The following is a 137380-nucleotide window of genomic DNA, read 5'->3' as shown; positions in this document are numbered from 1 at the left end:
CTCTCTCCTTTCTTTTTTTCTTTTTTTCTTTTTTCTCTTTCTCCTCTTTCTTTCCTTTCTTTCTCTCTCTCTCTCCTCTTTCTTTCTCTCTCTCTCTCCTCTTTCTTTCTTTCTTTACTTTTTTCTTTCTCTCTCTCCTCTTTCTTTCTTTCTTTCTTTCTTTCTTTCTTTCTTTCTTTCTTTCTTTCTTTCCCCTCTTCCTAAAATCCAGCCGGTGGGAGCCAAAGAGGTGGCAACGGAGAGATTTGAAATCTAAAAAGGGAGGGGAGGAGTGGGAGTGGAAAAATGGATGTGGGGAATGGGAGGTGGGGGATTTTTCCCCCCCACCCCCACCCGCAGGGAGATGCTGTGACATGATAAAGGCCTCCAACACCCCGCCGAAGATGGGAGCCGAGAAAAGTCTACCCGAGACGTTTACGGGAAATACATAAATACAAGGGGACTTTCTAAGCTCTGATTTGTCACCCAAAATCACACCTCTGAAGAATTCCCCCCCCCTTCCCCGCTTTCTCTCCGATGAGGGTCTCTTTCGAGTCCCTTGGAACCACATAAACTGCATCATGGTTTGGGGAACTCCTGGAACCTCCTAATCCAGCCCTTGCAGTGGCCTGTTTTCGAAATTGGGGAGGGGGGGCACATTAGAAGAGGGGGTGGGTCCAGATGTCTCTATCGGCCTTGTTCAACAACACTAGAAGCCCGACAGGTTCTCCCCCTTTCTTAAAAGATTTAAGAAGCAACAAAACTTGATTTATAAGGAGGCCCATTAGCCATAAAGCAAATTTTGGGTGCGTGGGTGGGAAGCCAGGAGATAATTTGGGGGGGGGAAGAGGGATTTTTGGGGGATCCCTTAGCCAAAGAAACATCCCCAAGGCAAATTTTGCAACTTCTGCGTGGATTGGTTGAGCGGCAGGCTTGCGGGAGAGCATGTTCGCCAAGCTTCTAGTCCTCAAGAGACCTCCAGACCCCCTATAACCCAGGCACGTGTGTTTTTGCTAACTTGGGCCGGGCCTTTTGGGGTGTCTCTGCGAAGGCAGGAAGGGGTGAACTTTTTGTTCTAGCAGGAATTTGGCAGGAGGAGGATTGCCAAGAAGGGCCCGCCAAAGTTAATTAACGGGGGTGGTGGGGGGGGAGAAGAAAAATTTCTGGGAAATTGAATTGAGCCGCCAGCAAAGCTTGCCTCAGCACCAAACCTCGGGCGTGAATTTTCAGGTTCGGTTTTTTTACTTCGAAACCCCTAAAAAAAACCCCAAAAAAACTGGCGGGGGGGCTTCCCTCGCAGGGAAGTGGGTATAAAGGCACACCCAGAACCATGGGCCGCAATGAAGATTTTTGCAAAATTTAATTCCAAATTCCTGGTTAAGGGAAAGACCGTTTTTTTTCCCCCCCCCTTCTTCGGATCTCAACCTAAAGCGTTCGAATTTTTTTGTATTTTGGGCCGACGTTTGCAAACCACGCAGATGAACTTTACGATGGGGGCGAAGGCGGGAAACTCACAACTTGGGTGTTTTGCTGTGCAAGCACAACGCAACCCCCAGTGCCACTCAGAAAGCGTGATGTGTTCTCGCTCGGTTTTTTGTGTGTCCTCTTCGGCGTGTCATGCTGCCGGATCTCATGAAGGATGGTCGGTTTTTGTTTTTTTTACCTTGTCCACCCTAACGGTATTCTAATCTAAACAACCCTTCGGCTTAAGAGACCTAGAAATTGGTTTTCTAGTTCTGGAGGTTGTAAATGAAACACCAAAACATTCTTATAATTTTTCGGAACTGGAGGAGATCTGTTTTGCCTCTTAGATCAATGCGCTTTTCAAGGAAAGTAAGATGGAGAGATGGTGCATTAATTAAGTGCTTTTAATGATACCGCAATTTGTTGACAAGAGGCAGTTTGATGGAGTGGTTAAGACGTCAAGCTAGAAACCAGAAGACCTGAGTTCTAGTCCCACCTTGGCCACAAAACCATCTGGGAGACCTTGGGCCAGCCCATTTCTCTCAGCCCTAAGAAGGAAGCAATGGCAAACTTCTTCTGAAAAAAACCTGGCCAAGAAATCTCCAAAGACTTGTCCAAGCCATCTCCGAGCAGCAGACAGGATCAAACACAACAAAAGTAAAATTGTTGACCTAGCCTAGACCTCGTTGTTAAATTCACAGCCTTAAACCATGGCTTACGGACGGCGATGACAGTTTTCCTAAAAGCACACCCAACAGTGCCACAAAGCCAAACCAGGATTCAAAGTTACTAACCTCCAGGAAATGAAACTCAAGTCTTTGGGATCAAAGATTTCACCTTGCAAATGTGTCAATTTCACATTGCAAATGCGTCAATTTCACTTTGCAAATGCGTCAATTTCACCTTGCAAATGCGTCAATTTCAAATTAAAGATTTTTTTTTTAAAAAAAAGAAACATGTTTTTTTTCTCCCTTCACACACACGTGTATGCCCGTGTGAATCTTTCTCTGCACATGGAAGGACTGTTTTTTTTTTGAACACAACACCGGCACCTTCTAAACTGAATTAATATTTCTCCTGCCCTCCTGTCAATTCCAATATTCCTTTGAATCTAAAAGTGGCATTCAGGAAAGGAGATGGAATGGGTTCAAAGATTTTGCTCCTCCCCCAAAATCCCAAAAAGTTGGATGCCCAATGAAAACAAGGGGGAGTCTTGCTGAGAACGCTACCCACCTGGCATCAAAATGGGGCACAGGGCGCAGAGAGAGAGCGAGAGAGAGATGGTATCGCCGGGGCATTAGCATGTCAAACTGGAATAGGGTGTGCTTTTCCTTCACCGCCCATAAATCCCTCTGTTGCAAGGCCCCCAGGGGAAAGGGGGGCACAGTGGTGCCAGGCAAGTTGTGGGTGGGAAAATCGCATGCCCGGACAGGTTTGGGAGAACATGCAAGTTTTTCCTTAGGGTAAGAAGGACCCTAAATCTGGGAAAGGGAAAAAAAGAAAAAATATTTTTGGGGGGGTGGGGGAAGAGACAAAAGTCTGATGGAAATTGCACAGCCCATTCCGTCTACAATTTTGCGAGCTTAGTGAGGGAGAGAAATCTTGCAAAATTAATTCCCAAAGTAATTGAAAAGATGCTGGGTGGGACGATGCCAACCCCTGGGAACAGAAAGCCCTTTTTTTTTTTTGAGTCATGCAGCCACGCCGCATGTGGCTAGTCCTCAGCGTCTTAGGACGGCCGAGAATGCTTTTCCCACCCAAAGCTTTTTGGAGCTGGGCAGGTTTTTGATGGCATTTAAGAGCACAGCTCACAAGCCTTTTTAGCCTCCGAGTGATAACCAAGGTGTAGTTTTGCGATTGATTTTTTCGGCTTGACCATCTGTCTATGGGGGGAAGACCCTGTTTGCCTATCAATTTTGGGAGGCAAAATTTCAGTGGCTGCTGAGGTTTAATCTGGCCAAGATTAAGGGTGGGGAGAAATTGGGGCATTTGAACGCTGGAGGAAAACAACCACGGGCAAGCACCCACACATATTAGCCTGGCTAGTTTCCTCTCTGCCAACCGAGTGGAGCTCGCTTTTTCAACCTTGCTGCGTGGGTTTTAATGTTTCAGCCAGGAGATAGTTCACCCCTCCAAAATACACTTTTTAAATAACGGGGTGCTTATTTATCCAAGTGGAAGCAGGGTCCAGTAGGCAGTCTGGGTTAAACTCTTTCACTCATCCCCATTTCAGTGAGACCCTCCCCTCCCCCAAAGCCCATCCAGTCGGGATCCAGTGGGATATTTAAACATCAACATTTGGAAGGAAGGAAGAAGGAAGAAGGAGGGAAGGAGGGAAGGAAAAAAGGAAGAAGGAAGGAAGGAAGGAAAGAAAGAAAGGAAAGAAGGAAGGAAGGAAGGAAGGAAAGAAGGAAAGAAAAAGAAAAAAGAAAGAAAGAAGGAAGGAAGGAAGGAAAGAAAAGGAAAAAAGAAAGAAAGTAAGAAAACAGAAAGGAAGGAAGGAAGGAAGAAAGAAAGAAAGAAAAGGAAAAAAGTGACTTAGGATCATTTTTCATGCTGTCAACCATTTGCAAGCATCCCCATGGTCACATGAATTGAGACCCTTGACTCAAATTTATGATGGTTGCAGCGTCCCAGGCTCACACAATCCCTTTTTGCGACCTTCCAATCAACAAAGCCAACGGGGAAACCTGATTCACTTAACAACGGCGATGCTAACTTAATGACTTCAGTGATTCCCTCAGCAACGGTGGCAAGAAAGGTCTCAGCAGGAGGCCAAACTCACTGAATAGCCGCCTCGCTTAGCAGCAGAAATTTGGGCTCCGTTGTGGTCGTAAGCCCTACCCATAGAGGCCCTCCTCCTACGGCTTTTCACGGTTTGTAGTTCGGAGGATGAGCGAGGCCTCTCCTGCTGATTGCATAGACACCAATTGAGGGATTACAACGCCCAGCAGCCCCAGCCGGGCGGCTCTCTAATACTATCCTCCTCGGTTTACAAAACCCCCGGCAGAGATTTGCTAAACAGCCTCTCTCGAGGCCGTTTTGAAGCACCAGGAAAAACACGTTTGCATATTTAAATATTTGAGATACGGAGGGAGGGAAGCGGAGCTCAGATAAACCAGGTTTGATTTATTTGAAAACCCCAAATTTACACCTTCACGTCAGCTTAGAGGGATGAAGTTTCTAAGGCCGTGTTTGTCAACCGTGGACTTCAACGCCCCAGAATTCCCTAGCCAGAATTGTGGCTAGCTGGGGAATTCTGGGAGTCGAAGTCTTACCCCTGTTAAACGGGTGACAAACATCGTTCTAAGCTTTGATCTCTTCTGTTTACGATTGCTATCATCTCAAAAATGGCTTTCGAGGTCACCAGAAGCATTTGGTTTTGCTGATTGGATAACGCTGTCTCTTCGACATATTGCTTGCTAGCATTGCATTGTAGTTCTCTCCTGGTTTCATTCAGACAAACCTCTTAACCTGGTTAGTTAAAGCTACCCATTTCTAATAGACAAAAAAACAAAACTACCCGTGGATTATCCAAAAAGACCGACATTATTATACACAGGCCACCTTAGAAAACAAATTCTGGCTGGCATTTTACCTCCGATTAACCGCGGCAGACAAAATACACACAGGCTGTTTCCCCAAACAAACCAGGATGGATTAACCGGGGTTAATAAATTATATCACCGCACCTAGGTCTTGACCTGACCTTACATTCGACACACTGGGTCAAGCTAACCTTTAAGTAATCATTTTAGTTTGGTTGTTTTTCCATGCGGGGCTAAAAACAAATAACCGAAGATTATACGTTTCGGACTCAGCCCCTTTCGAAAGAAAATGCTAAAAAGGAAAAGAAACAACGAAGCGGAAACGATTACGATGAAGAAAAGGACGGCAACTATCATTTCTCTGAAATTTGAAAGGGTGTGTGTGTGGAAAAAACGTACCGACCTTCGGATGCTTTCTTCCCTAAAACACTGAGGACTAGAAGAACGGTGGATGTTTTAAACCCTTCGCAAATCTTGGGAAAACCAGGCTAGAAATTCAACCCTGCCTTGCTGGCCTGCGATTTGAATCTCGGTGGGCCGAGCCGCAATCATTAAAAATAATACATATATTCTTCCCCTTTCTTCTCCTAGAGAAGCACCAAGATCTTCCTAGATCAGATCTCTCAGACTTGATTCCCCAGAAGAAAAGATCCCCCCTCCCTTTCTGAATCCTTTCACCACCCACCCACCCAACTCAATACCCCTTCCCAACAAATTCCTTGGAGTACAAATTCTGCAGCCAACCTCAGGAATTGGGTATCGGAAAGAAGAGGGGTGGTTGAGGAGGAAAAAAAAGGGGAGGGGGAATGATTTTTTGGGGGGGGGGAACAAGAGGAAAACTACGCATTGGGGTCATAGAATGGGGCGGCACCCCAAATCAAGCCATGTTGGTTTTCTCTCGGCTTCGTCTGCCATCTCAGCGTCGTGCCAAGCGGCCACTCTTGGGCAAGGCGCCTCAGCATTGCAAGCAAGTTACCTGACCCTAATCTTAAATCTTGGGGAGAGGGGGGTTTCTCTCCAACACTACCCCCCCCTCAAATCTTGCCAAGGTTCCCCCCCTGCCACTCACCCCTTGCCACAGCTGTTCCTTCACCCGGCGTCGGTGCAGATGTGAGTATACCTATGTGCTGTGGCATAGCAAACTCGGGCTCTCTCTCACTACCACAAAAGCGGGCAACGCCCACACCCCTGGTTAGACAGCACCGTTCCCACGTTCCCGCCCCCTCTGCCCCCCTCTTTTTAACCCTTTCGCCCTCCCCAGGCAGAACAACAGCCCCCCAATTCCACCGGTGAAAACCCCTCGCCAGGCGCAAAGGAAGAAAGATGCGAGCAACTCAGGAAAAGCCACTTCCAAGTCTATCCTGTTAAATGCCTTTTTGGCAGTTTCGGGCCCAGACTCTTTGACTTCGAGCGAGGGTGGTCTACCTTGCAAGGTTGTGGGAAAGGCTACTTTAAGGTCCCTGCTAGCTTGTGTCTGGAGGACCGGCTTCCGCGCTTCCTGCAAGGATAATTTATGATTCAAGTAGTCTCGATTTGCGACGGCAGTCGGGGACAGAATTTCCATCGCTGAGCGAGGTGGGTATTAAAGGAGCCGGGCCTGATTTTACCGCTGTTGTTAAGCGAATCACTGCTGTTAGAGTGAATCCAGAGGCCGTTAAATGAATCCAGCTTCCCCCACCCTTGACTTTTGCTTGTCAGAATGGTCACTAAACGAATCCCGCTTCCTCCATTGACTTTGCTTGTCGGAACGTCGCAAGTGGCGATCACGTGACCCCACGATGCCCCAACTGTCGTAAATACACGCCGGTTGCCAATTTTGACACTATGACGGTCTTAAGTACGAGGACTGGTTTTGCAAGTCACTTTTTTCACGGGTCCCTGGAACGGTCACTAAAGGAGCAATTGTAAGTTGAGGGCTAACCAAATTAGGGGTGTACTACATAAACCATGCCACCTGCTTTAGAGCTACATCTTCCTGTTTGGAAGAGGAGGGGGTGAAGCACTTTAGGTATGCTCAGAAGCCGGGGCCTTTTAACTATTCTCCCGAAGGATGCACGGTGTGGGCTTAACCATATCATTGGAATAAATTAAGCCAATTTTAAATTTGATATTAAGTTTTGGTTGATTCCAGCTAAGGAGGGGGCAAAACAGACAGACAATTCCTGCACCCCCCCCCACACCTGCGATTCCCTCACCCCCCCAAATCTGATTGCATGCTGGGCACACCCCGAGAAAGGATTTTATCACTGGATCTTCAACAGCACCCCTGGGAACTAGCTGATCCATTGCACATCAAAACAATTTCTGTTCCGGCATCGGTAACGTCATAGGGAACTCTTCCAGCGGAGAGAGGCCTCTGAGCATGTGCCAAGTGCTGTCCCAACCCATCGCAAGGGGGACGGAGAAACCCAACGGTCGGAGCACGAAAGATCTCGAATTCGTATCTTAAGAAGTGCAGTCTAAGGGGCGGCCGGCATTACCCGAGTTTATACAAATGGTAGATAACGTGGGAAAAAAACCCCAACAACCCTAGAAAGTTTTTCGCGCCATCTCGCTAATGCTAGAAAGAGAAGCGCGAAGAAGCGGCTGAGAAAATAAGCCAAACAATGTAGAAATAATGAATCTGACGAGATTGATCAGAGAAAGAAAAAAAACCCATAAGGACGACATCATCATCATTGTTATTACTATTATTACTATTACTGTTATTATTATTGTTGTTGTATTATTATTATTATTATTGTTGTTGTTGTTGTTGTTGTTGTTGTTATTATTATTATTATTATTATTATTATTATTATTATTATTGGAAGGTTGGAAACAGGTGGATTTTTGGGAGGAAAGAGGACAAAAAAATGGTCAATTGGTGGTTTGAATTGGGAGCTCAAAATAAGACTAAGACGCTGGAGGAAAAAGGGAGGAAGGGAGAAATAGAAGGAAGGAGGGAAGGAAGGAAGGAAGGAAGGAGGGAAGGAGAGGGGAGGGAGGAAGGAAGGAAGGAGGAGGGAAGGAGAAGGGGAGAAACAGAGGAGGAGGGAGGAAGGAAGGAAAGAAGGAAAGGAGAAGGAAGGAAGGAAGGAAGGAAGGAAGGAAGGAAGGAAGGAAGGAAGGAAGGAAGGAAGGAAGGAGGGAGGAAGGAAGGAAGGAAGGAAGGAAGGAGGGAGGAAGGAAGAAGGAAGGAGAAATAGAGGGGGGGAGGGAAGGGGGGAATGAAGAAAGGAAAGAAGGAAGGAAAAGAAAGGAAAGGGGAAGGGGAAGGGAGAGAAAGAGAAGGAAGGATGGAAAGGAAGGAAAGAAGGAAGGAAGGAAGGAAAGGAAAGGAAAGGAAGGGGAAGCGAAAGGAGAGAAAGGGAAGAACAGAAGGAAGGAAATAAAGAAGGATGGAAAGAAGGAAGAAGAAAAAGAAAGAAGGGGAAGGGAAGGGAGGGAAAGGGAGGGAAGGAAGGAAGGAAGATATCCCCCCCCCTCTTTTTTTTTCCTTTCTCATTTCCCTTTCTTGCTTCCTGCTCCTGAAAAAAAATCATAGGAAAAAACCAGAGTGGTTGGTTGTTGTTTTTTTGGTTTTTTTAAAAAGGAATATTCTCTAGAGCTTTGCTTTCCCAGAATCCTCAGCCACCCCAGCCGGGCCTGCTGCATTCTGGGAACTGAAGTCCACCCCAAGCCGGCGCAGGTTTTGCCAGCAAGATCAAAGGGGAGCTGTGCCCCGGGAGACACCGCCGGGATCAAAAGCGTTGGCTAAGAAGGTGCCCGTTCCTGGAACTGGCAGAAAAACCGACCGGGAAGGTGCCTGGCGAAATTCCTTTTGCTTCACCGAGGCGAAGCCTGGCATTTATCGGTGACTGGCATTTATCGGCGGGGCAGGGCTGAGAACGGCTTGCCACTGCCTGCCCGTCGGAGCAGCCCGACTCGAGCGACCGGCTAAAAAAAATAATAAAAATGCCAGCTTAACTCAGTTTCTCCTCAGTGGCCCCAACCAGAATGGGTATCCGGGCAATTTTGGAGCAGGAAAAAAGAAAATGGATTACGAGTAATCCTTGAATTACGACCCGCAAAACGAGGCCGCGACTTTCGGTTGCCGAGCGAGACAGCCGTTAACGTTTCGCCCCGTTTTATGGCCGTCCTTGCCGCGGTCGTTAAGGGAATCGCTTCCGTTAGCAACACGGTCGTTAAGGGAATCTTGACTTTGCTCGGCAGAAGGTCGCCAGAGGGGACACTGGAGACCGTCGTAACTGTAAGTCGGCTGCCAAGCATTTGAATGTCGATCGTGGGGATGCTGCGGTGGTCGCAAGCCGTGGAAAAACGGACGTGGACGGTCACTAAATGGACTGTTGTAAGTCGAGGACGACGGGCCGACTCACATTTATGACGGTCGCAGCGTCCCGGGGGTGTGTGTGTGTCACACGATCCCCTTTTGAGACCTTTGGACGAGCCAAGCCAGTGGGGGAGCCGGATTCACTTAACAACCGTGTCACTAACTGAATCACCGCCGCGATTCACTGAACGGCGGCGGAAGGAGAGGTGGTAAAAAAAAAATGGGGCGGCGCTCATTTGAACCGCCGTGTCGCTTAGCAACGGAAGCGCTAGGCTCAATTCCGGTCATAAGTCGAGACTGTCCTTGGCCACCAGCTGCAAATCCTCCGATTTGCAATTTTTAACACTCGATTTGCTTTCAATGGAAAAATCGAAAGGAACATTTAAAAGGAAAATTAAAAAAAGGCGATGGGCCTCTATAAGCTGCTGCGGGAGAGAGAAGGGAAACGACAGAACGAGAAAGCGGAAAAAGAAAAGAGGGAACCGGAGCTAAAAACTTTGGTAGAAGAAGACAGCGGGTGGGAAAAAAAGGGGAAGCCAGGAGGGGGAGGGGCGGTTTCCGCAGAACTGTGATTGTGTCATTTTCCCACCCATTCTCTCCCCCACAGCAAGGGGAGAGGCTGTTGTCAACAACAACACAACCGCCTCAAAACAGACTCACAACATCTCCTAGACATTCCGCTAATCGCAAATCTGCAAACGACCGTTTATTTTTATTTCCCACCCACCCGTTTTTTCTATCCACTCTTTTCTTCATTCTGAGGTCAAATCTCGCACGGTTCCCAAAAATCTCCAGGCTGCGCCCCCCCTCCAAAAATAAAGCTATTTCCCCATCTTCCGCACCCCTGGGAGTTCCTCTCTGCCTACACCGCAGGGCTGTGGTTGCTCAGAAATGGTGCCTGAGATGGATTCAGGTCGGCCACTTATTACCAAGTTTAAAAATTTTTTGTTGCCAAGCACTTGGCCTTTGAGGATAAATAGACGGATGGGTGGGTGGGTGGGTGGGTATATAGATAGATGATAGGTAGGTAGGTAGATAGGTAGGTAGAAGGAAGGAAGGAAGGAAGGAAGGAAGGAAGGAAGGAAGGAGATAGGAAGGAGATAGGAAGGAAGGAAGTAAAAAGAAGAAAGAAGGAAAGAAGGAAGAAAGAAAAAAGAAAAAAGAGGGAAGGAAGATAGTAAGTAAGTAGGTAGGTAGGTAGGTAGGAAGGAAAGAAGAAAAAAGGAAGAAGGAAGGAAGGAAGGAAGAAAGAAGGAAGAAAGAAGAAGGAAGGAAGAAAGAAGGAAGGAAGAAAGAAAGAAAGAAGGAAGGAAGGAGGAAGGAAGGAAGAAGAAGGAAGGAAGGAAGAAGAAGGAAGAAAGAAGGAAGAAAGAAGGAAGGAAGGAAGGAAGAAAGAAAGAAAGAAAGAAGAAGAAGGAAGGAAGGAAGAAGAAGGAAGGAAGGAGGAAGGAAGGAAGGAAGAAAGAAGAAGGAAGAAAGAAAGAAAGAAGGAAGGAAGGAAGGAAGGAAGGAAGAAGATAGGAAGGAAGAAAGGAATAAAAAGAAAGAAAGAAAGAAAGAAGGAAGGAAGGAGGGAAGGAAGAAAGAAAGAAAAAAGAAAGAAAGAAAAAAGGAAAGAAAGAAAGAAAGAAAGAAAGAAAGAAAGAAAGAAAGAAAGAGGGCCCCAGAAGGACCACTCCTCTGCCCTTTCACCCCTTGTTCTTCCCCCACAACTCCCCTCCCCACTGAAGCTTCCCAGCAGGCGCTACTCCCTGGCAGCCAGGTGCCCTGGTCGAGTGATAAGGTGGGTGGGTGAGCCGGGCACAAGAGGAAAACAAGATTTGGCAGGCAGGGCACGGGAGGGGGGAGTTGGGATCAGGAACTCCGCAACGGGCTGCAATGGGCGGGGGGGGGAGTGGGAGGGGTGGGGGGGCGCAAGCGTGGGGCGTGGAGAAGGCCAGTGACTCAGCCTGGGTGGGGGCGCCTGCACTTGCTGGTGTTGCAAACCAAAGCTATTATTATCCTTTCCTTTTGCAAACTCTTCAGCCCAAGAGGGAGAGAGAGAAACAGGACTCTCGGTGCCAGCTCAGGGAAAAGCCAGAGTTAGCCAGAGCATGCGCAGAGTTCTTTCTGGAAAACCACAGAGGGATCCCTGAACGCCTGGTCTTATCTCGGGAGGGGCATCAGAGGTGGGGGGGTGGGGAGGCTGCAATTTTTAGAGCTCTGGGGCCAAAGACCTTCCCCCCCCCCAATTCATAGCCCCCCCCCGCTTCCCAAGAGTGCTCCCGCCACAACTTCTGGGGAAATCCACACTTCCTGTCTGAGAGAGTGACTAAGCAGAGATGGTCTCGCTCTCCTTACCGCCCACCACGTTCTCCCCCACCCCCCACGGCATCTCTATAGGGCCAGGGTTCCCTTCTGGTCTCCGTTGTAAAAATGTTTGAAGAAAAAAAACAACCCACCGGAACCTGCCATCTCAAGTGGTATAGGCAGATCGAGTCAGTGAGCCAAGCTGCACACGGTACCAGAAAGCAATTGCAGAGGCAAAACAGAGGTGGGTTTTCTGGCCCCAATTTGAGAGGGGATTTAAGGGACCCATCCGGCTAGTCGTTTCGAGGATAGAAAGAGGAAGCTAGCCGGGCATCATGTGGGACTACGGCTCCCATCATCCTCAGCCGAGCTGGTTTGGAAATCAGGGGAGCCGTGAGTCCAAGCCTTTCCGGGTTTGGAGAGAACTGATGTTGCAATTCGAGTGAATATCTGAATCGGTCTTAAAAATGAGCCACGAGTAAACACGGCCATGTTTCTGCTTCGTCCTACCTTGCAGGGGTGTTCCGAGGCCAAAAAAAAAAATGAAATGAAATGGGACCCCGCTACGTGCACCCACAGCCATACATTCTGACTCTGTAGCTTTGCATGCGACGCTCAACCCACAGAGCAATCTTAACAACAACCTTGTAAGGCGGGACGGAATTGCTTCAGAAGAAGTGAGGTTGCACGGTGTGTGTGTGTGTGTGTGTGTGTGAGAGAGAGAGAGAGAGAGACAGGCTCCTTAAATTATTCTTATGGGATGGGAGGGGATGATGGGTTTTTGGCAGACCCCAGAGTCAATAAGGCGACCTGTTCGTAATTTTGAAACGGGCCAGCAAAAGGTGAAAACTCTGTTTCGAGCGGTTTGCAAAATGCAGGAGGAATAAAACAGAATAAAAAGAAATTAGTGAAAAGAACGGCAGCTAAGAAATGGGTCGGGGGGGGGGGAAATTGCACAACCAGAAGCTTCCCACGATTTTAAGAGAGAGGAATGCCTTCCGTACACGGGGTTCTGCCTTTCTGGGCCAGCGTTTTAGAACCTGGGGCACACCTTTTACGAGGTTGGACTTCAACTCCCAGAATTCCCTGGCGAAAACAGATTCCTTTTGATGTTTATTCCCACGGCGACCCTGCTTAAAAGGTAAAGGTTCCCCTTCGCACGTATGGTGCTAGTCGTTCCCGACTCTAGGGGGCGGTGCTCATCTCCGTTTCACAGCCGAAGAGCCAGCGCTGTCCGAAGACGTCTCCGTGGTCATGTGGCCGGCATGACTCAACGCCAAAGGCGCACGGAACGCTGTTCCCTTCCCACCAAAGGTGGTCCCTATTTTCCTACTTGCATTTTTTTATGTGCTTTCGAACTGCTAGGTTGGCCGAAGCTGGGACAAGTCACGGGAGCTACACGGCGCTAGGTATTCGAACCCCAGAACTTCCAACCTTTCGATCAACAAGCTCAACGTCTTAGCCACGGAGCCACCGCGTCCCGCCTTCTTACTCTCTTGTAATCCCTTTCTCTCCGCAATCCCTTTCGCTGCAATCTCTCTGTTCTAGAGAGCGGCAGAGGAAAAAACAACACAAACACAAAAAACAGGCACGTCCAGCTGGAGAATTCTGGGAGTCGTAAGTCCAGACCTGTTCACAGTGCCCAAACATTGAAAAACACACCTATATACACCGTTGCTAAACAGGTGAGAAGAACGATTCGCAGACTCAACCAAGCTCGGCTCAGAAATCTTGCACGCTCCAGAAGTTTTGCACACACTCTTCCTCGGTTTTACCCAGAAAGCCAAGTTATCCCCTGGCCTACAGATTGCAAAAGGGTTGGTGAGAGGAAGAGAGAGAGAGAGAAAGAAATGGAGAGAAAATTATCTAGGGTGGGTCCTTGACTCCCCCCTCAGGGCAGCTGGGTGAGGTTGGCTGGTAGGCTGAGTGGGCGTTAAATTGGGAGCAACAACACAACAGGTTGCAATGCGTGTACGAGGGGAGTGTTTGTGTGCGAGCGTTAAAGACGCAAGGCGTGATGGCCTTCAAAACCAGGTGTTGGGTTCCAGCTCCCATCATCCCCGACTAGGACGTTCTTCTAGCACACACCCTTAGTCTCTTTTTCTAAGGGGTGGGTGGGTGGGCGGAGAGACGCAATAACCCAAATATATTTCTTTTTTTAAAAAAAGAAAGGAGGCGAAGAATGGCTTTCCAGCGGCAGAGCCGAGACTGTTTCTGAGCACGCGCAGAGTTCTGGTCTTGAATCAGATGGGGTGAAAGGGCAGGAGGGGTAACGGTGCGAATCAAAAGCGAAGACCCTCCCCATCAATTCACTTCTAAAAAGCCCGCAATTCTACCAACCGTTTCTTTTCAAACTATCTAAAAAAATCTCCTTTAAAAAAAAATCGCACAGCAAACCAATTTTTCTTTCTTTTCTTTTTTTTTCTTTCCCCTTTTCCAACCATTTTTCTTTTCTTTTCGAAAGATCTAAACAAAAAACAAAAAACTTTCTGCCAGTCCCCATTGCAATTTTTCACCTTCGGCAGGGGGTCTCTCCAAGAAAACCCCCCACCTGGGTGTATATATATTTTTTAAAAATCTTCATTGTAATCCCAAGCTTTAAATTATATATATATATTATATATATACATTAAATTTAAATTATATATTTAAATTATATATATTATATATATATATATATATATATATATATATTTGTTTTCTGAGGTTTTCACGGGTGTTTGTATATAGGTCTTTGGTTGTTCGGGTTTTCTCCCGTGTAAAATTGGAAGTGTCTTGGCGACGTTTCGACGAAGACTCATTTGTCATCTTCAGGCTGGTGTTTACAGCTTTTGCTCCCAGAAGCACGAAGCTGAAGCCTGAAGATGACGAATGAGACTTCGTCGAAACGTCGCCAAGACACTTCCAATTTTACACGGGAGAAAACCCGAACAACCAAAGACCTATATATATATATATATATATATATATATATATATATATATATTTGTTTTCTGAGGTTTTCACGGGTGTTTGTATATAGGTCTTTGGTTGTTCGGGTTTTCTCCCGTGTAAAATTGGAAGTGTCTTGGCGACGTTTCGACGAAGACTCATTTGTCATCTTCAGGCTGGTGTTTACAGCTTTTGCTCCCAGAAGCACGAAGCTGAAGCCTGAAGATGACGAATGAGACTTTGTCAAACGCCGCCAAGACACTTCCACTATATATATATATATATATATATATATATATATATATATATATTTGTTTTCTGAGGTTTTCTCCGTGTAAAATTGGAAGTGTCTTGGCGGCGTTTCGACGAAGTCTCATATGTCATCTTCAGGCTGGTGTTTACAGCTCCGTGCTTCTAGGAGCAAAAGCTGTAAACACCAGCCTGAAGATGACGAATGAGTCTTCGTCGAAACGTCGCCAAGACACTTCCAATTTTACACAGGAGAAAACCCGAATAACCAAAGACCTACATACAACCTATATATATATTCTGAGATTTTCACGGGTGTTTGTATGGGTCTTTGGTTATTCGGGTTTCTCCGTGTAAAATTGGAAGTGTCTTGCCGGCGTTTCGACGAAGTCTCATATGTCATCTTCAGGCTGGTGTTTACAGCTCCGTGCTTCTAGGAGCAAAAGCTGTAAACACCAGCCTGAAGATGACGAATGAGTCTTCGTCAAACGTCGCCAAGACACTTCCAATTTTACACGGAGAAAACCCGAATAACCAAAGACCTACATACAACCTATATATATATTCTGAGATTTTCACGGGTGTTTGTATGTAGGTCTTTGGTTATTCGGGTTTTCTCCCGCGTAAAATTGGAAGTGTCTTGCCGACGTTTCGACGAAGTCTCATGCGTCATCTTCAGGCTTCAGCTTCGTGCTTCTGGGAGCAAGAAGCATAAAGCTGAAGCCTGAAGATGACGAATGAGACTTTGTCGAAACGTCGCCAAGACACTTCCAATTTTACGCGGGAGAAAACCCGAATAACCAAAAACCTACACACACACACACATATATATGTGTTTTTGTAGGTTTTCACGAGTATAGGTATGTAGGTCTTGGCATATTTGGGTCTTTCCCCGTTTAAGGTTGAGAGTATCTTGGCCAAGACTAAGACCTCTACGCACGCACACACATATACGTATTCGGGATTTTGAGCCCAGCGTGCAACCTTAAAGGGGAGGGAAGTTAATCTCTAGTATAGATCTCCTGCATGAGCAGGGGGTTGGGCTAGATGACCTCCAAGGTCCCGTCCAACTCTATTTGTGAGCAGCAGTGAGAAAAAAAATATGACTTTTTTTTTTGTTTCAGGCTGGAAAGCAACCGAGAAGCAGCCTCTGTACTGAAAAAGCACTGAAGTTTTTTTTTTTTTTTACCCCCTCCTTAAACAATATCTATGTCTATATGAGGAACCAAGAAAAACTCTGCACCCTGTTGGCTCACTTGCTTGCTCCCGTTTCCATCCCTCGGGCCTCGGATTCGAATCCACCTCCTTAAAGGAGCAGGAAGGGAAAGTTACAAGTTTGTTTTGGAAATGCAATGCTGACGTTCGGAGCAGAATGAACACAGCTTCATAAGTTGGGTCTGGGGAAGCTCGTGAGTCGGGGGGGGGGCTTGGGAATCCTCGCTGCACCCCCACCCGCCCCAGTAAGGGTGCCCCTGTGCTTACCCCATCCGGTGCCCATGGGGCTGGCGGGAGAGAGGCTGCGTAAGAGAGTCTGCGGCCGGAGGGCCCCAAGCAGCCCAGCCTGACCTACTTCTCTCTTTCTGTCTCGTCACCTGTTTCTCTTCCCCCCCCCACTTCAAGAGAAGGGAACTGCGTCAGGGCAGTTGGGTTGGCAGGCAACACCCCTTTTCTGGGGAGGGAGGGGGGCACGCTGCCCCCAAAGCCTTCGGGGGAGAGATTCAGCCCCCCCCCTGCAAGGAAAAAGGAGGGGGGTTTCTACTAGGGAGGAAGGGAAGGAAGGAAGGGAGGGAGGGAAGAATTAGAGGGGAAGGGAAGAGGGAGGGAGGGAGGGAGGGAGGAGGGAGGGAGGAGGAAGGAAGGAAGGAAGGAAGGAAAGAAGAAAGAAAGGTGAAGGGGAGGGAGGAAAGGAAGGAAAGAAGGAAGGAAGGAGAGGAAGGGAAGAATTAGAGTGGAAGAGAAGAGAGGAAGGAGGGAGGGAGGGAGGGAAGGGAAGAATTAGAGGGGAAGGGAAGCGAGAGAAAGGAAGGAAGGAAGGAAAGTATTGAGGAAATAAGGAAAGAAAGAAAGAAAGAAAGAAAGAAAGAAAGAAAGAAAGAAAGAAAGAAAGAAAGAAAGAAGAGAAAGAAAGAAGTGAAGGGAGGGAGGCAAGAATTAGGGAGGGAGGAAGGAAGGAAAGAAAGAAGGAAAGAAGGAAGGAAAATGGGAGGGAAGGGAGGAGAGGAAGGAAGGAGGGAGGGAGGAGGGAGGGAGGGAGGAGGAGGAAGGAAGGAAGGAAAGAAAGAAAGAAGTGAAGGGGAGGGAGGGAAGGAAGGAAAGAAGGAAGGAAGGAAGGAGGGGAAGGGAAGAATTAGAGAGGAAGGGAGGAGAGGAAGGAAGGAGGGAGGGAGGGAAAGAGGGAAAGAAGGGGGAACGGAAGGAAGGAAGGAAAGAAAGAAGGAGGTGGAGGGGAGAATGAGGGAGGGAGGGAGGGAGGGCCTGATTGGCTCCTCTTATTTACCCTCAAGGGTAAAAGAGGTCTAATAGACTCCTCCACCCATGGCACGCAGGGCAGGGGGCAAACTGGCATAAGCTCTACCCAAGCTCTGCCAGAGGAAACTCCACCCCCCACAACCCATAAGAATTATGGGGCAAGGCCTCTGCCCTTCACCCACCCACCCAGCCTCCACCTTCAGAGCCCAGCATCTCCCCCCCCCCTCCTCCAAGCCCAGAGTTCACCTTCTTCCTTCTTGGCACTGCCAGTCATGGGTTGGCACCATGCCCGGTTGTGCGCCTCGCCTCCTCGGAGGTTTGGCCTCCTGGCCAAAGGAGGCTCCGGTTTCAAGGCAGGAGGCTGGGGATGGGCTCCGGGGGGGGGGGGTGTTGCCATGGAGCGCCCGCTCGCTCTCCTCGGCTCCCACCCGGGAGAGGGGCATCGCTGGCAAAGCGCTGGGTGGGGCCAAAGGATAATTTCGTGGCGGTTTCATCAGCCGCCAGCCAGCGCCCCCCCCCTTCCCCCAAGGATCTCTGCCTCCCAGCAGGCAGGTCTACCACGCAACAGGGGCCGTGCCAGGCCTGGCTTGGCATCAGGGTTGGCAAACTCAATGATGGGGCTTTTGAACGCCACCAGCTCCCCCTCTCTGCATTTTGGGGGGCACACCGCAACTCCTGGCTCCTTTCTTGTGTGTCTTGCTAAAAAAAAAAAAATCAAATTTACAAGCGAGACTTTTTCTGGGTCAATGGGCAGTGGGGCTCCCAGCCTGGACTCCGAACTGAACGGGTGCCATGCGGGAACGGCTCGGCCGAGGCAAAACTCCCGGGATGGTGAGGCCAGCCACTCCAACGGAGCCCTTCGGCCCGCTGCCGTTCCGTACCGGTGAAATTATTTCTGGGTTGGCTTGCAGCCCCCTTCAGTCCTGTACGGAACAAGGCTCCTTAGGTGGAGAAGAGGGGAGTCGGTGGAGTGGGGGGGCCGGAAGGATTGGATTGGATTGGGAAATTCTGCAGCACCGGTTGAATTTCTGCCTGCCGCCCAGAGGATACTCAGCTTTGGCTTGTTTAAGAAAGAATTATTAAATAAATATTAAATAAATGTAATAGATAGAGAGAAGGGAAGGAGGAGGGAGGAAATGGGAATGAGAAAAGGAAGGAAGGAAGGAAGGAAGGAAGGAAGGAAGGAAGGAAGGAAGGAAGGAAGGAAGGAAGGAAGGAGGGAAGGAAGGAAGGAAGGAGGAGGAGGAGGAAATGGGAATGAGAAAAGGAAGGAAGGACAAAAATATATAATATCATATATATGATGATGATAAGATAGATAGATAGATAGATAGATAGATAGATAGATAGATAGATAGATAGATAGATAGATAGATAGATAGATAGATATAGATAGATATAGATAATAGATAGATAGGTAGATAATAGAGGTAGATGAGATAGATAGATAGGAGAGAGATAGAAAAAGAGAGAAAGAGAGGGAGAGAGGGAGTGGGAGAGAGAGGGAGGGAGTGGGAGGGAGAGAGAGAAAGAAGGAGGGAGAGATAGAGAGAGAGAAAAGAGAGAGACAGAGAGAAGATAGATTTTATATATATATACATATACATATATATATATATATATAGAGAGAGAGAGAGAGAGAGAAAGAGAGGAGAGAGAAAGAGGGAGATAGAGAGAAAGAAAGAGAGACAGAGAGGGGGGGGATGCCCCAGGTCCAGGGTTCAAAGGGGTGCAGCACACACGCCTCCCGCTTACCTTGAGTGATAAGACGTGTGAGCTTCCTAGGTGTGCATGGCCTCTCCTGCCCCCCTCCCTCCCCCGACCCGAGGGTTTTGCACGCATGCACAAATGTGCAAATGGAACCAAGCAGCCTCAGGTCCCCTCTTGGCGCCTTGCAAGCCGCCCCCTTCATTCCCCGCCCCCCACCCCGCCCTCCTTCCGTGTTGCACGTTCAGGACACCTGGGGACAATCCGCAGGTGCCGTCTTAGCGACAGGCCTCTACCCTCACCTGTGTGCTGCCAGGCTGGGAACAGGGGCGGGCGGTGGGGGGGGAAGAGAAGTCAGGTGTGCTAACCTGAGGCTCTTGGCCTTCCCCCCCTCCCCTCCTTGTCATCTGTGCAGGGCGGGAGATCTTTGGGGTCTGCTTGGATGGGGCACCACCAGGGGATTTTTCAGGGTTAGAGCGGAGAGCAGGAAAGCAAACACACACAAACAAACATCTCTTCGCGGAACACGCCAGGGCAAAGTGTTTCTGTAGAATAACAGAATAACAGATTTGGAAGGGGCCTTGGAGGTCATCTATTCCAACCCCCCTGCTCGGGCAGGAAGAGTCTCTCTCTCTCTCTCTCTCTCTCTCTCTCCCATTTCAGAGCGAGGCCGGTTGACGAGAAACCGGGTTAGGCACAAAGCATTTTGGAAAAGGGGCAGACAGATGCGCAGAGAAGGGACCTTGGAGGTCTTCTAGTCCAACCCCCTGCTGAAGCAAGAGACCCTAATCCCATTTCAGAACAACTGGCTGTCCGGTCACTTCTTGAAAACTTCCAGTGGCAAGGAAGGAAGGAGGGAAGGAAGGAAAATGAGAAGGAAGGCTGGAGAAGGAAGTAGAGGGGAAGGGAAAAAGAGAAAGATGGGAACAAGGGAGAGAGGGAAGGAAGGAAGGAAGGAAGGAAGGAAGGAAGGAAGGAAGGAAGGAAGGAAGGAAGGAAGGAAGGAAAATGAAGAGGAAGTAGAGGGGAAGGGAAACAGAGAAAGATGGGAGGGAGACAGAGAGAGGGAGGGAAGGAAGGAAGGAAGGAAGGAAGGAAGGAAGGAAGGAAAATGAGAAGGAAGGCGGGAGAAGGAAGTAGAGGGGAAGGGAAAAAGAGAAAGCTGGGAACGAGGGAGAGAGGGAAGGAAGGAAGGAAGGAAAATGAGAAGGAAGTAGAGGGGAAGGGAAACAGAGAAAGGTGGGAGGAAGGGAGAGAGGGAAGGAAGGAAGGAAGGAAAAATAACAGAATAACAGAGTCAGACGGGACCTTGGAGGTCCTCTAGCCCACCCCACCCCTGCTCAAGCAGGAGACCCTATACCCTCCCAGACAACTGGTTGTCCAATCTCTTCTTCGCAGCCTCCAGGGTCGGAGAAACGAAAGCCATTCGCCAAACGAAAGCCATCCGGAGCATCCCGAAGACTTCCCAGAAATGGCACAGCCGGTTCGTCAAGGAAGATGACCTCACGGGAACAACACAACACACCCCAGCGAAGGAGGACAGGGTTGATCCGTGGGGCTGGCTGGGTGTGGCCCAGGGGAGGGCACAGAGTCCGATCGAAGACTTTGGCCCCCGCCCGGAAGAAAGTCACCCATCCTTCCCCCCCACAACCTCCGATCCACCCAGCGATGTGCCATTCCAAAGGGCGCAATCGGGGCTTTCTCGAGAGTTATAGTTTAATATATGTGTGTTGTGTGTGTGTGCCAGGCAAACTTGGAAGCAGGGCACCCCCTTGCAGAGTTGAAAAGCCACAAAATCATCACGGTTCGGATGATAACGCCGGCCAGACTTGGCGGGACGGTCTTTAAAAAAAAACACAGCTGAGTTTTTAATCTCTGCAACACGTACCACCAATTTTATAATTTTTATTATTACTGTTATTTTTGCAAGACGGGGTGGCCCTCTCCGTGCCAAGGAGCTTCGAGTTAGTGAAGGGTTAGGGTGTGGGTGAGAAAGGACAGGGTTGAACAAACCCAGGGAACAGGCTAAGGCGGCCAACGGAACACACAGTGGTCCTCGATTTACAATGCTCCATTTAGTGACCGTTCAACGGGACTAAAAAAATGTGACTTAGGATCGTTTTGGCACGTATGAATGTCGGAGCAGGCGATCCAAATTCTGCCAATTGACTCATATTTATGACGGTGTGTGTGTCCCCCCTCCCGGGGGGAGGTCACGTGATCTCCTCTGGCGACCTTCGGACGAGCCAAGATTCACTTAGCGGCCGTGCGACTAAGCTAACAAGGGCAGAGATTCCTTTCCTTAAGAAAGGTCCTAAAACGGGGACCCGTTGCACAGAAAATAGAACAACAAGAGTTGGAAGGGACCTTGGTAGGTCATCTAGTCCAACCCCCCCCCCTGGAGACGCTTCGCAAATGTCTCAAGTTAGCGACAGAAATTCTGGGCTCCATTGTGGTCGTACGGCGAGGATCACTTCTAGTTCTTGCTAAATCAGGGGTCTCCAACCTTGGTCCCCTTTAAGACCTTGTGGACTTCAACTCCCAGAGTTCCTCAGTCAACTCCCAGCCAACTCTGGGAGTTGAAGTCCACAAGGTCTTAAAGCGGCCAAGGTTGGAAACTGATGCATCAAAGTTGTCTGTCTAACCCAGCCAATGTTACCCCGAGACAAAAACAGCCCAGAAGGAACAGATAAAATGACATTTTTTCCAGACAAAAAGACCTTGACTTGGACATGTTTCTAATTCTGGGATGGGACGAGTTGGGGGGTGGCGGCGGGGGAGAAACGAAGGAAAGACGGTTTGCCCATCAATCCCGGTTAACTTCTCGCCGTGATTTATACTCCAAATAGAAGGAAGAAAGTTTGTTAAGTTTTTTTTTTTTTCATCTATGGGTGCCATCTCGGGGCCTCCCGCAAATTTGGGGTGGGTGGGGTGAGAATAGAAACAAGAGAAACAAGGTAGGACAGACACGCAAGATTTTAAGCCCCGGTGAAATTTGTGCGAAGTATTGTTCGTAACCAAGCTTCGCTGGGTTGGTTAACCTGGGTTTGGAAGCACGTGTGAACACAAGTCGAAAGAGGGGAAAGTTTCTGGGAACCCACTCAAGGATGGTGAGATGGGCTACTTAACCCCCCCACCCAGTTCTGGACACCACCCCAAAAATGTTTTCTACCCCTCCCCCCCATGCCTTTCCAGGATAGATCCCCCTTAAAAAGATATAACTGAATTTTTTAAAAAAAGAGTTTCACAAAGCACCTCCAGCTATTGGGCTTGAGATAAGGGGGCCAGGGGGGGTCTCTCGCCCCAAAAGGGAGAAAATCCTCAGCTTCCGTATAGTAGATCGAATACATTCAGGAAAACCAGCTTAACAGAATCACGGAGTTGGAAGGGACCTTAGAGATCTTCTAGTCCAACCCCCTGCTCAAGCAGGAGACCCTATTATACTAACATTCCAGACATTCTTTTAAAAAAAACGCAGTGATGGAGAAGGAAGGAAGGAAGGAAGGAAGGAGGGAAGGAAGGAAGGAATAATAATAGATTGGAAGAGACCTTGGAGGCCTTCTAGTCCAACCCCTAGGAAGGAAGGAAGGAAGGAAAGAAAGAAGGAAAGAAAGAAAGAAAGAAAGGGGGAAGGAAGGAAGGAAGGAAGGAAGGAAGGAAGAGGGGGGAAGGAAGAAAGGAATTTGAGAAAAGGCAGGAAGGGAGGAGGGAAGAAAGAAATTGGGAAGGAAGGAAAGGAAGGAAGGAAAGAAAGAGGGGGAAAGGAAGGAAGAAAATTGAGATAGAAGGCAGGAGGGAGGGAGGGGAGGAAGGAAGGAAGGAAGGAAGGAAGGAAGGAAGGAAGGAAGGATAAGAGAATAACAGAACTGGAAGGGACCTTGAAGGACCTCTAGTCCACCCCCTGCTCAAGCAGGAGACCCTATTCTTTAACTGACCACGGTTTGACCCATAGATTGAGCCTACGGGCTTGTCCTGCCGGAGGGGGGTGGGGAAGGGGGGGCGGTGGTCTGTGGGCTGAAACAGGCTGGAGTCCGGTGGGGCTGAATTTGTAGGGTGAAGGTGGACCCCGAAAAGATTTTGAGGGGGCATATTCTGGAGATGAAATAAATGGGGAATTTAGCTGCTCCCCGCCCCCCCCTGCCCCCCCCACAACTCCTTACTTGACATTTTTCCTGCCCTGGGTTTGCTTCCTGTTTTTTGGAAATGGGAGGGGGAGGGGGGAGGAGGAGGAGGAGGAGAAGGAGGGGAGCCTGGGGGGAAAGGATTAATGTTGACTGGGGTGGGGGGCTGTGAGAAAGAGGAAGCTAATGGGATCTGGGAAGAGAAGGGATATTTGGGAGGGGGGAGAGAAAAGGCAGAAGGGGTAGGAATGTATAGCCCCCCCCTCCCCCCCTAAAGAGCCCCCAAGGCCAAAAAAAAAAAAAAAAAACCCAGCTCAAACGACCAGGGAGATAAGAGTTCAAAGCCAGCCTTCCCCGCCCCCCCCCGCCTCCTTTCCCCAAATATCAAGAGACACGGGTCGGAAGGGGGCCAGCCGAAACTGCCTGCTTCCCCCCCCGCCCCCGCCCCCACGCTTCCAGATGCGCTTGTATCACCTCCCCCATCATCCCCAGCTGGAGCCTCTGGCTGCCAAGGGAGAGAAAGCTGGTGGGAAACGTCCTCCCTGAAGACTTTGAAGAAGAGACCGGACTGCCATCTGTCAGAAAGGGGGCTCGGGCGAAGGGGGAGGGGGGGTCGGACTAGATGACCTACCAGGTCCCCTCTCCGGCTCTGTTAATCTGTTCAAAGGAAGCGGGACGGCGCGGAGACGACGGACCCCCAACACCACAATGGGGGAGAGGGGAGCCCCGAAAGTGGGGGGGAGGAGGAGACACTCACCCCCGCCTTGGCGGATGCTCTTCGGTCGGCCGGCTGTGGGTTCAAGCGGATCGCGGGGGGGGGGGCGAGGGTCGCTCCTGCTGGGCAGCGGCGACCGGTCTCTTTCGCGGAGTGTCGGGCGCGATCTCTCCTCCTCCTCCAGCTCTCTTCTTTTCCCCCCTCCCGCTCACCTGCCCTCTTAGCCACGCCCCTTCCACTCACCTGTCCGCCCCCCTCCTTCCAGCCCGGCGACCTCCGCCTTCCCAGGTAGGTAGGTAGGTAGGTAGGGAAGCTCCAAATCCTCCCCTTTTCCCTTCTCTCTCTCTCTCTGTTCCCCTCCCCACGGCTCCGCCCCTCTACCTGCCCTCCAGCGCCGTCTCACCTGGCCGCGGACTCTGCTCGCCATCCGTGCCTCGCCCGGCCGGGCGATAGACTTTGCCAGCCGCCTCCGCCGGCCTCTTATTGGGTGGCGGGGAGTTTCCCCGGCTTCCCATTGGTGGGCTGCACCTGGGCTGGTGTTTTTGTTTTTTTCCCTTCCTTTTCTTTCTCTCTCCCCCCCCCACACCGGTCGCCCCCGCCCCCACTTCGAAATCTGGCTGTAAAGTAAAGTGGGGAGGGGTCGGCAAAGAAGCGAGTTTTTCGAATCTCCTTTGGTCCCTTTCGCGCAGGGCGCCCGCAATTGGAAAGCCCCCCGACACGCACACACCTCCGATGTCGGGATGGGGAGGGGCTTTTGGGGAACGGGGAGAGTTGGGGGGTGTGTGTGGGGAAGGGAGGGTCACTTCAAAGGGTGGGGGAGGGGAGGGGCTGAATCACAGGCGACTGCGGAAGAGGATGTGCGAGTGGAAAAGATGACGGAATCGGCCGGCGGTGGGGCCGAGATGGGACTTCCCGGTGGGGAGGGAGAAAGACGGGGCGTTTCTCTCTTCAGCCTCCCCCACTCCACCCACCCACCCCTCACCGGGCTCCATGAGCCTCCCCTCACTCCCCCACCCTGCCCCCTCCCCTCCCCCGTTTGGAAACCGATCTGTCCAGCCTGCCCCTTCGATTCTGCTAGAAGGGGTGGTGGTGGGGGAGCTATATGGACCGCTCAAGGGGTCCGAAAGCCGGTTTGACCCTTTGGGGTGGGGTGGGGTGTTCTCACAACAAGCCTTTACCCCTCCCCACTGCCCACCCCCTACGCGCGCGCACACACACAGAGGAAGTCCCAGGTTGCTTAACACAAATTCGTTTTCTGATGGAGGGGTGATTTTGAACACAGCCCCGGGGCCTCTTCAGGGACTGTATGAAACAGTATAACCCCACTCCTTTGCAGCACTGATGACCTAACCTAGTTGGGTCATGAAACATCTGCAAGGAAACCACCAACCTCAGAGAGGATCAGGGATCCCACAGTTCATAGTTGTCCTTCCTCCCTTCCTCCTCTTCCTCCTCGGAAACCCCGCCTCCCTCTATAGCACTGATGATGTAACCTAGCTGGGTCACGAAACGTCTACAAGAAAACCACCAAGCTCAGAGAGGGCCAAAAAAAACAGCCTCAAAAAACAACTATTTTTTTTTTAAATCGCCCCAATCGAGAGCGTTTTCCAGCTTTCTTAAAAACAGAAGTCAGAATGCTTAGCTGCAGAATCCGGGCGCCACCCTGGCTTTCAAGATCCCAAATAGCTGCGGGGCAGAATGCTTTCCTAGGTCGGTCTGGGCAGGGTGGCTGAGGCTTGGAAAGGCAGGCAGGGTGAAGAGATTTGACTCAGGATTGTGGGGCGGAAAAGAAAAGTTGGGTTCCAGGATTCCTAGGAGGAAGGGAGGGAAGTCCAGCCAAGAGCGGAAAAATTAACAGAATAACAGGGCCGGAAGGGACCTTGGAGGTCATCTAGTCCAACCCCTTGCTCAAGCAGGAAACCCTATCCCATTTCAGACAAATGGCTGTCCAGTCTCTTCTTAAAAGCCCCCAGTGATGGAGAAGGAAGGAAGGAAGGAAGGAAGGAAAGAAGGAGAAAGAAAGAAAGAAAGAAAAAGAAAGAAAGAAAGAAAGAAAGAAAGGAAGGAAGGAAGGCAGGCAGGCAGGAAGGAAGGAAGAAAGAAAGAAAGAAAGAAAGAAAGGAAGGAAGGAAGGAAGAGAAGAGAAAGAGAAAGAGAAAGAAAGAAAGAAGAAAGAAGGAAGAAAGAAAGGAAGGAAGGAAGGAAGGAAGAAGGAAGGCAGGAAGACAGGAAGGAAGAAGAAAGAAAGAGGAAGGAAGGAAGAAGGAAGAAGAAAGAAAGAAAAGAAGGAAGGAAGGAAGAAAAAGAGAAAGAAGGAAGAAAGAAAAAGAAAGGAAGGAAGGAAGGAAAGAAGGAAGAAAGAAGGGAAGGGAAGGAAGGAAGGAATAGCAGAATAAGACAGTTGGAGGAGACCTTGTAGGTCATCTAGTCCAACCCCCTACTCAAACAGGTGACCCTATACTATTCCAGACAAATGGCTGTCCAGTCTCTTCTTTAAAAACCCCAGTAATGGAGAAGGAAGGAAGGAAGGAAGGAAGGAAGGAAGGAAAAAGAAAGAAAAACAGCAGAAGAATAGAATAACAGAGCTGGAAGGGACCTTGGAGGTCTTCTAGTCCACTTCCACACGACGGTTGCAGCGTCCCGTTGGTCATACGCGATCCAAATTCAGAAGTTTGGCAACGGACTCTCATTTACGACGGTTGCAGCGTCTCGGGCTGGGCGGGTGGGTCACGTGATCCCCTTCTGCGACCTTCCTTCAAGCAAAGTCAAGGGGGGGTGGATTCACTTAATGACGGCGTTGCTCGTTGAATAGCTGCCGCGATTGACCCCTGGTCGTAAAATGGAGCAAACCCCACGGCACAAAGTTTCCCCTCAGCACCCCTAAATTTTGGGATCGATTGGGGGGGGGACGTAAGTCGAGGACTACCTATATATTTATATATTTATTTATTTATTTATTTATTCGATTTGTATACCACCCTTCTCCCGAAGGACTCAGGGTGGTTCACAGCCAATAAAGATGAATATAGATGAATTAATTTATTTATTTTTAAAAAGGGGGCAAAAAGAAAAGAATTGTAATTGAAGGGTGCCGATATCTGCCGATTTCTTTTGGTCGGTTTATTCTGCACCATCCTGCAAAGAGGGTCTTGCTTAGTTTGGAAAGAGGGAGGGCGGCTTGGAACCCAATCGAGAGGGAAGGGAGGGAGGGAGGGAGGGAAGGCCCAGGCTCCCTATTGCACATCGGGTGGGGCTCAGGTGAGACCAGGTGAACAGGGAGCCAGGAAGAACACGGTGTTGCTAACCCCACCTAGCTAGCCTGGTTGCAACCGAACAGGTTGTGCTTGTGTGGCCCCACCCAGTCACCTGTGCGAGGGGGCGTCTGCGAGGAAGCCGGGTGTCAGCTGGCCCCGGCGTCATGTCGAGGCAATTCAGGCCACCTGGCTGGCATCTGGGCACCCCGGATTCTCCCCTGCTCCCTCCCATACGCTCCCTTCCCTCGCTTTTGCAGGCAGCAGAAGATGATGGATGGATGGATGGATAGATAGATGATGATAGATAGATAGATAGATAAAAAGAAAGAGGATGGATGGATGGATGGCTAGATAGACAGACAGATAAAAAGAAAGAGGATAGATAGATAGATAGATAGATAGATAGATAGATAGATAGATAGATAGATAGATAGATAGATAAAAAGAAAGAGGATAGATGGATGGATGGATGGATGGATGGATGGATGGATAAATAGATATGACAGAAGATAGATAGATAGATAGATAGATTTCCCTTCTGCAAATTGAAAGGAAAGGAAAGGAAAGGAGGAAGAGGGAAGGAAAGGAGGAGGGAGGGAGGAAGGAAGGAAGAGAAAGAGAAAGAGAAAGAAAAGAAGAAAGAAAAGAAGGAAGAAGGAAGAAAGAAGAAGAAAGAAGGAAGGAAGGAAGGAAGGAGAAAGAAAAGAAAAGAAAAGAAAAGGAAGGCAGGAAGGAAGGAAGGAAGGAAGGAAGGAAGAAAGAAAGAAAGAAAAGAAGGAAGGAAGGAAGGAAAAGAGAAAGAGAAAGAAGGAAGAAAGAAAAAGAAAGGAAGGAAGGAAGGAAAGAAGGAAGAAAGAAGGGAAGGGAAGGAAGGAAGGAAGGAATAGCAGAATAAGACAGTTGGAGGAGACCTTTAGGTCATCTAGTCCAACCCCCTACTCAAGTAGGTGACCCTATACTATTCCAGACAAATGGCTGTCCAGTCTCTTCTTTAAAAACCCCAGTAATGGAGAAGGAAGGAAGGAAGGAAGGAAGGAAAAAGAAAAACAGCAGAAGAATAGAATAACAGAGCTGGAAGGGACCTTGGAGGTCTTCTAGTCCACTTCCACACGACGGTTGCAGCGTCCCCTTGGTCATACGCGATCCAAATTCAGAAGTTTGGCAACGGACTCTCATTTACGACGGTTGCAGCGTCTCGGGCTGGGCGGGTGGGTCACGTGATCCCCTTCTGCGACCTTCCTTCAAGCAAAGTCAAGGGGGGGGGCGGATTCACTTAATGATGGCGTTACTCGTTGATTGACCCCTGGTCGTAAAATGGAGCAAACCCCATGGCACAAAGGTTCCCCTCAGCACCCCTAAATTTTGGGATCGATTGGGGGGGATGTAAGTCGAGGACTACCTATATATTTATTTATTTATTCGATTTGCATACCGCCCTTCTCCCGAAGGACTCAGGGAGGTTCACAGCCAATAAAGATGAATATAGATGAATTAATTTTTTTTTTTTTAAAAGGGGGCAAAAAGAAAAGAATTGCAATTGAAGGGTGCCGATTTCTGCCGATTTCTTTTGGTCGGTTTATTCTGCACCATCCTGCAAAGAGGGTCTTGCTTAGTTTGGAAAGAGAGAGGGCGGCTTGGAACCCAATCGAGAGGGAGGGGAGGGAGGGAGGGAGGGAGGGAAGGCCCAGGCTCCCTATTGCACATCGGGTGGGGCTCAGGTGAGACCAGGTGAACAGGGAGCCAGGAAGAACACGGTGTTGCTAACCCCACCTAGCTAGCCTGGTTGCAACCGAACAGGTTGTGCTTGTGTGGCCCCACCCAGTCACCTGTGCGAGGGGGCGTCTGTGAGGAAGCCGGTTGTCAGCTTGCCCTGGCGTCATGTCGAGGCAATTCAGGCCACCTGGCTGGCATCTGGGCACCCCGGATTCTCCCCTGCTCCCTTCCACACGCTCCCTTCCCTCGCTTTTGTAGGCAGCAGAAGATGATGGAGAGATGGAGAGATAGATGATGATAGATAGATAGATAGATAGATAAAAAGAAAGAGGATGGATGGATGGATGGATGGATGGATGGCTAGATAGATAGATAGATAGATAGATAGATAGATAGATAGATAGATAGATAGATAGATAGATAGATAGATAGATAGATAGATAGATAAAAAGAAAGGATAGACGGATGGATGGATGGATGGGGATGGATGGATAGATAGATAGATGATAGATAGATAGATGGATGGATAGATAGATAGATAGATAGATAAAAGAAAAGAAGGAAGAAAGAAGGAAGGAAGGAAGGAGAAAGAAAAGAAAAGAAGAAAGAAGGAAGGAAGGAAGGAAGGACAAAATATATAGTTATATCATATGATGAGATGATAGATCAATAAGTTAATAAAGAGATATAGATTGATGATAGATATTATCGGATACACTGAGAGCATCTGCACCAAGACAAATTCCTTGTGTGTCCAATCACACTTGGCCAATAAAAAAAATTCTATTCTATTCTATTCTATTCTATTCTATTCTATTCTATTCTATTCTATTCTATTCTATTCTATTCTATTCTAAAGACAGATTAGGAGGGATATAGATAGATGACAGAGACAGAGGTTAATAGAGAGACAGATATAGACAGTTGAGAGAGAGAGAATAGAGAGAGGATAGATAGAGATACACAAGTAGGTAGGTAGATGATAGATAGATAGATAAGGAGAGAGACGGAGAGGGATGGATGGATGGATGGATAGAAACAGAGATAGATAGATAGATAGATAGATAGATAGATAGATAGATAGATAGATAGATAGATAGATATGGAGAGAGATAGATAGGGAGGAAGGGAGGGAGGGCTAGATCGATAGATAGATAGATAGATAGATAGATAGATAGATAGATAGATAGATAGATAGATAGATATGGAGAGAGAGATAGAGAGGGAGGGAGGGAGGGAGGGAGGGCTAGATCGATAGATAGATTAGATAGATAGATAGATAGATAGATAGATTTCCCTTTGGCAAATTGATCTTATGGTCCCATTTTCACATCCCAAGGGTTCACAAACCCATAACCTGTTCAAATGTGCAGGTCCGGGTTTACGTGGGGTGCGAATGCGAATATTACCATAATCTTATTTCACGGCTTCTGTGAATCCCTCCCGCCATCCGAAGCAGCAGCTAACTTTGAGAAGAGAAAAAGTTTTAAAAACCTGGAGAGCTCCTCGACAGAAGCAGGATTTAAAAAAAATAAAAAATAAAAATAAAACACGGATGGTGTTTTCTACAAGGCCTGTTTGCAAACGAACGAAGATGGGAGTCTTTCCTTCCTCCTGAGGCAGGGAGTTCCAAAGACACCAGGAGCCTTTGTTAATAACCCCCCCACCCCCCCTAGATAAAGGTACTGTGACAGCAGAAAATAAGGGAGGTTTCTTGGGCTGATTTTATACCCCAGGCGGGTGGACTTTAAAGATCTAAGAAACCCTTAATATTAAAATTGCTGAATGTTTTGGGTTTTTTTTCCCCCTTCCTCATCCAAAGACATCCAGGTGTGCCCTTCTGGAGAACGCCAAGCTTCTAGTCCTCACCAGCTGATTTCAAACCACCTAGCCCAGAGTTTCGATCCTTCCCTTATAGGGGAGTTGGGGGGGGGGCGCGGAGAAATAACAAGAATGCAGAATGTCAATCAAAAGGTCAAACCGGCCAGCCCATTCGAGCCCCCCCCAGCCACATCGCCCCGGCTCAGGATGGGGAGCGAGTGCGAATCCTGCCCCCACGGCTGCTGCAATCTCAGCCCTTGAACAAAACACGGGTGGGGTGGGGTGGGTTTAAGAGTGGGCACCAAGCCACTCGCTTTGCAAAAAAAAAAACACCAAAAAACCACCAAACAACGGTGGCTGGGAAGGGTTTTTTTTTTTTACACGACGCTGTGGGGATCTGGAGGCGGTGGGGCGGTTTTGGGGGTGACATGTGGGGAGCCTGGCATTCTCTCCCCCACCCGGCTGTGCCCCTCTTCTTTCCCCACCCGCTCTGAAGTGGTTGGCACACAGGAAACCCACCCACCCTCTCTCCCTGCCAAGCCGCCCGGGCAGAATTTTTGCAGCGAAAGGTGGGTTGAGCTGGCAGACACGGGGAAAGAAGCCACAGGCGGGAACGGGGCGGATTCCCCAGCTGTCAATCACAGACCCCAGATGAAAGTGTGGGGTGGGATGTATTTTTTTTCCTCTCCCCCCCTCCCCGTTTCTCCCCACAGCTCCACCTCAAACCATTGCAAGGTTTGGAGGCAGATTCCCACGATTCTGTCCAGCTCATTGCCTTCCGCAGGATGGGAGACCACGAGGAGATCTAAAGTTTGGCCTGCGTCAATTACAGGAGCCGTTGAGTTACAACCCTTCGTTTAGCGACCGTTTGAAGTTACGACAGCACTGGGGGTGGGGGTGGAAACGGTTTAGGATTGTTGTTCACACTTACGACGCTTGGCAACTGACTCGCATTTAGGACGGTTGCAGGGTCCCCGGGGTCACACGATTCTCCTTTTGGCGACCTTCTGACAAAGCAAAGTCAAAGGGGAATCAACAGATTCGTTTAACAACCGTGTGACTTAACGACTGCAGCGATATTCACTTAACGACTGGGAAAAAAGAGGTCGTAAAATGGGGCGAAACTCAAAACTAGCTCGCATTGCAGCGGAAATTTTGAGCACAGTGGTGGTCGTTCAGTCGAGGACTATCTGCGAAGCAGCCCCGTGGATAGATAGCCTGACATTGATGCGACTGTGAATGGCGGTTTTGTCGCAGGAAATCATGGTTTGTTTTAACCGTGGCTTGTTTCCTAAACTCCTCCTGGCTGGTTCTACACAATAGGAAGTCGGCAAGGTTTTTGTTTTTTACAATTTTAGGGGGTTTACAAGTCGCAGTTGGTGGATTTGTGCCACGGGTCGAGCCTGAAAAACAATCCCCGACCTGATCCAGAAGGAAGCAACACAATTCGCCCATTTTGCATTTAATCCGGATTATAAAACCAGCCTTATTCCCAGGACGGGATATTTTGCAATCGAAAATATTCATTTTGGGTTCCCCCGAAAAGCTGTAATTCCCCACCTCAAAAACTAAGCAGGATTAAAAACTGAGCCTATTTTATGGAAGGCAGCGCTTAAATTTGCAAATAATTGAAATAAATTCCCACTTGGATTCAAACTTTTGAAATAGAAGATAGAAAAATTTATTCTGTGCAACAAGCGCCCTCTGCTGGCAGGTCTGCAAACTCCAGGTTTTGCGGACTAAAAACATGTTTGTCTATTATTTAAATGTATATATATATATATTTGCAAAAGGGAGGGGTGATTTAGCCTCTGCTGACCCCTGACCTTTCCCCCACTAAACCCTTCCCTCCCCAAATTCAATGCATTTGGAATTTAACACTGTTCGTGCGCTTTGCACTTTGCATATGCTCAGGAGCCTGCGTCAGGTTTCTGTCTTTCCAATTGCAAAACTGACACACTTGACATGCAGGCAGTTGATTCAGCCAAATAAGCCAGAGAAAACCCCCAGTCGGAGATCACTCTGCGCATGCTCAGGAGCACTGGATAATTGTAAAACCATGGAATTAGATCCCTGGGTGAGAATATTTAATATTTAGAAAAGACGTTGCGCGTCTGTGCATTCGAATTTAAGATTTTTGAGGGCAGTTTTTTTAAAAAAAAATTGATTTGCACTTATATTGCAGATAGTCCTCAACTTACAACAGTTTGTTTAGTGACCATTCAAAGTTATGACGCTGGAAAAAAGTGACTTATGACCGTTTTTCGCACTTATAACCATTGCAACATCTCGTCCGCTTCATCTCACCACAGTTTCCCTTAACAACAAAGGAGGTAAAATGGGGCAAAATTCACTTAAGAACTGTCTCGCTTAGTGGCAGAACTTTTGGGCTCCGTGGCGGTCGTAAGTCGAGGATTACCTGCACAGTATTAAAAAAAAAAACTTTTTGACTTGTACTGGTTTTGTGTGGGTTTTTTTTCCCCCACAATAACCACCAAAATCGTTTTGTTTTTTAAAGCAATTTAATTCAATTTAATTAATTAAAGATATACAGAAGGAAAACTCAGTCCTAAATATTCCTTACTAGCTGGACGTCCGTGCTTTGCTATGAAACTATGTGCTCGGGCTTCATAAATTGACACTTGCAGCCTGAAACTTAATGTAGAATGTGTAGCTCCGTAGCATCGGAGTGTGTTAATATAATGCAACTGGCAGTTGGAACAGAGGAGGATTGGGAGCACAATGTCCCAGCCCGCAGCATCCATCGGTATTCATCTGGCTAGCATCCTGTCAGTGTGTGAGACAGTTGAGGGGTGTTTGGAAACTTAAACAGTATTTGCTGTGTGAGCACGAAGAAGACAGGAAGGAGGCTGGGCGTGGCTTAGCTCAACTGTTCTGTAGTAAAGCCGCTTGCTGCTGTGAAAGTAAAACTGAAAGTGAAACTCCTCTCCTCTGCTTGTGTTTTTGCATTCGGAACCGATTTCTTTTGAGGTGGGGAGGGGGAGTAGAACTCCTTAGCATCAGAGCGTGTTAATAATAATATAGAAAATACTAATGCTCCGATGGTCGTTTCGAAAAATCCTTTCTTAGTGAGCACCTAGAAGCCAAGAGGAACATATATGGCAAATTTCAAGTTTGTAGACTTTACGGTTCTGGAGATTTCGTGATTACGTCTTTTATATTCCTTAATTTCCCACAACACAGATATCTTTATCTCTTATCCAAACTCTGAAACTTCTCAAACCACAAAGCAACTTACGATTTCTCCATCCACAAATTTGAACATTTTAATGTTTCGACCACCTGATAACCGATCGATTTCCCGCCGTCTTTCCAATTGTTCTCATCTTTCGTCATTCCCCGCTTAAAACTTGACATTTTCTTCTCGTTTTCAACGTTCGGCTCCAGAAGGAAGAAGACGGGGCGATTCTATATCAAGTTAGCTACTGCGCTAGGACCGCATACGGGCAGTCCTCAAACTTACGACCGTTCGTTTATAGTGACCGTTCAAAGTTACAACGGCGCTGAAAAAAAGGGGGATTTAGGTTTTTCGCACTGACGGGTGTTGTGGGATCCCACGTGATCACAATTCAGACTGACTTGGCCACTGACTCATGTTTACGACGGCTGTAGCATCCCGAAGGTCTCACGATCCCCTTTTGTGACCTGCCGATGAGCCAGGTCAAAGGGGAAGATTCACTTAATGACCATGCGGCTAACTTTTAACAACCGCAGGGATTTCCCTGGACAAAAGTGCGGCAAAGATGGGGAGGGTAAAACTCGCTTAGCAGATGTCTGGCTTAGCAACATGGGTGCATCTCACGGAGCAACTGCCTTGCTTAGCGACAGACCTTCTGGTCGTAAATCGAGGACTACCTGCGTTTAGGTGGCAAAAGCAATAGGTACTTCGGAAGAAAGGTGGGGGCTCGTGAGTGGGGAGCCCCTGAAAGCTTTAAGACCTCTCTGGCAAAGGAAGTTTAGTTTCTTGTCTCTCCGAATAATCTACGTTGGCTGGGGGAGGGGGGCCACGTGGTGCATTTCCACAACCTCCTGCGTTGGGTTGTTTTCCACCACCACCACCCCACCAACGGCTTCATCTTGGGGCGTTCAACAGCACTTCCAGCCAACATGGGCAAGAGGTAATGAACCGGCGGGTGTACGAAGCACCCCATCCTTTCCCGAAACTGATCCGGATCGTGTGCCCATCGTGGGGCCCTTCGCCGGCGCCCGGGCGCCTGCTTGCTAGGTGCATGGCCCGATCGTAATCGAAGACCTTGATGGAGTAACCAGGTTGGATTTTGTGAACCGGAGGAGGGGCGAAGCTCCCCACAGGCCCCAGAGTGGGGGAACAGACGAAGAGAGGGTGCTCGCTTCGGTTGTACGCCCAAACCCCGTTGGCTTCTTGGCTGAGTAGCAAACCGCGTCCGATCTTAGCTTGGGTTCGCCGGACAGCCTGGCTGCGGTTTCGGGATGCTAGCTGGCCCAGGCAAAGCCCGTTGCCGTTGGGAAGGTTGGAGAAAACGCAGACGTAATCTTCGTGGACTGGGTAGAGTCTCCCCACCCGGAGGCGATACTCCCAGTAAGCCAGTTTGCACCAGTAGCCATCTCTCAGGGAACAGCGGGAGAGGGTGGTGTCTGTGGGGGGAAAAGGGGTTACAAAAATCAAGCTTCATCGCTTGGGACTTCCAAGGAGAGATTGGACCGCCATTTGTCAGAAACGGTGTAGGGTTTCCTGCTTGGGTATGGGTGTGGGGTTGAGCTAGATGACCTCCAAGGTCCCTTCCAGCTCTGTGATTCTATATTCAACGGGACAGAAGTTGCCTTCGGAAGTTGTGGGAGCTTCATCGCTGGAGGCTTTCGAGAAGAGACGGGACTGGCATTTGTCAGAAATGGTATAGGTAGGGTCTCCTGCTCGGGCGGGTGGGGGTGGGGGTTGGGCTAGATGACCTCCAAGGTACCTTCCAACTCTGTGATTCTATATTCAATGGGACAGCTTGCCCTGTGGGAGCTTCATCAGTTGAGACTTTCAAGAAGAGACTGGACTGCCATTTGTCAGAAATGGTATCTTTGGGCAGGGGGTTGGGCTAGATGATCTACCAGGTCCCTTCCAACTCTGTTAATCTGTAAATAGCCCTTGATTTACGAGAGTTTGGCAACAGAACTGGGGAAAAAAAAGGGAATTGTGTTTTGCAATTGTTTGCAACTTAGTTGGGACAATTGATTTAACAAGAGTCGGATGGGACCTTGGAGGCCATCCAGTCCACCCCCCTGCCCAGACAGGAAACCTTATACCATTCCAGACAAGTGGCTGTCTAGTTCTCTTCTTTAAAACTGCCAGTGATGGAGCAGCTATATGGACATCATATTGGGGCGTGCGCCCCTGGGGAGACCCCGGCACTCTTCGAGACGTGCGGCTGAGCTCCGGGGCGCCACGTAGCCGTGGGACCTTTTTTGGGGGGGGGGGGTGACACACACCGTCTCCGGCTGGGGGAGGAAAACAGACCAGGCGCCCACGGGCTGCTCGGAGGCGGCCGGCTGCCAACGTTCAACCCTGCTTCTTACGTCAAGAGTCTATTTAGCGTCTCTCTCTCTCTCTCTCTCTCTGGCCGCCACTTCCTCTGGCTAGAAATAAACAAGCCGTCCGGTCTGGTCCGGTTCGGCCGGCTGTCTAGGAGAAGGAAGGAAGAAAGTCGCCTCCAGCCCAACGGTGGCCTTCCCGGTTCCCTTTCCTTCTCTTGGGACAATCCACCAAACGTGGCACGCCCAGACAAACAAACAAACAAACTTGTCGCCTCTCATTTTTCTCTCTCTCTCGATCTCGCAGCTTTGAAGGATGCGGGAGGGGAGGGGGGGATTCCGGGGGGGGGGAGGTGGTGGAGGTGGAGGGAGGAGAGGAAGTGGTGGCTTTGGAAAATAGGAAAATAATATTGGGGGGGGGAGGAGGAAATTGTTTGGATCTGCACGTCTGACGGCCTGTGTGGATGATCATAACGACGGAATAAGAGAGTTGGAAGGGACCTTAGAGGTTTTCTAGTTTAACCCTCCTGCCTCCCCCTCTTTTTTTTCTTTCTTCTTCTTCTCTTTCTCTTTCCCTCTCCAGAATAACAGAGTTGGAAGGGCCCTTAGAGGTCTTCTATTCCAACCCCCTGCCTACCGCTCCCTCCCCCCTCCCTCTCCCTCTTTCTTTCTTTCTTTCTTTCTTCTTCCTTCTCTCTCTCTCTCTCTCTCTCTCCCTCTCCAGAATAACAGAATTGGAAGGGCCCTTGGAGGTCGTCTAGTCCAACCTCTTGCCTACCACTCCTTCCCTCCCTCCGTCTTTCTTTCTTTCTTTCTTTCTTTCTTTCTTTCTTTCTTTCTTTTCTTTTTTCTTTCTTTTCTTTTTTCTTTTCTTTCTTCTTCTTTCTTTTCTCTCTCTCTCTCTCTCTTTCTTTCAACAGAATAACAGAGTTAGAAGGGACCTTGGAGGTCTTCTAGTCCAACCCCCCCTGCCTCCCTGTTTCTTTCTCTTTTTCTTTCTTCTCTCTTTTTCTTCTTTCTTTTTCTTTCTTCAGAAGAACAGAGTTAGAAGGGACCTTGGAGGTCTTCTAGTCCAACCCCCCCTGCCTCCCTGTTTCTTTCTCTTTTTCTTTCTTCTCTCTTTTTCTTCTTTCTTTTTCTTTCTTCAGAAGAACAGAGTCGGAAGGGGCCTCGGAGGTCTTCTAGCCCAACCCCTCTGCCTCCCTGTTTCTCTCTCTCTCTTTCTTTCTTTCCTTCCTTCCTTCAGAATAACAGGAGTCGGAAGGGGCCTCGGAGGTCTTCTAGTCCAACCCCCTCCTCAAGCAGGAGACCCTACGTCGTTTCTGACAAACAGTTGTCCAATCTCTTCTTGGAAAGAAACTCCAGGGCTGGAAAACCCACAACATCTGGAGGCAAGTCGTTCCACTGATTAATTGTTCTCGCTGTCAGGAAAGGGCGCCAATCGCTCCCGCACCCTTTGTGTGTCAGCTGTGACTTAAAACGACCCCACTGCATGGCACAAACCACCCAAGGACGAAAAACACCCACCCCCCCAATCCTTCTAACTTACCTTGCCATCCTTTGCAGTAGTTTTCTAAAATGTGGCTGCCCTTCAGGGGTGCAGAAAAAGGCGAGATTTTGCAATAGGGCGGCGGGGGGGTCTCTGCGGAAAGGCCAGATGGAGAAAAGCCGTCAGGCGTTTTGAAAGGCAGGCGGTCGCAAGTGGGACAAATGGTCGTAAGTCACTTTTTTTTCCAGTGGTCTTGTAACTTTGAACGGTCACTATCTATCTATCTATCTATCTATCTATCTATCTATCTATCTATCTATCTATCTATCTATCGAGAGAGAGGATGGATGGATGGATAGATAGATATTAATGGATAGATAGATAGATAGATAGATAGATAGATAGATAGATAGATAGATATGGATGGAGGGAGGGATGGGGATGGATGGATGGATGGATGGATGGATGGATGGATGGATGGATGGGGATAGATAGATAGATAAATAGATAGATATGAATGGATAGAGATAGATATGAATGAATAGATAAATAGATAGATATGAATGGATAGATAGATAGATAGATAGATAGATAGATAGATATGAATGGATGGATGGATAGATAGATAGATAGATAGATAGATAGATAGGTATGAATGGATAGATAGATAGATAGATAGATAGATAGATAGATAGATAGATAGATAGGTATGAATGGATAGATAGATAGATAGATAGATAGATAGATAGAGAAGCACGAAGCTGAAGCCTGAAGATGACGAATGAGACTTTGTCGAAACGTCGCCAAGACACTTCCAATTTTACGCGGGGAAAAACCCCGAATAACCAAAGATCTACATAGATAGATAGATAGATAGATAGGTATGAATGGATAGATAGGATGGATGGATGATAGACAGATGGATATAAATATAGAGATGGCATATTTGCTGATCTTTTATTTAAACGAAATTTGTACGTCAACGATTTCATGACCTCTGTAGGTGCCATCCACTAAATCAATCAAAAAAAAACCCCTCTAACAGCCAAACGGCCAGTACCCACAGTGGTAGCATAACGAGGACTCCCTAGACCCAAACCCCACAACTGGGGCTTATTCTGAGAGGAGCTGTGCACAATTTCAAGCAATGCCTGAGCTGACCGCTCTCGGTTCCTTGCGTCTTGGGGTGCATCACTGCCATGTCTCCAGTATGCCCCTCCCTCCCTCTTCTTGCACCCCCCCCATACCCACCAGGGAGAGTGAGCCGACTAAGGTGGTGCGGGTTGCAGCAATGGACCGCCGCGGCGTCACCCCCGGCGCTCTTGCAGAAACACAACCGCTTCAGCTCGTGCGGCTGGCGGAGGTCCGGCCAGCGGTAGAGACGGCAGAGCAGGAGCGAAGCTGACGGGCTGGGCTTGACCCCGCGGGCTTCGACCCAAACGCAGCCCGATTCTCCGGCTCCCTGGCTCTCCACCGCCTGCAGCAAGAGCTCCAGTTCCTTGTCCTTCAGCTTCTTGAAGAGCGCATGGGCTGCAGGTTTCAGGGTCCCGTGGTTGTCCTCCAGGCCGGGCGTCGCGCAGCGTAATCTCCAAAGCCGTTGCACCAAGCTGGCTCTCCGAGACCGGAACATGAGGCTCAGGGTCGGGAGAGAACCGTAAACAGATTAACCGAATCAGAAGGCACCTTAGAGGTCATCCAGTCCAACCCCTGCCCCCCCCGCACCCGAGCAGGGGACCCGACACCATTGCTGGCCGATGGCACTCCAGTCTCTTCTCATGAAGTTCCCACAACTTCTGAAGGCAATGTCTGCTCCATGGGAATATAGAATAACAAGAGTTGGAAAGGGACCTTGGAGATCATCTAGTCCAACCCGCGGCTCAGGAAGGAAACCCTATTGCACCATTTCAGACAAGCGGCTGTCTACTCTAGACTCTTCTTAAAAGCCTCGCGCGATGGAACACCCACAACCTCTGAAGGGAAGTTGCCCCATTGAATATATAATAACAGAGTTGGAAGGGACCTTGGAGGTCATCTAGTCGAACCCCACCCACCCCGGCCCACGCTAGGAGACCCTACACCATACACCATTTCTGACAGATGGCAGCCCAGTTCTCTTCCACAATTTTCTGAATAACAGAGTTAGAAGGGCCCTTGGAGGTCTTCTAGTCCAACCCCCTGCCTACCGCTCCCTCCTTCCCTCCCTCTCACTCTCTCTCTCTCTTTCTTTCTTTCTTTCTTTCTTCTTCCTTCTCTCTCTCTCTCTCTCTCTCTCCCTCTCCAGAATAACAGAATTGGAAGGGCCCTTGGAGGTCGTCTAGTCCAACCTCTTGCCTACCACTCCTTCCCTCCCTCCCTCCCTCCGTCTTTCTTTCTTTCTTTCTTTCTTTCTTTCTTTCTTTCTTTCTTTCTTTCTTTCTTTCTTTCTTTCTTTCTTTCTTTCTTTTCTTCTTCTTTCTTTTCTCTCTCTCTCTTTCTTTCAACAGAATAACAGAGTTAGAAGGGACCTTGGAGGTCTTCTAGTCCAACCCCCCCTGCCTCCCTGTTTCTTTCTCTTTTTCTTTCTTCTCTCTTTTTCTTCTTTCTTTTTCTTTCTTCAGAAGAACAGAGTTGGAAGGGACCTCGGAGGTCTTCTAGCCCAACCCCCTCCTCAAGCAGGAGACCCTACGTCGTTTCTGACAAACAGTTGTCCAATCTCTTCTTGGAAAGAAACTCCAGGGCTGGAAAACTCACAACATCTGGAGGCAAGTCGTTCCACTGATTAATTGTTCTCACTGTCAGGAAAGGGCTCCAATCGCTCCCGCACCCTTTGTGTGTCAGCTGTGACTTAAAACGACCCCACTGCATGGCACAAACCACCCAAGGACGAAAAACACCCCCCCCCAAAATCCTTCTAACTTACCTTGCCATCCTTTGCAGTAGTTTTCTAAAATGTGGCTGCCCTTCAGAGGTGCAGAAAAAGGCGAGATTTTGCAATAGGGCGGCGGGGGGGTCTCTGCGGAAAGGCCAGATGGAGAAAACCCGTCAGGCGTTTTGAAAGGCAGGCGGTCGCAAGTGGGACAAATGGTCGTAAGTCACTTTTTTTTCCAGTGGTCTCGTAACTTTGAACGGTCACTATCTATCTATCTATCTATCTATCTATTTATCTATCTATCTATCTATCTATCTATCTATCTATCTATCTATCTATCGAGAGAGAGGATGGATGGATGGATAGATAGATATTAACATAGAAAGAAAGAAAGAAAGAAAGAAAGAAAGAAAGAAAGAAAGAAAGAAAGAAAGGAAGGAAGGAAGGAAGGAAGGAAGGAAGGAAGGAAGGAAGGAAGGAAGGAAGAAAAAAAGAAAGAAAAAAAAGATAGGTATGAATGGATAGAGAGATAGATATGAATGAATAGATAAATAGATAGATATGAATGGATAGATAGATAGATGATAGATAGATAGATAGATAGATAGATAGATAGATAGATAGATAGATAGATAGATAGATAGATAGGTATGAATGGATAGATAGATAGATAGATAGATAGATAGATAGATAGATAGATAGATAAATAGATAGATATGAATGGATAGATAGACAGATAGATAGATAGATAGATAGAGAAGCACGAAGCTGAAGCCTGAAGATGACGAATGAGACTTCGTCGAAACGTCGCCAAGACACTTCCAATTTTACGCGGGAAAAAAACCCGAATAACCAAAGATCTACATAGATAGATAGATAGATAGATAGATAGATAGATAGATAGATAGATAGATAGATAGATAGGTATGAATGGATAGATAGGATGGATGGATGATAGACAGATGGATATAAATATAGAGATGGCATATTTGCTGATCTTTTATTTAAACGAAATTTGTACGTCAACGATTTCATGACCTCTGTAGATGCCATCCACTAAATCAATCAAAAAAACCCCCTCTAACAGCCAAACGGCCAGTACCCACAGTGGTCGCGTAACGAGGACTCCCTAGACCCAAACCCCACAACTGGGGCTTATTCTGAGAGAAGCTGTGCACAATTTCGAGCAACGCCTGAGCTGAACCGCTCTCGGTTCCTTGCGTTGTGGGGTGCATCACTGCCATGTCTCCAGTATGCCCCTCCCTCCCTCCCTCTTCTTGCACCCCCCCCCAATACCCACCGGGGAGAGCGAGCCGGCTAAGGTGGTGCGGGTTGCAGCAATGGACCGCCGCGGCGTCACCCCCGGCGCTCTTGCAGAAACACAACCGCTTCAGCTCGTGCGGCTGGCGGAGGTCCGGCCAGCGGTAGAGACGGCAGAGCAGGAGCGAAGCCGACGGGCTGGGCTTGACCCCGCGGGCTTCGACCCAAACGCAGCCCGATTCTCCGGCTCCCTGGCTCTCCACCGCCTGCAGCAAGAGCTCCAGTTCCTTGTCCTTCAGCTTCTTGAAGAGCGCGTGGGCTGCGGGTTTCAGGGTCCCGTGGTTGTCCTCCAGGCCGGGCGTCGCGCAGCGCAGTCTCCAAAGCCGTTGCACCAAGCTGGCTCTCCGAGACCGGAACATGAGGCTCAGGGTCGGGAGAGAACCGTAAACAGATTAACCGAATCGGAAGGCACCTTAGAGGTCATCCAGTCCAACCCCTGCCCCCACCCTGCACCCGAGCAGGGGACCCGACACCATTGCTGGCCGATGACACTCCAGTCTCTTCTCATGAGGTTCCCGCAACTTCTGAAGGCAACGTCTGCTCCATGGGAATATAGAATAACAGAGTTGGAAAGGGACCTTGAAGGTCATCTAGTCCAACCCGCGGCTCAGGAAGGAAACCCTATTGCACCATGTCTAGACTCTTCTTAAAAGCCTCGCGTGATGGAACACCCACAACCTCTGAAGGGAAGTTGCCCCATTGAATATAGAATAACAGAGTTGGAAGGGACCTTGGAGGTCATCTAGTCGAACCCCACCCACCCCGGCCCACGCTAGGAGACCCTACACCATACACCATTTCTGACAGATGGCAGCCCAGTTCTCTTCCACAATTTTCTGAATAACAGAACAATAACAGAATAACAGAGTTGGAAGGGACCTTGGAGGTCATCTAGCCCAACCCTCCACCCAAGCAGGAGACCTTACACCATTTCTGACAAACGGCAGCCCCAGTCTCTTCTCGAAAGCCTCCAGGGATGAACCTCCCATAACTTCCGAAGGCAAGTTCTGTCCCATTGGTTGATTGCTCTCCCTCTCAAGAAAATAGGCTGCGGTGACTGGGAACTTCCGAATCCCGCCAGAGGGCTGGTCTAGATGTCCTCTTAAATTCCCTCCCCTTCTCTGCCCGGCCTAACTCACAGGGTTGTTGTTGTTGTTGTTACAAGCGTGGGGGGGGAGTTAAAAACAGAGGAGGAAACGTTAAGCCTACCTTCTTTTGTTCCCAGAGGGGAAGGCAAAATACAAACAATGCCAAAAATAAACACAATTGTGGGACTTCAGAGTCGCACCATTATTAACTCCTTCTCTTAGGATGGGACGCTGCTTCCTTTGCCACAAATCTGGGCAAAAAGAGTGAAAAGTGAGGGTCTCCCCAAAGAGAGAGACCCCCACACTTGCTGAAATGGGCACCCCCGAATCTAGGAGCTGACCCTAACAACAACGGCCCCCTTCCCACAATCTGGAGAGAACACGACCCTCCAATGCATCCCCCTATCCAGGCCCAGATATGTGTGTGAATGCAGAAACACCCAGGTCCAATTTTTAGGGTGCAGTCCAGGCAAAAAAAAACCCCATCTTTGGGAAGGATGCCCCAATTCTTCCCTCCTCCCCCCACCACCTCCAGGACACCTCCCCTCCAAATCTTAAGCCCAGCCCCCCCCACTTTGCAAAGTTAAGAGCCTTAGAATAACAAAATAGCGGAGTTTGAAGGGAACTTAAGAGTTCATCTAGTCCAACCCCCTGCCTGAGCGCCATTTCTGACCGACGGCAGCCCGGTCTCTTCTTGAAAGCTTCCCAGGGATGAATCTCCCGCAACTTCCGAAGGCAACTTCTGTCCCATTGAATATAGAATCCACAGAGTTGGAAGGGATCTTGGAGGTCATCTAGTCCAACCCCCCACCCCCACCGAGCAGGAGACCCGACACCGTTTCTGACCGATGGCAGTCCGGGTCTCTTCTTTAAAGCTTCCAGCGATGAAGCTCCCGCAACTTCTGAAGGCAACTTCTAGTTCTATGGGTTGATTGTTCTCACTGTCAGAAAATTCCTATTTCCAGGTTGAATCTCTCCTTGGTCAGTTTCCATCCATCGTTCCTTATCTTGGCCTTCGGGGGGACGGGGGACGGGGGCTTTTGGGAAACAGTGCTGTTGTAACCTCGGTCCCTAAACGAATTCGTTGGAAGTCGAGGACTACCTGCACAGGAACTGCCAGAACTCTCCCTCGTCCCCATCCTCTATCCGGCCCAGATATGTATGTGTGAACGCAGAAAACACCCAAGTCCAACTTTTAGGCAGTACCCCAGGGGAAAAACCCCATCTTTGGAAAGGATGCCCCAATTCTCCCCCCCTCCAGGACGCCTCCCCTCCAAATCTTAAGCCCATCCCCTCCCTCTTTGCAAAGTTAGAATGAAAGGGCTGCCTGGGTTTGAGCCCACCCCTCACCCAAAAAATCACTCACTGCGTAAGAGGGGAGGGCTGAGGTCTCTGTTGGATGACGGCCGGAGGGCTCTTGACCCGCGGGATGTCCTGCCCCAATCTTTTCTTTGCTGGCTGTTCCCTCCTCCGCCTTCCCTAACCCAGCCTCTGGGGGAGGGAGAGGAAACGGGGCGGGGGCTGCTTGGAGTAACCTCACTTTGCTTGTGGTGGTATGGGGGGAAGACTTGGGTTGGTCAGGTGGTGTTGGGAGAGCAGCAGTGAGGCCCATTTGGGGCTCGGCGCCCCAAAAACAAAGTCTGTTTCTCTCCCCCCCCCCCGTCTTTTGCACGCGGGGCTTTGAAGTTGCAATCTCCTTGTGCTGGGTTCAAGTCCAGCCTTGCTGGGCTGAGCTGAATAGGCTAGATTAACAGTTGGAAGGGACCTTGGAGGTCATCTAGTCCACCCACCCCCCACCCCCCACCCCGCTGAAGCAGGAGACACTACACTGTTTCTGACATAAAGGAGCCCACCCACCCACCCCGGTCTGGATTTGCACCAACAAACAAGCTGGGTTGGCTCCCTTAAATTCCCCTTCCCTCCGCCGCCCCCCCATCCGGTGACCCCCCAATGTCTTAATTCTGGGGCACAGGAGTGAAGTTTGCTTGTGGCTCAGTGGCTAAGACACTGAGCTTGTCGATCAGAAAGGTCGGCAGTTCGAATCCCTAGAGCAGGTGTCCTGCGTGAGCAGGGGGTTGGACTAGATGACCTCCAAGGTCCCCTTCCGACTCTGTTACTGTTACTGACTTTTAAGTTACGAGGACGTGTTCCGCAGTCTTGTTCCTCATAGGAACAAGCAAGCAATCTATGTTTCCGGGCTGATAGCAAGCCAACTTTTGTCTCTTTATCCTGGTTTGTTCTCAGGTTGCCCCTCTGAGCCCCCCCCCAGGAAGGGGAGCCCTGGGAGCCTTAGAGCTACACCCCGTCTCCTCTGATTATAGAAATAGATAATTCCACACCTTTCCAACTTTCTTAGCTCTCCTTGGAACCCCGGAACCTTTCCACCAGCCAAGCCAGGTTTCTAGTCCTCAAGGTCCCCTTTGTTCTGCTTTGACCCCAGTAGAACCAAAGGCCTTTGCGGGTGGGGGGGCAGGAGCACCTGCCACGGTTGTTTCCCCTTTTTTGGGAGACAGTCATCCAACCAAGTTTTCAAGGTGTTTTTTTTCCCCCCTTCCATCCTAAACGTGGGGGTCTTCTAATCTGGGGGGTGGGCGGTTTCTCTCTCCTGCCGAAAGGGGAAAAGAGGGGAGGGGGCTTTCAAACGACCAGCGAAGCTGTCCCTTTAAAGAAGGCAGGGCGTCGCGACCCCGCGCTGTCTTCCTGCCTTCCTCTTCCAACTTCCCCCAAGAGATACGAAGAGATTGCGCTGGCGCCGTGCGGCTCTGGATCCCAGGACCGAGCCAGCGGCGCTTGGCGCCAGCGAGGCAAGGCTGGGAGGTCGCTTCCAATCTCCCCCCACCCCCCCTCCATGTCCTGCTAGCAAAATCAGTGCCCTCCCCCTCCCGCCCATTGCCAAAGCCAGCATCTCAAAGGGAATTGCCCTTCCCCTGCGTGCTTCCTAGCCCTCTAAAACGCGCGCCCAGAGTGCCACTCACTCAAATCTGATCTGAACACACACACACCCCTTTCCCCCCCCCCCTCGGAGAAGGCTGGCTCTTGGGGGCAGGGGGGCAGGAGGGGAGGAAAGCCGAAGTCCCCCCCCCTTTGCCCAAAGCCAGCATCTCAAAAGGAATTGCCCTTCCCCTGCGTGCGCTCTGCGCCCCAGCTCTCCAAAACGCACGGCGCGCCCCGGAGCATGTAAAAGGGATGCCCCCTCCCAGATCTGATCTTAGATTCCCCTACTCGGAGAAATCTGGCTCTTGGGGACAGGAGGGGAGGGAAGTGGGAGTCCTCCCCTCCATGGCCAGAAGCAGCATTTTAAAGCATTTTAAAGGGAATGGATTGCCCTTCCTGTCTGCGTGCGCTCTGCGCCCCAGCTCTCCAAAAAACGCACGAATACAGAAAACTGGTTCTTGGGGGACGGCAGGAGGGGAGGGAAGTGGGGAAGGACTCCCCAGCCAGGCTCGGTCCTGAGCAGCCGGGGGTGGGTGGGAGGGAAGGAGGGAGGAGTGCTGGCCACGGGGTGACCCTTGGCGCCGGCCCCAGTTGGGCTGCGCTTAGTTGGAGGCGGACAGGATCTTATCAAGAGAAGCAGGAAACTGCTTGCAAAAAGGAAAAAAGAAAAAAGAAAAAAACCGAGACAAGAGGAGCCGGGGGACGCCGGAGTCAGGAATGGGGAAGCAACTTTGCCATGGGGGCCGGGATGGGAGGGCTTGGGAAGGAGGGGTGGGGAGGGAGGAAGAGAGAGAGTGAACAGCCCCGCCGAGAAACTCAAAAGAAATAGTCTTTTGAGCCACAACAGCCACAAGCCGGCCTCCCTGTGGGGCGATCACCTGTACTTCCCGACCCAGGTAGACTGCTCTTACACAGGGAGGCTCTCTCTGCTCCCATATCTCCCCCGGCTGGGGTGGATTGGGGGGGGGGAATTCTGGGAGTCGAAGTCCACAGCCGTCTGAAAAATTGGCAAGGATGATGAGGAACGCAGCTCTCCCGACTCGGGCTAAGAATTCAAATCCTCCTTTCTGGTTCAGAGAACAGCTGTAGGTTTAGTAAAAGCACTAAAAGTACTGAATTTTATTTCCCTACATAATTTTGTTTGTCCCTCGTGTTGTGCGGTTTTTTAAAAATAATTCCCTGCTCTGGTGTTTTATATTTTGATATATATTTTATCTGCTGAGAATAATAATAATAATAATAATAATAATAATAATAATAATAATAATAATAATAATAATAATAATAATAATAATAATAATAAACTGTAGAAGAAGAAAAATGAAGTTTGAATGATTATGTGAACCAAAGTACAGAACAATTGCTGCAGGCTGTGAAAACAGAGACCATTATAAAAACAACAGAAAGAAAGCAGAATATAACGTAAGGAAAAACAGCTGGATGACAGATTAAATAGATGGAAATCCAAAGCTTTGCATGGACAGCACTTGAAAAACATTGAAGGAAAATGTGACGACAACTTGACATGGGCCTGGCTTAAGATGGGAACCATCAAGAAAGAAACGGAAGGTTTAATATTTGCTGCTCAAGAACAAGTACTACAAACTCATGCCCTGAAAGCAAAGATACAAAAATCCACCGACAACCCAAACTGCCGACTTTGCAACAACAAAGTCGAAACTGTTTCACATTCAATATGTGAATCCAGCAAAATCGCACAAACTGATTACAAAGCTTAGACACGACCGAGTTGCTAAATTAATCCACTGGTCATTATATAAAAAATACGACTTGCCTGTATCCAAAAAGTCATGGGAACATAAAGTGGAAAAAGTTATATAAAATGAGAAGGTGAAGATCTTGTGGGACTTTTGAATACAGACGGATCGTCACTTGGAACACAACACGCCAGATATCACAGTTGTCGAAAACCGAAAACGTACAATTTATTGACATCGCGGTACCAGGAGATGCCAGAGTCGAAGAAAAAGAACTGGAAAAAAAAAATCATGAAATATCGCGACCTGGCCATTGAAACTACACAGCTATGGATGAAACATGTAACGGTGATGCCCATTGTCATCGGGGCATGTGGTACCATGTCCAAGAATTTTATATGATACATCCACAAACTGCAGCTTCCTGAAATAACACCAGCGGAACTGCAAAAAACATGATACATCTTAAGAAGGTTGATACCTAGGACGCTGGCAGCAACCCGTATCGACCATCAGCACCAGCCAATGGTATTTGTGACGCCTTTTTGAATTATCAAGTTGACTGAGTTTCGTGTTTAATAAATAAAGTATATAACAATAATAATAATAATCCTTTCGACTTGCTTCAATCACAGTAAAATGAGGACAAGGGAAGGCCGGTGAGAATTGGAAAAAAATGCATCTATTTTTTATTCCAATACAGAAAACGGAGAATATCAGAACCACGGTCTTATTTCTGGCGTAAAATCAGTTCGAAAGATGCCAAGAGGGCTAGACCAATCCAAGGAAGGCATTCCATTTTCTGACACTGATCCACCTTCTTTGAAAAAGGTTACTTCCTCTTGCTTAAACCAGCATTGCTGGCTACAGGCGTGATCCCGGATTCAATGGCGAGATATGCGCTCTTCTTTTTCGTCTTCCAACTCGTAAGCCGGCCGGTAGGACTCCTGGCCTTGTGCGTTTGTGTAACGCAACGCTTGGTTTTTTCGCGTGTTGGTCATGCTACCCAGCGAGGTGTAACTGCCGAAACGTGGAGCCAGCATGAAAACAAACGAAACAAACCAAAACATCCCCTCACATTTTCAATCCAGGGCTAATCAACCTCATGATGTTATACAGTACAAGCGGTCCTCGACTTATGGCCAACGTCGAGCCCCAAATTTCCGTCGCTAAGCGGGGCGGCCGCCGAGCGGGTTTTGCCTTGTTTTACGACCTTCCTTGCCACCGTGAAGGGAGTCGCTGCGGGCGTGAAGGAAGGGACACCCTTCCTTAACGCCCAGTTTGTCAGAAGGTCGCAAAAGGGATCGTTTGGGATCGTCATAAAATGAGCCAGCTGCCAAGCATGTGAATTTTAAACCCGCCGTCATGGAGATGCTGAGAGTGGTGCGGTGGCCTAGAGGTGGAGCTCTCGCCTCACAATCAGGAGTCTGTGAGTTCGATCCTCGGTAGAAGCAGATATTTCTCTCTCTGGGCACATTGAGAATATTATCTGCTGAATAGAACTCATTGCCAGGGGCCATGATAGCTCAGGCTGTAAAGAAGCCTGTTATTTAGAACACAGCAGCCTGCAATTACTGCAGGTTCAAGTCCCACCAGGCCCAAGGTTGACTCAGCCTTCCATCCTTTATAAGGTAGGTAAAATGAGGACCCAGATTGTTGGGGGGGGCAATAAGTTGACTTTGTAAAAATACAAATAGAATGAGACTATTGCCTTACACACTGTAAGCCGCCCTGAGTCTTCGGAGAAGGGCGGGGTATAAATGTAAAAAATAAAATAAAAAATAAATAAATTGGCAACCGGAAAGGCCTCCGGCCACTAAAACACTCAGCTCCATTTCAGGCTCTAACTCCGCAAGGGATTACAGGGTCCTAAGTCATTTCTCTCTCTCTCTTCCTCTTCTCCCGACCCTTAAATTTTAAATCTGTCTGGCCTTTTAAAAGCTTCCTGGAATATTTTCTAGTGCAAATAAAGTATTTATTTATTTATTTATTTATTTCAATTTTTATACCGCCCTTCTCCTGAAGGACTCAGGGCGGTTATACAGCCTAGTAAAAATACAATGTATAAACATTAAAAAGAAATTAAAAAGAAATATTAGTATTTCTTTTCCCCCTGCCTGAATTAGATAAAAATGCAAGATTATCGCACTTACCCCTTGTCGTACAGAATGCAGTAAGGGATATAAAGGCTGCGAAGGAAACTCCATATATCGTGGTAAGTCCAGTCCTAAGCATCAATCAAGGGGGGGGGGGAAAAGAGAATTAAGGGATATTTGACACACACATACATAACTCGTTCTTCCAACCAAATTCAAGCACTGGGCAACTGGCTCATATTTATGACGGTCACAGCATCTGGAGGGGAGGGGTGGTCACACGATGATTCCCCTTTTGCGACCGTCCCAGCCAGCTTCAAACAAGTCAAATCCACCAGGCCGGGGGGGGGAGGGGGAGGAATTGGATTCATTTAACGACCCTGCGATTTGCTGAACGACCCTGGCAAACACGGTCGACGTGTGCCTCGCTTAGAGACGCGAGGTTCCTGTCCAAACTGCGGTCGTAAGTCGAGGGCCGCCTGCCAAAATCGGGTCTTTTTGAAACGGTCCTCCAAAAATGAAAAGAGCGCATTCCAAGGAAAAACTAAACTGGCAAATTTTAATGAATCTTTTTTTTAAAAAAAAAAAAGTCTATTAAAAGAGCAGGGCTCACCAGCAGAGGGCTGACACGCATGTACTGAGGCCAGTCGGGGTCCGTCATGCAGAAGGGCTTCAAGGAGCAGGAGTAGGGGTCGGTCCGGCGGGTGCCCATCAACACGGCTTCCAGGTCCGGCTGCTGACCCTTCAGGATCCCCAAGGCCTCCTTGATGTTCCCGTGGACCACGCGGATGTGAAGGTTATACCTGCCGGAAAAACGGCGGGAAGCTTAAAAAAAGAGAAATCCTCCAATTCTGCACCAATCCGTCTTTCGAACCCGCTCCCCCGCGCTGGCCTGGTCGACGGGTGGGAGGAACGGAGACCATATTTTTTTAAAAAAAAATAATAATAATTGCGTCCGATTCTTGGATAAATCCCAGTTGTTTATTTTTATTTTCCCCCAAGAAGGGGCTTTTGCCATTGCTTCTTTTTTAGGGCTAGGAGAAAGTGGCTGGCACAAATCAAATTTTGCATGGGTTTTTTTTTCAACCCAGCCGGCTTTGGGATGGAAATCTCAGGAGACTTTCCCCGACGTGGCATCACCAAAATGAAGGGGATTGGGGCCTACCTCTGAGCCGTAACTTGAATAAATTCTTCCATCTCGGGGAAAGGAAGAACCGTACGAATGTACAGGGCCTGCAGCTGCTCCAACTTCTCTGGATATCGCCTGCCGAGAAGGGGAAAATGTTTTTTTTTTTTTTTAAAAAGGAAAAATGAGGAACAGCCTCTCTTGTGCGCGCGAGGTAGCTCGACAGGTGCCTCTAATCCCAGACAACTCATTGGGACGGTCACTAAACGAATTGTCGTAAGTTGAGGACTGTAGCTTCGAGCATCGGGATGGGAGTTGTAACCTGGGGCCAGCTGTAGATTCTCCTATCTCTAAAGGTGGATAACAACACCCATCATCCCCAGGTGTTGGGGGACGTTAATCCACCAGGTTTACACACCAAAAATTGGGCAGACCGAATTACAGGCGGTCCCCGGACTTACGACCGCAACTGAGCCCCAAAAATTTCTGTTGTTGAATGAGACATTTGCGAAGTGAGTTTTGCCTCATCTTGCCACCTTCCTAGCCACGGTTGTTAAGTGAACCACCGCAGTGTTTAAGTTTGTCACAACGTGGTTAAGTGAATCTAGCTTTCCCCTTGACTTTGTGCGTCAAAAGGTCGTAAAAGGAGATCACACGACCGTCGTAAATGTGAACCAGCTGAATTTTGTTTGCGTGGGGATGCCCCAACGGTCGTAAAAGGAGATCACACGACCGTCGTAAATGTGAACCAGCTGAATTTTGTTCGCGTGGGGATGCCCCAACGGTCGTAAAGTGTGAGAAACGGTCATACATCTCATTTTTCAGTGCCGTTGACACTCCGGTCACTAAATGGAGGGTCGTAAATCGAGGACTACCTGTGCCGACACTTTAATCTCCTGGATTAAGCTCTCCAGCAAAAAGACTTGAACGTGGGAGCTTTGCAAGGCAATATAGGCCTGGAAGGCGACAATGAGGACTAGAAACAAGCATCTCCTTTTTAAAGAGTAGCAAAAAAATTTTTAAAAAAAACTTTTTAAAGAGTGACTATGTGAGAGGCTGGTTTTGTATCATTTTGTGAGGTTGCCAAAGCGGTGTCGAAAGCGAGGCACCTCTGCACGGCGGCGTAACAAAGGTGTAACAAGGCCGTGCAATCTTTCCCGCCGTTAAACCCAATGCAGATTTTGGAAAGACTGTAGTTATCCAAGCCTTTTTCGATGGTCCTGAGCGACGCTGCCACCTTCTGGCCAAGAGGAGAACCTGCAGGTAGGAGGAAAGAGGAGGTATGTATGGGTGAGCAAAATCGTGATTGACCAAGGACGGAAATCCAGGGGCCTCCTGGGTAGCTGGGTACCTATACAAACAGTCCTCGATTTATGACCACCATAGAGACTGGGAAATCTGTCTTTAAGCGGCGCAGCGGTTAAATGAGCTGCTAAACGTGACTACGCCCGATTTCACAACAACTACTTTTTTTTTAGCCATGGTCGATAAATGAACCACTGCGGCCATTAAATGAGACGTCATGTGACTGCGATCTCCTGCTGGCTTTCCTGTGGACTGTCAGGATAGATAGATAGATAGATAGATAGATAGATAGATAGATAGATAGATAGATAGATAGATAGATAGATAGATAGATAGATTAGAGATATAATTAGAGATAGATATAATTAGAAATAGAAGATATATAGATAGATTAGAGATCGATATAGATAATTAGAGATGGACAGATATATAGATTAGAGTTAGAGATAGATTAGAGATAGATAATAGAGGTAATTAGGTAGGTAGATAGATGATAGATAGATAGATAGATTAGAGATATAATTAGAGATATAATTAGAGATAGAAGATAGATCTAGACAGATTAGAGATAGATATAGATAATTAGGGATGGACAGATATAGATATAGATTAGAGATACATATAGATAGATATATAGATATAGATTAGATAGAGATAGAGATTAGAGAGATAAACAGATATAAGATTAGAGAGATATAAATTAGAGATAGATGATAGATAAGAGGTAGGTAGGTAGGTAGATGTAGAGATTAGAGTTAGATATAAAAAGATTAGAGATAGATAGTTATAGATAATTAGAGAGAAGATATATAGATATAGATAGATTAGAGATAGATATAGATAATTAGAGATGGACAGATACACCTATAGATATAGTTTAGAGATAGATATAGAGATAGATTAGAGATAGATAGAGATTAGAGAGATAAATAGATATAAGATTAGAGATAGATAGATGAGAGAGAGAGAGAGAAAGAGAGAGAGATATATATAAATAGATTAGAGATAGATGATAGATAGAGATAGGTAGGTAGGTAGATGATATATATATAGAGAGAGCGAGATAGAGAGATAGTGGAAGACAGTTGCTAAACACTGGATCACCTTCACATGACTTCAGGGATGCTGTGATGATTGTACCTGGAAGGACTGGCTGTAAATCACTTTCTTCAGCACTGTCGTAATTTTGCATGCTTGCTAAATGAAGAGGTCGTAAGTGGAGGACTCTCTGTATCTTCTAGCATAGGTGTACTGAAGAATGGGACTTGTAGTTAAGATGCCAACTCTAGCCGACCGGTCCTCCCGTTTTTTTTTTTAAAAAACACATCCCTATGGGCAGATAGGGCTACTTATCGGACTCGAGACAATCCATACGGGCGGACAAGGCTACCTACCGGACTCAGCCAATCCGTAGACATCCGTAGCGGCCCGGGAGACGGGATCGGCTATCAAAGGCACCACCACCCCTTGGGGTAACTTCTCCATCAGGTAAGCGTGCGCCTCGTCCAGATCAACCTCCGAATCCGAGTCCAGGATGAGCTTCACTCGGTGATAGTTGCTGACCCAATCCGGGTACGAGCCCAAGTTGGTGCGAGGCCAGAACCTGGCGTTGGCTTCGTTAAGCACCGACGCGATCCGAGTTTCTTCAACGTTCACGTAGATCTCCCGGATGTAAAACTGAGTCTTCTCGTTACGGAAAAGATGTCCAAGACCGTCCAGGGCTCGTTTCATCAATGAAGGAATCCCGGGGAAAATGTAGACGTTCCGGACGCTGATCAGCGGATACGGGAAGGTACGTCCCGTCTCCTTGTCCACCCCGTAATTGAGAAGAGACGATTCGGGGACGCAAGCCAGCTTCATCTTAGGGCTTTCGGGCTTGGATTGTTGGCCGAAAAATTTCTTGACCAGTTCTACCATCTCCGGATGGGGTCGGATTTTCTCCCCGAAGGCTTTTGCCACCGCTTCAAAGGTGACGTCGTCGTGCGTGGGGCCGATGCCGCCCGACGTCAAGACGTAAGTGAACCTGTCGGTGAAAGACTTCACCTCGGTGGCTATCGCCTCCACATCGTCGGGCACGACGGAGATCTTGGCTACCTTCACCCCCAGCGAGCGGAGTTTCCGGCACATGAAAAAAGAATTGGTATCTTGCGTGAATCCCTGAAAACAGATCAAAAAAAGAGAGTGAGATTATTTAGAAGGATAATCTTTAGTCGAAGAAGATCATCATCCTCAGTTAACGGCTCCATAATCCCTTGAGGGGTGGAGTCTGAGCAACTGAATGGAGCTAGCAAAGAATGGCCTGATGCCTTTCCTGTCACCGATGAGGAGTTTTGTTCAGCAGATATATTCTCAGCGTGCCCAGAGAAGAGAGAAATATCTGGCTCTACCTAGGATCGAACTGAAGATCCCTGTTCTTAAATCCATTTTCCAGAATACTTTAATCTAATCTAACAGATTCCAATCGTCTTAAATCTAATTCCAGCTCCCTTCGGCCTTCTCAGGGGTTCCTCCTTAAGATGACCTCCCTCAGAACTAGAAACCTGCTTTTTTTAAACATGGCTGCTCCTTTATTATCCGCTGCACAAGACTTGTACTTTAAAACCAGGATATCTTGACGGGAAGAGGTGTTCGTCCAACCACAGATTTGGATCTGAAATAATAAATTTGGAATCTCTTCTACCCCTTTGGATATCACTTGTCAGAAACCAGGACAATCTTAGCTCCGTTGAATAAGCCAACATTGGCTTAGTTTATACAATAAAGGCAGAAGCCAAACCAATCATCTTAGGGCTGTCTGGTAGTCCACAATCGGGCCCAAAATTTCTGTTGTTGAGCGAGGCAGTTTTAAAGTGAATTTTGCCCCTTTTTGCGACCTTCCTTGCTATGGTTATTAAGTGAATCACTGCAGTTGTTAAATTAGTAACATGGTTGTTAAGTGAATCGGGCTTTCCCATTGACTTTGCTTGACAGAAAGTCCCAAAAGGGGAACACGTGACCCCGGGATACGGCAACCGTCGTAAGTACATGCCAGTTGCCAAAGCCTCCAAAATTCTGATCGTGTGACCCTGGAGATGCGGCAACGGTCGTAAAGTGTGAAAAACCTTCTCTGTGGGAGCATCAACGCTCTGGAACGAACTCCCCCCTGGTCTACGTCAAGTGCCTGATCTTCGGACCTTCCGTCGTGAGCTAAAAACATATTTATTCATCCAAGCGGGACTGGCATAAATGGATTGATTTCAAATTGGGTTTTAGTAGTATTTTAAATTTTAAATTCATTTTAATTCCGAGCCATTTAGTAATTTTATATTTTAAGTCCGTTTTAATTGTATATATTTTGTATTTTACTCTGGCTGTACACCGCCCTGAGTCCTTCGGGAGAAGGGCGGTATAAAAATTTAATAAATCAATCAATCAATCAAATAAAAAACGGTTTATCAAATCGCTTTTCAGTGCTGTTGTAAAGTTCGAACGGTCCCTCAAGGAACCGTTGTAACTTGAGGACTTCCTGCATTGCAGGTATGTTGCCACCTTGAATTAAATAATAAAAAGCCAGATTTTTTTTTTTAAAAAAATATATGAATAAATAAATAAAATAAAAAAACTTTAATGCAAAAGGCAGGGTATAAACGGAACAAATGAATGAATCTGAATATGGCCAGGTTGAATTTATTGTGTGTGTGGGGGGGAAATAGATTAATTCGCCGATCGAAGCTGCCTCGATTTCCCCGAAGGAGGTACGAAGGATCACATACCTTTAAGATCTCGTCTCCGATGACGATTATGCCAGCGGTCACGGCTGCAGATTGGGGGCTGCCCCCTCTCTCTTTCGGAGTCTCCCCATCTACCTGGGCCGCCATGCTTTGCAGACACCGCCTGGGCCCTCCGGCGTGTACGACGTTCCTGCGGAGCCAAAGTTGCCAGCGCAGGAGCAACCGTCCTTTGGAAGATGCCAGTTCTAAACGTCGCTCCGGAGGAGTTTTTGAAGCCGCGTTACCTGCAAAAAACCCCTCGGAAATTAATACGTCTCTTACAAGCCCTTTGATTGCAGTAATAATAATAATAATAATAATTTAATTTTTATAATTTAATTCTTAATAATAGTAAGAATTAAGAATTAATTCTTAATAAGAATTATTAAGAATTAAATTCTTAATAATAATTTAATTCTTGCAGATTATTATTATTTTAAATAAAGGAGAGTACTTGCAGCTCGGGGTTGAAATCTGGGACCTTCTCTGAGCTTGGCGGTTTCCTTGCAGACGTTTCATGACCCAGCTAGGTAACATCATCAGGGCTAAAAGAGAAGGGGGTTGTGGAGAAAAGGAGGAGGGAGAGGAGGACTGTGGGGTCCTTGGTGGTCTCTGAGCTTGGTGGTTTCCTTGCAGACGTTTCCTGACCCAGCTGGGTAATGTTATCAGTTAGAAAGGAGTGTAGTTTCCTCTGTTTGAGACTGATGATGTTACCTAGTTTGGTCATGAAACGTCTGCAAGAAAACCACCAAGCTCAGAGAGCTCCAAAGACCCCCACAGTTCTCCTCCTCCTCCTCCTCCTCCGTCTCCTCCTTTCACCACTCCTCCTCCTCCACCCTGCAGACCCCACCTCTAGTCTAGCCCTGATGTCGTTACCTAGTTTGGTCATGAAACGTCTACAAGAAAACAACCCAGCCCAAAAAGCAACAAAGACCCTTATTATTATTATTGTTATTATTATTTTTAAAAAAACAAACTTTAGAAGATTGGTTTGTTCTTGCTGGTTGATTCTACTTTATTTATGATTATTTTCCTCACTTTGGAAGTACTGACCGTTAGGTTGGTACTGACGATCAGAAAGGTTGACAGTTCGCCGGTTCGAATCTCTAGTACAGGTCTCCTGCGTAAGCAGGGGGTTGGACTAGATGACCTCCAAGGTCCCTTCCCACGCTGTTACTGTTACTAACTAAGGTATCTAACGTGTCGTAGATTGGTTTGTTCTGCCTGGTTGCTTCTACTTTATTCTACTTGATTATTTTCCTCGCTTTGGAAGTATTGACCGACTAGGCGGCTCGGTGGCTAAGACGCTGAGCTTGTCGATCAGAAAGGTCGGCCGTCCGGCGGTTCGAATCCCTAGTACAGGCCTCCTGCCTGAACAGGGGGTTGGACTAGATGACCTCCAAGGTCCCTTCCAACACTGTTACTGTTACTAACTAAGGTATCTAAGGTGTCTGACCTGTAAAATTAAAATTAAAATGGAATTAAACTGATTGGCTTCAATCACTTTCATGGATCGATTGAATTAATCCATTCAGATCAGCTTCCTAAATTGTGGATTTTGCACCCTTTCCGGAATAAATCTGCATTTATTTGTGGATTCCAGCTACACTGAGACGCCAAACAAGGATTGAGCCATCCAGGGACTATTTCACAAGACTATGATTCATCCTATATTAGTTTAAGGCTTTAAGCAACCCCAAAAGAGAGAAGCCTTCGCTTCCTTGGGTCTCTGACACTCTGCCCATGCTCAGGAGCCCCCTTTTCCAAACCGACAGGGTGGGAGATACCATTTCAAGCAAGACCCGGGAAATTCCCACGCACCCCCGACTTACCCAAGCCTTGTTCAAGCAACTGCCCGGGAGCTCCGCCTACCGCCCGCCCATTGGCTGCTTCTTCTTACCAGCCCCGCCCGCCTCACTTGCTATTGATTGAGCCGGAAAGGGGCGGGGAGCGGAAGAAGCGCGGATTGGTTAACAGGCGCGGGTGGTGTTGCAAGAGAGCGACGCTCTAGGCCCCGGGAAACTACACTTCCCATCATGCCTCCTGGCCCTGCCTTGTATACAGGGGAGTTGTTTGCAAAGGGTTTTATATATATATATAATATATAAAGGGTTTTATAAACAACTTATATATATATAAGTTGTTTGCAAAGGATTATATATATATAACCCTTTGCAAACCCTTATATACACACCCATTGGGTAATATATATATATTTTATATATATATTTATATATCTATATATCCTTGTGACATTTGGCTGAGTGACTCAAGCAACCCACTTTCTGGATTATGTGCAATGTTGGAAACTCATTCCTGCTTAAAGCTGGCTTGGCAGAGAAAAATCCTTTGGGCGTCCAATCACACTTGGCTAGTAAGAAAAGAAAGGAATGGGAAGGAAATAAATGGATGAAGAAGGGAAGGGAAAGGAAAGGAAGAAAAGGCAAGGCAAGGCAGGGAAAGAAGGGAGTAAATGGATGAAGGAAAGGGAAAAGAAGGAAAGAAATGGAAAGGAAGGAAGCAAATGGGTAAAGAGGGGAAAGGAAAGGAAGGAAAGATGGAATAAATGGATGAAGAGAAGGGAAAAGAAAGGAAGAAATAGAAGGGAAAGATGGAAGGGAGGGAAGTAAACGGATGAAGGGAAAGGGGGAGAAATGGAAGGGAAACATGGAAGGAAGGGAAGTAAATGGATGAAGAAGGGAAGAAATGGAAGGAAAAGATGGGAGGGAGGGAAGTGAACGGATGAAGGGGAAGTAAGGAAAGGAAGTAAACGGATGAAGAAGGGAAAGGAAGGAAAGATGGAAGTAAACTGATGAAGAAGGGAAGCAAAAGAAGGAAGTAAATGGAGGAAGGGAAAGGAAGGAAAGAGAAGGAAAAGATGGAAGGGAAGGAAGCAAATGGATGAAGAAGGGAAGGGAAAAGTTCCCCTTCCTTTCATGCACCGCGATTTTTAAAAATTCTAAATCTGCCAAGACTGGTTTTTCCCCCTGGATTGCGTATGTGAGGCTTTACACAAACGCCCAACATTATTACACACAACCCTACGTTATTTACACTACATGGAGCATAAGAATTGGAAATGTAGGCTACCTTCCTTCCCCCCCCCCCCAACGGATCGCTTTCAAAAGCATCGGGACAATCAGCCAAAATAAACGGACCCAAATCCCGTATAAACAATCTTTATTTGGATCTGGTCAGGAAAGGAATCTTCGGATCGGTTGGTCGAAGAAAATCAAACAATTAATTAAGCTTTAGGTTACTTGTGCGAGTTCAGCTCTTAACACCCTACCCCCAGGTAACGCAATAAACACACAACACAATTAAACTGCAGTTAAAACAATATTTTAGGGAAATGTGTTCCAACGTAACATAAGTAACAGAAAGCACTTCCATCAATAAAAGTTTTTTAAAAAAAAAAGAAAGAAAATTTAAAAACAGAAATAAGCACAAGGAAAACAAGGGGAATATGTATAGAATATTTCTTGGTACAATAGGTTATATATACGGCCTCATAAACAGAGGTTACAACATGGATGTAACTACACCAAAGTTGCGGCATTTGTCCATTGAACCCAAAGCTTAAATATTGCCTATTTTCATTGATTTTATTGTTTTTTAGAGATCAAGGGTCTAAGTTTAAAGTCCTGACTGGCTTTCTTTAGAAGACAACCTGGTTGAATTTTAATCCTTTATACCAGTGCACCTCCAATGGTTGTTTGAACCCGTTGTAGTTGCATCGACCGGTTTGTTATTTTTCTCCTAATTTTCAGTTAATCTGGGACACGATTCCGCCTTCCATCGACACATTCCAATGTCTAAATTACATTAGATTAAGCAATCTAGAAAACTGCGACCGAATTGGGGTCCACGAAGGCAGAAATGATCTTGGACACATGGTGACCCTTTATTAACCCAACCCAAAGAACAATCGTATCAATCATATTAAAAGCTCTAAAGCAGTTGAAATATAAGATTAAAAAGGAAAGGCACATTTTAAGAACAAACGGAGCAGAACAAAGTTTTGCAAGACCAGAAATTATTTTTTTAAAAAAACAACACCACCACCACGATTTAGGCCCCTCGGGCGGGCCAAGCTTTCAGCCAGTGTAAAAAAAATATTTTTAAAAAAGTCAAGTTGTCGCAGGTTCTTGAAGATGGCTTCGGCCTGATAAAATATCGGAGGCAAAGCCAGTTTTTCTTGGCTGCTTGTTTACGTCGAGCGGTATTTTCTGAGCCCAGCATCTTAAAATATTTCTTGGAATTTCACGATAGAGATAAAAGAACCAACTGTTCTCCCAAAAAGGTGCTTCTATTGAAAACACAGAAGAAGAAGGAGGAGGAGGTGTTATTTTTCTACTTTCTTCGGCAACGGTCTTCGGAAGAGCAGGATGTGTGGCTCTGGAAAGGGAAAGAAACAGCACGTGAAAAAAATCCTGAGAAGTTGGATTTTTCCTCCAGAAGGAAAGTTGTGATCAAATCCCTCGTATCAGATTTTATTTGGGGGGGGGGGGAGATTCAGAAAATAACCAAATCTTGAATGACGGAGCGATCTACCTGGTTCATGGATCATGTAATGGACCCAACCCTGGCTCTGCTGGACGCCCAGGTTCCGCCACTCCGATTCGGACATCAGATGAGTCTTGGGGACTAGCTTGGCTATGTCTTTGGGCAGCATGACATGTCTGAAAGAAAAGCCAGGTAGGAGGGAGGAGAAAGAGAAGGAGCAAGAGGTCAATAAACACCAGTCCAATCTACAAAAATCTCACCTGGGGGATCAAAGAGGAAGAGAGGCAAAGCCCGCTTACAGAGTGATGGGAGTTGTAGTCCCACTAAACTTATCCAGCACTTTTTTTTTTTTTTGCATTTATACCCCGCCCTTCTCCGAAGACTCAGGGCGGCTTACACTGTGTTAAGCAATAGTCGTCATCCATTTGTATATTTATATACAAAGTCAACTTATTGCCCCCAACATTCTGGGTCCTCATTTTACCTACCTTATAAAGGATGGAAGGCTGAGTCAACCCTGGGCCTGGTGGGACTAGAACCTGCAGTAATTGCAGGCAGCTGTGTTAATAACAGACTGTCTTACCAGTCTGAGCCACAGAGGCCACTTCTTAACTTGCCGGGAAAGCCTCTTTGTGGAGTCTCGAGGCCCTTCCCGAATCCCATCCGATCTCAGCCGGACTTGCTGTCAAGGGCTCTCACGCCTCCACTCCCATCAGCCCCAGCCAAAGGCTGGGAACCATAGGAGGCAGAGTCCAAATCGCTGCCAAACAGACGATGGCTGGGTTTGGTTTTTTTTGGGAGGGAGAAAAGGGTTTTACAGTCTCCTAGAAGACTTTTTCAAAGAGTTGGAGCAAGGAGAGTGAGGCGATCCATCGATAAAGCTATCTAAAGTCGAGATTACACACACACACAAAAAAAGAAAGTCAGAATTAAAATAAGATAAAGAATACTTAATCCTGTTCATTCATTTAAATTTACCAACAGCCAACTCTAGGAGATGCAAAATTAGGATTTTTCCCGTTTTTTTCTTTTTTTAAAAAAAGGCTAAAAATACAAAGTGTAATTTTTTTTAATGCAGTTTCTTAATTTTTTTTCCTGTAAAAAAGGTTTTTTTTGGCTTCTTTGGGGAGCCTGTATTTTAATTTCTTTCTTTAAAGTTTTATTGGATTTTTTAAAAAAAAAATATACATTGCTTCTTGAATAACAAAAGTTTAAAGCAAGAAAAGGCAAAAATATAAACAAATACTAGAGTAATGATGCGCCTGCAACCTCCAGCCCCGCCCCCTTCCCCAAGCCCCGCCCCCTCACGTGCGGTCGTCGCGGAAACCTCCAGCCCCGCCTCCCCGCGCCTGTCCGTCACGCCAGGCTCCGCCCCTTCTCACCGGTACTCGAATTCCTCATCGTCGTATTTATCCGAATAGTAGATCTGCTTGTGCGTCATGATCGGGAAGGCGACGACGGGTCGGTCGGCGCCGTCTGGCTCGCTCCCTCCGGCCGCTGCTCGGCGTTTCCCGGCGGCGTCCGAACCCCCGAGCTCGCCGGCGCCAGTTGGAAGACGACTGGAAGGGGGAGGCGCCGGCCGCCCCTGCGCATGCGCCCTTTCCTCGGCCTCGCGCGGGTTTTCCCTTCGCCTAGTTCCACCGAACCGCCGCTTTTCAAAAGCCTCCGCCTTCGACGCTGATTGGGCGGAAAGCTCTGAGGGGGCGGATGCTTCGTTAGACGTAGCGAGACTTGATTGGCTGCGCTCGGAATTACCTCAGCATTATGTCTGTCAAACTACAACTCCCATCAGTCCTGTTTTCACATCCTTGTCAGACGGGGGACCACAAGTCCCATTCTTCCAGTTTTGGCTACATATTCCATCATCCTTTATTTATAATAAAATTAAATAAATAAATAAACCCTGTCAAGCCAGAGCTTGGCAGAAACCAACAATGCATTTTGGTTATAAATGAGATGAGTAACAGGAGATAGTCACTAATGTTCACATTTTATGAAGTTTTATCTTTTTTTTAAAAAAAAAATACCCGCCTAATTTTATTTTCTCTCTCGGTTTAAAATTCCCCATTTGTTTAATTAGGGACCGTGTGTCAATCAAATTAACAAGGGGTTCGGGGGAGGGGGTGTCTCAGGTAAAGGATTAGAGCCGCCTCGTTTTCAACCAATAAGGAGCTTCCCCCAGGTGTGTCTGTATGCTGATTGGCCTCGTGTCCCCGCGGGGGACCTATAAAATAACCGTGCCAGCAGCCAATGAAAAGTTCAGACCGTTTGGTGCGTTAACCAATCGTGTTCAGAGCTGCTTTGGAGGGAAAGTATAAAAGGAGGCAGCGGGGGCTCCTATTTTCAGTCAGCTCCCCAAAGAGCTGGAAGAAAGAAGATATAGAGGAGAATGTGAGGTAGGAAGACTGAAGCGGCGCAAGGCTGGAAGAAAAGCTGAGGCAAGAGCGCGCCAAGCTGAGGAGATAGAGAGAAGAAAGAAGAATGTGAAGACTGAAGCGTCGGAAAGCTGGAAGAAAAGCTGAGGCAAAAGCGCGCCAAGTCGAGACAAACGGCTGAGGAGACTTCTGTTGTGTCGCCTGAGGACCGATGTGAAGACTACGACTATCTTTAATACTGAAGTTGTGTAGTCTTTTATTCGCCCCCCTCGCATAGCGTACTGTCTCCCACTTTATAATATCCCTGTGGAAATAAAGGGATAGGTGGGTCCCAGCTGACACGGGGAGGAGTGGGGAAAGCGAGTCCCAAGGCAAGACTGGCGCTACCGGAAGTGTAGGAAAGGCTGCCAAAGGCAAGGGGGCGGTGAGCTGGGAGCCCCTCCTCTAAGGCGGGACCGAACCCGGAAACGATTGGTGGTGGGGGAAAAACGGGCGGGGCAGCCTTCCAAGAGCCCCAGAAGTTTGGTCGGAGAGGCGCCGTCGGAGCAGCCCCAGTTCGCCGCCCTTTGCCCCCTCCCCAAATGGTGCAGTCACCCCGGTAAGAGTGGGTTTCATTCTCTCCCTTTTTGTATCCATACTGCACCGCGCAACCTTGCATATTCGCCCAGTTGCGGGTCGTTTTACTCGATTCGGGGAAGCTGGGAAAAGGGGTTCTATGGTTGCACAACAGCCCTGCGAGGGAGGCAGGGACCATTTTCCTTTTTACCACCTTGCGGCGTTGGTTTTTATTTTTAATAGCCCCTTTGCAAAGCGCTCCCTTTGCGGGATCGGGTACGGCTATCCCTCGCCTTTTAGAGACGTGAAAAAAGTAGATTACTTCTGCGGCTGGAGGCTCTACGTATCGGGGGATAGGGGGGAGCCTCCCTTTTAAGGAGAGGCGGCGCGAGGCTCACCCGAGTGTCGAGAGCGCTGGTGGTTTTCCCGAAAATCCGGGAAGGGAAAAAAAAAATCTGCTCCCCTCCCTTCTTTTCCCCCTCGTGTTCCGAGGAAGCGCCGCCGGAGGGATTCCCGGGCTGAGCAGCTCATCCTGGTTTTGTAATCGAAGCGGGTTACTAATCACTTACTCAGAGACTGACGGTGCCAGACCTTAAGTCCGTCCCCCCCCCACCCGCCTCCGATCGTCTGCACGACGGAGCCAGGGGGGGGGGATGTGAGAGGGAAGGAAGGGAGAAAGAGGGAAGGGAAAAAGAAGAAAGGGTGAAATGAGAGGGAAGAAAGGAAGGGAAAAGGGGAGAAAGAAAAGGGAAAGGAAGGAAAAAGAAGAGGGGAAAATGAGGGAAGAAAAGGGAGAAAGAAAAGGGAAAGGAGAAAAGGAAGGGAAATGGAGGAGGGAAATGAGAGGGGAAAAAAGGAGGAAAGAAAGGGAATAAAGGAAGAAAAGGAAATGGGAAGAGAAGCGAAAAGGTAGAAAGAAAGGGAAATGAGAAAGGAAGGAAAAATGGAAGAGGGAAATGAGAAAGGGAAAAATAAAGGCGAAATGAGGGAAAAGGGTGGATGGAAGAAAAAGGGAAATGAGAAAGAGGGAAGGAAGGAAAAAGTGAAATGAAAAAGAAGAAAGGGAAAAAGAAGAAAGGAAGGGGGGAAAAAAGAAAGCGTCTTGGCGGACCAGAGGGAAATCCGTTCCGAAAGATAACTTTTAACAAAACAAAAAAACGGGTGCCGGACCAGAGGGAAGACTGCGCCCGAGACGTCCGCACTGTTTGCTCGACTGCTTCCCTCCGGAGCGCTCCGCGGGGCAAACGGGCAAGCGCTCTTCTTCCAGCCTTGTCCCTTGGCGGCTACCTGCTGGACCCCGAAGGGTGTGGGGGGCGAGCAAGGAGAGGAAGAAGGATAAACCCGGCTCCGCTTTGGTGGTCTGCGCGGATGGGATGAAAATCCACCGGGGGAGACGGTGCGGGGGAGCATGCAAAAGAGGCGAATGCGAGTCGCCCTCCGTTTGCAGAAAGAGCCTATAATATCCTGTTTGTTGTTTCTCAGGGACGGGCCCTCTAGGGGGGTGGAAGATGGTCTCTGGAACCCTCTCTAAGAGCTTTTTGCGGGGGGGAGGGGGGGCTCCATAGCTGGAGAGTGTTGGGGGGAAAAAATGGTCTGCGATCTTAACGTTTTTCAACATTGAGCAAACCACTTGCTGGGTGTGCCTGCCTGCCTGCCTGCCTGCCTGCCTCTCTAGGCAAAAGCCTAAGTAAGAGTTGCGAAGTTTGGGGCTAGCCTGGATGGTTTCTTTTGATGAAACGGATTTGCTTGCAAGCCTCGATATTGCAAAATTGGAAGGCGGGGTGGGGATTATTTATCAAATGGATTTGCTGCCAATCTCTCCATCGCAAAAGCTTGGGGCCAGGATTAAATTGATTTAATTTATTAAATTGATACACTACCCAAAGTGACTCTTTCTCCCTCTCGCCTGTTTTTCTTTTGGAGAAAAAAAAAACACCAATCACTTATTTTGGCCTTTGTCGGTTACCTCAAAAACTCTGCAAATCTTTAGACCCAAATCTGTCCTTTTTTTTCCTATTTTGCACCCCTATCCAGCCTGTGGGGTTTCTTTCCCTTGTAAGAACCAATCATTGCCTCTTTCCACAACAACCTTCAGGTTTTCTGTCCAATTTTTCAAGCCGCATCATATTTGCACCCTTTTCTTTGAGAGTTTTTTGTGTGTGTGTGTGTGTGTGTCCATCTGTCCCTATCGTGTGGAGTTGGTGCTCGTAATTCAAGCCAGGTTTCGTGGCTTAGTTTCCAAACCTTGATTCATCATCTCCTTGGATGTCGCTTCCGCCAACCAAGGATTCGAGCACAGATTTTCTCAACCCAAGTTGGGTGAGACTTTGCAAAAAAAGAAAAAATGTGTCCCATTGTCACCTTTTTTTTGCTGTCCGGCTGCCCCTTAAAAAAAACCAAAAAAACGGGAGCCATAAAATTCAGCCCCCAAATCAGGCCCTTCCCATCAAACTTGAGTTTGCTTCGTTCCCTCCCCCCTTAAGAAGGAGGACTCTTGCATTCTCAAATTTCATCCCTTTTTTAAAAACTGGAGTGGCCCACCGGGAAAAAAAAAAAGGACTACATCCTCCTCCTCTTGCAGGTCAGTTTTTCTTTTTTAAGTTTTACTTTTCTTCCCCCCCCCCTCCACTTAGGAAAAAGAGGAGCCTTAATAAAGCCAGAAAAGTTAAATAAATCTCTATTTTTTCCCTACCCTTCTTGTCTTTGTTGGCACACAAGTATGGTGGGGGCTGGGTGTTTTTTTTCACTTGGAAATTGATGCTTGTCGCTCAATCTAACCCCCCCTTCCTCATATTTCTGGGCAGGATGGGACCCCCGTTCCTTAAAATTGCCGAGGGGGGCTTTTCTTGTGTCCGAGCCCCCTTTAATTCCTGTAAAGTCTCAGTTAAAAAAAAAATTTTTTTTGCCACGTTTCTCTTGGCTGACCAAGTGACGAATCTAAAGCTAAGGAAATGCAATTTTTGCTCCTTTGCAGGCAAATATTTTTTTGGTGTGTGTGTGTGTTGGGGTCTCATCTTGGGTCTTCATCCCAAAATTGTGTGTTTCCTGTCCTGGCTCCGAAGCCAACCGAGGAGGGGGGGGCAGGGGTGGAGGAATGAGCCAAGATGTGTTTAAAAAAATCAACTTTTTCCCCACCCTCGTTCCGGGAGGAAAACCATCCATCCATCCATCCGTTCTGGGTAGTTGTCAGATAAAGTCCGCCTGCCTTTTGGGAGCTCTGCGGGAAGGGCTTGGCGGGGCTAAAATCGGCCCTTTGTGGAGGGGGGGAGGGGGGGCTTGAACTCTGTTGCAGAAGTGAAATTTACACCCTGCTTTGACCGCATTTGAGCTGTTGATAGTTTTTAAGTTCAGGATTTGTGGGAGAAAATGAAGAATTGAGCACCTTGTAGCAACCATATTACACAACCATGTATGTATGTAACAAACCAGGATAAAACTCTGATCTACCCACCCACCCCTAAAAAAATGCTACCATTTCCTCTTGGTTTGACACCTGCCCGCCCTCCCCCCCCCCCGCCAGCTCAACCTTGAACCCAGGATAGCAATACAATAATCCATGCCCTGCTGATCAGCTTCCGGGTTGGGGTGCAAGAGTCCCTAAAATTCCCCTTTAGATAAAAAAATAATAATAATTCCCAGCACTCCACCCCCCTCCTTCCAAGCCCACCCATCCCTAATAGCAGCAGCTTGGCAGCTCCTTCCTTTGCCCAGCCGGACTTCGGAGATAGATTGCCTTGGTACCTGGAGGTTCTACGTGATTCTCTGGCAGCGAACAGTCCCCCGTTGGGATTGTCCACCTCTGATCGGTCCCCTCGGAAAGGCAGATTGTGTCATTCCAGCAGGCAGGAGTGGCTGGGGAATTCTGGGAGGTCGAAGCCCACCCCTCTTAAAGCATGCTGGCTGAGGAATTCTAGGAAGGAAGGAAGAAGAGCGAAAAAGAGAGAAATTCTGGGAGTTGAGGCCCACCCCTCTTAAAGCATGCTGGCTGAAGAATTCTAGGAAGGAAGGAGAAAGAGAGGGAGAAATTCTGGGAGTCGAAGACCACCCCTCTTAAAGCTCGCTGGCTGGGGAATTCTGAGAAGGAAGAAAGGAAGGAGAAAGAGAGAAATTCTGGGAGTCGAAATGCACCCCTCTTAAAGCTCGCTGGCTGGGGAATTCCAGGAAGGAAGGAAGGAGAAAGAGAGAAAGAAATTCTGGGAGTTGAAGACCACCCCTCTTAAAGCATGCTGGCTGGGGAATTCTGAGAAGGAAGAAAGGAAGGAGAAAGAGAGAGAAATTCTGGGAGTCGAAGCGCACCCCTCTTAAAGCTCGCTGGCTGGGAAATTCTGAGAAGGAAGGAGAAGGAGAAAGAGAGAGAAATTCTGGGAGTTGAAACCCACCCCTCTTAAAAAAGCTCGCTGGCTGGGGAATTCTGGGAAAGAAAGAAAGAAAAATTCTGGGAGTCTAAGTCCACCTCTCTTAAAACATGCTAGCTGGGGAATTCTGGAAGGTCACCAAGATCGAGAACAAATGAGAGATAGGGTACAAATGAAGGCACTCCCCTTGCCCTCCCCCCCTCTCTCTCCCCACCCTCCCCCAAAATCTCTCCAGCCCCTTTCCCACGGAGCCCCCTCCCTCCCTAATTCCTTCTTTGTCACCAAAATGCAGGTTTGACTCCCGCGACGAACAGATCTACCGGTGCCCGGAATGGAGTACACGGTAAGGGTGGGCGCCTTCCCTTCTCCTTGCTTATAGACTACGGTGCTGGGCTCAGCTACTCTTCCTTGCCTTCCTTCCTGATCAAAATCTGAGCACGGGATGGACTTCAACTCCCAGAATTCCCCCCCCCCAGCCAGCCATGCCCGCGGGCGGAATTCTGGGACTTGAAGTCCACTCGGTTTAAAACGTTCGCTGAGCTTTGCTCTAAAAGCGGTGACGGGATTTAAACGGTGCGATCGCTTCACTCCCAGTTATTAACCGCTTTGGCTTTTGTGAGAACGCCGCCGATGGTGGCTTAGTTTGCGAGAACCGCCGATGGCGGTTTATTTCCTTGAGACAAACCACGGCTTAGCGCACACACACGAGACCTGTCGAAAGAGGCACAGAAGAGGGGATTCAAATTTTCCTTATAAATGTGTTTTTTTTCGGGGGTGGGTGGGGAACCAGGACTCAAAATTTGACGTGTCGCGGTTTGTGCGCGCCAGGAAGCTTCTTCACCTGTTGGAATACGGCCAGCCAAGGGGGCTGTAAAAAAAGGGGCCCTTTGTAAAGGAGGAAATAGAAGTTAAAAAACACGCCCAGGAATTCAGCCGGATATAACTCTGTTGCTGTATAATTATCGCACCCGCGAGGACATCGGCAAATATTTTTGCTGCGTGGTTGGCTGTTTTTGGTGACTTTGATTACTCTGCAGTGTGGCCAGGATTGAATATTGTTTGCTCTGCTCAAAAGATACGGGGGGGGGGGGGGGAAGGATGGGTGAGTTTAATGAGGACTAGCATCCTCGGCCAAAGATTTGGTGACTTCTCTAGAGCAAATCAGCGAGTGCTGAAAAGAGACCGGCTGTCCAAAACAGCTGCATTAAATAGGTCTCCAAATTGGCCTTTGGGTGACAAGCGTGCCAGCTGGGAGATTCTGGGAATTGAAGTCCATCTTAAAGCAGGCTGGCTGGGGGATTCTGGGAATTGAAGTCCATCTTAAAGCAGGCTGGCTGGGGGATTCTGGGAATTGAAGTCATCTTAAAACAGGCTGGCTGGGAGATTCTGGGAATTGAAGTCCATCTTAAAACAGGCTGGCTGGGGGATTCTGGGAATTGCAGTCCATCTTAAAGCAGGCTGGTTGGGGGATTCTGGGAATTGCAGTCCATCTTAAAGCAGGCTGGCTGGGGGATTCTGGGAATTGCAGTCCATCTTAAAGCAGGCTGGTTGGGGGATTCTGGGAATTGCAGTCCATCTTAAAGCAGGCTGGCTGGGGGATTCTGGGAATTGCAGTCCATCTTAAAGCAGGCTGGCTGCGGTGGGGGATTTTCTCGATAACAAAAGCATTGCATTTAAGAAATTAAAAAACTTGGGAAAACTGGGATTATATAGAAAAAAAAAACCCATCTGCAAAGTTTGCAATTACGCTTCTTGTCAAGGACAGCCTCTCCTGAACCCGTGTTCCGACGGCACTGGACTCCGGCGCTGGCTGGGAATGAAGGGATACGTAGTCCCCCGACCCATCTAGAGGGATGCTGCAAATTTGAGGCTGGATCCCTGGGTGAAAAATTCAAAACGTTTGGGCATAAGAGCTTGTAGCAACTGGACCATGTCCCTCCCCGGCTTTCCAAGGAAGTTGGGGGCTGCGGAGGGGTCTCCTGGGGATGGGGAGGACTCATTTCCTGCCTTCTCTTCCCACCCCTCCCCGGGTCCTTGAGCGAGGTCCAAAAAGCCAGCTGAGCATCCGGTGGTAAGGCTAGGAGCCAAACCCGCCATCCCACACGCCTTCCTCTGTCCTGTTTATTATTTTTTTCCCCCTCTTTCGGCCCTCCCCAAAGGAAGGGGGGCTTCGCCACTGCCCACCCACGGCCGGACACGGACTGTCCAGGAAATGGCTTTCGGTCTCGAGCAACCGTTGGTTGTCCACCAAAATTTGTCGGTGCAGAAGGGAAAAAAAAACCCCAAAACCCAACAGAATACCAGTGTTGGAAGGGACCTCGGAAGTCTTCTAGTCTGACCCGCTGTTCGAGCCCGGGATCTTAAAGTCCATCTCTCTTAAACCATGCTGGGTGGGGGATTCTGGGAGTCAAAGCCCACCCCTCTTAAATCATGCTTACTGGGGCATTCTGGGACTTGAAGCCCACCTCTCTTAAAGCTTACCGGCTGGGGGATTCTGGGACTTGAAGTCCACCCCTCTTAAAGCCTGCTGGCTGGGGGATTCTGGGAGTCAAAGCCCACCCCTCTTAAACCATGCTCATTGGGGGATTCTGGGATTTGAATCCACCCCTCTTAAAGCCTGCTGGCTGGGGGATTCTGGGAGTCAAAGCCCACCCCTCTTAAACCATGCTCATTGGGGGATTCTGGGACTTGAAGTCCACCCCTCTTAAAGCCTGCTGACTGGGGAATTCTGGGAGTCAAAGCCCACCCCTCTTAAAATTTTCAAGGTCGAGAAACACTGAATGAAACGATTCAGCGTCTCTTGTCCTAATATCCACCAATCTTAGAGAAGGGCGAAATATGATGCTTTGGGGTCCCCTTCCTTGCAACGAGAAAGTTTTTGCAAAGTTTGCCTTCCCTGCAGCCCTCTTGGCGGGGGGGCAGAGGGAGGAAGTCACAGGTTTCAACCCCTCAAAAGAGGGGAGAGTTTGGCGTTTCCTCGGAAGGCGGTTTGGTGGGCCAGCCGGGGCCGCCTGCTCCGGATTTTGGCTCCGTCTTTGCTTCGTGCCAGCTTCGCGCCCTTTTTTCTCCTCCTTCACCTCAAATGTGAGTTTTTCAAGTCTTTTTCTTCCGCGCGCCTGATGCGAAAAGCAGAGCTTGGGGTTAAGTCAACTAACCGTTAAGGAAACCGCGGCTTCGCAGGCTGTGTCGGTGCCGTGCTTTGCAAGTGACGGATCTTTGCAATAACAACAACAACAACAACAAGAGCAGCAACACAAAACCTTGCAAGTACAGCCCAAGGCAAATAAGTGGAACGACTTGCCTGCAGAAGGTGTGAATGCTCCAACACTGGAAAAAATTAAGAAAATGTTGGATAACCATTTGTCTGAAGTGGTGTAGGGTTTCCTGCCTGGGCAGGGGGTTGGACTAGAAGGCCTCCAAGGTCCCTTCCAACTCTGTTGTTATTATTATTATTATTAAATGTTGTATAGGTAGTCCTGGGTTACAACCGTTTACGGACCAGAGTTACGATGGCAACGATGGTTGCAACGTCACAATTCAGACATTCCTCATTCTCCTTCCTTCCTTCCTTCCTTCCTTCCTTCTTCCCTCCTCAGTCTTTTTTTCTTTCTTCTTTCCTTCCTTCCTCATTCCCTCCTTTTGTCTCTTCATCTATATATCATCTATCTGTCCTCTTTCTTTCCTTTCATTCTTTCTCTTTCCCTCTTTCTTTTGTTCTTTCCTTTTTGCGTTTTTCTCCTCCTTCCCTCCCCACGTTCATTTCCCTCTTATATCTGTTTATCTATATCGTCCATCTATCCTTTTTCTGTTTACTCTTTCCCTCTCTCTCTTTTCTTTTTTCTTTCATTCTTTTCTTTTCCCGTTTCCCTTCCTTCCATCCATCTATCCATCCATCCCACCCATCTTCCTCCCTCCCCACCCATTTTCCTTCCTCACTACCCATCTTCCTTCCTTCCTTCCTTCCTTCCTTCCTTCCTTCCTTCCTTCCTTCCTCCCTCCCTGCCTTCCCACTCATCTTCCTTCCTTCCCCTCAATTTCCTATCTTCCTTCCTTCCTTCTTTCTTTCCTTCCTTCCCCTCAATTTCCCATCTTCCTTCCTTCCTTCCTTCCTTTCTTCCTCCCTCCCTGCCTCCCCACTCATCTTCGTTCCTTCCTTCCTTCCCCTCAATTTCCCATCTTCCTTCCTTCCTTCCTTTCTTCCTCCCTCCCTGCCTTCCCCCTCATCTTCGTTCCTTCCTTCCTTCCCCTCAATTTCCCATCTTCCTTCCTTCCTTCCTTTCTTCCTCCCTCCCTGCCTTCCCACTCATCTTCGTTCCTTCCTTCCTTCCCCTCAATTTCCCATCTTCCTTCCTTCCTTCTTTTTTTCCTTCCTTCCCCTCAATTTCCCATCTTCCTTCCTTCCTTCTTTCTTTCCTTCCTTCCCCTCAATTTCCCATCTTCCTTCCTCCCCACCCATCTTCCTTGTTTCCTCCCTCCCTTCCGCAGCCCTTCTCTCTTCCCCTCCAGAGAGGTGAGCAGCTCTGTCTGGCCTACCTTGCCGGGACGTTGCACCTCTCCTGTTGATTGCAAGGGAATCAAAAGAGACCCAGGCGAGGGAAAGATTGCAGCAAGTTACGGATTTCCGAACGTTCCCAATCAGGACCACAAGCCTTGCCCTCGCACACACACTCGTGCAAACCTCTTTTTTTTCCCCCTTCCCTCGCTTGCCCCCCCCAACTGTCACCCTGACCCATGCCCTGTCCCTCCTACCTTGACCAACCCAGGTGGGCTCTGCCCCCCCCTCCTTTCCTGGGGCATCCCCCTCCTACCTCCCCCTCTGCCTGCATCCGTCGTCCCCCCCCCTCTTCCCCGCTGAGGTGGGCGAGGCCAGGCAGCTGGTGTGAGTCAGCACCCTGCCCTTCCCCTTGGTAGCAGTGAGTGACCAGGCCTGGAAAGTGGGGGGGGAGAGAGAGAGAGAGAGAGAAGAGGGGGGGAACTTGGCCTCTTGCCTCTGCCCTTCCCCTTCCCCGCCTTCCCTGCCTGGAAAGGATTTTTCCAGCCAGATCCCAGCTGCCGGGCTGCAAAGCTGGAGCAGGAACTGCAACCCAGGAGGAGAAAGGGGGACCCTCTCGGCCAGCTCGTCCCCTCCCTCCACTCATCCAAAACGGGGGGTCCAGACATCTGGTGCAAGCCCTAAGTGGATTTCCCCATCCTTTTATCTTGCGACTCATCTTCATATTGTCTTTGGGTCCTATTGGCATCCGTCCGTGCGGGAGGCTGCTCGGACCCTCCGTGGATGGGCGGCTGGGGTAGCCTTGCTTTGATATAGGGAGGCCTGCCAGCGCCGCCCCCCCCACCTCGCCCCGTTACCACCCTTGGCACGGGTATCGACCTAGTACCCCCCACCCCGATCCAGAGGAAAAAAACACATCCGCCAGGCTCATCCGCACAGTCGCTGCTCTTGCTCAAACCGGAGAGGATGAGGTGTCTCGCCGTGGGGGCCGTTGGAAGGGTAGCCGAGACAGGCAGGAGTTCAACAGGTGGTGCTGCAGCTGGAAGGAAAGGGCCAGGAAGTTTTAAAACAGCCCTTGTGGCGGAGTAACGCCAGCAACGGACGGAGCAGAGGCCTCGCCGTCTTCCTCTCCGAGGCTGGGCACAGGCAGCCCGAGGCAGGCAGGAGTTCAACAGGCGGTGCGGCAGCAGTCGGAGGGGAAGGACCAAGAATTTCTAAAAAACCAAACAAAAACAGTCCTTTGTGGGAATTGTAGCATCAACGGAGCAGAAACCTGGCCCTCTTTTTCTTCTGGGAGCAGCCGTGGCAGGCGGGAGTTCAACAGGCGGTGCTGCAGCCGGAATGGAACTTCTAAAAAAAACAGCCTTACGAGGGGTGTAAACGTCAGCGAAAGACCTTCCTCTCACGGGGGTCGTGCGGGGTCACCGGTCATCTGGCGGGACGCTTCCTGTTGGGTCAACACTGATGGCTGGCTGATTTGTGGAGTGGGGGGGTTGGAAGGCCCTCCTGATTTGGGGGTGTCGGTGGTGGGCCCAAAAGCAGGACGCAGCAGAGGTCCGCGGGTTCTCGGCATGCCAGCAGGGACTCGCCGAGACGTCTCGTTGGGATCAACTTGGACTTTTGGGGGATCCTGACGGTCACCGTTGTGGTCACCTCCTCTCCCCCCTCCCGCTTTGCAGGCTTCCCCCCAAAAAAATGGATTTTCTGCCGAAATACACCCACTTGCAGGATGAATCGCCATCCTCGCTGGACGAAGGGACCCCCGCGGCCGAGGGGGACCCCTCTCCTGACCCTTCCTCCTCCCACGGGGCTGCCCCGTCGCTGACCTGCTCCGGCTCCTCGTCTTCCCTCAGCCCCATGCTGCCTGCGGGGGACCCCGACTCGGACGGCAGCCCCACCACGCTGTGTTCCTTCTTCCCCAAAATGGCTCATTTGAAACTCTCGAATCCGGCTTTTTTGCTCAACCTCCGGGCTTTTTCACGAGAGACGGTGGGGGTCCCCGGAGACTCTCCGGGGGCAGCTGCCGCCGCCGCCACCTTCCCAGACTCAACGGGGGTTGTCGTCGGTCTCTATTCCCAGGATATGAACAAGCTGAGCTGCGGGAAGAAAATGAGGGTCGAAGGCGGACAGCTGGGCGGCGAGGAGTGGACGCGGCACGGGAGTTTCGTCAACAAACCCAGCCGGGGTTGGCTGCACCGGGACGACAAGGTGATGGGTTCCGGAGTCTCGTACCTGGTCCGGGTGAGTGAGGAGGCTGGTGGTTGTGCGAGGCTTGCACACTTGGGGCTCGGGGGTGGGGGGCAAGGGAGCGGGGAAGGGGTGGCGAGTGGTTGCGACTGTGTTCAGGGAAATAGGTTTTCCCCCTTCCTTCCTTTCATCCCTTCCTTTATTCCTTCCTTCCTTTCATCCCTTCCTTTATTCCTTCCTTCCTTTCATCCCTTCCATTATTCCTTTCTTCTCCCTCCTTCATCCCTTCCTTTATTCCTTCCTTTCATCACTTCCTTTATTCCTTCCTTCCCTTCATCCCTTCCATTATTCCTTTCTTCTCCCTCCTTCATCCCTTCCTTTATTCCTTCCTTCCTTCCCCCTCCTTCCCTTCATCCTTTTCTTTATTCCTTCCCCCTCTTTCCCTTCATCCCTTCCTTTATTCCTTCCTTTCATCCCTTCCTTTATTCCTTCCTTCCTTCCTTCCCTTCCTTTATTCCTTCCTTCTTTTCATCCCTTCCTTTATTCCTTCCTTCTCTTCTTCCCTTCCTTTATTCCTTTCTTCTCCCTCCTTCATCCCTTCCTTTATTCCTTCCTTTCATCCCTTCCTTTATTCCTTCCTTCCCTTCTTCCCTTCCCTTATCCCTTCCTTCCCTTCATCCCTTCCTTCCTTCCCTCCCTCATTCTCTCCTTATGCCTGCTTATCCATATATCTTCTATCTATCCTCGTAAGTGACATTTTTCAGTGCTGTCGTAACTTGGAACGGTCACTAAGTGAATGGTTGTAAGCGGGCGAGTGCCTGTATTCAGATTTTATTAAAAGTTGATTGGAGAAAACAAATTTTTCCCAGGGGTTTCATCCTTCAACCCATCACGTGGAGAGGGTGATAGAAGGAATGGATAAAGTGTGCTCTAGTGGTTAGTACAAGGTGGCTCAGTAGCTAAGACGCCGAGCTTGTCGATCGAAAGGTCGGCAGTTCAGCGGTTCGAATCCCTAGCGCCGCGTAACGGGGTGAGCTCCCGTTACTTGTCCCAGCTTCTGCCAACCTAGCAGTTCGAAAGCACTTAAAAAATGCAAGTAGGAAAATAGGGACCACCTTTGGTGGGAAGGGAAGAGCGTTCTGTGCGCCTTTGGCATTGAGTCATGCCGGCCACATGACCACAGAGACGTCTTTGGACAGCGCTGGCTCTTCGGCTTTGAAACGGAGATGAACACCGCCCCCTAGAGTCAGGAACGATTGGCACGTATGTGCGAGCGGAACCTTTACCTTTAGTGGGCTACAAAGCGGGAGACCGTGAGTTCAAGTCCTGCCTTTGGCCAGCTGGGTGACTTTGGCTCCGTCCTTCTCTCTCAGTCCAACCCACCTTGCAGGGTGGTTGTTCTGTGGGGTAAAACAGGAGGAGGAAGTTGTACTGGGAGATGTTGGCCGCCTTGAGTTCCTTGTAAACCGAATAAAAGTCGGAATATAAATATTTAGGAATCAAGACACCCGATTTCTTTGGTATTTTCTTACCTCTGCTCTCTTTCTCGCCCGCAGTACATGGGTTGCGTGGAAGTGCTGCAGTCCATGCGGGCCCTCGATTTCAGCACCAGGACTCAAGTCACCAGGTGAACAGGCTAGCGATATGGTTGGGACATCTTCCCCGTCCGTCCGTCCGTCCCATTCTGTAAAAGTGCTTTTCTACCTCAGTGGCGCTTCTCGGACATGCACCATCTTTTGGGACACGACAGTTCCTGCCTGTCATTTCTGAATTTCCCTGCACAGATCGTCCTTCTGCTCCAAGTTATAGGCAAAAATAACAATAAATAAAATTTGCTGAGCGTTTCATAAGGACTAGCACCGTGCACCCAAGGCTTTTTGCTGGCTTTTTGAAGAGCAAATAGAATAAATGGGGGCTGGAAATAAATTGGCTCCCGTGAAGTGAGGTGCATTAAAGATAATGTGTCTCCAGATAGTGGTGAAAAAGCACGCCGGCTAGGGAATTCTGGGAGTGGAAGTCCACCCTTCTTAAAGCATGCAGGCTGGGGGATTCTGGGAGTTGGAGTCCACCCATCTTAAAGCAGGCTGGCTGGGGGATTCTGGGAGTTGGAGTCCACCCCTCTTAAAGCAGGCTGGCTGGGGGATTCTCGGAGTTGGAGTCCATCCATCTTAAAGCAGGCTGGCTGGGGGATTCTGGGAGTCGAAGTCCACCAATCTTAAAGCATGCTGGCTGGGGGATTTTGGGAGCTGAAGTCCACCAATCTTAAAGCAGGCTGGCTAGGGGATTTTGGGAGTCGGAGTCCACCCATCTTAAAGCAGGCTGGCTGGGGGATTCTGGGAGTTGAAGTCCACCGATCTTAAAGGAGGCTGACTAGGGGATTTTGGGAGTTGAAGTCCACCCATCTTAAAGCAGGCTGGCTGGGGGATTCTGGGAGTTGAACTTCACCCATCTTAAAAATTGCCAAGTTTGAAAAATGCTGGTTTAATCTCTTATAATAGATGCTCAGCTTCGATTTATACCAAGCAGAAGGTTAAAAGAACATTGTTCTTAGACTTTCTCTTGGAAAAGCCCAACACAGGAAAGAGTTAAAAGGGAAGGAAGATAGGTGTGTTTGTTGTGTGTTTGTGTGTATTTTCCCCCTCTGCAATCCAGTCCATTAACGGCCAGACACGGGGGTCTGCGTGGCTAGATAGGGCTGGAGAAGCGTCCGATGGGGCTCCTGCCCTCACTGACTACATCTCCCCCCTCCCCAATTAATTCACCAACGACAGGAAGCATTTATCCAGCATCAGTCTGCACAGTTTAGAACTTGTGTGTTTGTTGTCTCTCTCTGCTTGCTGAGACCCCCAGGGGCTTTGGAGACACCCCACGTACACACACACACACACACACACACACACACACACACACACACACACACAATTATACACACACACACACACACACACCAGTCTACGGGGAATTGCTCTGTTTTGAAATGGTTGCATATTTAAGATGGCATCGTGTGTTTGATATGCTCTAATCTCCACCCTCCTCTTCCTCCTCCTCCTCCTCTTCTCCCTCCTTCTCTCCCGCCTCCTCCTCTTCTCCCTCCTCCTCCTCTTCCTCCTCCTCTTCTTCCTTCTTCTCCTCCTACTCCTCCTCTTCTTCCTCTTCTCCCTCCTCCTCTTCTCCTCCTCCTCTCTTCTTCCTATTCTCCTCCTCCTCCTCTCCTTCCTCTTTCTCTTCCTCCTTCTCTTCTTCCTCTTCTCCCTCCTCCTCCTCCTCCTCCTCCTCTTCTTCCTCTTCTCCCTCCTCCTCCTCTTCTTCCTCCTTCTCCTCCTCCTCCTCTTCTTCCTCTTCTCCCTCCTCCTCCTCTTCTTCCTCCTTCTCCTCCTCCTTTTTCTCCTCCTCTTCTCCGCCTCTTCTTCCTCTTCCTCTTCCTCCTCCTCCTCTTCCTCCTCTTCTTCTGCAGGGAGGCTATAGGCCTGGTTTGTGAAGCTGTGCCTAGCAACAAGGGAGCCGTGCGTAGGAGGAAGGTAAGACGAGATTGGACAGCCGTTTGTCCAAAATGGGAAAGGTCGTAAAAATCAGACCACATTGACTGAAACGCTGTCTTGCTTAGCATAAATAAATTTGGGGCTCAGCGGTGGTCGTAAGCCGAGGACTACCTACACATGCCGGCTGCCGAGTGCCTGAATTTTGAGCCGTGACCGTAGAGATGCTGCAATGGTCATAAGTACGAGGACTGTTCATAGGGCCCATTTTTCAGTGCGGTTGTGACTTGGAGCAGTCGCTAAACAAATGGTCGTCATAAGTCAAGGACTCCCTATACATGCCGGCTGCCGAGCGGCCTGAATTTATTGTTCATAATCTGTTCGCCAATGTCCCACTTAGTGACCTAGATTTGGGGGCCCATTGTGGTCATAAATCGAGGACCCCCTGTCCATGCTGGCTGCCGAGCAGCCTGAGTTTATTGCTCATAATTTATTTGCAAGTGCCCTGCTTAGTGACCTAAATGTGGGACCCCATTGTGGACGTAAGTTGAGGACTGCCTGTAACATACTGGCTGCCCGAGGGCCTGAACTCTTGTTCATAATTCGCCAATGTCCCGCTTAGGGACCTAAATGTGGAGCCTCATTGTGGTTGTAAGTCGAGAACCCCCTGTAACATGCCGGCTGCCGTGCGGGCCTGAATTTCACCGGGAATTGAAAACCTATCTATTTATCCAAGCGGGACTGGCCTGAATTTTAAATTTTTCAATTTTTCAATTTTTTTCAATTTTAATAATTTTATTGGGTATTTTAATATGGTCAATTTGACGGTTTTAATTTCGGCCTTTATTGAATAAGTTTTTTAATTGTTATTTTAAGTTTGTATATTTAACTGTTTTAATGTAGGCTGTACATTACATCCCTGAGTCCTTTGGGAGAAGGGCGGTATAAAAGTTTAAATAATAAATAAATAAATAAATAAATAAAATAAATAAATAAATAAATAATTTATTGTTCCTAATTGGTTTGCCAATGTCTCGCTTAGTGACCTAAATTGGTGATGCTCCATCACGGTCATAAGTTGAGGACTTGCCTGAATTCTGTTTTGTTTGTTTTTTTTCCTTTCGGCAGCCCTGCGGCCGGGCGCTCAACTCCATCCTCGGGAAGACCAACCTGAAGTTCGCCGCTATGCCCATTACGTTGACCATCTCTACCAGCAGCCTGAACCTCATGGCGTCCGACTGTAAACAGGTACGGTTCCCTTCGGGCCCTGCACGTTAACCAGGTCTTGCTTTGTGACGTGCGTCGCCCGACGCAGAGGGAAAAACCTCTCCGGGCCCTCAATCGTTTGGTCTTCGCCCAAAAACGTGCAAACGTCTGTTGCTGAACGAGATATTTGTGAGTTTTGCCCCCATTTTACGACCTTTTCCTGTCAGGGGTTGTTAAGTGAATCACACGGTCGCTAAACGAATCCGGCTTCCCTCCCTGATATTGCTCATCACAAGGTCGCAAAAGAGGACCCCTGAAGACTGCCACCATCATAAACACCAAGCTGCCGAGCGTCGGAATTTGGATCCCTTGATCCAACGGTCGCTAAGCGTGAAAAACGGTCCCGAGTCCCTTTTTTTCCCGGGCTGTTGGAACTTCAAACGGTCACTAAGCGAATGTTGTAACCCGAGGACCGTCCGTGTTGTGTTTTTCTTGCTCTGATTCGAACTGCTCGACTTCCAGTCTCAATTTTATCCTGCTTTCGATTTGTAGATCATCGCCAATCATCACATGCAGTCGATCTCGTTCGCTTCCGGAGGGGATCCGGTGAGTATCATGAGGTATTTTTCCTTCCCCCCCCAATTCTTGCCCCCCCAAAAAACGTGCAATCCTTTGGGGCAGAGCTACAGTGGATCCCGCCATTATTTGAAGCGAGCGTAAAATAACGAAGGATTTTCGGCGCTCAGCCGGTCAAAAAATTCCACTGGTGTTTTCTTTGTTTGTGAGAATCCCAGTGGATTAAAACGGATCTCCTGCCTTCTTGTTTTTCCTCTCTGTTCCTTTCTGTCACAACCCGGTGGATTTCTGGTCATCCCCTTTGTCATCTTCATTTAACAACCCCATAATCCCTTGCGGAATGGAGTCTGTGCAACTGAATGGAGCTAGCAGAGTGTTTTACTGGCCGGATACCTTTCGTGTCGCCAGTACGGAGTTATATTCGGCGGATATATTCTCATTGTGGCCAGAGAGAGAAAAATATCTGCCTCTACCTAGGATCGAACTCACAGCCCTCCTGATTGTGAGGCGGGAGCTCCATCTCTAGGCCACCGCATCACTCTGATCGTCCTCTTTATATTGGATGAAAAAACAAATCAACCAATTAAGTAATTAATTCAGATTAATTGGGGATCGAGGAACAGAAGTTCAACCTTAAACCTGCAGGTTAATCTTTATTCTTAATCTTCAGGCAGTCCTCGGTTTAGGACCACAATGGAACCCAAAATTTCCCTTGCTAAGCGAGAGAATTGTTAAAGTGAATCTTGTCCCATTTTACGTCCTCTCTTAAGTCGTTAAGGGAATCACGGCAGTTGTGAAGTTAGTTCCACGGTTGTTAAGTGGATCTGGCTTCCCCATTGATAATGGCTCGTCAGACGGTCGCTAAAGGGGATCACATGACCCCGGGACATAAATACGCATCACTTGCCAAATGTCACATGACCACAAGGAGGCGGCAGCGGTTGTAAGGGTGGATAACGGTCGTAAGTCACGTTTTTCAGGGCCGTTGTAACTTCGGTCCCTAAACGAACGGTCGTAAGACGAGGACTCCCTTTGTGTATTTTCACAGCCATAAAAGGCTGCAACTTCCAGAAATCCGGGTATTATATTTTGGGTGCAAGTGTGCAAAACTTTACACGCGTGTGCAATTTAATTTTTTTTAACCCTTTCTCCAAATCTGGCCTTTCGCCAACTTATTTTGCTCTTTTTTTTTTTTCAGGATACGGCGGAATACGTCGCTTACGTTGCCAAAGACCCCGTCAATCACAGAGGTAAGTTTTTCCGTCATCTTGGCTTGGATCTGCCAATCCTGGCTTAATCCTGGCTTCTTTTCCTGCAGCCCGTTTCATTTTTTTTCCCCTCCGGCTTCCAATTCAGCTTGGAAACACGATTGCCTTACGGTTCAGTTAGTGACCGTTCGGAGTTACAACGGCACTAAACAAAAGGCAACCTAGGACCGTTGTTCACACTTAATGACCGTTGTTGCATCTGCCCCCTCCCCCTTCGGTCATCGGGATCCAAATTGGGAACTGACTCGCATTTATGACGGTCGCAGTCCCTTTCGTGGACCAACGGGGAAATCCGGATTTCTCTTAACCGCCGTGTTTCTAATTGAACACCTGCGGTGATTCGCTTAACGACTATGGCGAGGAAAGTCGTAAAACGGAGTGAAACACACTTAACCAATGTTTCACTTCAGCCACAAAAAATTTCGGGGTCAATTGTCGTCGTAAGCCGTAAATTGCCTGTAGTTTGCGATGGGAGGGAAAAATTTTTTTTCCATAGGCTCCTGTGGTTCAAATAATCCATTAATCAGTAATCAAATAATCCATTAATCAGTAATCAATAATCAATTGGGTGTCTCTCTGCAGCTTGCCATATCCTGGAGTGCCCCGAAGGGTTGTCGCAAGATGTTATCAGCACCATTGGACAAGCGTTCGAATTGCGCTTCAAGCAGTACCTGAAGAATCCTCCTAAACTCGTCACGCCGCACGACAGGTAGCACAAAGCAGGATTGGAACCCGCTGCCCGGGTGGGGTTGTGCATGAAGGTATTCCTCGACTTGCCACAGTTCGTTTAGTGTCCGTTCGAAGTCGCACTTTTCACACACTTACGACCGTGGTCACGTGATCAACATTCAGCCGCTTGGCAACTCGTATTTACGACGGTCGTAGCGTCCCCAGGATCCCCTTTTGCGACCATCGGACGAGCCACGTCAACGGGGGACGGGGGGGAGCCAGATTCGCTTAGCAACCTTAAAAGCTGAGGTGATTCACTTAACAGCTTTGACAAAGAAGGCCGTGAGGCAAAATTCGCTTAATGTATCTCAGCCACATTTTGGGTTTCATGCTTGGTCGTAAGTCGAGAACTGCCTATATTGACTTAACTGTGGTAAGACAGGTCTTGGGTAAAATTTCACTTAGGTGTCTCACTTAGCAACGTAAATTTTGGGGTTCCGTTTGTGGTTGTAAGTCGAGGACCGCCCTCCGTGTTCCTGATTTGGTTCTCTCACCACTCCCTGACCAGGATGGCCGGGTTCGACGGTTCCGCTTGGGACGAAGAGGAAGAGCCGCCGCCTCCTGACCACCAGTACTACAACGATTTCCCCGGAAAAGAACCTCCTTTAGGAGGGGTAGTTGACCTGCGTTTGCGGGAAGGGGCTGCGGCGGCTCAGAACCCCAACAATTTGGGGGCCACCTTGGTAAGTCCCCCCCCCACTGACAATTGTGCACGATGTAAGTCATTTGTAAGTGCAGACGTCTTGACGCAACTTGTGCTCCGTGTTCCGCCACTTGTCCTCAGTTTTTCCTCTATATTCTGTGAAATGGGTTCGTCGGGCCCTTGAGATCCTTGCTAGCCACTCCCACCTTCTTCTAGCCTGCTCCTCTCCCCCAAAAATGGACCCCCAACCAGACACAATTCTTCAATTTACCCGTACCATTGCCTGGAATATATATATATATCTGCTGAACAAAACTCCGCACCGGCAACAGGGAAGGGCATCCGGCCAGTAAAAACTTAGCTCCATTCAGTTGCCCAGACTCCACCCGGCAAGGGGTTATGAGGTCGTTAAAAGAAGATAATGGTTGCAGGGATATTAGGCTGCGGGAAAACGGGACTTAAAATATTCATTTAAACCAGGGGTCTCCAACCTTGGCAACTTTAAGCCTGGCGGACTTCAACTCCCAGAATCCCCCAGCCAGAATTCTGGGAGTTGAAGTCCTCCAGGCTTAAAGTTGCCAAGGTTGGAGACCCGTGATATAAACCTTCAATTAAACTAACTTCCTTCCATCCTGTAGCCTGTCGGACAAGTGGTTGTTGGGGACTACGAATCCAAGAAGCCACATTCGGTCACACAAGGTAGGTGATCCGGCAATATAAGTTAAAATCTTGGCTGGGGGGATTCTGGGAGTTGAAATCCACATATCTTAAAAGTTGCAAAGGTTGGAAAACACCATAAGCTGGTCCTTCGTATTTGTGGGGGGAGTTTCTTATCCCATCCTGTTCCTCCCCCACCCCCACCCACCCCGAACTTTTCAGGCAGGAACCGGGGCCCTCCTGGCCGCACCGAATTCGTGGTGGACCCTTCCTACGTCAACGTGCAAAATTTGGAAAAATTGCAGCCGGGCCTCCAGAACGTAACTTCCAACGGCAGCATCCAGCGAGACCTCTTTGACATGAGTGAGTAGCGGAAGGGGACGAGGGAGGGTCTGGCTGCAGTTCCTGTATACAGGCAATCCTCGACTAACGACAGTCCGTTTAGCGACCGAAGTTATGACGAGGAACAAGGGATGGAAACTGATCAAGGAGAGATTCGACCTAGAAATAAGGAGGAATTCCCCTGACAGTCAGAACAATCGACCGATTGCCTCCGGTCGCTGTGGGAACTTCATCCCTGGAAGCTTTCAAGAAGAGGCTGGGTTGACATCTGTCGGAAATGGTGTAGGGTCTCCTTCTTGGGCAGGGGGGGTTGGACTAGATGACCTAGAAGGTCCCTTTCCAACTCTGTTGCTCTGTTTTATGACCACTTCCCACCCTTACGACTTTTGCAGCATCCCGATGGTCGCGCGATCCCAATTAGAAAATCCCAATTAGGCTTTTAGAATAAGTTTTTTAATTGTTTTTATGCTGTATTTATGTGTTTTTAAGTGCCTGTTAACCGCCCTGAGTCCCTCGGGAGATAGGGCGGTATACAAATATGATTAAATAAATAAATAAATAATAAATAAATAAATTCCCGGATCACCCCGGGCAACTGACTCGTATTTATGACATGGTCGCAATATCCCCGGGGTCATGTGATCATCCCCTTTTGCGACCTCAATGACGAGCCAAAGTCCGTGGAAGAACTCGATTCGCTTAATAACGGTGTCGCTAACTTAACGACGGTGGTGGTTCCCTTAAGGACCGGGGCAGGGAAGGTTGTAAAATGGGGTGGGGGGGGAAAACTCACTGGTCTCGCTGGGCAATGGAAGTTTAGGACTCCATTGTGGTTGTAAGTTGAGAACTGGCTATCATAGGTCACTTCTAATGATGGCTTTCCTCCCCAGAGCCTTTTTTTTTTTGTAAAAAGTTTTTTTATTTTATATTTTCTTACACACATATAGTAAATGTACATTTTCTTATTCTTAAATACACATATTCTCTCTAAAGAAAGCACAATAATAATATATTTTAATTGCATTTGGCGTTGCTCTTCTACCCTTTCTTTCCCTCCGTTTTACAAGCCGCCTTCTTCTCTTTTTCCTCCCTCCCTCCTCCTCCTTTCCTACCTTCTTCCTCCTCCTACCTTCTTCCACGCCTACTTCCCTTTCCTCTCCCCCACTCCTCTTTCCCTCCTTTCTCACCTTCTCTCCTACTCTTATCCCCTGACTTATCTTCCTCTCCTCCTTCTCCTTCCCTCCATCCCTCTCTCTTCTTCACCTCCTCTATCTTACCTTCTGTTCCTCTCTTCTTTCTTTCTTCTTTGTTTTATGATATTTCCCTTGTTCGGTATCCGAGCAACTCCAATCTTCTGATAATATATACTTTCTGTTTCCAGTTTCTTTTCTATTTTACCCAATCTTATCATTTCATAATTGTACATTTGTATCTATAATCTTCTCTTCCCCGTCCCCCTTTTCCATTTACTCTGGCGGTATCTGGCTTTCTATGTCTTCGTAACCGTTTTTCTCATTTATTTTCTATTTCTTGACATCGTTTATCTGTCTTATTGTCTTTTATTTCTATCTCTTTTCTTAACCAGACATAGAATCTTTCCCATGCCTTGAAATACACCGATTCCTCTTTATCTTTGTCCACAGAGCCTTTTGAGGATGCCTTGCGGGCGCCCCCGCCGCCCCCTACTCCTCCGTCCCACCCGCCAGCTACCATGGAGGAGCAACTCCGGCGGGAACCATGGTATCACGGTCAAATGAGCCGCAAAGAATCGGAGAAGCTGTTGCAAGCCAACGGGGATTTCCTGGTGCGGGAAAGCACTACCACGCCAGGACAATACGTCCTCACGGGACTTCAGGGAGGACAACCCAAACATCTTCTTCTCGTCGATCCGGAGGGAGTGGTAGGTTGGATTCTGGGGTGGATTATAGGGGGGAGGGTTGGGCAAGTTGGGGGGGGAGAAGGGATTGTCTTGTTGACGGGACCCCCATCTGCTGGAAGGAAAACGGCATGGAATATTTTATCATTGATATTTCTCCCTCTATATAAACTTTTGCTGTTTGGTCCATGCATAACGTAGAAAGAAAAGGGTGGCTCAGGGGCTAAGACGCTGAGCTCGTCGATCGAAAGGTCGGCGGTTCGAATCCCTGGTGCCGCGTCACGGGGGGGAGCTCCCGTGACTCGTCCCGGCTTCTGCCAACCTAGCAGTTTCGAAAGCACGTCGCAACTTTGAATCCAGGTCGCAAGTAGCTTCCTCGGAGCCTGTCGTAACTTTGCTAAGCGACCTGCCATAAGTCGAGGACTGCCTGTAACAGAGGCTGGCGGGAATGGCACGTGATTTCAAAAAGCCAAGCTCGGATACAGGTGGCCCCTTGCCTGAACAACCGTTCGTTTAGTGACTGTTCGAAGTGACAACGGCGTTGAAAAAAAGTGACTTAGGACCATTTTTCGCACTTAATGACCGTTGCCACATCCCCCAGGGTCACGTGATCAAAACTTCGGACGCTGGGCGACTGACTCATGTTTATGACAGTCGGGTGTCCAGAGGCGCAGGTGATTGATTTCCTTTTGGGAACCTTCCGATGAGCAAAATCAGTGGCGAAGCCGGGTTCACTTAACGGCCGTCTTCCTAGCGTAAACAACGTGCAGTGATTCCCTTAACGACGGTGGCCAGAAAGGTGATAAGAGTGGGGCACGGTTCGCTCAGCAATTGTCCGGCTTAGCAGCAGAAAACGTTGGGCCCGATCGGTGGTCGTAATTCTAGGATTATCTATATTTCTTTGGCCAACCTCTCCAATCTGTTCACACCCAGGTTCGGACGAAGGATCATCGCTTTGAAAGTGTGAGTCACTTGATCAGTCACCATATGGACAATCGGTTGCCCATCATCTCGGCCGGCAGCGAGCTGTGCCTACAACAGCCCGTCGAGCGGAGACAATGAGCAGGACAACCGGAGCCGCATCACTACAAACGCCCTTCTAGCCGGAACGCCTCCATCTCTCTTTTTCTCCCCCGGTCCTATGGACTTCTCTGACAGCGGCTAGAATGGGCTGCCTCCTCTGCCAAAGCATTTTCGGGGGGGGCGAAGGGACTCGCTTGAGCCCCAAAACCCATCGTGCCCTTCCCGACCACTTCCTCTCTACGTCTCGCCACGGCCCGGCTTTTCCTGGTTGGAGCGAAGCGCCGTCTAGCCAAGATTCTTCTAGTCCTCGGTGAGAAAACGGTCCCGCTTCGGTTTTTGTCGACGGTCTCGAGCGCGAGTCCTCCTTGCCTTGGACGGCTTTTGTCTCCTCCGCTAACTGTTCAGAACAGACGGGCGATCTTGCGTGTGCAACACACAGCGCCTCGTCGTGTCTTCTGCCAGGTGCGACCGATGCCAAAGTCCCCCGTGAAGGGTTTATTTTCGGGGGAAAATTTATTGCTTAAAGCACAAAAAAAAGAAAGGGAAATTAAAAGGACAACTCGTTCGGGGTCTGGAAGGCAGAAACCTCGCTCTTCTCTGCCCACAGACCACCACCCCCGCTGACGCATTTTTATATACGTTCTGCGTGTGCCTTGAACCTTTTTCAGGTCAGATTTTATGCAAAATTCCTCTTGCTCTGGAGGTTCTCACGTGGCTGCCTGGATTTTTGGGGGTCAGGATGGAGAAAGGGGCAGTTGTTTCTCACCCGCCTCCTTCTGATCCGTCATGGTTGCCCCATAATTTATCCCCTTCTTTTCTCCCCACCCGCAAAAGCCCAGGCTAAGCACTAGTAAGATTCAGCCGGTTCGGACAAATTGGTAATTAAATTGATGCCTGGCTCTGCTCCTCCCCTCCCCGCCCTCCCCATGCGCCTCATTTTGGCTTCCAGGTAAATGGAGGGAGACCTTCTAAGCCCAAAATGGTGTGGGGGGAGCCCCCACAGCCCGTTTTTGCTCCCAGGGGGGTGCAGGAGGCCGAGTGCTGCCAGTCACACCCCCTGGCCACGCCCGCCATGGCCACGCCCACCCAATCGGTCATTAGGGCAGAGAACCGGTTGTTAAATTATTTGAATCCCACCACTCCTGAACATCCCTCTCTGGATTAAAGGATGTTTTCCTGAATTTTGGGACGGTTTCCAAGAAGGCAGTCCCAAAACTGAAGTGAGGGTCCCTCCCCATCCAAAAACAAAAAGCTGAAAAGAGAAGAAGAAAATTGGATTTGTCTTCCCGCGCTGAGACTGGTTCCCTTCCCAATTTCTTTGCGGAGTCTGTACATAAAGTGTGATAATTTGGTGTTGCATGTATATTGTTATACTCGGAGGCCAATGTGTAGCTTTACTCTCTTATCATTGTGCCTATCCCTGCTACTCTGCGGGACACCCCCCCACCCCACAAGCCCACCTCAGCCCCTTCTCTCCACCTCCTTTATACACACTTTGTATCGGTTTGATTTTCTCTCGAATATACCAAAGGAAATCAAATAGTTATTATTAAAGGTTGGTATTTCTTTAGCCTGTGCGCCTTTTTATTCCTCTTTGGGGAAGGAGAAAGAGAGGGAAGGAAAGAAAGAAAAGGAAGAGAGAAGGGAAAGGAAAGAGGAGAAAAAGAGTGGAAAGAAAGTAACAAAGAAAAGGGGAAAGAAAGGAGAAGGAGGGAAGGAATGAATGAAGAAGGGAGGGAAATGGATACAAGGAAGAAAGGAGAAATGAAGGAGAAGAAGGGAGGGGGAAAGAAGGGAAAGAAAAGCAAAGAAGGAGAAAAGAATAAAGATAAAGAAGGGAAAGGGGAATAAGAAGGAAGTAAAAAAAAGGTAGAATGGTGGGAGGAGAGAAAGGAAGAAAAATAGAAAGGAAAAGGAGGGAAGAAAAGGAAAAAGGAAAAAGGAAGGGAAGAAGGAAAAAGGGAGGGAAGGAAGGAAAGAAAAAGGAAAAAGGGAGGGAAGGGAAGGAAAAGAGGAAAGAAGGAAGGAAGAAGGAAAAGGAGGAAGAAGGAAAGGAAAGGGAGGGAAGGGAAGGAAAAAGGGAGGGAAGAGAAGGAAAAAGAGGGAAGAAAAAGAAGGAAAGGAAAAGGAAAAAGGGAGGGAAGAAAAGGAAGGAAAAAGGGAGGGAAGGAAAGAAAAGAAAGGGAAGGAAAAAGGGAGGAAAGGAAAGAAAGAAAAAGGAAAAGGAGGAAAAAGGGAGGGAAGAAAGGAAGAAAAAAAGAAAGGAAGAAAAGAAAAGAGCACCACTAAAGACTCAAGATGGTCGAATCTATGCTTATTTATTCCTGCCATGAGCTTCTAATTCAACATCATCATCATCAATGGACACAAAACGGCGCCGGCGAGTGACGTCGGCGCCGCTCCCGACGCGCCATCCGCCTTTTGAAAGGCGCCTTTTTTACTCTCGAGAACCATAGAGAAAGAAGGGAGGTCGGCGCCCAGAACAGCCGAAAGCGTGTGGTGGTGGAGAGGAGGGAATCCACATCCAAGATGTCGGCCGCCACCGGAAGCGCGGCTTTCCCCCTCCCTCCCGTCCTCTCTATCAGCTTCCGCTTCCGGCTCGCGTCGCGATGGCGCGGCCTGGGCCTCCGGGCCCCTCGTAGCCGCCTCGCCCTCCGCGCCCGCTTGCTTCTTATGGCGGCCCCGCACCCCGACAAGCTGGAGGGGGGAGTAGGCCTCGCTCCGCCTGCTCCGGGTCCGCCGCCTCCGCCTCCTCCGCTGCCTCCGCCGCCGGGGAACCTCGCCACGGGCCCAGGCCGCAAGCAGGGCAAGGCCGGTAAGGGAGGAGCGCGCGCGCGCGGGGGGGAGGGGGGGCTGGTTGCCATGGAGACGGGAGGCGGCGTTGCTGGGGAAACGGGGCCCCACCTGACTGGGGGGGTGGGAGGGGAGGCCTCTCATTGGCCCGTCAGGTGGAAATTCAACCGGGAGAGCCCTTTGTGGATGATGGGCGTTGTGGTCCATCCTCCCCTCTTGGCAAGGGCTTCTCCCTCCCATCATCCCCATCCCCTCATTGCAAGGGGGTGGGGGGTGGTTTAATCCCCTTGCCCAGAAGCCCCTCCCACTATTCCCCCCCCCCCAAAATACCCCGACCCTGCGAGGTAGGCTTTCCTCCCTGCAACCTGTAGGAATTTAGCACCCACCCACCCCCTCCTAGAAGAATGAAATATTTTAGAAAATACTTAAAAGGCAGAATATTATATTTCCCTGAATGAGAAATGGAGAAACATGTTTTAAAGACAAAGCAGCTCCCTGCAACTTCCTGCCACCCCCCACCTTTGTCAATGGGCCATTAAAGCCTCAGCCAAGCTCACTCATTCCCCCCCACCTTTGTCAATAGGTCAGAGGTAGAAACTCATTCTCCCCACCTTTGTTAATGGGCCATCATCATCTGCATCATAATAGAACCCATCTAGCAACTGAAACTCACCACATGGCAAGGCTCAGGCAAGCTTGAGGGACAACCTACAATGTTAGCTAAGACCCCTAGACCACCTGGGAGTTTGACAACCAATCAGGATACTCTTCTTGTGCCCCAGAAAGTTCAAAGCTCAGAAAAAGCATAAAACCAGGGAGCACACAGGATCTCAGCCTTTTTCTGTTCAGGATCTCAAGCCATGTGATCCTGACCACCATTAAACCATCTTTCCAAGCAGTCATCCAGTGTCTTTGTCCCCACTTGGAACTGAACCCAGATGGATATTTCTTCCAACAAACCAAAATTGCTTTTTCCCCTTGCAACAACAACCCTGCGAGGTAGGAAGGCTGGCCTGAAAGAGAGGGGCCTTCCATGGCTTTGAAAGGTCTTTTTTTGGGGGGGGGGTTAAATAATTATAATGACTAATACGGGCCACACAAGCAAAATGCTTCCCCTCCTTTTATTTCCCCCTTGCAACAACAACCCTGTGAGGTAGGAAGGCTGGCCTGAAAGAGAGGGGCCTTCCATGGCTTTGAAAGGTCCACCTGAGCGTTGGGGTTGTGGGGGAAAGCACCCCCCAATTGCTTCGGTGGGTGGGGCAGATTTTCACTCTTAACCCCCTCCTCACAACAGTGTCCTCACAGTAGCAGCTTAGGGCTAAGTGTATTTACCCCAGTAAAAAAAAAAATTGTAGGGAGGAAGGAAGGAAGGAAAAGAGTGGATAAGGAGGAGGGGGTGAAAAGAAGGAAAGAAAGGAGAGGAGAAGATGAGAAAGGAAGGAAGGAAAGGAGAAGGAAGGAAGGAAAAGAATCGATAAGGAGGAGGGGGTGACAAGTAAAGAAAGAAGAGGAAGGAAAGAAGGGGAAATGGATAAGGATAAGGAAGAATGGGTGACAACAAGTAAGGTGAGGACCCAGATTGTTAGGGGCAATAAAAGTTGACTTTGTATATAATATACAAATGGATGAAGACTATTGCTTAACACAATATAAGCCGCCCTGAGTCTTCGGAGAAGGGCGGGATATAAATGCAAATTTTTAAAAAAAAGGAAAAAAGGAAAGGAAAGAAAAAGAAAGGAAAGGAAAGGAGAAGATGGTGGCTCAGCAGACTAAGTCTGTCTGTTATTAACAGCAGCTGCTTGCAATTACTGCAGGTTCAAGCCCCACCAGGCCCAAGGTTGACTCAGCCTTCCATCCTTTATAAGGTGGGTAAAATGAGGACCCAGATTGTTGGGAGCAATAAAAGTTGACTTTATAATATACAAATGGATGAAGACTATTGCTTAACACAATGTAAGCCGCCCTGAGTCTTCAGAGAAGGGCGGGATATAAATTCAAATTTAAAAAAAAAAGTAAAGAGAGAAGAGGAATGAATGAAGGGAAGGGAGGGAGGGAGAAAAGAAGAAAAAGAGTGGATAAGGAGTTGGTGACAAGGAAAGAAAGAAGAGGAGAAAGGGAAGGAGGGAGAGTGGAAGAAAAAGAGTGGATAAAGAGAAGTGGATTAAAAGCGAAGGAGGAGGAGGAAAGGGGGGGAAGAAGGAAAAGTGGATAAGGAGGAGTGGACAAAAAGAAGGAAAGAAAGAAAGGAGAAGGTGAGAAGGAAAGAATAGGAACGAAGAGAGAAAGAAAGAGAGAGATGAAAGAAAACTAGGCACATAATTGTTATTATCCTTCTCATCTTCTCTACCACCACCTCATATGATGATGATGACTCCGTTCCCTTGCATGTACACTGAGAGTTTTTGCGCTGGAGAGAAAACTCTTGTTTCTTGGCGTGATAATCTAATAATCACACTTGGCCAAATAAAAAAAAAAGAGGGGTGGGAGTTGATGCCTTTTGAAGAAAAAACAAAAAAGCACCTTTGAGACAACTCTGTCCCAGCCAACTGACAAACTCCATAAACACTTGGACTAATATTCTAAATTTCTCCTTTTCTGCCTTGGTCAGGTCTTCAAATGAAGAGTCCCGAGAAGAAACGTCGCAAATCCAACACACAGGTAATTTGTTGGGGGGAAGGGGGGAGTTTCATGTGCCCTGGGTTCGAGACAGCTTTGGGTGGGTACTCACGTAGCTCCCCGTTGTGTGTTTATATATGCTGTTTTTTAAAAAATGGCCATTTCAAAGAACGGGCTTGCGTTTACAACCGTTGAGTGCAGAATGGCTTCATGACCAGTGATTCACTTAATGACCACTGCAAAAAAAAAGGTCATGAAGTCGGGTCTGGTCACGAACTTACGACGGTAACACAGCTGGAAATCTTGTCTCAGTTGCGGTGAATTGAGGATTACCTGTACGAGAACCCCATATGTTAGTTTAATCAGGCATCCTGGTTATAGCTTGGACCCTCCCCCTATGTTCTTCTCTTCCGCCCCCCTCCGCCCCCCCCGCACTTGGTACTTTCCAGATCTATTGGCCTCCGGCGCACCCTTCTGGAGACTGTGATTGTAAGGCAAGCTCTCTGGCCGATATAGGAATGCTGCTCTGCTTATTCGCCTCTTTCTTGTTGCAGGGCCCCTCCTATTCCCACCTCTCGGAGTTTGCCCCCCCTCCCACCCCGATGGTCGATCACCTGGTGGCCTCCAACCCGTTTGAAGATGACTTTGCCATCCCCAAGGTTGGCTCTTCCTCCGCACCCTTTCTCGGCAACCCCGGTCCCTTTGGGAACTTCCGCATGCAAGGGGCGATGGGTCCCCAGGTCCCGCCCAGCTACGGCGGGGGCCCCCAGCCGATGCGAAGGCAGCCGCCCCCCTTTGGACCTAACCAGATGGGCCCGGCGTTCAACATGCCCCCCCAAAATCCCGGCTACGTCCAACCCGGCGGGATGGGCTTTGGCGGGCAACCCTTCGGGCAGCCGCTGGGACAGAACTTCAGCCCTCCCGGAGGGCAAATCATGCAGGGACCCATGGGGGCGTTCGGCCCCATGATGTCGCCAACCATGGGGCAGCCCCCTCGCGGCGGGGACATGGGCTCTGGGCCAGCCCTCAACCCTCCAGGCGGACCGCCAATGGCCCAGCGATTCAGCCAACCCGCCAACCTCTTTGGACAGTCCCCCCTGCAGCGCCCCAACCCCAACCTCTCCAGCCTGCCCCCTAATCCCAGCCCTTTCCCAGGGCCCGACCCTGGCTTCCCTCCCTCCGCCGAAGACAGTGGGGCCGGCAAGCCCCTCCACCCGCCTCCCAACAGCTTCAACCAGGAACAGCACACCGGCTCGCCAGCGGCCGTCAACGGCACCCAGCCCTCCTTCCCGCCCAACAGCACCGGCCACAGCGGCGCCAGCGGGACCCCCGAAGGCAACCCTTTGCCCCCCACCAGCAAGGCCGCTGGCAACTCCGGGCACCAGCCTCCCCCCGGTTTGGTCTACCCCTGTGGGGCTTGCCGTAGCGAAGTGAACGACGACCAAGACGCCATCCTGTGCGAGGCTTCGTGCCAGAAATGGTTCCACAGAGAGTGTACCGGCATGACGGAGAACGCCTACGGGCTGCTGACCACCGAGGCCTCGGCCGTCTGGGCCTGCGACTTCTGCCTGAAGACCAAGGAGATCCAGTCGGTCTACATCCGGGAGAGCATGGGGCAGCTAGTGGCCGCCAACGACGGCTGAGAGCTCCCTCCCACTTCCCCAGCCGTCCTCGCCCCGGTGGGTCAGAAAGGACGGCCAATCCGGTTTGTACCACTACGAGACACTCTTGGCTGAGGAGTGGGGCACCGAATCCCATCCCTTGCCAGTAAAAAAAAAAAAAAAAGCTGGAGAATTCTAGGTGACCCCCACAACCTCCGGAGGGATGTGTGTGTTTCAGTCCTGACCCTGAACTTGCGAGCACAACGCTGGACTGTGGTGGATGGACCCAGAAACGCCCACCGACTCATCTTACGCCTTCATCCACTCCCGAAGTGTTGCCGTCCGTCATGTTTTCCCCCTCTCCTTTCCTTTGCTTCCACAACTGCATTTCAAACTTCAAAGCCTTGGAAGGATTGTCTGGAGGAAAAAAAAAAAGAGGGGAGGGGGCGTTTTCCCAGTCTCCCCCTTCCATTCCTCTCATCTGGCTCCGTTCCAGTTTTGACTCAGCCCGGCCCTCCCTTACAGTCGCTCGGACGTTATCCCTGCCTCGTCCGGTTTTCTTCCGGGAAGTTCACCCATGCAATGAATATACCTCTTCTTTGTAGGGTGGGGTGAGGGGGGCAGCATCTGTCCAGAAGAGACCCCCACTCCTACAGAACGCAACCAAGGAGGGTTTTTTGGGGGGGGGGCTGCTCCCAAATTTGGAGCTTCCGCGCTTAAAATTTTGGCACCATCCGCTGTGACATCTCAAGCGACCGGCGTCGTCTTGAGAAAAAAAGAAGAAAACCAAACTTGACAAAAAGACAAAACGTGGCCCTTTTTTTCCCCCCTCATGAGAAGACTTTAAAAAAAAAAGTACCAATTTGGGACCTGTTTTTTTTTTAATTATTATTATTGTTATTATTATTATTACGTTCACCTTCCGGTAATTTTCCCGACTTTGACTTCTTGGTTTTTTTTTTGTCGCCGTGTCCGTTTTTCTTTCCGCCGGAATCTGGTTTTGGTCAAGTGTTTTAACTGATGTGACTTTGATCATTGTTTTCTATCCTGCTGGACATTCAATGGGGGGGCGGGGGGGCGGAGAGAACTGGGGAGGGGGCGAGAAAAAGAGAGGGAGGGGGGGAAGGCAAGGTATAGCTGGATTCATACACAACCCCTCCCTGGTGTTTTAATGTTGCGAACATTAAAAACAAAATGAATTTTGTACCAATTTCAGCTAACGTTAACTGAAAATGGCTTTCGCCCAGGTGGCGGTGAGATCTCAGATTTATTTTTTTTAATTTTTTTTTTTGCCTCCACGCCGATGTGTTTGTGTGTCTTGAGGTCCCCGTTTTGTGAAACACGCTCACTTCCATCCCTCAAAGCAGAGAAAACAACAAGAAAAGGCACGTCGGCTCAGCTTGGAGTGACGTTCCCTTATAACGTTGGTGGTTGTGGCGTAATAAGAACCAGTTTGATCTAGCGATCAGGACTACCAGATTAGAAACCTGGAGACCGTGAGTTCTAGTTCTGACTTAGGGATGAAAGTCGGCTGGGTGATTTTAGGCCAATCACCAGGAAATGGTGAGTTCTAGTCCTGCGTTAGCCACAAAAGCCAGCTGGGTGACTTGGAGTAATCATTAGGAGACGGTGAGTTCTAGTCCTACCTTAGCCATGAAGCCAGGTAACCTTGGGCCAAATCATCAGGAGATGGTGAGTTCTAGTCTTGCCTTAAGCATGAAAGCTGGCTAGGTGACTCTGAACCAATCACTAGGAGAAGGTGAGTTCTAGTCCTACCTTAAGTACAAGAACCAACTGGGTGACTTGGACTATTCACCAGGAGATGGTGAGTTCTAGTCTTGCCGTAAGTATGAAAGCTGGCTAGGTGACTGAACCAATCACTAGGAGAAGGTGAGTTCTAGTCCCGCCCTTAGGCATGAAAGCCATCTGCGTGACTTTGAACCAATCACCGGGTGTAGGTGAGTTCTAATCCTACCTTAAGTACAAAAAGCAACTGGGTGACTTGGATTATTCACCAGGAGATGGTGAGTTCTAGTCTTGCCGTAAGTATGAAAGCTGGCTAGGTGACTGAACCAATCACTAGGCCAGTCCCTCCCTTCAGCCGTCGACCCACCTCACAGGGTGGTTGTGGAAGAAAACAGGAAGGGAATATTAGCAATAGTTTGCCGCCTTGAATTACTTATAAAAAACAATATAAAGGCAAGTTAAAAATCAGTAAATAAAATTATAACAACTTCCCCCTCCTTTTCTCCCTTACGGGCTGCCGAGCACCTCGTCTCAAACGCAGCTTTGCTATCAACTAGGATCCGGGTCTCCAAACTGGTTTAGGGAATTCTGGGAGTTGGAAGTCCAGAAGTTTTAAAAGTTAACTGTGCCGGCTGGGGAATTCTGGGAGTTGAGCTCCACGAGTCCCAAAGGTTTGGAGAGCTCCCCCAGAATTTAGGTGCCCTCGTTATCCAGTCCTCTCCGTATACCAATGCCACAAGTGGGAGGGAAGGAAATAAATAAATTTTGGTCCAGGATATTCGGTCCAGGGGGAGAAAAAAAAAAGAGACCACAATGTGCTGGCCTTTTTTTTTTTTTAAAAAAAGCACCCTGTGTTCCTGCATTTGTCCTCCCCTGACATCCCTTCCGACAGATTTATGCCTTTCATCCTGTCCTTCCTTCGGAGAAGAGGACGCCGCTGCCGCTGCGCCACCAAGCAACCTGCGTTTCGTGCCAGGACAGCTGGGTTGGCAGAAGGGATTAAAAAAACCGCCTGGCACCGGTCTCGAGATCACAGGTTTTCATTCTGCTGGCTGGGAATGAAACGGGATCCAAACAAGGATGGAAAATTCCTGGCTCCCAACAAGAGAAAGGAGGGAGAAAATTTGACTTTCTGGCAGGAAGGGGGCCGTGCGGTGAATTTCGATCTCGTTTCTTTGGCAAAGCCTCCGAAAATAATCCTAATTCTAATGACCTACAAGGTCCCTTTCAACTCTTGTTAAATCTGGGCTAAAGCTTTCAAGAAGAGGCTGGCTTGATGGTGTAGGGTCTCCTGCTTGGCCAGGGAGTTGGGCTAGATGACCCACAAGGTCCCTTTCCAACTCTGTCTGTTAACTTCCCGCTAATGTAATTTTGGGAGCCTCCGAAGGCCAAAGCTTGGATCGAAACGCAAGCGGTGTTGCAGACTTCACCCTGCCTGTATCTGCCTGTTGGCAGAAAGGTTTCTCTCCACATGGCAGGTACCTCCACCTGCCTGTTCCTAATTCCTGTTGGCGGTTTGGAGTGGGCTCTGCGCCACCCGGTGAACAGGAGGAACCGATAAAGGAGAATATTTGTAGGTCGGGGTTGAAACGAAGGGTCCCTTGGCCGTCTACGAGCTTGGTGGTTTTCTTGCAGACGTTTCCTGACCCAGCTAAGTCACATCATCAGTGCTAGAAGAGGAAAGGAGGAAGAAAGAGGAAAGAGAGAAGAAAGAAAGAAAGAAAAAGATAAATGAGGAGTCCTTGATGGTCTCTGAGCCGGGTTGTTTGCTTGTAGAAGTTTCCTGACCCAACTAGATCACATCATCAGTGCTAGAAGAGGAGTGAGGAGGAGGACGAAAAGAAAGAAAGAAAGGAAAGTAAAAGATAAATGAGGGGTCCTTGATGGTCTCTGAGCTGGGTTGTTTCCTTGTAGACGTTTCTTGAACCAACTAGAAAACATCATCAGTATTACAAGAGAAGTAGTTTTTGAGGAGAAGAGAGGAATGAGAAGGGAAGGAGGAAAAAGAGAAAGAAAAAACTAAGGGTCCTTTATGCTCTCTGACATCTTCAGTGCTACAAGAGAGTGGGCTTTGCGGAGAAGAGAGGAATGAGAAGGGAAAGAGGAAGAAAAGAAAGGGGGGGAAAGGAAAGAAATGAGGGGTCTTTGATGCTCTCCGAGCTGGGTTGTTTCCTTGTAGACGTTTCCTGACCCAACTAGGTAACATCATCAGGCCTTGAAGGAAGAACCTCTGACCAAGCTGCGGTCCTTCCCAGCAATTTGGAGCCTTTCCTCCCTTTATTTTGGTTTTTATTTAGTTTATTTTGGAGAAGGGGAGCAGATCCTCTGGCATCTCTACCCCACCCCACCCCCGCTACTTCCTGGGTGCGAATCCTACTCGTGGGGGGGGGGCTTAGCTTGTGCAGCCCCCCCCCCCATTTGCCCAGCAGTTGTGAGAGGCGGAGGCTCTGGAATCGTTGAAAGGCTGAGCTGCCTGATAGGGAAATCTTTTTTGAAAAAGAAAAAAAAATTCAGCTGTTGCTGTCTTTCTCCAGCTCTATCCAGCTTAGTCATTCTTGAGACCCACACCTTAATTCGTATTTTTATTTTAAATTGGAAATTTCTGCCTCCTTCAGGACGACGCTTCCGGCCTGGGTTTCTGCAGGGGGGGGACCCCCTCTTTGTCCCCCCTCCCACGCCCCCCTCAGACCCCTTCCCCCAATTTTTTCCTCCTAATTAAACTTTTCCCCAACTTGAAAAAAAACTTTCACACAGCCTCTTTGTCAGCCCCGCGCCTCTCATTGGCCGGCTGGCGCCGCGTCCCTTTCTCCCATTGGCTGCCGAGCTGCTCGTTTTTTTCCCGTCCCGCCCCCCCCTCTCCCTTTTCTCACCCACCCCTCCCTCATCCTCCCGGAGGAAGTTTTGCGATGCAAAAGTTGACAGCCGCGTCCGGATTTCCCCGAACTCGGCTCGGCGCAAACGGGGCGCCCCCTGGATTAAAGGTAAGCCGTGGGATGGGGTGGGGTGGGGGCCAAAAGGGGAGGAGAAGGGGTGGGTAACAAAGCCCCCCTACCACTTAGAGCCGTTCCTCCCCCCCCCTCCTGCAGAAAAAGTCACTTTCCCAAGCCGGGAAATAAATTTGGTCCAGCAGGGATGAAGCGGGGGTGTTGCAGAGTTGCCATGGCAACCGCCCCGGGGCGATGCTGCGGTTCCTGCATCCCGCGCGCTTCGATAAGCATCTCCTTTTAGAAAGATACTAGCTTTCTATCTTTCGCCCCAGTTGCTTTTTTGTTCTCTCTCTCTCTCTCTTGCTATGTTACTATTTTTATTTTGTTTGGTTTTTTTTCTCTTAGGCTGGAAAGGTTTAAAGAGTTGTTATTTGTTTTCAGTTGAGTTTCCTTTAGTTTCGTTTTTTTTGTTTATCTTGGGGGCATCCAGCTTTTTGCCCCATATTTGGCGTTCTGAGCATTTGCAACAGGGGAGACTCCCCGTTTTAGGGTGACGCGGTGGGGCTTTGCAAAGGAGACTCCCCCTCTCCCTCCCTCACCCACCACACCCCACGTTTGCAAAGCAGCTTCCACTAAGAGGCTTCTTCCAACTCTGAAATATCGCCGTTTGGTGACATTTCCCTTCCCCTTCTCTGGAATTTCTCTCTGGAAGTTGTCAAGTTTGCGCTGTAAACAAAAGGCAGAAGCTTTCTTTATTTTAAACTCTGGGTTTTCATCCTCGCTTCCTGCCGCATACTTGCATTTCCTTCTCTTTAAATGCAGTGAATTTGCACTTTTTTTTCTCAGCGCAATAGCTTCTTCTTTGGTGAACTTTGTAAGAGGCAAAGCCCGTTAAATCAACTAGCAAAGAAAGCTTTGAAAAGCTAACAGGGTTTTTTTCTTCGAGCCGACAGCTGCCATTCGCCAAAGTTTATTTTATTTTTATTTTTATTTTTTAAAAAAGTATTAAGTCGAAACATGCTACCCTTCAGGGTTTCCTTCCGAAGTGGCGGCCTGGCTCTTCCTTTGATTGTGTCGCCGGCTGTGAAAATAACAATAATATTGCAATAATCATGATTGCTCGGCAGGCAGGCACAGCGGAGAGCTCTGTTCCTTTGCTGCAAAGACTCATCGACGCATCTGAAAATCCAACTTTTTCAAAAATTCTGGCGGCGGAAGGATCCCTCTCCCTCTTCTCCTTAACACGCGAGCAAATTGCGCCAAACCACAGATCTCAAAACAGCCTTGCGGGATATTTTAAGATCCACGTGGTATAACAAGAGTTGGAAGGGACCGCAGAGGTCTTCTAGTCTGACCCCCTTGCTCAAGCAGGAGATATTATGACATCTCATGTAAATGGTTGTCCAATCTCGTCTTAAAAGCCTCCAGTGTTGGAGCACTCACAACTTCTGGTGGCAGGCCGTTCCACCGATTCATTGTTCTAACTTTCAATGCATTTCTCCTTAATTCCAGGTTGCTTCTCTCCTTGATTAATTTCCTTCCATGGCTTCTTGTCCTGCCATGGCAGAATGGACTTTCTGCACTAATGGGAGGAGGAAAAAAAAAACCTTTAATGGGACCCCCTATTTCCCCCTCGATGCGTCGGAGTTTTCCCCCCATGACAGGGGAAAAAACTGGGCCTGCTGAAGTCTCGTCTACTCACAGCAAGTTTCTGCTAGTGAGAATTAAGATGGCTTGGCCAAAGTTTGATGAAGCTGTTGTTAGAGACCCTCTTGAAATGCAAAATGTGGACACCCCCCCACCTCTCCTCCTGCAGTGTGGCCCCCTGTGCATAAAGCAACCTTAAGAATTACCAACAGGCCCTCAGCTCCAAGTTTCTATTCCTTTATTTTTATATTTTCCACGTGAAGTTGGCCTTTGCAGAGAGCAAAATCTTCCAGCCTGCCTGTTTAAGGCTATTTGCATCTTAAAATATCCAGGTTATTTTTTTCCCCTGGGATTCTCTCTCTCTCTCTCTCTTTCTCACTCACTCACTCTCATTCTTTCTCTTTCTCTTTTTATTTTATTAGACTTTTATTAGACTCTCACTTTCTCACACATTCTTTCTTTATATTTCTCACTGTCTCTCTCTTTCTATTTCGCTCTCTTTCTCACTCTCTCACTTTCTATTTCTCTCTCACACACTATTTCTCTCACACACTCTCTTTCTTTCTATTTCTCTCTCTCTCTCTTTCTTTATATTTCTCTCTCTCTCACTCTTCCTTTCTATTTTTCTCTCTCACACACTCTTTCTCTTTCTTTCTCATTCACTTGCTCTTTCTCACTCTTTTTTCTCTATTTCTTTCTCTCTTTCTCACTCTCTCACTTTCTCTTTCTCACTCTTTCTTTCTATTTCTCTCTCTCTCTCTCCCTCTCTCTCTCTCCTCCCTGTTTTTCCCCCTCTGCTCTGCTCAGCAAAGCCATTTCCACCTGTTAAGTTGCCTTCAGCAAAGCTAAAAATATATTGCTTTCCTATTATCCCCCCTCACCCCCTCTCTTCCAGCCTGTCTTTTGCTTCAACAGCTGTTCTTGGGAGGGTAGAGAGACTCATGGTAAGAATTTCGTAAGCAGAGAGGCAGAGATTCCTGGAAAGAAATTTAACTTTTTAATACGGGAGCTCCCCATGTTGCTGTCTCTTTCGGGGTGGGGGTTGTTGTTGTTGTTGTTTTTTGGGGGGGGGCTTGCTTTTCCTCCCGTTCAAAGCTGCTGGGCTCGAACAGGTTTCTGAGTTTGGGGGTCGCCTCTACCCCAAAGGACACGCAACCACACACTCACAACCTTATGCTCCTTATGACTTCGGCCAGCTCTGCTTCCCGAGGGTTAGATGACTTGCTTGCCTCTGGTGACCAGCATAATTTAGATTCTTGGCATTTTCTCTTGAATTAGAATAGCTCAGCTAGGATGGCCTTCAAAAACACCCTCCTCTCTTCTTAGAGTCTTTGGAGAGAGAGAGAGAGAAAAATAAAAAAAGAACGATGCTACAGACAGGAGCTCACTTTTGGATCTCTCTCTCTGTCTTTTTTTTTTCTCTCCCTCTGTTGATGCAGCCTAGAACTGTGTTGGCTTTTTTGGCAGCCGCTGCACACGGCTGGCTCCTATTTAAATGGTCGTCCACTAGGACTCCCCAAGTCTCACAGTTACGTTAAAGCGCATCTCTTCCTCAGTTTCCCTGGAGAATTTTTAAGCTAAAGAGCAGCGGTGGAAAAAACTTACTGGGGCCACCTGTGACCAGCAAGAGAAAGGAAAACAATAGTCTCTTATTCAATTTCCAATAAACTTTGCTCCCGGTTCGAGCCACCTGTGTTTGTCAAGCTGAAGCTTAATTTCCCAGTCAAATTTTTTTTTTTTTTTTTTTACCCCTGTACAATTCTGATCAGGCGCCAGGCGTTTGGAAGGATTTCCGGTTTTGCCCTTCAAGCTAAATTAGGAAGGTTAACGACAGATTAATAAATAATAAAGATTTTAATAAATCTTAAAAGCCTCCCGTGATGGAGCACTCTCAACTTTTGGTGGCAAGCTGTTCCACTGGTTAATTGTCTTCACTATCTGGAATGTTCTCCTTAATTCCAAGTTGCTTCTCTCCTTGGTTAGTTTCCATCCGTTGCTTCTTGTTCTACCCCCAGGTGCTTTGGAGAACAGCCCGACTCCCTCTTCTTTGTGGCAACCCCTGAGATATTGGAAGACTGCTATCATATCTCCCCTAGTCCTTCTTTTTATTAAACTAGCCATGCCCAGTTCCTGCAACCGTTCTTCATATGTTTTAGCCTCCAGTCCCCTAATCATCTTTGTTGCTCTTCTCTGCACTCTTTCCAATGTCCAGAAAAGATCAACGAAGATGATGACAATCTAGCAATTTGATGTCGGTTTAGCCCATTTGAAACCTTCTCTGCTTATAACACCGAGACTTTGAAGGGATTTTAGATACCCAAAATCCTTACCTCTCCTCTTTTCTTTTCTTTTTTTTTCCCCCTTCCTAACTTTTCCAGGTGGATCTTTGAGCGTTTCAGGGCATGAAAAAAAATGGCTGAAAATTCAAATTCTCAGGAGCTGGAAAACAACAGCTGGGTGATCACAGGAGCAGAGGTGAGCACAATCCAGGTAGAGGCTTTTCAGATAGGAAAATAGCTCCAGAGCATGTCAAGAAATCTCCCACAATCGTTTCCTCATCCCTTCCCTGGCTGTTTATAACCTAGTTTCTCTCTCTCTCTTTCTCTTTCTTTTTTTTTCCCCCTTCCTAACTTTTCCAGGTGGATCTTTGAGCGTTTCAGGGCATGAAAAAAAATGGCTGAAAATTCAAATTCTCAGGAGCTGGAAAACAACAGCTGGGTGATCACAGGAGCAGAGGTGAGCACAATCCAGGTAGAGGCTTTTCAGATGGGAAAATAACTCAAGAGCATGTCAAGAAATCTCCCACAATCGTTTCCTCATCCCTTCCCTGGCTGTTTATAACCTAGTTTCTCTCTCTCTCTTTCTCTTTCTCTCTTTCTCTCTCTCTCTAGGCTGCCCCTGTGGAAGATCTTGGCTTCGAAACTTCCGAAGAAACCCAGTTAGAAGGCGAGTTAACCATGATTTAACACCGAGGGGAGGGGGGGGGGACCCATGATTAGAGTGGACAAGATTTTCCCCCCACGTCGCCCGTTGCCAAACACAATTCCCCTTAAAACTCTGCCCCTTTCCTGCCAGCCACATTCGCAAAACTTTGGCCCGTTTGAAAATTTTAATTTGTGAGGGTTAAAATGAAGAAAGGGAAATGCGAAAAGATTCCGGAGTTAAAATCAATCCATTGTGTCTCTGTGTGTACGTGTTGTTTTGTGTTTTTTCCCAACCCCAGCAGCTTCTCCGCCCGAGAGCGAGCTATTCGTCGAGAGTCCGGAACTGGAAGAAGATCAATCAAAGGTTGAACCCTGACATTTTGTGTGTGTGTGTGTGTGTGTGTGTGTGTGTGTGTGTGTGTGTCTGCAGGTGACTTCCTGGTCAAAACCAGAAAGTAACGATCTCCAGGCGGGTGGGCGGAGCCCCGCGCTGCCACCGCTACCCGCTCGCCAAACCACCTGCCGCCGCCGCTACGGGTTTGCCCGAACCTGTAGCATTTCACCACTGCCTTGCTCCTGGGAAGGGAACTGGCCACTGGGATTTCATTAATTGGGGCATAAACAAATGAAAACATATTTTACATCTTTTATATATAAAATAAAACAGATAGCCACCCTTTCTTGCCAGAGGTTTAACATTTTTTGTTACTTGATTTAACTTTTCTTTCTTTCTCTTTCTCTTTATTCCTTTCTTCCCTTCCCCTCCATTTTCTTCTTCCTTCCTTCCCTTCCAATTTCCTTCCCTTCTCTTCCTTTTCTTTTCCTCCTTGTTCCTTCTTTCCTCCCTCCCTCCCTTCCCTTCATCTTCTTCTCTTCCTTCCTTCCTTTCCTTCTAATTCCCATCCTTTCTCCCTCCCTCCCTCCTTCCTTCCTTCCTCCCCCTCCAATTTCCTTCCCTTCTCTTCCTTTTCCTTTCCTCCTTTCCTTCCTCCCTCCCTTCCCTTCCCTTCCTCTTCTTCTTTTCCTTCCTTTCTTTCCTTCTAATTCCCATCCCTTCTTCTTCCTTCCTTCCTCCTTTCCTTCCTCCCTCCCTTCCCTTCCCTTCCTCTTCTTCTTTTCCTTCCTTTCTTTCCTTCTAATTCCCATCCCTTCTTCTTCCTTCCTTCCTCCTTTCCTTCCTCCCTTCCCTTTCCTTCCCTTCATCTTCTTCCCTTCCTTCCTTTCCTTTTAATTCCCATCCCTTCTTCCTTCCTTCCTCCCCTCCCTCCCCTCCCTGTCTGAAGTGGGAATTTTGCAGGGCTGCTCTGTCCATCCCTAGACAAAAAAGATAAAAGAAAAATCGCTTCTCCGTCGGGACAAACTTCCAAACTTTTTTCCCCATCCAGAGTCAGGAGCCAGAAGGCCACCTGATTCCCGGAGATCCTTCCAGCCAGGGATCTACTCTCTTATTGCTGGATGAAAAGAAGACAGAAAGCTCGCATCCCGAGGAAGAATTTTCGCCCCCAACAGGTGACTTCACATTTTCACAGTAGGGTCACTTTTCCGGCTGAGAAATAACCTGCATAATTCCAACAAACAGCAGGTAGGTCCTCGACTTACAACACTTCCATTTAGTGACCGTCCAAAGTTACAACGGCGCTGAAAAAAAGTTTCATTGAAACTTTTTGGAAAAAAGTGACCGTTTTTTCACCCTTACGACCGTCGCAGCATCCCCTTTCGATCGCATGACCCCACAGTCACGTGATCAAAATCCAGACGCCTGACAACCGATTCACGTTTATGACGGTCGCAGCATAACGCATAATCCCCTTTTGCGACCTTCCGACGAGCCAGGTCACCGGGGGGGGGCGGGGGGGGAGGAGCTGGATTCGTTTAACAACCGTCTTCCTCACGTAACCACCATGGCGAGGAAGGTCATCAAATTCAATTTCACGGTGGTCTCGCTTAGCAAACGAGAATTTTTTGGTTCCCAGTTGTGGTCGTAAGTCGAGGATTTTCCTGCAAATATCTAAATAAATAAGTGTAAATATTTGAGGGCCCGGGGAAAAGAAAAGCTGCATTCTTGAAAAGGGCAACAAAGGAACTTTTTTAAAAAAATAAATAAATAAATTGTAATTTCACAATGGATCGGTTTTGGGGCCATTCTAAACATTTCTCCTCCCTCAATGAAGGCGTTCTTCGATGAGCCGGGAGGCAGGTATAATTTAATGTAATGAAAATGGAAGGGACCTTGGAGGTCTTCTAGTCCAACCCTCTCCTTAGGCAGGAAACCCTAAACCACTTCGGACAAGTGGTTGTCCAATCTCTCCTTAAAAACTTCCGGAGTTGGAGCATCCACAACATCCGGTGGCAAGTTGTTCCACTGGTTAATTGTCTGGTCGCCACAGGTGACCCTCTGGCCTTCAAGCCAGGGGTTTGAGCCTGGACCTCTTTTCCACGATGTCACCCGTAGGTCCCCTCAAAGATGAACCGAAGGCTTCTCCCAGCACGGGGGAAGAGGCGGCGACCCCCGAAGCCGACGTCGAGGGTCTGCGCCGACGGAAAGGCCGTGTCGTCGACGTCCAGCAGGTGGGGCCGGAGCTGAGCCACGCCCAAGCTAAGGAAGATCCCGAGGATGAGAACGATGGGCTTTCTAGGGTGAAGTGGCTGCTGGCCGTTTTAGCCGTTGTGGGTTTTGGAGTCTTGGCCACGTTGGGTAAGCAAGAACCAGAGTGGAGGTTAAATTTTCTAAATTATTTACCATATATCTCCCTCCCTCCCTCTCTCTCTCTCTCTCCCTCTCTATCTATCTATCTATCTATCTATCTATCTATCTATCTATCTATCTATCTATCTATCTACCTACTATCATCTATTATCTATTTATCCATCTGCCTGTCTATTATCTATCTATTATATATTTATATCTATCTGTCATCCATCTATCCATCTATCATCTATCATGTATCTATCATATCTATTATCTATTTATCCATCTATTATCTATCTATTATGTGCTTATCTATATCCATCCACCCATGTATCCATCCATCTATCTATCTATTTATCTATCTCTCCATCATATCATCCGTCTGTCTGTATATATATAAAATCTATCATGTATCTATCATATATCTATCTATTATCTATCCATCTATTATCTATTTATTATGTATTTATCTATATCTATCTGTCCGTCCATCCGTCCGTCCATCTGTCTATCTATCTATCTATCTTCTATCTATATCTATCTATCCATCTATCCATCATCTATCTATCCATCCATCCATCCATCTATCTATCTGTCTATCTATCATATACATACATACATATATATATATATATTTGTTTTCTGAGGTTTTCACGGGTGTTTGTATGTAGGTCTTTGCTTGTTCGGGTTTTCTCCCGTGTACAATTGGAAGTGTCTTGGCGACGTTTCGACGAAGTCTCATTCGTCATCTTCAGGCTTCAGCTTCGTGCTTCTGGGAGCAATGTGTGATCGCAGCTGTTTCTTCCTTTTAACTGCAGTTAAAAGGAAGAAACAGCTGCGATCTCACATTGCTATATATCCATCCATCCATCCATCCATCCATCCATCCATCCATCCATCCATCCATCCATCCATCCATCCATCCATCTATCTATCTATCTATCTATCTATCTATCTATCATCTCTGTCTCTCTCGTCTATCAATCTATCCTTCTGTGCTATCTTATCTATCTATCCATCCATCTATCTCCTAAACCATTCTTTGCATCTCTCTACAGGGATCTTCCTTGACACCGAAGACGGTGAGTATGGGGCGAGCTTGACATGTTTTTCCGTACAGGTGGACCTTGACTTTTGGACACAGGTGGGAGACCCGATTTCTATTGCTAAAAAAAAAGTGAGTTTTTTAACCGTGTCGCCATCTTTTTCTGCCACGGTTCTTAAGCGAATCGCTGCCCTTAAGAGCTCAAGGCGGCATTCACAGAGCGACGTCTGCAAAATATTTTTTAAATTCTGCTCCCTCCACGCGATGCCCCAACTTAACCACTGAAAGGATTTGCAACCATAATTCCAGGCTCAATTCCAGTCCTAAATTGAGGACTACCCGTATTTTTTTTTAAATTGTATTTTATTTTATTATTTTACTTTTTCCCTCCCACCTTCAGGAGGCTTAGACATACTGAACCTGGGGCTGAGTTCTGACAGAGAAGAGCCGTACCCTGCCAGTGGTGGGCAGGTAAGGAAAACGATGGTGTTACGGGTAGATCCCTGATCCTGGAAGAACGGATCTGCAGAAAGAAAGACAGGATAGCTCTGTGGAGATTAATGAAGTTATAGAGAAGACCACCCATAAGGTTTTTCTGCAAAGGGTTAGAAACAGAGAAATACAGGTGCAATACAAGATAAGCAGCTTGTCGTTTTAAAAAAAGGGAAATTATATTTCTGACACATTGTTGAAGGTCGGACTAGATCAGTATTTCTCAGTCTTGTTGACTTTAAGAGGGGTGGGCTTCAACGCCCAGAATTCCCCAGCCAGCAATGCAGGCTGAGGAGTTCTGGGAGCTGAAGTCCACTCCTGGCTGTGGGATTGTGGGAGTCGAAGTCCCCTCCTGGCAGTGGAATTCTGGGAGTTGAAGTCCCCTCCTGGCTGTGGGATTCTGGGAACTGAAGTCTACTGCTGGCTGTGGGATTCTGGGAGTCGAAGTCCCCTCCTGGCAGTGGGATTGTGGGAGTCGAAGTCCCCTCCTGGCTGTGGGATTCTGGGAGTTGAAGTCCCCTCCTGGCTGTGGGATTCTGGGAACTGAAGTCTACTGCTGGCTGTGGGATTCTGGGAGTCGAAGTCCCCTCCTGGCAGTGGGATTGTGGGAGTCGAAGTCCCCTCCTGGCTGTGGGATTCTGGGAGCTGAAGTCCACTCCTGACAGTGGGATTCTGGGAGTTAAAGTCCACTCCTGGCTGTGGGATTCTGGGAGTTGAAGTCCCCTCCTGGCAGTGGGATTCTGGGAGCTGAAGTCCCCTCTTGGCTGTGGGATTCTGGGAGCTGAAGTCCCCTCCTGGCTGTGGGATTCTGGGAGCTGAAGTCCCCTCCTGGCTGTGGGATTCTGGGAGTCGAAGTCCACTCCTGGCTGTGGGATTCTGGGAGTCGAAGTCCCCTCCTGGCTGTGGGATTCTGGGAGTCGAAGTCCACTCCTGGCTGTGGGATTCTGGGAGCTGAAGTCCCCTCCTGGCAGTGGGATTCTGGGAGTCGAAGTCCCCTCCTGGCTGTGGGATTCTGGGAGCTGAAGTCCACTCCTGGCTGTGGGATTCTGGGAGCTGAAGTCCACTCCTGACAGTGGGATTCTGGGAGTCGAAGTCCAACTATCTTAAGTCCCCAAGATTGAAAATGCTGGTCTTAACTGATCACCGAAGCTCCTTCCAACTCTGCGATCCAATGAACCTTCACTAGTAGTGAGATTGACAAGTCTTGTAGAAGGCCTGAGCTAACCAGTTCCATGAGGACTAGCGGCATGGTCTTTGGAAAGAGACATGGGACGATTACTCCTCCTCCGTCCACTAAGAATATCGATTCTCGGAGAATCATAATGGCCAGTAAACCAGCATGCTTCTCCTTTCCCGGCTCCAGATCTACCAGGTACGTAGACAGAACAGGTCAAACCATCATAATCTTAGCTAAGAGGTCACTTTTCCCATTTTTTTCCTCCCCAGGACTGGTCACCCTCTGTGGACTCTGGAAAAGACGCTCAACTTCGCGCAGGCAAGGAAAATCTTTCTGAAGATCCAAAAAGCTTGGACGCCATGGGAATCTTGCTGGACAAATTAGCCAAGGAAAACCAGGATATCCGACTGATGCAGGCCGAACTTCAGGTAATGGGGAGGGCCAGGGGGTCTTCCCCCAATCGGTGGGCATTAAAAGACCCCTTTGGGCAATGGGGAATCTGGGTTTGCTTAACGGCTGCAGGGGTTTGCTCAAAAACTTGCGCCGAAAACTTTTTCGACTGTAAAAATAAGAACTTTTTTGACTGCAAAAGTAAGAATTTTTGGACTGCAAAAATAAGAATTTTTGGACTGGGAAAGTCAAACGTTTTGGACTGCAAAAATAAGGATTTTTTGACTGCAAAAATAAGAATTCTTTTGACTGCAAAAATAAGATTTTTTTTTACTGCAAAAATAAAACCTTTTGGACTGCAAAAGTAAGAATTTTTGGACTGCAAAAGTCAAACGTTTTGGGCTGCAAAAATAAGAATTTTTTGATTGCCAAAATAAGAATTTTTTTGACGGCAAAAATAAAACCTTTTGGACTGCAAAAGTAAGAATTTTTGGACTGCAAAAGTCAAACGTTTTGGGCTGCAAAAATAAGAATTTTTTGATTGCCAAAATAAGATTTTTTTTGACGGCAAAAGTAAAAAGTTTTGGACTGCAAAATTGAGATCTTGAGCAAAACCTCCTTTTTTTTTTACCCGCTCGCTTCACAGGCGCAGAAAGAAGAACTCGAGATGTTGCTGCGGAAATCCCAAGACAAGACGTCGGCTGTCGATTCCCTGCAGCAGAATTTGGCTGCGGAAAACCAACGTTTGGCAGAGACCTTGAAGAAGGAGACGGCTGCCCTCTCGGCCGCCCGGGCCGAACTCCAGCTTCTTCGGGAAAAAGTCCGTAAACTGGACACGACGGCCGATGCCAAATCCCGCCAGCATCCCGGAGAAGACCCCGTCTCTCGCCGCCTTCCGGCCAAATTCGATTTCCAGGAGAAGGAACTCCATCGTCTGCGTTCCTTGCTGGTTTCTGTCCGTCAGGATTTGGGAAAGCTGATGCAAAAAACTCCCCTGGAGGAATTGAAAAACTTGGAGCAAAGGCTGGGCAAGGAGGTAGACCTCAGTGAGGCCGAGAAAGAAGCCCGGATGCTGTGGAAAGATGGCGGCAAAGCTAGGCAGGGCAAAGCGAAACCGTGGCAGAAGAAACACCAAGGCGAGGAGAAATTTCGGCACCAGGACGGGGGGGAACCCAAAATGGCCACCGAGAAGGGACCCCATCCCGCCAAGAAACACCAAACGAAGGCCCCGAAAGGAGGAGACCGCCAGCGGGGACCCCGCAAAGCCAGAAAACCGATGGAACCCCAGGAATTGTGGGCGATGCTAGCCAAGCATCCTTTCCCTGCCCCGCAGGGTTGTTCCGGCGTCGCCGAATGCGCCCACCGAGAGGGTTTGGCGGCCCCCGTTCAGAAAGGCCCCTTCCTCAAATTGGTGCAGAGTTATCTCTCCGGATTGGGCTGGGGCAGATACTCCAGCGAGTTGGTTCCGGTGCTGGAAGGGTTTTTCGGGGCCGACGGGCTCTTCGTCCACGAGAGGATCGGCTTTGCGGACTTTTTGGATAAAACCGAAGACGCCCTGGAAGAGCTGGCGCGTTATTTGGGGGTGAGCGAAGATGGGGTGGACGATTTCGAAGACGCCATCCTGAAGCAGCTTGGGGCGGCCCCCGGACGCAGGTGAGAAAGAGGAGGAGGAAGGGAGGGGGGGGATGTCAGGAAGCGTCGCGGGCGGAAAAAGGGGTGTCGTATTTTAGGGGAACCCCGCCGGCATGCCGATGGCTTTCCCCGTTTTTATTGTAATGCAAACATTTCACCTTTCATTAAACAGTGGGTCATCTGCGTACGAATATTTTGTGCAGTAACAATTAAAATTTACAGCCCTATTTAATATTTTGTCGATTCTTAACACTAATACCTAACATACCTACTATTATAAAAAATCCTCTTCTTAGCTTATTTAACTTTGTTAAACCATTTTCTGTATTTCACTTCTCTGCTTTTTTTTCGAGTTTTCATATTTGTTCTCTAACCACTGGCAGACTAACTCTCCCATATACTTTAATGCTCAGAAACTTCCTTTCCTTTAACTGCGAGCATTAATCTATTCATTCCTGCGCTATTCTAATATTTTCTCAATCACATTCTCGTTCGTAGGGGCTCTCTTCACTTTTCCTAATTTTGTGCACATTTAGAGGTTTCTAAACTCGTTCCCGGCTCCTCGCGATCTCCTAAAAAAATCTCACGTGATCCCAGGGGATCCTTTGTGGCGTGATAACTCGGTCCCTTTCTTACAGATCCACTCGGGGAGACGGCGCCAAAGAGCGGAGCCATCCTAAGAACCGGGCGTACGGTTAGCCCGTCTTTCGACCGTCGTGACGAAGGTCATCGTATGGACATTGGTGGAAATATCAAGGGAAGAAACTTCTTCATTTTTTTTGCCAAGTTTTTTGTGGGGGGCCATTTCCCCCCCCCCCTTCTTCAAACTTTATATCCCACCTTACACATCTGGGAGTGACGTCCAGTGAGTTATTTAGCTGATGTATCCGAGCTCTCCTTTCCTCGTTCTTGTTTTTTTTTTGGGGGGTGGTGTTGGTGTTGAAATACCGGTAGTCCTCGACTTACGACCACCATTTCTGTCGTTCAGCGAGACATCGGTGGAGTGAGCTTCGCGTGTCCCCCGTCCCCCTCCCCCATTTTGCCTACCTTCCTTGCCGCGGCCGTTAAGCCAATCGCCGCAGTTTTGTTAAGTTAGTAACACGGTTGTTAAGTGAACCCGGCTTGTCAGAACGGTCGCAAAAAAAAGGGGATCAGCCGGAGACCGTCGTTAAATGCGAGTCGGTTGCCGGAACGTCTGGAATTTTGATCCTGTGACCGTGGGGGATGCCACAAAGGTACAAGTGAAAAACGGTCCTCAAACGGCCGTTGCAACTTGGGTCGCTAAACGAACCGTCGTAAGTCGTGGACTGGTGAAAAGAAACATATTCCCCTCTGCCCTTCCGCACACACATTTCTCTGGCCTCTTCCCTTCTTCCTTTCTTCCTCCCCCACCCAAACAAAAAAAAACCCCCACCCACAAATTGATCTTCAAACTGGCTTAAATCTTGAGGTTGCCGTTTCTTGCTTCCAACTGTAAGCCAATCAGGGCAGGCAGCACCTCGCCAAATCCAGCTTTGCTTCACACAACACCACAATTGTCTTGTTTGTGGGTTTAGCCGCACGATAAAAATCCTGCACGTTTTGTGTATTAGAGGAAGAGTGGTTCAAAGACCCCCACCCACCCCAATCCTTCCCTCCCCCTTCCCACCCCCAGCCTCCAAGGCTTTAGGTGCCCCAGAGCGGCTGCCCAACTTTTTCTCTCCGCACAACTTCCACGCACAAATAATTTCCCCCGAATTGCGTCTGGTTCTATCGCACTGTGTGTCCAACAGCCAATAAAAGCACTGATTTAGAACAACAACAACAAAAAAAATAGTTCCTTGAACCGCTTTGGGAAAACGAAACGGTAGTGGGCTCAGATGAGGGGCCGGATGAGATAGCAGGGAGGGCGTCTTTGAGTTAATCGGCAGCTGAAGGGTAGCGTTCGGCCGGCCTTTTGATCCATGAGCCTGGCCTGCTTTGCAGGGCTGTTGCGGCAGCGGCAAAGTAGGAGGGTCCCAGCTCCGCTTCGCTCCTTTGGAATTCTGCTCTGAAAAAAAGAAGACGACCGTATAAATCACATAATAAATCACATCTTGTGGGTGGAGGAATTAGCAAATTCTGTCTACGAGGAAGGATGGGCGTCGTTTTACGGATACCAGGGGTGAAATTGGCCTCGGACCCCGATGGCTTATAGCTTTGAAGCCCCACCGGACAAATTGATCCAGACACCTGGCAGGTGCAGGTCCCTGAGTAGATCTTCTTGTGACCCAGGCCCAAGTAGGTAGCAATAAACTTAGTCCGTGGAAAAACAAACTTTATTCGAACAGCTGGGAATTACTTCAGTCCCAGCGTCGTTCAACTCAAAGTAAAACAAATGCCTCCCAACACAAATTCCTCAATTATCTCACAAACCTTAGTCCAATTAGGCAAACTGCCAAAGGCCCTTCCTGGCAAAGGTCCAGAAGCCACAAAAACAAAGATGTAGACAGAGCAGAAGACGTAGCTACAACGTTGTTTTCCGGCAAAGAGCCCAAACGCTGCTGCTGGTCTGTTTTAAGCCTTATGGGAGGGGCCAATCATCTCTTGGCCTTACTCCTGAGTCGTCCTCTCTGCTTGAGCTGCTCTTGCCTTCTGGCAGCTCTTCTCATGCGTGCATTAGGAACAGACTCCTCCTGTTCCTCTGCCTCACTACTATCAGGCTCTGGAGGCTGGACCTCACTTCCCGATGGCCCTGGCCTTACCTCAGCCTCATCGTTGTCCAACTCCGTTGCCAGCTCCATAGGCTGCTGGCGGATCACAACAGATCTACAATCCTTTGCATTTCATCCTAAAAACCTACAAGGGGTCCCGTTGTCGGGCGACGGCTTGCAAGCTGCTGAAAAGAGACGGGCCATCTTTTTCTACCTCCCTTCCCGCACCTTTTCCCCCATCTCTAGCTTGTGGGCTACAATCCCCGTGGTGGTCCTCCGGCTGTGCGTGATGGGCGGTGTAGTCCAGCGCTTCCTTTTCAGGCCCCACAGCCGGGAAAGACACAGCTTAGAAATGCCAGTGGAAGGGAGGAAAGGACGGAGGAAGGAAGGAGAAGAAAAAGAAGGAGGGAGCGAGGAAGAGGGCATTGGGAAGGAAGGAAGGAATGAAAAAGGAAAGGAAGGAAGGAATGAAAAAGGGAAGGAAGGAAAGAAGGATGGAAGGAAGGAGAAGAAAAAAGGAAGGAAGGAAGGAAAAAAGGAAAGGAAGGATGGAGCAAAAGAAAGGAAGGAAGAAAAGAAAAATAAAGGAAAGGAAGAATGGAAATGAGGAGAAGAAAAAAGGAAGGAAGGAGCCAAACGAAGGAAGGAAGGAAAAAGGAAGGAAAGGAAGGAAGGAGCAAAAGAAAAAGGGAAAAGATAGGAAGGAAGGAAGAGAAAGGAAGAGAAAGAAAAGGAAGGAAGGAAGGAAAAAGAAAAGGAAAAATGGAAGGAAGGAGCAAAACGAAGGAAGGAAAAAGGAAGGAAAGGAAGGATGGAGCAAAAGAACAGGAAGGAAGGAAGGAAAAATAAAGGAAAGGAAGAATGGAAGGAAGGAGCAAAAGAAAAAGGAAGGAGAAAGGAAGAGAAAGAAAAGGAAGGAAGGAAAAGAAAAGGAAGCATAAAGAAAAAAGAGAAAAGAAAAGAAAAATCTCTTATTGCTATGTCAGGCAAGAAATGTACGTGGGCGTGTCTCCAAACATTCGTGGGCGGGGCTAAGAAGAAGCCCCGCCCCTTCGGAGCCAGCCCTGCCCCACCTCCTCCCGTGATTCAGGCCAATTTCACTCTTCCTACGCTGTTGGGACGCTTCGATTCCTTTCTTCCTTCCTTTCCCCCCCTCCGCTCCGAAATGGTCGCGCCCTCTCTGCGCGCGGCCTAGCCCGGGCCGTTTCCAATTGGTGCGAAGCGAAGGAGGCGGAAGTGCGCGGATGGACCGTTGGGGCCCGGACGAGACCATCCGGGGGGGGGTTGTTAGATAGGCGCGGGGAAAGTTGCTGCCATGGCGCCGTGTCCGAAGCTGGTGCTGCTTTTCAGCGGGAAGCGGAAATCGGGCAAAGATTTCGTGGCCGAAGAAATCCAAAGCCGGTAAAATAAAATAATAATAATATTTTTTTTTTAAAAAGGGAAGGGGGTGCATGTGCAAAAAAAAAAAAAATAGGGGGGGGGATTGCATTTAGGGAGGAGGGGGCCGTTTGCATTTTGGGGTGGGTGGGCTGCCCTCCAAGCCCACCCACCCCTCCCCCTGCCTTTGCAAGCCGGCACTGATTTGGCAATGCCCCCTCCCCACAATGTTGCCCCCTCCCCTATCCAGGGCTTGCAAAGGCCCTCCCACCCTCGCCTTTGCACACGCGTGTTTCCAAGGCGTGCAGACGTGCGTCCGACACGCGACTCCCAAAGCATCAATGCGGCAGGGTGCACGATGCACGATGCACGGGAGGGTGGGTGACAGAGCAATTAACCAGTGGAACGGCCCGCTTCCAGAAATTGTGGATGCTCCGACCCTGGAAGGTTTTAAGAAGAGATTGGACAGCCATTGGTCTGAAATGGGGAAGGGTCTCCTGCCTGATCAGAGGGTTGAGCTAGATGACCTCCCTCCCTCCCTTCCTGCCTTTCTTCTCCATCACTGGAGGTTTTTAAGAAGCTTTTTTTTTTTTTTAAAGGGAGACTGGACAGCCATTTGTCTAAATCAGGGGTGTCCAAACTTGGCCCCTTAAAGAGTGGTGGACTTCAACTCCCAGAATTCCCCAGCCAGCATGAGCTATAAATATGAGCAAGTTGCTGGCTTGGGAATTCTGGGAGTTGAAGTCCACCACTCTTCAAGGGGCCAAGTTTGGACATCCCTGGTCTAAATGGTATATAGGGCAGGGGTCTGCAAACTCGGCTCCTTTTAAGACTTGTGGACTTCAACTCCCAGAGTTCCTCAGCCAGCTTCCCAGAGTTGAGGTCCACAGGTCTTAAAAGGAGCCAAGTTTGCAAACCCCTGGTTATAGGGCTCTCCTGCCTGATCACGGACGGGGTTGGACTAGATGGCCGCCAGGGTCCCTTCCAACTCTTTGTCATTCTCTTATTCTGCTTTCCTTCCTTCCTTCCTTCCTTCCTTTCTCCATCGCTGGAGGTTTTTATAAGAAGCCCTGGACGCCCATTTGTCTGAAATGGGGTTGGACTAGATGACCTCCAAGGTCCTTTCCAACTCTTGCCAGTTCTGTTCTACATTACTGGGGGTTTCTTATAAGAAGCTTCCCTTTTTTTTAAAAAAAAAAAAGAGACTGGACAGCCGTTTGTTTGAAATGGGAAGGGGGTTGGACTAGATGACCGCCAATGTCCCTTCCAACTCTTATTCTCGTTTCTTTCTTTCTTTCCTTCCTTCCTTCCTTCCTTATCACTGGAGGTTTTTATAAGAAGCGCTGGACACCCGTTTGTCTGAAATGGGGTTGAACTAGATCAGGGGTCTCCAACCTTGGCAACTTGAAGACTTGTGGACTTCAACTCCCAGAGTTCCTCAGCCAGCAAAGCTGGCTGAGGGACTCTGGGAGTTGAAGTCCACAAGTCTTAAAGGGACCAGCTTTGCTGGCTGAGGGACTCTGGGAGTTGAAGTCCACAAGTCTTCAAGGGACCAGCTTTGCTGGCTGAGGGACTCTGGGAGTTGAAGTCCACAAGTCTTAAAGGGACCAGCTTTGCTGGCTGAGGGACTCTGGGAGTTGAAGTCCACAAGTCTTAAAGGGACCAGCTTTGCTGGCTGAGGGACTCTGGGAGTTGAAGTCCACAAGTTTTCAAGTTGCCAAGGTTGGAGACCCCTGGACTAGATGACCTCCAAGGTCCCTTCCAACTCTTGTTATTCTCTTATCCTTCCTTCCTTCGTTATCACTGGAGGTTTTTTTATAAGAAGCACCGGACTTCTTAATAAGACTTGGACTAGATGGTCTCCAGCGACCATTCCAACTCTTGTCATTCTATTCTGTTCTCCCATCACTGGCGGGGTGGGGGTGGGGGTGTGTTTGTAAGAAGCTTTTGTTTTGTTTTTTTAAAAATAGAGACTGGACAGTCATTGGTCCGAAATGGGATATAGGGGGTTGGACTAGATGACCTCCAAAGTCCCTTCCAACTCGTGTCATTCTATTCTATTCTCCAGAGTGTGCTGAGAGAGCCTCCAAGGCAAGGAAGGGGTTAACTCTGTGGACTGAGTCATTCAAATCCTTGTAGCCACGCCTCTCCTGCTTCACTTCTCCATTTTCCCACTCCGGTCTTCAGCCAGAGGAGGCCTTTTCTCCCCCTCCCTTCATTCCGATTCCAGGAGGAGATCCAGAGAGAGGAAAAAAACCCCACTGCATCTACAGGACAACCGCAGCAGCTGCAGCAGCAGGAGGGGTGGGGTGGGGGGGGTCCCCTGCCCGGCTGCCCTTCTCCGGCTTATTGAGCCGAGCTCCCATTGGACTTCCTGCAGGCCTGCGGAGGGAGACTGGAGTCACTGCCCGGGCAGCCTCCGGTGCAGACTCCCAATCCGAATCCATCTGCCTCTCCGAGGGACCCGAACCCCGGGAAAATGGAGCCTTCCGCAGCAGGAGAGAGCTGCGAGGAAAGCGTGAGTGGGGAAGGAAGGAATCCACCAGCCCCAAAGCCCCGGGGGGCCAAGAGAGGCTCCTCCACGCCCAAAAGGGTCACCAGGAGGGCAGCAGCCAGAATCAGGGCAAAGGCCCTCAACGCCTCCAGAAAGGCCCCTAAGGCCCAGGAGCAGGAGGTGGAGGAGGAGGAGGAGGAGGAGGACCAGAAGGCCTTAGATGGAGGAGGAGCTGCTAAGGCAGGAAGTGGGGAGGGGGAGCAAAGTGGGCAAGAGAGCCCCCTGGTGGTCGAACCTAACAGTTCCCGCGCTTCTCAGCCCTTACAACCTCTAACAAAGGAGGTTGGTCAGATGTCTGGCCCTCACCCGCAGCTTCCAATCATAGAACAGGATGAGCTTTTGTCCCTTCCTTCGGTTTCAAATCTCCCACCAGAAAGTCCTTGGGAGGAGCCGGCTGCTAAGAGGGCAAAAACTACCCCACAGGCTACTTTCACTCCTACAGCGGCAGGACTCCGCCCAGTGGAGACGCAGGAGCCAGGAATGTCCCCCCAAATCACGCTAATCATCTCAAAGGCGATTGCTCAGGGCATTGCCGCGGGTATACAACAAAACCAGCCGGTAGCCTCTGACAACACTCCACAGCAGGGGCAGCCTCCTGCACCTGATAATCCCGGGGATTTAGCTGTTCTTCCCAGGCCCCCTTCCCCTGCCTCTTCCGTGCGCAGCCAAGAATTCCCCTCGGAGGATGAGGAACAGAAAGAGTTGATGCTGTGGGAGGACAAAGGAGAGACTGCAGAACCCCTGGGCTTCAAAGGGATCTTCCGCCCTGCCTTGTTTACGGCGCTTCTCTACAGAGCCAAGGCCACAGCTAGGCTAGGAGAGGATCCGGCCACCTCAGATCCGGCCTTGGACTTATCTGACCCTATTAATTTGTTCTCGGAGCCCGCCGCAGGTAATGAGGAGATCCCCTCCCCAAAATTGTTCCTGGATGCTGTCCAGAAACAATGGGCCCAACCATGGGTGTCTGCAGCCATGAACGTGAACGAGAAACGGTTCTACAACGTGGCCTCAAACCTTGCCGCGGCATTAGAACTGCCGACCATCGATGAACCCGTGGCGGCCTTAGCCGCCGCCGCCTCCTCCACCATGATGCCCAGTAAAACGGAGGAGGCTTTGACTCCACAAGACAGGAGATCTGAGCTGATGCTCCGCAAAGCCTTTAATGCGGCTACCTGGGCGGTTAAGTCGGCTCTGGCTGCTTCCTTCTTCAACAGAACTTCCTTCCTGTGGCTGAAAGAGATGCAGGCCAGAATCCCAACCACCGACCTCCGCAGTCACCAGGACCTCAAGAACCTGGTAGCGGCGGCAGAATTCTCCGCTGATGCCACACTGAACTCGGCCAAGTTCTCTTCCAGGACCATCGCCTCCTCCGTGACGGCCCGACGACTGCTGTGGCTCCGTCACTGGCAGGCATGCTTGAAGTTCAAGTGGAAGTTGGCCTCTGCCCCCTTCAAAGGTGGCAACCTATTTGGAGAGGCCTTGGAGCCCATGCTCATAGAGACCAGAAACAAAAAGAAATTCCTACGCCCGATGCCCAGACGCGCTGACAGGCAATCTCAGCAGCCTTCCTTCAGAGCAACGGGCACCGCACAAAACTTCTCACAACCACAGGCGGTTCAGCGTCAGAATCGCCAACCCGGCAATAGGCCCAGCAATAGAGACAACAGCAGGCAACAGTTCCAGTCCAAACGGCCATTTCAAGGCAACGGAAGTCAGGCACCTACGTCGCTTCAAAGTTCAATGGGAGGAAACGACCACAGATGCGACGTTGAGCACACAGATGGTCCTGAACCCGGTCCGGGTAGGCGTCGCTCTCGATTTTCTAGCGGCACCCCCGAGGTTCCTGATTCGGTGCCCAGGGAAGAGACGAGCCCTCATGGAAGCAGCAGTGCGACACCTGTCAGAGAGTCGAGCGATTCTCGACCTAATAAGCCTCAACAAGCATCTGGTATACAAGAGACTCAAAATGCAGCCCCTCCAGTCCATAGTGGAGAGCATCTGGGAGGGCGACTCCCTGACGTCAATAGATTTCACGGAGGCATACCTACAGCTCCCTATATTGCCCCCTCACCAACGATTCCTACGGTTTTTCTACGCAAACCAGCATTACCAGTACAGAGCCCACCCACTCAGCCTGTCTTCAGCGCCCAGAACATCCGCGCAGATCCTAGCAATGCTCTCGGCTCGCCTCAGGGCTATCCCTATTCCCATCCAACACCACCTGGACGACATATTGAGCCAAACCTCCCACCTCCGGCCAACAGAAGACCTCCTATTCAGATTCCAGATCCTTCAGTAGCACGAATTCTCACTCAACTACGACAAGACCTAATTCTTGCCTACCGACAGAGTACTTCACCTAGGAGAACGTATAGACAGGACAGCATGCGCAGTGTCCCTGTCCCAGGACCGCCACGGCAGCATCAGAGCTCTGGCGAACCGGATCCTATCAGGCCAAACAATCCCTCTGGTCCTCCTCTCTCAGCTGTCAGGCAAGATGGTCTCCGGTATTACCATCCTTCCCAGGGCACATCTGCGTACCAGGGCCGTACAGTGCTTCCGCCTGCCTCACCAGAAATCTGGCAGGAGCAATTCAACTACCGGAATCAGGGTCCCATCAGAAATCTTCCTCCAGGGTCGGATGTCACCGGCCATAACCAGGGGATATACATTCAAGGAACCGAACCGTCTCACCATCGCTACGAACACCAGTTTGTTCGGCCGCGGAGTCCATATGGAGACCCAGATGGCACAAGGCCAGTGGTCACAGGAGGACATCCTTACAGCAGCCGGCCTAGCCCTCCAGAAGGTCATCTCCGGCCACCACGTACTTCTCCTGAAAGACAACGTAGCCACCAAGACTCATATCAATGGCCAAGAGAGCAGCCAGTCCAGATCCCCGATGACCGAAGGCGGTCACAGGGCAGCCGGCCTAGCCCTCCAGAAGGTCATCTCCGGCCACCACATACTTCTCCTGAAAGACAACGTAGCCACCAAGACTCATATCAATGGCCAAGAGAGCAGCCAGTCCAGATCCCCGATGACCGAAGGCGGTCACAGGGCAGCCGGCCTAGCCCTCCAGAAGGTCATCTCCGGCCACCACGTACTTCTCCTGAAAGACAACGTAGCCACCAAGACTCATATCAATGGCCAAGAGAGCAGCCAGTCCAGATCCCCGATGACCGAAGGCGGTCACAGGGCAACCGGCCTAGCTCTCCAGAAGGTCATCTCCGGCCACCACGTACTTCTCCTGAAAGACAACGTAGCCACCAAGACTCATATCAATGGCCAAGAGAGCAGCCAGTCCAGATCCCCGATGACCGAAGGCGGTCACAGGGCAGCCGGCCTAGCCTTCCAGAAGGTCATCTCCGGCCACCACGTACTTCTCCTGAAAGACAACGTAGCCACCAAGACTCATATCAATGGCCAAGAGAGCAGCCAGTCCAGGTCTTCGATGACCGAAGGCGGTCACAGGGCAGCCGGCCTAGCCCTCCAGAACGTCATCTCCGGCCAACACATACTTCTCCTGACAGACAACGTAGCCACCAAGACTCATATCAATGGCCAAGAGAGCAGCCAGTCCAGATCCCCAATGACCGAAGGCGGTCACAGGGCAGCCGGCCTAGCCCTCCAGAACATCATCTCCGGCCACCACGTACTTCTCCTGACAGACGACGTAGCCAACAAGACTCATATCAACGGCCAAGAGAGCAGCCAGTCCATGTCCCCGATGACAGAAGGCGGTCACAGGGCAGAACGGCATCTTCTACCCATTCGCGTAGAAGATAACTCGAGAACTTCCAATGTATAGGCGGACCCGTTTTGGGCCTAGCAGGCCTCCCTGCAGCCTCCTGGGACCAAAAACGGGCCGGGGGGCGCACCGCACCCCCCCATGCACCGTTTTGGCCCTAGCAGGCCTCTCTGCAGCCTCCTGGGACCAAAAACGGGCCGGGGGGCGCACCGCACCCCCCCATGCACCGTTTTGGCCCTAGCAGGCCTCCCTGCAGCCTCCTGGGACCAAAAATGAGCCGGGGGACGCACTGCACTCCCCAATGCCCCATTTTGGGCCTAGCAGGTTTTGCTGCAGCCTCCTGGGACCAAAAACGGGCCGGGGGGCGCACCGCACTCCCCAACGCCCCGTTTTGAGCCTAGCAGGTCTCCCTGCAGCCTCCTAGGACCAAAAATGGGCCGGGGGGGGCACCACACTCCCCAACGCCCCGTTTTGGGCCTAGCAGATCTCCCTGCAGCCTCCTGGGACCAAAAACAGGCCCTAACACAGCACCCTATTGTGCCCAGCTTCATAAGAGGTGCAACTAGCTTGAAGTCTCTGACAGCGCACCAGTTTCCCACCTGGGAACTACCTACCAGCAAAGTCTTTCTTCTCCCCAGTCTTTCAAGACAGTTCACAATTACTGACAATTATCAGGCTTGGAGAGTGGCCAGGCCGATATCTTTCAGATGCTGCAATACTTGGCAAGAATGCAGGAATGAACTAAATTGCCTCCTGCAAACTCCACTCCCCTTTTGCTCCTCTTTTATTCCCTCTGGAAAGGGCCATTCACCGTCCACCTGTGGCCTTACTCCTGAGTCGACCCTTGTTCTTTAGTTGTTCCCTTCGTTTGGCAACTCTGCGCATGCATGCGCACACTGGGAAACAGGTTCCAGCTGTTCGTCTGCCTCACTGATGTCTGACTCCAAAGGCAGCTAGTAACTGGGAAACGGCCCTGGCCCCCTCTCTGCCTCGGATGCAGAGCCCTTGTCTGAGCCTTCCCCAGACTCCAGGACTGGCCCACATTCCTCCCCAACCTCCTCACTGTCTGAATCTGCTGCCAGATCCGCTGGCTGCTGGCGAGCCATGATACATGCATCGCCAAACTTTGGGCGCTTCCGTTGCCTTGGCAAGTGACAGCCCACTCCACGAGAAGCGCGGCCACGAAGGCAGCGTGGGCCACACAGGCCTCCTATCGAGATATGCAGAGCTGGATGCCTTCGCTTCGGCTGAAGCGGCTTTCAGCAGACAAGTTGTCCAGAAAGTCTATGCAGATTCGGGGGCTCCGGACCGCTGCCCACCCTTACGATGCGCCAGATTTGGTATGTCCCATTCCTTGGATTCTAAACATTCCCAATGTGGCCGCCCGCGTTTTTTACAAAACGTGGGCATTGGGGGGGGGGGGCGTGGGGGTGTGTGAGATCCATAAAGGCTTATTCTGCTTTGCCCTGGGGTTGGTCCAATTAAATCCAGATTGAATTCGATCTTGATTCGATCTCAACTCCGGCGAATCTAAATTTAATTTAGAATCCAATTCTTTTTAGCTGGCAATCTGTAGATATGTCAGTTGCTGGTTTGGCAGGGGACCAGGGGGGGGGGAGGATTCAATGCCTCATCTGGGCGGGGGACGACAAAAAAACTGGGAGCCGTTGGCGATGTAATTGGGGTGGTAAACTACTCCTGCCTCTGGAAGCTCTATAGCGCTCTTTCCAAGCTAAACAGGGCAGAAAAGACCGAACGGCTCCCAACTTCCAGAGTTTTAGGATAGTTTAGTCTGTTTTGGGGCATTGGGAGGTAGACTGCTGCTGGCTAGAGAGGCTCTCTTCTGAATCGATTGACTTCTTTCTGACCTCCCTTTTCTTGTCTTTTTTGCCGGCAGGTTGGGGTTGGATGTTTGTACCATCCTCCGCTTATCCGGGCCTCTGAAAGAGCAGTACGCAAAGGTAATTTTGATTTAAAATTGATTTATTGTGCCTTTTGCTTTGTTTTTTTTTTTACTATCTGGGGTTCTTGGGGTAGATTCTGGCATGACACCCTTATTAAATAGGTAATTTAATTTAAAACCTATTGTATTTTTTGTTATTTGGGGTTTTTGGGTCGAATATGATTTTATTTAAGCACAAAACGCTGATTAAATAGGTACGTTTAGTTTAAACCTGGTTTTTCTTGTTATTTGGTTTTTTGTGGGGTAAAATCTCAATTTGTTTGAGTGCAAAATTTTGAGTTGTTTTTTTTTTCCCCCTTCTAATATATTTTGGGTGTACTTAAAACTGATAGAATTAAAGGGACGTTTATGCTCCCTGGAATGCAGCAATTTTTCTGTTCACACTTTAAGGATTTTCATGTGGCGGTGAGTTCCGTGGGCAAATTAGGATCTCTTTTTGGGGGGGAGGGGAATTTTTTAGGGAGTTGAATTTGGAGAATTGCAGACAAAATGCTAGGGGTTGTTTGTTTTTTTTTGCACGCAGGAACACGGCCTGGATTTCCAGCGGCTTTTAGATGCCACCGATTACAAGGAACTTTATCGGGAAGACATGATCCGTTGGGGGGAAGAGCGACGCCAAAGCGATCCCGGTTTCTTTTGCCGCATTGTGGTGGAAGGCGTAACGCAACCCATCTGGGTAAGGCCAGGGGGAATATGTAGGTCTTTGATGGGCTGGGCGGGCTGGCGTGGATGGACAACGGGTGTGGGGGGAGCAGCTGGCCAGAATTCGAACTCGAGTCTGCAAGGGTTCATTTTTTTTCCCCCTCCTTCTCTCCCGATCTTTGCCAACGCAGATCGTGAGCGACACCCGGAGGTCCTCGGACGTGGAATGGTTCCGTGACGTGTACGGGGACCTGGTTCAAATCGTGCGGGTGATCGCCACGGAGGAGACCCGGAGAAGACGGAACTGGGTGTTCGTGGCAGGTAACGTGAGATTGTCTGAATGTGTTCGGGGGGGACACGGCAGGGCGGATAAAACTGCTCTCTTCCCATGTAGATAGTAAAGAACAAAATCAGAATGTAGAATAGAATATATTCTATTCTATATAGAGAACAGAACAGAATAGAGCAGAACAGAACAGAACATAGAATAAAATTAGAATATAGTTAGAATAAAAATAGATTATTTTATTTGGCCAAGTGACACCCAAGGAATTTATCTCCGGTGGAGAATTTTTCAGTGTAGGAATTGTACATAAAAGAGATCAGAGTTTCCGGGATATTTAATCAGGTAAAGCATTATCAATCCTGGAGTCCCAAAATCTTTAATTTGGGGATACTAAGTTTCTAGTCCTGAAGAAACTCGAGGGTGACCTCTTCCAATGTGTCGCCTTGTGTGTCAGTGTACATTTGCAAAAGCCACCGGGGTTTCAATTTGATTCAAAGATCTTGACGTTAAATCTCTTATTTTTTTTCTCCCGTTATTTTCTCCGCTGCCCAGGAATTGACGACGCGGAATCCGAGTGCGGGTTAGACCAAGGCGTCCCCTACGACTGGGTGGTCACCAACGACGGAGACCAGTTGTCCTTGGACGCCCAGTTGGAGAAGCTGCTCCAGTTTATCCAGAGCAAAATTTAGGAAACTGCTGGGTTTCCCCATTTGTCTCTCTCTTTCTCTCTCTCCCCCCACCCCTCCGTAGCTCTTTTGGGGAGGGGGCTTAGGCTGGGGCTCTTGGCTGAAGGACCCAAGAGGAGTGAAGATGTTGGAGGAGGAGGAGGAGGAGGTCCTTCCCATACAAGGAGACCCCTGGCAAGGGACCATCACATCACATTAAACTTTGCTGTACAGCTTCCTTCCTGGAATGGAGACGCCACTCCAGAAAATGCCATAATCCAGTGCCGGTTTTTCTTCCTTCTCTCTCTCTCTCTCTCTCTCTCTCTCTCTCTCTCCCTCCCTCCCTCCCTCCCTCCCTCCCTCCCTCCCTCCCTCCCTCCCTCCATCTCAACAGGGCCGCCTGCTTTTATCTCTGGAAGAAGATTAAATTCCCAACTTTCGCTAGGTCTCCATTCCTCTCTCCCCTGCCATTGGTGGAAGGGATAAGGGGGTCCCTCTTGTTTCTTCGGGTGTTCCCCCCCCCCACATTTGAGATGAGGACAGTACCGCTTCCCACCACCAGGGGGAAGAACAAGCCCTGCTTTTTCACCCTAGCTTTTGCCGCTTTCGAAAACGGGGTGGGGGGGGGGAAATTACTTTGATTTTTACCCTTCCATTTAGTTCGCCTGGAGGTTGAAGTTTTTTTCTCCGGATTTGATCCGTGAACGAAAGGATCCCATTGGTGATGGGGGAAACACCCAGGATGGTAGTGTGGGAAATCCCATTTCTCCCACTCAAGATTTCCCACTGGGAAATATTCCCAATGCTATGGTCCTCTGCGCTTAGGAAACCCACCGGTTCCCCCAACAGGTGGGGAAGAAGCCACAATGTCGTGCCTTATTCTCGAAAAGCTCTCCGTCTGTCACTCTGGTTTTCCTCACCTTTTTCATTCTCTTTGCTTCGTTCCTTCGTTCCTCCTCAAATCCCCCTTGCCCTGTTGCAGAGTCCCAATTTCTCCTACGGCAAATGCTCCTCTGCCATTGGGGGGGGGATTTTGTTCCAGAAAACGTCGAGGGGGAGACCCCCCCCAAAATTGCAGTTGGATGAGAAGCGCTTGGAAAAAGCCTCAGAAAGGCACCTGGAAAAGGTGCCTTGTGTATGCCCCCCTCCCTGAGTTCAATCCCCGTCTCATTCCCCTCCGGTGCCGGCTTTTTCTGAACTGTGGCGTAGCAGCCCTGAGGGGATTAAAATAAGTTGGCCACTAAGCAGATCGGCTCCCGGGAAGGTCGGAAAGTGGGCAAACCGAATTTGCAAAAGGGGAGCAGTTTTGCAAGGTTGCTGAATTTGGGAGAAGGTGGGGGAGGGGAAACTTGGGGAGGGGGCTGTTTTCATCCCTCATTCTGAATGGGAAATATTCTCCCAGCTGTTTGCAAGACCCTCCCCAATTTCCTGTTGCTGTGTATACCCTTATTAATTGCTAGTATTAACAAGAATGCCCGCCTTCTCTCTCTCTCTCGTCCTATCGGATAGGGAGTTGGTGGAGAAATGTTCCAATAAAGCCCATTGATTGGTTAAAGCCCCCGCCTCTCTCTTTTATTGTCTCTTCTGGTGTCCAATCCGGGTGATCTGGTGCAAGCAGGGCAGCCACGAAAGGAGGGTAGAAATTAAGGTTGTGTGAATGTGTTTGCTAGCTACTGATCCTATCCACCAAATGAGGGGGGAGCAATTAAGAGGAGGGGGTGATTTCTCTGTCTTCTGGAACATCTTGAAAAAACCACCAATCTCAAGAGAGCTCCAAGCACTCAGTGGTGTTCCTGCAGACGTCTCATGACCCAACTAGGTAACACCATCAGTGCTGGAAGGCAGCGAGGTTTGTGGAGTGCAGGAGAAAAGGAGAATGTGTGTTTTGCGTCCTTGATACTTTCTAATCTTGGTGGGCTTTTTTTGTGGACATCTTATTACCCAACTAGGTAACATCATCAGTGTTGAGAGTGAGGGGTGGGTTAGAAAGGGGGAGGAGGAATGAGGGGTCCTTGGTGCGCTCGGTGGTTTTCTGGCAGACGTTTCGTGACCAAACTAGGTAACATCATCAGTGCTAGGAACGGCACTTTCCTGAGATTGCTTTGAGCTCGTGCAAACACAACGCTGGCATCCTGGAGCCGCTCAACCGGCTCAACGCTTCCCGGTGGAACCTGCTCAACACCACCCGGAGAGGCTCCACCGTCGCAACTCTTGGCATCCGGGGGGCTTGACGGCAACAGGGGTGGTGGGCTCCCAAAAGAGTGACACCGGAGTGCCCCACGCTTGGATAAGGAGGCTGGTTGCTGGGCGGAGAGAGGGTTTGCCCCCTTCCTCTTCCTCCTCTTCCCCAGACCTGCCCTGTGACCCCAGACCGAAGGGGGAGACCCTGTAGCAACTCAAAAACGTCCATTGCACCTATCTGTCCCAGGGGCCGTAATTTGAAGACCCCTGATTTAGTGCAATATAAAAAAAATGCAAAATAATTTTTCTGCGGACCGCCAACATTTTCTCGCGGACCGCCAGTTGGTGACCACTGGACTAGATGACCTCCAAGGTCCCTTCCACCTCTTTGTCACTCTATTCTATCCTTCCGAGTGTGCTGAGAGAGAATGCAAGGAAGGGGTTAACTTCCTGCTCCTTAGGCTGTGTCAATCAAGTCCTGGTAGCCACGCCTCTCCTGTGTCGACTCCTCCATTTTCCCACTCCAGTCTTCAGCTCCAGCAGACTTCCATTTTCTCCCACTCCCCTCATTCCAATTCCAGAAGGAGTTTAAGAAGAAGAAGAAAAGAACTCCCCCCCCACTTCTACAGGAGAAGCAAAGCGCAGCTCCCATTGGACTTCCTGCAGGCCTGCGGAGGGAGACTGGAGTCACTGCCCAGGCGGGCCTCCGGTGCAGATTCTCTTGGCTTGTCTTCAATCCGAATCCATCTGCCTCTCCGAGGGACCCGAACCCCGGGGAAATGGAGCCTTCCGCAGCAGGAGAGAGCTGCGAGGAAAGCGTGAGTGGGGAAGGACGGAATCCACCAGCCCCAAAGCCCCGGGGGGCCAAGAGAGGCTCCTCCACGCCCAAAAGGGTCACCAGGAGGGCAGCAGCCAGAATCAGGGCAAAGGCCCTCAACGCCTCCAGAAAGGCCCCTAAGGCCCAGGAGCAGGAGGTGGAGGAGGAGGAGGAGGAGGAGGAGGACCAGAAGGCCTTAGATGGAGGAGGAGCTGCTAAGGCAGGAAGTGGGGAGGGGGAGCAAAGTGGGCAAGAGAGCCCCCTGGTGGTCGAACCTAACAGTTCCCGCGCTTCTCAGCCTTTACAACCTCTAACAAAGGAGGTTGGTCAGATGTCTAGCCCGATGCGACAGCTGCAGCTTCCAATGATGGAACAGGATAAACTTTTGTCCCTTCCTTCGGTTTCAAATCTCCCATCATCGGAAAATCCTTGGGAAGAGCCGGCTGCCAAGAGGACAAAGACCACCCCACGGGCTACTTTCACTCCTACAGCGGCAGGACTCCGTCCAAGGCAGACGCAGGAGCCAGAAATCTCCCCGGAAATCCGACTAATAATCTCAAAGGCGATTGCTGAGGGCATTGCCGCAGGTATGCAACAAAACCAGCAGGCAGCCTCTGGCAACCCTTCACACCAGGGGCAGCCTCCTGCACCCCATAATCCCAGGGACTCGGCTGTTCTTCCCAGGCCCCTTTCCCCTGCCTCTTCCATGTTCAGCCGAGAATCCTTCTCCGACGATGAGGAACAGAAGGAGTCGATGCTGTCTGAGGACAAAGGAGGGACTGCAGACCCCCTGGGCTTCAAAGGGCTCTTCCGCCCTGCCTTGTTTAAGGCACTTCTCTACAGAGCCAAGGCCACGGCTCGGCTAGGAGGGGATCTGTCTGTATCAGATCCCGCCGCGGGCTCATCTGACCCCAATAGTGTGGTGTTCTCAGAGCCCACCACAGATAAGGACGAGATCCCCTCCCCGAAATTGTTCCTGGATACCGTGGAGAAACACTGGGGCCATCCAGGGGCGTATCCAGGCCCGAATATGTCTGAGAAGCGGTTCTACAACATGGCCCCGAACCTCACGGCGGCATTAGAAATGCCGACCATCGACGAGCCTGTGGCGGCCTTAGTCTTCTCCACCTCCTCCACCATAATGCCCAATGACTTGGACGAGGCTTTGAGTCCCGAAGACAGGAGAGCTGAGGTGACGCTCCGCAAAGCCTATAATGCGGCTACCTGGGCGGTTAAGTCGGCTATGGCTGCTTCCTTCTTCAACAGAACATCCTTGTTGTGGCTGAAAGAGATGCAAGCCAGAATCCCAGCCACCGACCTCCAAACTCACCAGGACCTCAACAACCTCATAGCTGCGGCAGAATTCTCCGCCGATGCCACACTGAACTCGGCCAAGTTCTCTGCCAGGACCATCGCCTCCTCCGTGACGGCCCGACGACTGCTGTGGCTCCGTCACTGGCAGGCCAACATGAAGTTGAAGTGGAAGTTGGCCTCTGCCCCCTTCAAAGGGGAAAACCTGTTCGGAGAGGCCTTGGAGCCTATGCTCATAGAGACCAGAGACAAGAAGAAATTCCTACGCCCGATGTCCAGACGCCCTGACCAGCGACCTCAGCAGCCTTCCTTCAGAGCAACGGGCACCGCGCACAACTTCTCACAACCACAGGGGGCATACTTCCAGCGTCAGGATCGTCAACCCGATAGGCCCGGCTACGGAGGCAATAACAGGCAGCAATTTCAGTCCCAATGGCCATTTTGAGGAAGCCAAAGTCATCCCTTCCATGGCTCCTCCAGGTGACTGCAAATCCAACCCTCCCATTGGTGGCTGGCTAAGCCTCTCCGCGGCTCAATGGGAAGAAACGACTGCAGATGCATGGGTCCAACTAGGCTTTGCTCTCGACTTTCTCTCCCCTGAGGTTCTTGATTCAATGCCCCGAGACAAGAAGAGCCCACATGGAAGCTGCAGTGCTTACACCTGTTGGACATTCAAGCCACCATTCAAGCTATTCTCGCCCTAAAATCCTGTTCCCTACAGTCCACACTGGAGAGCATCTGGGAGGGCAACTTCCTGACATCAGTACCTACACCTCCTTATATTGCCGACACACCAACGATTCCTACGGTTTTGCTGCGCGAACCAGCATTACCGGTTCGGAGCCCACCCACTCAGCCTGTCTTCAGCACCCAGAACATCCGCGCAGATCCCAGTGACGTACATTCAAGGAACCGAACCGTCTCACCATCGCTACGGACGCCCGTTTGTTCGGCCGCGGAGCCCACATGGAGACCCAGATGGCACAAGGCCAGCGGTCACAGGAGGACGTACGAAACAACATCAACCGGCTAGAGCTCACAGCAGCCCGCCTAGCCCTCCAGAAGGTCATCTCCGGCCACCACGTACTTCTCCTGACGGACGACGTAGCCACCCCACCAAGACTCATATCAACGGCCAAGAGAGCAGCCAGTCCAGGTCCCCGATGACAGAAGGCATCTTCTACCCCTGAGCGCATAAGATCACTCGGGAACATCCAATGTACAGGGGGACTGGCTCAGCTGAGCCACAGTCGACCACGCAGAACGGCGCCCGCAACCTGAATTGTTCGGGACACTGTCCGAAAAGTTCGGCTCTCCAATCCTGGATCTGTTCACCCACCTGGGCAAACAGCTCAACTACCCAGGTTTTATGCCCGGTTCGTGACAATGGGGGGGGGGGGCAGAAGGGGTCAACGCAGTACGTATTCCATGGTCCCGGGGACTGACCAACACCCTTAATGCAATGCGGCCCCCCGCGCATGTGTGCATGACACCCCCCTCCCCATTTTGGGCCTAGCAGGCCTCACTGCAGCCTCCAGAGATCAAAAACGGGCCAGGGAAGGGCCCTGCACCTCCCGGCCCCCCCACCCCATTTTGGGCCTAGCAGGCCTCCCGGCAGCCTCCAGGGACCAGGCCAGTGGGGGTGGCTAGTAGGCCTCCCCGCTGTTACAGGTGTTACTCTGCCTTGTATGCAGCTTTATTCCTATATATATCTATATAATCAACCTCTCTCTCTCTCTCTCATCTATCAATATTCTATGTCTCTTTCATTTATTATCTATGTCATCTATCTATCTATTTTCATCTATCGTCCATCTATATCTATCTATCTATCTATCAATCAATCTAGCCATCCCTCCCTCCCTTCCTCCCTATCTCTCTCCCTATCTATCTATCTATCTATCTATCTATCTATCTATCTATCTATCTATCTATCTATCAATCTAGCCATCCCTCCCTCTCTTCCTCCCTATCTATCTATCTATCTATCTATCTATCTATCTATCTATCAATCAATCTAGCCATCCCTCCCTCCCTTCCTCTCTATCTCTCTCCCTATCTATCTATCTATCTATCTATCTATCTATCTATCTATCTATCAATCAATCTAGCCATCCCTCCCTCTCTTCCTCCCTATCTATCTATCTATCTATCTATCTATCTATCTATCTATCTATCTAGCCATCACTCCCTTCCTCCCTATCTCTCTCCCTATCTATCTATCTATCTATCTATCTATCTATCTATCTATCTACCATCTCAACAGGGCCGCCTCCTCGGGGGAGGAAGATTAAATTCCCAACTTTTGTTAAGTCTTGATTCCTCTCTTCCCGCATTGGTGGAAGGGATAAGGGGGTGGGGTGGGGGGGGTGTCCCTCTTGTTCTTTGCATCCCCATCTCCCCCCCCCCCCCGCCTCCTGTGAGATGAGGACAGTACCGCTTCCCACCACCAGGGGAGAGAGCACAACCCAGCCTTTTCACCCTACCTTCTTCCGCTTTATAAAGCAGGAAAGGAAAATAAAAATACTGACTTTTGCCCTTCCATTTAGTTCGCCTGGAGATTGAATCAGGAGTCGTTGTTTTTCTCCTGATTCGATGCGTGGGGGAAAAGCAAGAATGGATCCCATTGGTGCTGGGGGGAAACACCCGGGATGGTAGTGTGGAAAATCCCATTTCTCCCACTCAAGATTTCCCACTGGACATGAAAAGTATTCCCAGTTTCCCACTGGGAATGGAAATATTCCCTATGCTACGGTCCTCTGCGCTTAGGAAACCCACCGGTTCCCCCAACAGGCGGGGAAGAAGCCACATTGTCGTGCCTTATTCTCGAAAAGCTCTCCGTCTGTCGCTCTGGTTTTCCTCCCTCTTTTCTTTCTCTTTGCTTCGTTCCTTCGTTCCTCCCCAAATCCCCCTTGGCCAATTTTTTCCCCCCCGGAAATATGCTCCTCTGTCATTGGGGGTGGGGGTTTCGTTCCAGAAAACTTGGAGGGAGGCCCCCCCCCCAAATTGCATTGGGATGAGAAGCGCTTCATTCCTCTCCAGTGCCAGGTTTATATTAACTGTGGCGCAGCAGCCCCGGGGGGGGGGGGATTAAAATAAATTGGCCACTAAGCAGATCGGCTCCCAGGAAGGTTGGAAGGCGGATAAACTGAATTTGCAAAAGGGGAGCAATTTTGCAAGGCGGCTGCATTTGGGGGAAAGGGGAGGAACTTGGGGAGGGGGCTGTTTTCAGCCTGGACTCCCCTCCCCCTCCTTCTGAATCGGAAATATCCTCCCAGCTGTTTCCAAGACCCTCCCCAATTTCCTGCCTCTGTTGCTTTGTATTTCTGTATCAATTGCTAATATTAATTAGAAATGCCCGCCTTCTCTCTCTCTCTGTCTCATCCTATCGGGTAAGGAGGAGGTGGGGAATGTTCCAATAAAGCCCCTTGATTGGTTAAAGCCCCTGTCTCTCTTTTTTATTGCCTCTTCGGGGGTCCAATCCGGGTGATCTGATGCAGCCACTAAAAGAGGGTTGTGTGAACATGTTTGCTAGCTACTGATCCTATCCACCAAACGAGGGGGGAGCAATTAAGAGGAGGGGGGTTTCTGTCTACCTTCTGGACCCCCCCCCTCTTTTTCCATTTTTGGCCTTTGCTGATCACAAGGATTTCTTTGAAGGCAGCCAAGTGATAAATACAGGCGGGCCTCGAGTTAACAATGGTTCATTTAGTGACCAAAGTCGCAACGGCGCGGAGAAAAAGGGACTTAGAACCGTTTTTCACACTTACGACCGTTGCAGCCTCCCCCACCATCGCACGATCAAAATTCAAGACGCTTGGCCATCGTTTCGTACTTATGACCGTTGCCGCATCCTGGGGTTACGTGATCCCCCTTTTGCGACCTTCGGACAAGCGAAGCCAATGGGGGAGCCGGATTCACTTAACAAGCAGGTTTACTCACAACCGTTGCCGTGATTTCACTTAGTGACGGTGGCAAGAAAGGTCGTATAGTGGGACACGGCTCGCCTAGCAAACGTCTCGCTCCACAACATATTTTGGGCTCCATTGTCTGCAGGGAAACCACCAATCCCAGAGAGCTCCAAAAAACCCCTCAGTGCTCCTCTTCCTCCTTGGTTTTCCTGCAGACGTCTCATGACCCAACTAGGTAACGCCATCAGTGCTCGAAGGCAGTGAGGTTTGTGGAGTGCAGGAGAAAAGGAGGAGGAAGTGTGTGTGTGTGTGTCCTTGATTCTTTTATTATTATTATTATTATTATTTATTAAATTTTTATACCTCCCTTCTCCCAAAGGACTCAGGGCGGTGTACAGCCAAAGATAAAACACAGGATATATACAATTAAAACCAATATTTAAAACATAGCAAATTACAAAAAGGCTGAAAATTAAAAATTTAAATTTTAAATTTTAAAATATTAATAAAACCCCAATTTAAAATCAAAACTACTTATGCCAGTCCCGCTTGAATAAATAAATGTGTTTTTAGCTCACGACGGAAGGTCCGAAGATCAGGCACTTGACGTAGGCCAGGGGGAAGTTCATTCCAGAGGGTCGATGCTCCCACAGAGAAGGCCCTGCTCCTGGGGGCCGCCAGCCGATACCGTTTCTAATCTTGGTGGGCTTTTTTTGTGGACATCTTATTACCCAGCTAGGTAACATCATCAGTATTGGAAGGGAATGAGGTGAGAGGAGAAGGGGGAGGAAGGAGGGGGAGGAGGAATGTGGGTCCTTGGTGCTCTCTGTGAGTTTCTGGCAGACGTTTCATGACCAAACTAGGTAAGGACATCAGTGCTACGAACAGCACTTACATCTTTAAGGCTTTGACGACATTAAGGAGAAGAAAATTGAGAAGTCAATTTTCCCCTTTTGTCAAGTGGTCTTAAGTCCTTCCTGATCGGTTCCCATGGCCCCCAACCTCAGCCCAAGTGATAGAAACACCAGCCAGCCAGCCAGCCGGCACTGCCCCCTTAAAAGGGACTCCATTCCAACACTCCCTCCCTTTCCCTCCTGGTGTAAAATTAACTCGGCCTCTTCGGCCCCTGGATGCTGGAGCTTCTTTGGGGGACCCGATTATTATTTTATTTTTTGTAGTCCCTCAAATTAGCCACAGGAGACCCAGAGTGGCCATTAAACAGGTAGCCCTGCAACAGGAGCAGTTCAAGGCGCTTTGGAGGATTTCGGGCGGAGACGAACCGGGCACCTGGAAGCAAAGTGGTTTTTTATTATTATTATTATTTTATTTATTTACATTTATATCCCGCCCTTCTCAAGGCGGCTTACAGTGTGTAAGGCAATATTCTATTTGTATATTTACAAAGTCAACTTATTGCCCCCCCAACAATCTGGGTCCTCATTTTACCTACTTTATAAAGGATGGAAGGCTGAGTCAACCTTGGGCCTGGTGGGACTAGAACCTGCAGTAATTGCAGGCAGCTGTGTTTTAATAACAGGATTCTTACAGCCTGAGCCACACCGCGGCCCTTATTATTATTATTTTATTATTATTTTTAAAACGGGGGTTTTCCCTGCTCCTCCAGCCAGAACCTCCCTTGGCCGTAAGTAAGGGAATCCTCCCAGCTGAAGGCTGATGGGAGTTGGAGTCCTCAGCTGCTGTTGAGGAGGAGGAGGAGCGTTTGGGGAAAAAAAGGGGGTGAGTCCCGCAGCTGGGCGAGATCAGCCCTTCCAGATGTTAGGGCGTCTGCCTCCCAGATGTAAGGAGGAGGGATCCGGGGGTGGGGGGGCAAGGGCTCCCCTCCAGTTGCTCCGGCTTCAAGAGACGTCGGGAACTGGCCATCCAACCGGGAAACCTGCCCGGTGGGTCAAATCGCCCACCTGCCACCTAGCCACTTCACGGGGGGGGGTCTGGGCGGGGGCGGGGGGCGGGGCATTTCCCCAGCCGAATGAATGAAGCAGACCCCCCCCCTCCTTGGGTGGGGGGCGCAGAGGGAGAGAGAGATTGAAAGCAAGCAATCTCGGATTCCCGTGGTGCTGACGGAGAGCGCACAGGCGGGGTCCTAGCGGGCGTGTTTGGGATGGGGGACGGGGGGCTCTTCCTCTACAACCCACGGGGTCCTGGTCATCGAGACGGAGCTCTCCTGGGACTTTTATTCCAAGGGAGGGGCCAGAGGGGACGAGAGAGGCGGTGGGCTCGGGGGCGGGGGGGAAAAAGAGCGCGCCACGCTTGGATAAGGGGGCTGGTTGCTTGGGGAGGGGAGTTGAACCTCGGTGTGTTTCGCCCTCCTCTTCCCCAGATCTCTTTCGAAAGTTGACCGGTGGGGGGGTTGGGTTGCTGGGGAGGGGGTTGCAAACATTTGGCTTCCTCCCTTCCTTCCTTCCTTCCTTTTCCATCACTGGGTTGTTGTTTTTGTAAGAAGACTGGACAGCCATTTGTTTGAAATGGCATAGGGTCTTCTGCCTGATTAGGGGGTCGGACTGCATGACCTCCAAGGTCCCCTCTAACTCTGTCATTCTCTTACTCTCCTATTCTTTTTTCCTTCTGTCCTTCCTTCCTTCCTTCCTTCCTTCCTTCCCTATCACTGGAGGTTTTGTAAGAAGCTTTTTAAAAGAGAGAGAGAGAGAGAGACTGGACAACCATTGTCTGAAATGGGGTTGGCCTAGATGACCTCCAAGGTCCCTTCCAACTGGTGTCATTCTATTCTATTCTCCAGAGTGTGCTGAGAGAGCCTCCAAGGCAAGGAAGGGGTTAACTCTGTGGACTGAGTCATTCAAATCCTTGTAGCCACGCCTCTCCTGCTTCACTTCTCCATTTTCCCACTCCGGTCTTCAGCCAGAGGAGGCCTTTTCTCCCCCTCCCTTCATTCCGATTCCAGGAGGAGATCCAGAGAGAGAGAGAGGAAAAAACCCCACTGCATCTACAGGACAACCGCAGCAGCTGCAGCAGCAGGAGGGGTGGGGTGGGGGGGGTCCCCTGCCCGGCTGCCCTTCTCCGGCTTATTGAGCCGAGCTCCCATTGGACTTCCTGCAGGCCTGCGGAGGGAGACTGGAGTCACTGCCCGGGCAGCCTCCGGTGCAGACTCCCAATCCGAATCCATCTGCCTCTCCGAGGGACCCGAACCCCGGGGAAATGGAGCCTTCCGCAGCAGGAGAGAGCTGCGAGGAAAGCGTGAGTGGGGAAGGACGGAATCCACCAGCCCCAAAGCCCCGGGGGGCCAAGAGAGGCTCCTCCACGCCCAAAAGGGTCACCAGGAGGGCAGCAGCCAGAATCAGGGCAAAGGCCCTCAACGCCTCCAGAAAGGCCCCTAAGGCCCAGGAGCAGGAGGTGGAGGAGGAGGAGGAGGAGGAGGAGGACCAGAAGGCCTTAGATGGAGGAGGAGCTGCTAAGGCAGGAAGTGGGGAGGGGGAGCAAAGTGGGCAAGAGAGCCCCCTGGTGGTCGAACCTAACAGTTCCCGCGCTTCTCAGCCCTTACAACCTCTAACAAAGGAGGTTGGTCAGATGTCTGGCCCTCACCCGCAGCTTCCAATCATAGAACAGGATGAGCTTTTGTCCCTTCCTTCGGTTTCAAATCTCCCACCAGAAAGTCCTTGGGAGGAGCCGGCTGCTAAGAGGGCAAAAACTACCCCAGAGGCTACTTTCACTCCTACAGCGGCAGGACTCCGCCCAGTGGAGACGCAGGAGCCAGGAATGTCCCCCCAAATCACACTAATCATCTCAAAGGCGATTGCTCAGGGCATTGCCGCGGGTATACAGCAAAACCAGCCGGTAGCCTCTGACAACACTCCACAGCAGGGGCAGCCTCCTGCACCTGATAATCCCGGGGATTTAGTTGTTCTTCCCAGGCCCCCTTCCCCTGCCTCTTCCATGCGCAGCCAAGAATTCCTCTCGGACGATGAGGAACAGAAAGAGTTGATGCTGTGTGAGGACGAAGGAGAGACTGCAGACCCCCTGGGCTTCAAAGGGATCTTCCGCCCTGCCTTGTTTAAGGCGCTTCTCTACAGAGCCAAGGCCACAGCTAGGCTAGGAGAGGATCCCGCCGCTTCAGATCCGGCCTCAGGCTTATCTGACGCTAATAATTTGTTCTCAGAGGCCACCACAGGTAACGAGGAGATCCCCTCCCCAAAATTGTTCCTGGATGCTGTCCAGAAACAGTGGGCCCAACCAGGGGGGTATGCAGCCCCGAGCGACAGTGACAAGCGGTTCTACAACATGGCCTCAAACCTTGCCACGGCATTAGAAATGCCGACCATCGACGAGCCCATGGTGGCCTTAGCCGCCGCCTCCTCCTCCACCATGATGTCCAATGACGTGGACGAGGTTTTGAATCCACAAGACAGGAAATCTGAGCTGACACTCCGCAAAATCCATCAAGCAGCTGCCTGGGCGGTTAAGTCGGCTCTGGCTGCTTCCTTCTTCAACAGAACTTCCTTGCTCTGGCTGAAAGAGATGCAGGCCAGAATCCCAGCCACCGACCTCCACACTCACCAGGACCTCAAGAACCTGGTAGCGGCGGCAGAATTCTCTGCCGATGCCACACTGAACTCGGCCAAGTTCTCTTCCAGGACCATCGCCTCATCCGTGACGGCCCGACGACTGCTGTGGCTCCGTCACTGGCAGGCCAACATGAAGTTGAAGTGGAGGTTGGCCTCTGCCCCCTTCAAAGGGGACAACCTATTTGGAGAGGCCTTGGAGCCCATGCTCATAGAGACCAGAGACAAGAAGAAATTCCTACGCCCGATGTCCAGACGCCCTGACCAGCGACCTCAGCAGCCTTCCTTCAGAGCAACGGACACTGCACAGGACTTCTCACAACCACAGGGGGCATACTTCCAGCGTCAGGATCGCCAGTCCGATAGGCCCAGCGATAGAGACAACAGCAGGCAGCAGTTCGAGTCGGAACAGCCAATTCGAGGCAACGAAAGTCGGCCACCTAATTCCGTTCGCGGATCACTGGGAGGAAACAACTACAGACGCGACGTTCAGCGCACGGACGGTCCTGAACACCATACGAATTGGCCTCGCTCTCGATATTCTAGCAATGCCCCCGAGGTTCCTGATTCGGTGCCCTGGGACAACAAGAGCTCTCATGGAGGCAGCAGTGCTACAGCTGTCAGACGTTCAACCAGCAGTGCTACACCTCTCAGACGTTCAACCAGCAGTGCTACATTTCTCAGACATTCAACCAGCAGTGCTACATCTCTCAGACGTTCAACCAGCAGTGCTACATCTCTCAGACGTTCAACCAGCAGTGCTACATCTCTCAGACGTTCAACCAGCAGTGCTACATCTCTCAGACGTTCAACCAGCAGTGCTACATCTCTCAGACGTTCAACCAGCAGTGCTACAGCTCTCAGACATTCAACCAGCAGTGCTACAGCTCTCAGACGTTCAACCAGCAGTGCTACAGCTCTCAGACATTCAACCAGCAGTGCTACAGCTCTCAGACGTTCAACCAGCAGTGCTACAGCTCTCAGACGTTCAACCAGCAGTGCTACAGCTCT

General features: G+C 49.3%; 8 protein-coding genes across 18 annotated transcripts in view; 4 read left to right on the top strand and 4 right to left on the bottom strand.

Moving 5' to 3' along the window:
- The window catches only part of ZBTB7B (zinc finger and BTB domain containing 7B), a 33908-nt gene extending 9597 nt beyond the window's left edge, over nucleotides 1–24311 (bottom strand). Inside the window, exon 1 of one of the 4 annotated variants that reach the window (XM_058160319.1) lies at nucleotides 24188–24311. In XM_058160319.1, the coding sequence (XP_058016302.1) occupies nucleotides 24188–24299 (112 nt within the window). In that variant the 5' untranslated portion in view covers nucleotides 24300–24311. Of the gene's footprint in view, nucleotides 1–6060; nucleotides 6134–16254; nucleotides 16402–23826; nucleotides 24017–24187 lie in introns of those variants that run through there. The other 3 variants (XM_058160322.1, XM_058160321.1, XM_058160320.1) reach the window with 3 other exon arrangements.
- Nucleotides 24312–33075: 8764 nt separating this feature from the next.
- On the bottom strand, nucleotides 33076–44577 carry LOC131186589 (mothers against decapentaplegic homolog 6-like). 2 transcript variants are annotated; one of them, XM_058160328.1, is made up of 4 exons: nucleotides 44201–44577; nucleotides 41727–42109; nucleotides 40478–40570; nucleotides 33076–35207 (listed from the first exon to the last, which is right to left on the bottom strand). In XM_058160328.1, the coding sequence occupies exons 2-4, from the start codon at nucleotides 42103–42105 to the stop codon at nucleotides 34666–34668; spliced, it is 1014 nt and encodes a 337-aa protein (XP_058016311.1). In that variant the 5' UTR covers nucleotides 42106–42109; nucleotides 44201–44577; the 3' UTR covers nucleotides 33076–34665. The 2 variants fall into 2 exon arrangements, with proteins under 2 accessions (XP_058016311.1, XP_058016312.1); XM_058160329.1 differs by lacking the exons at nucleotides 40478–40570; nucleotides 41727–42109; nucleotides 44201–44577 and adding exons at nucleotides 37639–37731; nucleotides 38830–39597.
- Nucleotides 44578–48077: 3500 nt separating this feature from the next.
- On the bottom strand, nucleotides 48078–57625 carry FLAD1 (flavin adenine dinucleotide synthetase 1). The gene is made up of 8 exons (XM_058160323.1): nucleotides 57595–57625; nucleotides 55766–56007; nucleotides 53408–54170; nucleotides 51818–51965; nucleotides 50748–50846; nucleotides 50196–50385; nucleotides 49640–49713; nucleotides 48078–48506 (listed from the first exon to the last, which is right to left on the bottom strand). Exons 2-8 carry the CDS (start codon nucleotides 55868–55870, stop codon nucleotides 48371–48373), a joined length of 1515 nt encoding a protein of 504 aa, XP_058016306.1. The 5' UTR covers nucleotides 55871–56007; nucleotides 57595–57625; the 3' UTR covers nucleotides 48078–48370.
- Nucleotides 57626–59178: 1553 nt separating this feature from the next.
- Nucleotides 59179–61985, bottom strand: CKS1B (CDC28 protein kinase regulatory subunit 1B). The gene is made up of 3 exons (XM_058160334.1): nucleotides 61651–61985; nucleotides 60317–60444; nucleotides 59179–60160 (listed from the first exon to the last, which is right to left on the bottom strand). Exons 1-3 carry the CDS (start codon nucleotides 61707–61709, stop codon nucleotides 60108–60110), a joined length of 240 nt encoding a protein of 79 aa, XP_058016317.1. The 5' UTR covers nucleotides 61710–61985; the 3' UTR covers nucleotides 59179–60107.
- Nucleotides 61986–63088: 1103 nt separating this feature from the next.
- SHC1 (SHC adaptor protein 1) lies at nucleotides 63089–87598 on the top strand. 2 transcript variants are annotated; one of them, XM_058160325.1, is made up of 14 exons: nucleotides 63128–63241; nucleotides 67846–67896; nucleotides 74125–74286; nucleotides 75789–75859; nucleotides 77687–77750; nucleotides 78837–78956; nucleotides 79467–79520; nucleotides 80689–80740; nucleotides 81341–81467; nucleotides 81996–82170; nucleotides 82769–82829; nucleotides 83010–83150; nucleotides 84773–85029; nucleotides 85939–87598. In XM_058160325.1, the coding sequence occupies exons 2-14, from the start codon at nucleotides 67885–67887 to the stop codon at nucleotides 86065–86067; spliced, it is 1425 nt and encodes a 474-aa protein (XP_058016308.1). In that variant the 5' UTR covers nucleotides 63128–63241; nucleotides 67846–67884; the 3' UTR covers nucleotides 86068–87598. The 2 variants fall into 2 exon arrangements, with proteins under 2 accessions (XP_058016309.1, XP_058016308.1); XM_058160326.1 differs by lacking the exon at nucleotides 67846–67896 and having other exon boundaries at nucleotides 63089–63241.
- A 944-nt stretch (nucleotides 87599–88542) lies between these two features.
- On the top strand, nucleotides 88543–94100 carry PYGO2 (pygopus family PHD finger 2). The gene is made up of 3 exons (XM_058160327.1): nucleotides 88543–88843; nucleotides 91430–91479; nucleotides 91992–94100. The coding sequence occupies exons 1-3, from the start codon at nucleotides 88558–88560 to the stop codon at nucleotides 93078–93080; spliced, it is 1425 nt and encodes a 474-aa protein (XP_058016310.1). The 5' UTR covers nucleotides 88543–88557; the 3' UTR covers nucleotides 93081–94100.
- A 7891-nt stretch (nucleotides 94101–101991) lies between these two features.
- Nucleotides 101992–111519, top strand: PBXIP1 (PBX homeobox interacting protein 1). 4 transcript variants are annotated; one of them, XM_058160316.1, is made up of 10 exons: nucleotides 101992–102109; nucleotides 102250–102304; nucleotides 102585–102646; nucleotides 103668–103791; nucleotides 104735–104977; nucleotides 106030–106053; nucleotides 106417–106487; nucleotides 107955–108113; nucleotides 108722–109728; nucleotides 110346–111519. In XM_058160316.1, exons 1-10 carry the CDS (start codon nucleotides 102032–102034, stop codon nucleotides 110404–110406), a joined length of 1884 nt encoding a protein of 627 aa, XP_058016299.1. In that variant the 5' UTR covers nucleotides 101992–102031; the 3' UTR covers nucleotides 110407–111519. The 4 variants fall into 4 exon arrangements, with proteins under 4 accessions (XP_058016299.1, XP_058016298.1, XP_058016301.1 ...); XM_058160315.1 differs by having other exon boundaries at nucleotides 102582–102646; nucleotides 110346–111518; XM_058160318.1 differs by having other exon boundaries at nucleotides 101996–102094.
- Nucleotides 111520–113632: 2113 nt separating this feature from the next.
- PMVK (phosphomevalonate kinase) lies at nucleotides 113633–123976 on the top strand. 3 transcript variants are annotated; one of them, XM_058160332.1, is made up of 6 exons: nucleotides 113660–113780; nucleotides 115825–115847; nucleotides 121959–122022; nucleotides 122548–122700; nucleotides 122858–122987; nucleotides 123505–123976. In XM_058160332.1, exons 4-6 carry the CDS (start codon nucleotides 122614–122616, stop codon nucleotides 123639–123641), a joined length of 354 nt encoding a protein of 117 aa, XP_058016315.1. In that variant the 5' UTR covers nucleotides 113660–113780; nucleotides 115825–115847; nucleotides 121959–122022; nucleotides 122548–122613; the 3' UTR covers nucleotides 123642–123976. The 3 variants fall into 3 exon arrangements, with proteins under 3 accessions (XP_058016313.1, XP_058016315.1, XP_058016314.1); XM_058160330.1 differs by lacking the exon at nucleotides 115825–115847 and having other exon boundaries at nucleotides 113633–113780; XM_058160331.1 differs by lacking the exons at nucleotides 113660–113780; nucleotides 115825–115847 and adding an exon at nucleotides 120524–121401.
- The last annotated feature ends 13404 nt before the right edge of the window (nucleotides 123977–137380 follow it).

Source organism: Ahaetulla prasina, chromosome 17 (genome assembly GCF_028640845.1).
Source record: "Ahaetulla prasina isolate Xishuangbanna chromosome 17, ASM2864084v1, whole genome shotgun sequence".
NCBI lineage: Eukaryota > Metazoa > Chordata > Lepidosauria > Squamata > Colubridae > Ahaetulla > Ahaetulla prasina.
Note: the sequence above shows the minus strand (reverse complement) of the source record. Positions and strands in the feature narration are given on the sequence as shown.

Excerpts from the sequence above, each read along its gene's own strand:
- LOC131186589 (XM_058160328.1), bottom strand. The coding sequence starts at position 42,105 with ATGTTCCGGTCTCGGAGAGCCAGCTTGGTGCAACGGCTTTGGAGACTG. Across the intron at positions 40,571-41,726 it reads TAGCCGGCTCGCTCTCCCCG|AGACCCCCCCGCCGCCCTAT; the intron begins GTGGGTATTGGG and ends GCCTTTCCGCAG. Across the intron at positions 35,208-40,477 it reads CTACTGCAAAGGATGGCAAG|ACACCACCCTCTCCCGCTGT; the intron begins GTAAGTTAGAAG and ends TTCCCCCCACAG.
- FLAD1 (XM_058160323.1), bottom strand. The coding sequence starts at position 55,870 with ATGGCGGCCCAGGTAGATGGGGAGACTCCGAAAGAGAGAGGGGGCAGC. Across the intron at positions 54,171-55,765 it reads TCGGAGACGAGATCTTAAAG|GGATTCACGCAAGATACCAA; the intron begins GTATGTGATCCT and ends ATCTGTTTTCAG. Across the intron at positions 48,507-49,639 it reads TGCATTCTGTACGACAAGGG|TTACACCTCGCTGGGTAGCA; the intron begins GTAAGTGCGATA and ends ACGTTTCGGCAG.
- CKS1B (XM_058160334.1), bottom strand. The coding sequence starts at position 61,709 with ATGACGCACAAGCAGATCTACTATTCGGATAAATACGACGATGAGGAA. Across the intron at positions 60,445-61,650 it reads GATGAGGAATTCGAGTACCG|ACATGTCATGCTGCCCAAAG; the intron begins GTGAGAAGGGGC and ends CTTTTCTTTCAG. Across the intron at positions 60,161-60,316 it reads TTACATGATCCATGAACCAG|AGCCACACATCCTGCTCTTC; the intron begins GTAGATCGCTCC and ends TTCCCTTTCCAG.
- SHC1 (XM_058160325.1), top strand. Across the intron at positions 75,860-77,686 it reads ACCAGGACTCAAGTCACCAG|GGAGGCTATAGGCCTGGTTT; the intron begins GTGAACAGGCTA and ends CTTCTTCTGCAG. Across the intron at positions 82,171-82,768 it reads ACAATTTGGGGGCCACCTTG|CCTGTCGGACAAGTGGTTGT; the intron begins GTAAGTCCCCCC and ends TCCATCCTGTAG.
- PYGO2 (XM_058160327.1), top strand. The coding sequence starts at position 88,558 with ATGTCGGCCGCCACCGGAAGCGCGGCTTTCCCCCTCCCTCCCGTCCTC. Across the intron at positions 88,844-91,429 it reads CCGCAAGCAGGGCAAGGCCG|GTCTTCAAATGAAGAGTCCC; the intron begins GTAAGGGAGGAG and ends TGCCTTGGTCAG. Across the intron at positions 91,480-91,991 it reads GTCGCAAATCCAACACACAG|GGCCCCTCCTATTCCCACCT; the intron begins GTAATTTGTTGG and ends TTCTTGTTGCAG.
- PBXIP1 (XM_058160315.1), top strand. The coding sequence starts at position 102,032 with ATGGCTGAAAATTCAAATTCTCAGGAGCTGGAAAACAACAGCTGGGTG. Across the intron at positions 104,978-106,029 it reads TGGAGTCTTGGCCACGTTGG|GGATCTTCCTTGACACCGAA; the intron begins GTAAGCAAGAAC and ends ATCTCTCTACAG. Across the intron at positions 108,114-108,721 it reads TGATGCAGGCCGAACTTCAG|GCGCAGAAAGAAGAACTCGA; the intron begins GTAATGGGGAGG and ends CTCGCTTCACAG.
- PMVK (XM_058160330.1), top strand. The coding sequence starts at position 113,695 with ATGGCGCCGTGTCCGAAGCTGGTGCTGCTTTTCAGCGGGAAGCGGAAA. Across the intron at positions 113,781-121,958 it reads GCCGAAGAAATCCAAAGCCG|GTTGGGGTTGGATGTTTGTA; the intron begins GTAAAATAAAAT and ends TTTTGCCGGCAG. Across the intron at positions 122,988-123,504 it reads GAACTGGGTGTTCGTGGCAG|GAATTGACGACGCGGAATCC; the intron begins GTAACGTGAGAT and ends TCCGCTGCCCAG.